This window comes from Hyaena hyaena, unplaced genomic scaffold, assembly GCF_003009895.1.
Source record: "Hyaena hyaena isolate Hyena2069 unplaced genomic scaffold, ASM300989v1 scaffold_62, whole genome shotgun sequence".
NCBI lineage: Eukaryota > Metazoa > Chordata > Mammalia > Carnivora > Hyaenidae > Hyaena > Hyaena hyaena.
The window spans coordinates 2,489,492-2,633,670 of NW_024080694.1; the positions used below are offsets into that span (position 1 = coordinate 2,489,492).

The 144,179-nt window shown below is 39.8% G+C and overlaps 1 protein-coding gene across 2 annotated transcripts; it reads left to right on the plus strand.

The window, feature by feature from the left end:
- The first annotated feature begins 19,502 nt into the window (after positions 1-19,502).
- On the plus strand, positions 19,503-77,309 carry TMEM65 (transmembrane protein 65). Of its 2 annotated transcripts, none has more exons than XM_039232025.1 (7): positions 19,503-20,253; positions 58,133-58,177; positions 60,827-60,894; positions 66,238-66,292; positions 67,579-67,621; positions 69,521-69,626; positions 76,628-77,309. In XM_039232025.1, the coding sequence occupies exons 1-7, from the start codon at positions 19,968-19,970 to the stop codon at positions 76,727-76,729; spliced, it is 705 nt and encodes a 234-aa protein (XP_039087956.1). In that variant the 5' UTR covers positions 19,503-19,967; the 3' UTR covers positions 76,730-77,309. The 2 variants fall into 2 exon arrangements, with proteins under 2 accessions (XP_039087956.1, XP_039087957.1); XM_039232026.1 differs by having other exon boundaries at positions 69,521-69,611.
- Positions 77,310-144,179: the final 66,870 nt, after the last annotated feature.

Genomic DNA, 144,179 nt, shown 5'->3' on the forward strand with positions numbered 1-144,179 from the left:
GTTTTATTTATTTATTTATTTCTAGGAGAGAGAGAGAGACAGCGCAAACAGGGGAGGGTCAGAGAGAGAGGGAGTCACAGACGGAAACAGGCTCCAGGCTCCGAGCTGGCAGCTAGCACAGAGCCTGACGCGGGGCCCGAACCCACGAACCACGAGATCATGACCTAAGTGAAAGTCGGACGCTCAACCAACTAAGCCACCCAGGCGCCCCTGTAAACTGGAGATTTTAAAAGAGCTACTTTGCAAAGCCAAGAGGATTAAATGAGATGAAGTATGGAAAGTACTTAGCACAGTGCCTTCTATGTGGTAATACTAACTAATGATTAGCTATTACTATGACATTGCTTAGTAGACCTATTAAGTTTATAGCTCCTGGGAAGTGATGGTGATAGAAAGTAGAGTTATCCCTCTCCTGAACCCCATCCTGTGCTGGCTAATACTAGTCCTTTGAACGTCTTTCGAAATGGTGGAGTAGAGACTGTCCTGGAAATCATTTCAGGAAATAGAAGTCCTGATTATGTCTGAAGAGATGATAGAGACTGAAGCAAGCATAGCTTCATTTAGCCACATTCTGTCTGAGGATGGCTTTCCACATGCTGGTCAAAGAGTCATGAGGCTTTCACCAAAGAAGCCTTTTACCATTATTCTCGCCAGCTTTATTCAGGTGTGATTTACAAACAAAATTGCTATATTTAGGCTGTATAGCATAATTTTTAAAGGTGTATAATGTGATCATGTAATGTAAGTATATATGTGAAATGATTACCACAATTAACTAACATATCTATCACCTTACATAGCTACCATTTTTGTGTGTGGTGATAACACTTAAGAACTACTCCCTTAGCAAACTTCAAGCACACAATGCAGTATTATCAACCAGAGCCAGCATACCGTGCATCCCCAAACTTACTCATCTTGTAACTGAAAGTTTGTACCCTTTGACCAACATCACATCCCCTCCTCCCCCACACTTCCTGGCAGTCACTGTTCTATCCTATGGTTAAGTTCTACGTTTTTAGATTCCACATATAAATGGGACTACACAGTATTTGTCTTTTTGCATCTGGCTTGTTCACTTAGCATAAGGTCCTCCCAGTTAATCCATGCTGTTGCAAATGGCAGGATTTCCTTCATTTTTTATGGATGAAGAATATTCCATTGCACATATCACCAAAAGAAAATTCAGAGAACTTTATTTGATATGAATATTTTACTGAGTGAGAAACAAACTGCAAACAGGGATACTGCAAACCTAAAACTGATAAGAAGTTCATAGGCATGACTGGGGCGCCTGGGTGGCTTAGTCGGTTAAGCGTCCGACTTTCGCTTAGGTCATGATCTCGCGGTTCGTAGGTTCGAGCCCCACGTCGGGCTCTGTGCTGACTGCCAGCTCAGAGCCTGGAGCCTGTTTCAGTCTGTGACTCCCTCTCTCTCTGACCCTCCCCTGCTCACACTGTCTCTCTCGTTCTCTCCTAGAAATAAATAAAACATTTTTAAAAAAAAAAAGAAGTTCATAGGCATGATGTTACAGGATGGCTTATAAAGTGAAAATGAAGAAATTGTTTAACCTTTACAGTGACTGGTTACAACCACGGGAGTTTCCACATGGCAGGATATTAGTTAAAAGTGATCATCTTATACTATTTTAGGAAGATGACTTAAGTTTCATTTATGATTATCAGAGGCCTGTACAAGAAATAACATGTTAAGTTTTGTTTACAGTCATGAAATAAGCTAGATTAAGTTTTGCTTATTTGGCTTGTATGGTTTTGTCTGCTTCAGGGATTTTCAAACAACCTCCATTTTAGCAATATACCACATTTTCTTTGTCCATTCATCTGTTGATGGACAACTAAGCTGCTTCCATATCTTGGCTATTGTGCTGCAATGAATATGGAGTGCAAATATTTCTTCAAAACAATGATTTTATTTCATATGGATATATGCCCGGAAGTGGAATTGCTGGATCTTAGTTCTATACTTTTAAGTTTTTGAGGAACGCCCATACTTTTTCCATAATAGTTGTACGAACTATTCCCATTAACAGTGGTTAAGGGTTCCCTTTTCTCCACACCCTCTCCAACACTTATCTCTTGTCTTTTGGGTACTTGCCGTTCTAACAGATAAGTTTGATTTGCATTTCTCTTTTTATGTAGTGTCTTTATTTGGTTTTGTTATCAGGGTAATGCTGGCTTCACAGAATAAATTTGGAAGCTTTCCTTCCTCTTCTAATTTTTGGAATAGTTTGAGAATAGTATTACTTCTTTAAATATTTGGTGGAATTTACTTGTGAAGGTGTCTGCTCCTGGACTTTTGTTTGTTGGGTGTTTTTTGATTAGTGGTTCAATTGCTGGTAATTTGTCCATTCAATTTTCTATTTCTTCTGGATTCAGTTTTGGGAGATTATATGTTTCCAAGAATTTATTTATTTATTCTAGATTGTCCAATTTGTTGGCATATAATTTTTCATAATATTCTCTTATAATCGTGTTTCTGTGGTGTTGGCTATTTCTTCTCTTTCACTGCTGGAGCTGTTTATTTGAGTCCTTTCTCCCTCCCCTTTTTTTGATGAGTCTGGCTGAAAGTTTATTTAGTTGATCTTTTCAAAGAACCAGCTCCCGGTTTCACTGATTTCTATTGTTTTTAAATTTCTATTTTGTTTATCTCTGCTCTAATCTTTATTATTTCCTTCTTTCTACTGTTTTTGAGTTTTATTTGTTCTTTTTCCTCCTCCTTTAGGTGTAAGGTTAGGTTGTTTGAGATTTTTCTTGCTTTTTTTTTTTTTTAAATATTTTTATTTATTTCTAGGAGAGAGAGAAAGAGACAGCATGAGCAGGGGACGGTCAGAGAAAGAGGGAGACACAGACTCTGAAACAGGCTCCAGGCTCTGAGCTGGCAGTCAGCACAGAGCCCGACGCGGGGCTCGAACCCACGAACAGCGAGATCATGACCTAAGCGAAAGTCGGACGCTTAGCCGACTAAGCCACCCAGGCGCCCTGAGATTTTTCTTGCTTCTTAAGGTAGGTCTGTATTGCTATAAACTTCCCACTTAGAACAGCTTTTGGGTATCCCAAAGATTTTGGACCATTGGGTTTTATTTTTATTTGTCTCCCATGTATTTTTGGATTTCCTCTTTGGGGTTTTTTAATTGATCCATTCATTGTTTAGCAGCATGTTATTTGACCTCCATGTTTTGGGCTCTTTCCAGATGTTTTTCTTGTGGTTGATTTGTAGTTGCATAGTGTTGTGGCCAGAAAAGATGCATTATATGACTTCAATCTTTCTGAATTTGATGAGGCTTGTTTTGTGATGCAATACATAATCTATTCTGGAGAATGTTCCCTGTGCACTTGAAAGGAATGTGTATTCTGCTGTTTTAGGGTAGAATGCTCTGAATATATATATTAAATCCATCTAGTCCAATGTGTCATTCAAAGCCACTATCACATGGTTGATTTTCTGTTTGAATGATCTATTCATTGATGTAAGTGGGGGTGTTAAAGTCTCCTAGTATTACTGTATTATTATTGATTACTTCTTTTATGTTTGTTATTAGCTGTTTTATGTATTTGGGTGCTCCCATGTTGGAAGCATAAATATTGACAATTGTATCTTCTTTTTGGATTGTTGCCTTTATGATTATATAGTGTCTTTGTCTCCTGTTAGAGTCTGTCATAAAGTCTATTTTGTCCAATTTAATCTTTGCTACCGCAGCTTTCTTTTCACTTCCATTTATGTGATAAATGCTTTTCCATCCCTTCACTTTTAATCTGTATGCTCTGTCTTTAGGTCTGAAATGAGTCTTATGTGGGCAGCATAGAGATGGGTCTTTCTTTTTTATCCATTCAGTCACCCTATGTCTTTTGATTAAAGTGTTGATTCCATTTACATTCAATGTAACTACTGATAGGTATGTACTTGTTTTGTGGTTGTCTTTATCCTTTTCTGTTCCTTTTCCTCTTGCTCTCTTCTCTCGGTTTGCTGGGTTTTTTGTTTGTTTGTTTGTTTTTGGGGTTTTTTTTGGTGATATACTTTGATTTTTTTCACTTTATTTTTTGCATATCTATTACTGGTGTTTGATTTGTGGTTACCACTAGGTTTGTATATAACATCTTAAGCATTTAGCAGTCTATATTAAGTTGATTTTCATATAAGTTTCTTTCCCAGAAGTTTCTTGAGTTACGTCTGTTTCTTTGTTTTTGCATTGAGTATTCCTTATATATTTTGGATATTAACCCCTTATCAGGTATATAGTTTGCAAATATTTTCTCCCACTCTGTAGGTTGCTTTTTTATTTTGTTGATTGTTTCCTTTGCTATGCAGAAGTTCTTTAGTTTGATGTGGTCCCATTTGTTTATTTTTATTTTTGTTGCATGTACTTTTGGTATCATATAAAAAAAAAAAAATCATTGCCAAGACCAATGTCAAACAGTTTACCCGTATGTTCTCTTCTAGGAGTTTTATGGTTTCAGGTCTTACATTTAAGTCTTTAATCTTCTTTGACTTGAAATTTGTATATGCTGTAAGATAAGGGTACAAGTCCATTCTTTTGAATGTGGATTTCCAGTTTTCTCAATACCATTTGTTGAAGAGATTATACTTTCATCCATTGTGTACTCTTGGCACCTTTCTCCAAGACTAATTGACTGTGTATGTGTGGGCCTATTTTTGTTCCACTGATTTATATGCTTGTTTTTTATGCCAGTACCATACTGTTTTTATTACTATAGCTTTGTAACATAGTTTAAACCAGGAAGTAAGATGCTTTCAGCTTTGTTCTTTTCATTTAAGATTGCTGTGGCTATTCAGAATCTCCTGTGGTTCTGTATGAATTTTAGGATTCTTTTTTCTATTTTTGTGACAGATTCCATGGGAATTTTGATAGCAATTACATTAAATCTATAGATGGCCTTGGGTAGTATGGACATTTTAACAATATTAACTCTTCTGACCCATGAACATGGTATATCCTTCATTTACTTGTATCTTCAATTTCTTTAGCAACATTTTATAGCTTTTATTATCTAGATCTTCACCTACTTGTTTAATTTTATTGTTTTTTTATGCTATTGTAATTGTAATTGCTTTATTTCTTTTTCAGATAGCTCATTCTTAGTGTATAGAAACACAGATGATTCTGTGTTTTGATTTGTTTCTTGTAATTTTATTGAATTTGTTAATTCTAACAGTTTTTTAGTGGAGTCTTTAGGGTTTTCTATATATAAGGTCGTTTCATCTGCAAACAGACAATTTAACTTCTTCGTTTCCAGTTTGCATGTCTTTATTGCTTTTTCTTGCCTAACTGCACTAAGACTCCAGTACTATGTTGAATAGGAGTGGTGAGGGTGGGCATCCTTGTCCTGCTCCTCATCTTAAAGTAAAAGCTTTCAGCTTTTCACAGTTTTTTATACATTTGAAAGAGAGAGAGAGAGAGAGAGAGAGAGAGAGAGTGTGTGTGTGTGTGTGTGTGTGAGTGTGTATGGCAGAGGGGCAGAGGGAAAGAGAATCTTAAGCATGCTCCATGCTCAATGTGGTACCTGATAATGGGGCTCGATCCCTCTACCCTGAGATCATGACTGGAGCTGAAATCAAGAGTTAGATGCTCAGACTACTGAGCCACCCAGGTGCCCCCAGCTTTTCACTGTTGAGTTTGTTAGCTGTGGGCTTGTCATATATGGCCTTTACTATGCTGAAGTACATTTCCTTCTATACCTAATTTATTGAGTCTTTATCATTAAAGGATATTTACTTTTTTTTTTGAGTGCTTTTTCTGTATCTATTCAGATTATTATATGGTTTTTAATCCTCCATTTTATTAATGTGATGTATCATGTTTGTTGATTTCCATCCCTAGACTAAATCTCAGTTAATCATAGTGTATGATCCTTTTAAAGTGCTGTTGAATGTGGCTTGCTAGTGTCTGCTGAGCATTTTTGCATCTATGTTCATCAAAGATACTGGCCTGTAATTTTCCTTTCTTGTGTTGTCCTTATCTTGCTTTGGTAGGAGTTTAATGTTGGCCTAATAAAGTGAGTTTGGAAGTATTGTCTTGTCATCTTTTATTGATAAGAACTCCCAGATATCTCTGGTTCCAAAGCTACTGCCCTTGGCAACTGATTAATACAGCTCTCACCACTGATAATAAAAAGAGAAGGTGTCATTTACTGAGTGTATATGATGTATTCCAGGCATTCTGCAAAACTCTTCATGTAGATTATCTCATTTAATTATACAAACAACTTTGGGAGGTAAGTACCATTATTATTTAAATTTTGCTAAGAAGGAAATTGGGGGGTCAAAGAGGTTAATTGGTCCAAGGATATGCAGCTGGTAAGGGACTGAGGCAAGATTTTAGTCCAGGTTAATCTGACTCTAATACCACTGTTTTATTTACACAGTGGATACAACATTGGGTTACAGCTTTTCAATTTTAATAGGACTTTTTAGTCTAGGCACCCTCTATCTTCTCCTTAACAATCATATGTGTTTTCTTATCTTGCTCAGACTTGGTGCAAATAAGTTGGTCTTATAATGATGACAGTTCCTTAAGATTACTGTTCTTTTTTTGCTTTTCAAGTGGCAGTATATCATAAACTCAAATACAGATTGGCAGAATGGTGGTTACCAGGGGCTGACGGGGAGGAATAGAGAAGTTGTTCAGTGTATAAAGTTACAGTTATATAAGATGAGTAAATTCCAGAGATCTGCTGTACAACAGTGCCTACAGTTAATAATGAGGTTTTATGTGCTTAAAATTTGTTAAGAAGGTATATCTCATGTTGTATTCTTAGCAAAAAAATCCAAAGCCAAACCAAAACTGAAACAAAGGGACACAAGAAAACTTTCAAAAGTGATGTAGATGTTTATTACCTTGACTTTGGTGATAGTATAACAAGCATATACATATGTCTAAACTTATCAAATGATATACGTGAATTATATGCAGTTTTTTGTATGCCAATTGTACCTCAACAATGCAAGGAAAAATATGGATTAGCTATTTAATTTAAAAAAATCACACAAATGTACTGAATATTGTGTATATTTACAGGGTACTATGCTAGCTGCTCAGGGAAACAAAGATGAACGAGACAGGGAGTCTTCCTTCAAGTTGCTTATAAGTAGGGCCTACCCCACCAACCGGACCTCACCCCTGCCATATACTAGAACACTAGAAGGTTCAGAGACAGTAATAAGGTAGTTCAGAAAGAGGTTATATCCTCCATGAAAACATTTTCAAGAGCCACCCCAGGAATGAGAAAGCATTTGACCCAGGCCCTGAAGAATGGGAAAGATTCGACATGGAGATACTGAAGGTGAAGATGCTGCAAACAGAGGTGACAATGTGAACGTCAGCATGGAGACTGGAAATCGTAGAGAGTGCTAAGAGAGTCATGTCTGGCTCAAAAAAGGGGAAGTGGGGGCGCCTGGGTGGCTCAGTTGGTTAAGCGTCCGACTTCGGCTCAGGTCATGATCTCACGGTTCGTGAGTTCAAGCCCCTCATTGGGCTCTGTGCTGACAGCTCAGAGCCTGGAGCCTGTTTTGGATTCTGTGTGTGTCTCTCTCTCTGACCCCCCCGTTCATGCTGTCTCTATCTCTAATAAAAAAAAAAAAAAAGAAAGGGGAAGTGGTATGATGTGTGGCTAGAAAAGCAGTTTCTAATAAGATCACAAAATCCATAAGTTAATAAAGGGAGCTATTGGAGATACAGTTTAGAGGCATAGAGAGATAGTACATAGTGACAGTCAACAAATCCTGATAGCTTAACCTCTGTCAGAGCCAGCCAGGATGGAGAAATGGAAATAAAAATTAAAAATATTTAATGGATAGGGGCACCTGGCTGGCTCAGTTGGTAGAACATGTGACTCTTGATCTCGGGACCATGAGTTTAGAGCCTTACATTGGGTGTTGAGATTACTTAAAAAAAATAATAAAAATATTTAAAAACACATTTAGTGGATAGAATGTATGGCATTTAGCAAGGACATTTTTAAAGGGAATGAGGAGGTCAAAGATGATTCAGACTCTGAGTCTGAGTTTGGAAGGTATACAAAGAAATACAGCAGGAGGAATGGGTGTTAGAGGCAAGAAATTCTGGGGACAGGTTAAAAAATAATAGCCAGGGGGCACCTGGGTGGCTTAGTCAGTTAAGCATCTGACTCTTGATTTGGGTTCAGGTCATGATCTCATGATTTGTGAGATGGAGCTCTGCATCGGGCTCTGCACTAACAGTGTGGAACCTGCTTGAGATTCTATCTGCCCCTCTTCCACATGCACTCACTCTCTCTCTAAATAAATAAATATTTTTAAAAGAGAATAATTGCCAGAAACCATTTTAATAATTAAAAGCTCAAAAAGATAGTCTAAATCCTAAAACTGTGTATGAACATATAGGACATATGGATTATACACATGGGTCCAACACAGAGCTCATTAATAGGCTGAGCACATTAATACACAGATCACATGTGGCACACCGTCCATCTATCTACACTACCTGACTAGCTATTGCAGACCCTCACTAAACATCTGATTAACACAATTTGGCTGGCTTTTAGAATTCATTTCCAAATCATCTCAGCTTCTCTTCTCAACCCGCCATAATCTGACCTCAATTCCCATCACTTAACTGAAATTGCAGATCAAAAGGTCATCAGTGATTTTCTCATTGCAAATACAAAGAACACGTAAAATTATTTTAATCAAAGTTCTATTTAGTTATAAAGTCAAATTGTTCTACGAAATATACTTTAAAAAAAAAGAAACAAAGAAAGAGACAAAGCAGTTCCCATCCCAGTGTCTCCCTATTTCCAATTTTCATTTCAGACAGGCACCTATTTTCAACTGCTTTAGGTTTCTTCTAGGTACTTAAAGGAATTACATGCCTATTATTCCTTCTTCCTCCTCCTCCTCTTCTTCTGCTTCTTCTTTTTAATTGTGTTGGATATTTTCCATCTGTCTCTTGGATCTACTCTTCTCCTTGCTCTCTATTCAGAGAAATTCACTTGTATGGACCACGGCAATAGGTTTATGAATAGGCACTCTGACTTCCAGCTGAGTTTTTCTCTAGTTAGGAGAAGCTGGAGAGATGATCAGAGAAAGGAAGTGATAAAAGACAGTGAGATGAGAATATTTATCTCCCTGACTCGCTCCTTGACAATCCACTCTACCTGGCTATGTCCTCAACTGGAGGTCAGTGCTTCTCCCAAGGAGGGCTACTCTGCTTGGTTCTCATTCTATATTGTGTCCGCATGTACTCCATTTAACCCTCTGGGCCTAGGGTTGCTAACAAGGCAATTGCTACTAAGCCCTGGGATACTGCACTATCTCTTGTTTCTCCCAGCCAACCGTCACACCTCTGTAAATAAACCCTCCTCAAATCATCCCATTTAGAGTGTACTGCTATCTAGACCCTGACTGTACGCTTGCTATGCAAGATAAGGATTTAGCTTTCATCCTGTCCACCTTCTTGCTCTACCATACTATACATATCAAAACACACACACACACACACACACACACACACACACACACAGACACACACTCTTCTTGTTATGGACTGAATGTGTCCCTCCACCCCCTTTATATGTTGAAGCTTTAACCCCCAATGTGTTGGGGTTTGGGGAAAGGTAATTAGGGTCAGATGAGGTCATGAGGATGGGGCCCTCGTGACCATATTAGCACCTTGTAAGAGGGAAGTTTGCTTCCCCTCCTCCACACTCGCACAGAGAAGGTATGTGAGCACACAGTGAGATGGCAGCCACCTACAAGCCAAGACAAGAGGCCGCAGAATGAAAATCACCTGCTAACATCTTCATCTTGGACTTACAGCCTCCAGAACTGTGAGAAATACACTCCTGGTAATAAGCCATGCAGTCCATGGTATTTTGTTATAGCAGTCTGAACTAAGACATCTCCCTTCTGCACATCTGCCCTGTTTAGATATATCGTAATTTTTGGTTAAATCAATATTTTGTGTTATAATCTTGTGAATACTATTTACCTGTGATCCTTTAATTTACTATAATTTCTCCCTAATGTAATTTATATTTGGTAGATCAGCCATAAGAAGAATGAAATCTTGCCATTTGCAATGACATGGATGGAGCTAGAGAGTATAAAGCTAAGTCAAGTAAGTCAGTCAGAGAAAGACAAATACCATATGATTTCATTCATATGTGGAATTTAAGAAACAAGACAAATGAGCAGAGTAAGGGGGGAGGGGCAAGCCAAGAAACATACTCTTAACTATAGAGAACTGATAGTTATCAGAAGGGAGGTGGGTGGGAGGATGGAGAAACAGGTGAAGGGGACTAAGGAGTACACTTAATTGTTGTCATGAGCACCAGGTGTTGTATGAAGTGTTGAATCACCATACTGAACACCTGAAACTAATATTACACTGTAACCTATGCTGGAATAAAATAATAAAAGTATTTACTAGCGTTAATTGCCTCAGTGTTTGTTTGCTTAATTTTCTAGGCACCTATCACTAATTCATTCCCAAATTCTCCCCCAGAAGTGTAATTCTCCTTTCAATATTTTGAATACTTCACAAAACTCTATAAAGTCCATCTCTCTGTCAGAGGCGCACCTCCCAAGGCCTTCCACCGCCTTGCACCCATGTAGGCTGTGTGTTTTCTAGACCTGCTGTCCTGCAACTTCCCATCTCCTGGCTCTCTTGCTTTATTCCTTCCATTTGATGGAGCACATCTTCCAGTTTCTTCCTGATACGATGTTTGGGACATTTTGAGACTTCAACAATTAAAAAGGTTATAATCTACCTTCACATTGGATTGCTGGATATAGAATTCTAGATTGGAAATCATTTTCTTCAGAAGTTTGAAGTTAATGTTCCATTTGTCTTCTGGCTTTCAATGTTAGTGTTGAGATATCTGAAACAGTTCTGAAATGGGATCCTTAAAAAAATTATTTTTAGTACAGTTGTACATGCAAATGAGTTGTATCCTCACTGTTTGGACACACAATGTTATATTAGCTTCACGTGTAAAAGACAGTGATTCCATGTTATGTTATGCTCACAAGTGCAGCCACCATCTGTCACCACACAATGCTATTACTGTACCATTGACTATATTTGAAATGGGATCCTTTTTATTGAACTTCCCTTGACATCCCTTGACTTTGCTGCTGGAAATTTTTAAGATATTTTTTTGTTCCCTAGTGATCTGATGACAACAAAGTGTGATGGCATACCTTAAAGTGGGTCTTTTTTCATCTAGTATTCTGAGCCCTCAGTGAACTCTCTTGGTCTGGGAACAAATGACCTTCAGTTTGTGGAATTTTCTTTTAGATGTTTGACAATTCTCTCTCTTATGTTTTCAGACTGTGTTATCTCCAACTTTCTTGCACCTCTTGGCCTGATTCTTTAATTCTGTCATTTATATTCTGTTATATGTTATATTACCTGTTGTCTGCTTTAAAAGAAATGCTTCTCGGGGTGCCTGGGTGGCTCAGTTGGTTAAGTGTTTGACTTCAGCTCAGGTCATGATCTAAAAGTTCGTGGGTTTGTGCCCCATGTCGGGCTCTGTGCTGACAGCTAGCTTAGAGCCTGGAGGCTCAGATTCTGTGTCTCCCTCTCTCTGACCCTCCGCTGTTCATGTTGTCTCTCTCTCTCAGAAATAAATAAAACATTTTTTAAAAAAAGAAAATTTTCTCATTATAATCTTTCAATCTTTTTGCTACATTTTTCATTTTGACTATCATATTTCAAATTTCAAGAAATTTTTTTTTTCTGGCTGTTCCTTTTACAGAATCCTATTTTTCCATAGATGCTGTATCTCCTCTTATTTTGTAAATATGTTAGTATTAGGCATTTTCAAGAGTCTTATTTTGCTCCCTATGACCTCTAAGATCCTTTTTCCCCCTTTTTAAAAATCTCTACGCTTCACATGAAGCTTGAGCTCATGACCCTGAGATCAAGAGTCCCATGCTCTATTGACTAAGCCAGCCAGGCACCTTCCCTACCGCCCCCCGCCCCCCACCCCCATGATATTTTTGTTCTGTCTTGAAGGCTTTCTTCAACTGATTTGTGATTTTAAATTCTTGGCTCATGTTTTGTATTTAAGAGTGAAACAACAAAAAGCTGTTTGGAAACTGTGGTTGGCAGAGCTGGTTAATTGATGGTTTTACTGTAAGGTGATCTGGCTGAGCTGTTTTATTGGGTTCTTAGAGAGGAATCCTCCAGTAGTGTGGCTACCATACTGTTCTTGAAGCAGAGCAGAAGAGTGACAAGGGACCCATGAGTCAGAGTGTGGGACTCACTTAATATCTTGTGTTTGGTATACTCCCCCTTGCCCTCAGGTGTTTCTAGTGCCCCAAATCCAGTGTCTGTCCACTGGTAAACTAGATTCCTGCTGCAGTGAGGAAGTGGCATTCTCCCAGCGATATAGCATGTAGAAGGGGATTTGGCTTTATAAACACGCCTTTTGATCTTCTGTTTTTAGCTCAATTATATTTTTACCTTCAGAAGTACCTGATGCCTTCAATTCTGGTACTTTTTTGAGACTGTTGCTCGAATTAACCTTCTTGTAGGTTGCTCCATTCCGGCTTACTTTTCACCTTTCTCTGATCCGTCAGGTTAATTAACACCCCTCCATCTGTTTTCCATCTTGTATTTCTGTAATGCTGTCACCTCCTCCTCTTCTCCCATTAACTCTGTGCTTACAAGGGTATGCCTTTTTATTTTTAACCCATTTACATACATTTTTATTACAAAGTGCACTTTTATTACAAAGTGGTCATAATTGTATGTGTTCAACTCACCATTTCTAATAAGTACTTCCTTGTCTTTAATTTGCTTTACTTTGCTGCTGCACTTGAAACTCTAGACCACTCATTCTAGAAACTGTATCATCCTTTGGTTTCTGTGGCCAGATATTTTTCCCTTTTACCACATTAGCTCACCTCCTTTCTATGGTTATTTCTTCTTCCACTGGTAATCTCTTAACTGTTACTGGTTCCCATGTCTCTGTCCTCTTATTTTTTTTTTTTTTTTAATGTTTATTTTGGGAGAGAGAATGTGCATGTGAACAGGGGAGAGGCAGAGACCGAGGATCCCAAGCAAGCTCTGCACTGTCAGCACAGAGCCCAAAGAGGGGCTCAGTGTCACAAACTATGAGATCAGGACCTGAGTAAAGAGTCAGATGCTCAACCAACTGAGCTCCTCAGACAGCCCGTCCTCTAGTGTTTTCATTCACACATTTGCTATAGCAATTTCATCCAATTGCAGGGATTGAACCAATCCTTAATGCTGTTGACTCCCAAATCTGTCTGGGGCTCCAAACTCACATAAAGCTCAGAAACCAGAAGAAAAGAGGACCCCATCTCCCTGTATCCTACTCAGGAAAAACACACACACTGGAGCCAAAACAGGTCCTCCTTTTAGAAAAATAGGTAGGTATGAAGGAAGGCATTCAACTTTATAAAGGTAAGAGAAAAGAGCCAAAGAAGAGCTGTGCTAGTCATGATATTGGAGCTTTTGCTGCAGTAAAAAGGAATCTCTAGACCACACTGACTAAACACAAAAAAGTTTATATCTCTGTCATGCAAAGTGTGTTATGGACTGAGGCAACTCCCCAGGGCAGCTGTTTTCCTGCATTGGCTCACTACTCCCAGCCTCATCAGTTTCATAGAACTCCCAGTTCAGTACATGTTGTGAATCTCACCAGGTTGAGAGGAGAGAGCTGCCTAGTTGAGCACAGGCAGTTAAGTACTTGTATTGGGAGGTGAAATAAATATGTTGGGGGGCACCTGGGTGGCTCAGTCGGTTAAGCATCCGACTTCAGCTCAGGTCATGATCTCACAGTTTGTGGGTTCGAGCCCCACATCGGGCTCTGTGCTGACAGCTCAGAGCCTGGAGTCTGCTTCAGATTCTGTCTCCCTTTCTCTGACCCTCCCCTGCTCACGCGGTCTCTCTCTCAGAAAAAAATAAAACATTAAAAAAATTAATATGTCAGGTTTCCATTCATTGGCCAAAGTAAGTCACACAGTTACCCCTAACTTCATGGGCATAGGAAAGAATAATCCCCTCTGGCCCTGAGAATTGGATATTGTTGAACAGTAGTAATTTATAGCATTGAAAATACTTGGTCATAAATATAGGAACATTCAAAATTGTTCTACTGACCTCCCTTCTGGGTTCAAAGATAGTCATTTTTCAAAAATAGTTCTTGCAGCATCTAAATATTTGAAGCCTCACTAAGAATTCAAGTTTAAAGTTTTTAAGAGGCATTTCATAGCCATATGTTTTATATTTACTTTGATCAATATACCTCCCCAATCTCAAATATGATAGGAAGCCTGGAAAGGAAAAAATATATTAAAGTGTTGCCCTGAAAGAGTCAGGTAGGTGTGCGTGCATGTGTGTATGTGCATGAATCAGGTGTGGAGGTGCACTTAAGAAAAATATTTATACTTGACAGAAAAAGAGAGTGCAAGTGGGGGAGGGGCAGAGAGAGGAGGGCAAAGGATCTGAAGCAGGCTCTGCACTGACAGCAGCCAGCCCAATATGGGGCTGGAACTCACAAACGAGATCATGACCTAAGCCCAAGTCGGACACACAACTGACTGAGCCACCCAGGCGCCCCTGCGGGTGTTATAGGGGATGTGGGACAGTCACAGTCTTGTTGCCCACAGTTATGCTTGAGGACAGATAAATATGAGCTTTTTGGGGTATGAAATTGAGCACAGGAGTTTTGCAGTCCAATTGATAATAGCCCCTCTATTTTCTACCTTGCTTTCATGAGATACTATTTCTTCCCAGTGATGAGTACTTTCCAACATGTAGACGAAATCATTAAAAATGATTCAATGATTCTGGTGGTGCAGAGACTGCTTGGGATTCCCTCTCCCTCTGCCCCTCCCCTGTTTGCCCTCTCTATCTTAAAATGAATGGATAAACGTAAATAAAATAAAAAAATAAAAAATCTTAATGTCTTTCAAAGTTTATCTTTTTATTTTTGAAAGAGAAAGGGGGAAAAAAACCCAACAAATGCAAGCAAGGAGAGAGGCAGAGAGAGAGGAAGAGAGACTCCCAAGCAGGCTCCACACTGTCAGCACGAAGCCTGACATGGGCCTCAAACTCACAAGCCATGAGATCATGACCTGAGCTGAAATCAAGAGTCAGATGCTTAACTGATTGAGCACCCAGGAGCCCCAATTCAGGGATTTTAAAGTGGACAGTAATAGCTGGGTGTATAATGTATCATAACATGTACACAGCAAACACTCTTGTGCTCTGCCAGCAACAGAGATGCCAAGAACTCTGAAAAGTATTTGCATGATGTAACCTATTGTGGACTGTTGATTCAGCAGTAATTTTTCATGAGGAGACCGTGACTGTTAATGGAGCCAGGATGCTTAAAACTGAAGGGCAGGCCAGGCTGAACCCAGGCCCTCCTGCTCTCCCTCTTCTGTAACCTTCTCCAACCTGCCAGCACTAACTCTGTAGCACCCCTATAATTTCCTCAGAATCTTCCTCTTGCCACATGCACCTGCCTTTTCCTTTATTTCTCCAAAGCTTTATACACAGACCCCAAGCTCTCCCAACTCCTCCATTTATTCATATTTAGGATATTCAAATATTCAGAGAAAGGGAATGGATAGGGGATCCACTTAGTACATGTTAAATGTGTATTAAATGACAGGTCTATATTTCTCTAGTTAGGGTCAAGAGACATAATCCTACAGGTTTGAGAGGTTCACAGGAATTTAGATAATGATAGCTAATATTTATTGAGCACTAACCATGTTCCAGATATTGCTTGAAATACTTTATATGTATTAACTTAGTTTCACTATAACCCTACATAGCAGAAAATAGGTTTCCATTTAACAGATGAGCAAATTTAGCAACACCCTTATCCCATCAAACAGATGAGTGGCCATGGAAAGGTTGAGTTATTAGCTCAAGGTTATAAAGCTAGTAAATGGTGGAGTGAAGACCCAAACCCAGGAAGTCTGGCTCCAGAACTAATGATCTCAACCTCTTTGCAACGCTCTCATCTGGGGCTTGGATGGGCCAAGATGGCTTCATACATGGGCCTGTTAGTTAGCTGGGGCTGTTGCCGCCTCCTCCATGTGGTTTTCCCAGCAGCGTACTCCAGCCTTCTTTATATGGCAGCCAAATTCCAAAGGGTAATTGTCATGTGGAAAACTACCTTGATGTAATGTCAGCCTCCAAGTATACCACTGCAGGGTTGTAGGTAGGTCACAGGACAGATGGGCTTATAGACCAAATTAAGACACTTGAATTACATTGTTTATGTGACAGCTTTAAAAACACGTTCCCAAATTCTTTGGCATTGCTCCCATTCAAAGGTGGGAGTCTATATTCTTTTCTCTTGAATCCTGGCTGGTCTTAGCAGCTTGCTGGTAGCTAGGAGGGTAGGTGAAGTGAGGCTGCATGACTTGGGCTACGGCAGAGAATGTCATGGTTTCTTTGCAGACACTCACTCTGAGGGAAGCCAGCTGCCATGTGAGAAGTCTGCCCTGCTGGATGCAGGGGCTGTAGGAAGGTAGTCTGGTTCACAATCCCGGCTGAGCATGCAGCCAGCCAACAGCTAACATCAGTTGTCGACCACACGAATGTGCCATCTTGGGTATCCGGCCCAAATCAGCCTTCAAACAACAGCTGTTGTGAGTTGACATCTGATAAGAGACTCCAACAAAGAACTGCCTAGCAAGCCATTGCTGAATTTTGGAGCCACAAAATCACGAGCAAAATAAACTGGCTACTTAAGCCACTAAGTCTGGCATAACATGTTCACTCAAAGAGTAGCAACAGTAACCCAAATTAATTATCAACCAATTTAAGTTTATTTATTTTTGAGAAAGAAGGGGAGGGGAGTGGTGGGAGCTGGGGGGCAGAGGAACTGAAGCAGGCTCTGTGTGTACAGCAGAGAGCCTGATGTGGGGCTCGAACTCATGAACTGTGAGATCATGAGCTGAGCTGAAGGCAGACGTGTAACCAACTGAGCCACCCAGGCGCCTCATTCATCCATCAATTTAGAATAGAGTGGGAACCAAGGGGAAAGAGATGGGATAGATAAACAAGCTTAGGATAGCAGGGTGGATCTGAATTTTGTTTCATGCAGTGTTCCTACGTACTAACCTCTCTGCTGTGCCAGTCTTCTCTGCAAATGGTGTGGTTTTAAGGACCAGAGTGGAAAGTAAGGGGGGGGGGAGCCGGAACCAACACAGATCTGTTCTGTCAGAGAGATGAAGGAGCAAGAGTGTCTGGTCGTAACTGTAGCTGGTCATTAGCTGGCTGAGTAGCTAGGGGTCTATCTGCTTTTCTCATACAGACTACGTGAGGTTACAATGGGGCTATAACGGGTGTCACTAGTAAGTGTCCAGTTGTTAGTCTAGAGGTAGTCTAATCTCTACTTTATTAATATTTAAAGTTCACTTCGTCTATCTTTCTACCTAAAGGAGCACTTTCATTTGCTCCATCCTTTTATCTACGATCAACACATATCCATTTATCCTACGTGTAATGTCTCAGAAGCAAATTGTGTCTACATCTTAGTTTCTTACTTTCTACAGCAGACTTGAATAATCATAAAACATACAGCAAACAGATTACGACAAGCCTCAAGAACAGGCACTTAGATCAGGTCCGTGATGTCCCACTTACTGGCCAAAGCAAGTCACACAGCTAAGCCCAGTCAATGCGGGACAGGTCTACACAAGGCAATGGACGCCCCAAGACATGACTGATTTGGAGCACCGTTGTAATAATGTACCACTAACATAGCTAGGAAATGGTGGATCCAGCTGTCACACTTTCAGCAATCTGTTTCTGGAGCCCACACACAAAACGGTGTCCTCGAGACTGTCAGGTATCGGTACTTAGTGAAGAGCTTCTCCAAACCTCACTTCCCAAGCCCAATGAATCAGAATCTCTTGAGGGTAAGAGATATTGGAGAGAAGGTGGTGTTAATCCCCCAAACTTGAGACTGAAATAACCCCGCAGAGGATTCTAACACACACTGGGGAGATACAGGGTTTCAAAAACAAGAAAGACAGTCTCAATAGGCAACTTCATTTTCCATAGAGCACATTCTTTTTTTTTTTTTTAAGTAATCTCTACACCCAACGTGGGGCTAGAACTCATGACCCCAAGATCAAGGGTTGCATGTTCTTCTGAGCCAGCCAGACATCCCTCACAGAGCACATTCTTAACTGTCATTATTACACCAGAGACGCTGCCGTGAAATTTTTTTTTTTAAAAATTACTTTTATGTTTAAATTAGAGCAGTGGTTCTCAAACTTCTGTGTGCATCAGTATTAACCGGAGGTCTTGTTAAAGCACAGACGACTGGGCCCACCCTCGGTTTCTGATTCAAGGGGTTCTGAGCAGACTAGGGCAATCTGCGTGCCTAACAAGCTCGGCTCTCCGGGAACCACAGTTTGAGAACCACTGAGAGCAGTGGGATGATTTAGTGATAACACTGACTCACACTGATATATTGCACTTTCATGATTATAGTACATTTACGACATACGAGGTCTTCGGCTGGTGCAGCCGCGGATACGATAAGGGTAAGATTTGGATCTTGATTGCAGTTGAGCAGCTTTACTCCCTAAGTGGATCTAGTCTCTAAGACAGGAAGCCTAAGTATCATTAGACAGGTTCAGATAAAGGGGGAATCTGAGTTCCTTTGGAGGAGTTAAAGGAAAGTCTGGAGTGGGAGACCCTTCGTGCTGGGTCCTGGACACGTGGAGACAGTGTAGAATCAAAGGATTCTTTTCGCCCTGGCAAAGAGAGAAACAAAAACAAAACAAACAAACAAAACCAAACCTTGACAAACACCTGGAAAAGGTCTGTGACGTTCTTGCCTCCCGCTCCAGCATGAAGGATCTGCAAGCGCGGGCATCAGCACGAGCAAGCGTGTTTTCCGTGACAAGGCCTCAGTTTCAAACCCTGGCTTCTCCCTCCCTTTGGGGCTCTCAGAGCCGGTGCCTCAAAGACGAGACGGAGTGTCTGGCCGAGGCCTCAGTGGCCGCTGCCTTGGCTAAGGGCGCGCGCGACTTGGGTGCTTCAATCCCCCAAAGCCTGAGCGGGACGTTGCGACGACCCCCGAGAGGTGGCAAGGCCCGTGCCGGGCGAGAGGGGCCGCACGCCGAGGCACCGTTCAGAACGAGCCCCAGGTTTAGGCATGGCGCTAGGCCGGGCCGGCGGCAGCGACACTACCCTGCGGAGCAGGAACTCCACAGCTGTTTCTCTCTGTTCTTTGCGTTGAACTTCAGCGTGGCGGACGGCAGCACAGAGGATGCGCGCGCTCGGTTCCTCCACCGTCACGCACCGAAGGGGGCGGGGACTCGTGTGCACGCTGCCAAGTCGGGAGGGAGGGCCGCTCGGGAGCCCGCGGACTGCGCCTGCGCGGCCCCGCCTCGCCCCTTCGCCCCGCCCTGTTAGCCCTTACACCGCCGCTAGGGGTACCGTTGCCGCTGAGGCCTGAGAGCGCGGCGGCTTTGAGGGCGCGGGAGCCGTACCGAGCGCCGACGAGGGCAGGCGAGAGGGTGGGAAAGCCTGCGGGAGCGGAGGGCGGCGCCGGAGGAGGGCGGCGCGTGGCTGACTCATCCCTCTGGAAGATCAAACTGACGGAGACAAACCCTCGTCCAACCCGCCCGCGCCGCCCCTCCTCAGCCGGGAGGCGCCCGCCCGCACCGCCCACCCGCCCTCTCCCCGCCCGGCAGGCTTGGAGAAAGTTTTTCTCGTCGGAGGGACCCGAGCCGCCGCGGGCCTTTCGGAAGGCAAGGGGGACTGGAAAGGAGGCGACCGCCGCGCGGGCCCGGGGAGTGCATGGTGCCCGGCGCCTCGGCTGCCAGTCAGGAGGACATCGGGGCGGGGTCGGGCTGAGCCGAGCTCCTTCCCCCTGCCTCGCCAGAAATCGCCCTCCCGGACTGCCGCGGGGGTCCCCGCTCCTCAGCCCGCCATGTCCCGGCTGCTGCCGCTGCTGAGGAGCCGGACCGCGCGCAGCTTGAGGCCGGGCCCGGCCGCCGCGCCCCGCCCGCCGTCCTGGTGCCGCTGCGGGCGGGGGCTGCTGGCGCTCGCGGCCCCCGGCGGCTCTCGGGGGCTGGGCACCCACCCCAAGAAGGAGCCCATGGAGGCGCTGAACACGGCGCAGGGCGCGCGCGACTTCATCTACAGCCTGCACTCCACCGAGAGGAGCTGCCTGCTCAAGGAGCTGCACCGCTTCGAGTCCATTGCCATCGCCCAAGGTAAGGGGGCGAGTGAGGGGCGAGCCCGGGGGGCCCGGCGTCCCCACCCCGCGCCTGTGCCCGGGGAGCCCCCCCCTCCCCGCCCCTCGGCCCAAGACCCCCGCCACCCCTCCCCTCGCCCGCCTGGCCACGCGCCTGGGACGTCCGGGCTGGGGAGGAGGGGAGGGGGGTACTTTCCGCCTCCTGAGTGTCCCCAGGGCAGGTTGGACAGGCGCGGATCGTGCCAGGCAGCCGGGACCGACGCTTGGCTGGTTCCTCCCCAGCCTCAGAGGCTGGAGCTTCAGCCCAGATTGTCAAACGATTCTGTTTCGATCGTGCTCTGATTTATTGCGTGCCTCCCCTCCCCGGCCCTCCTGTGCCCCCGAAGCCCTTGCTGCTTTTCTTGTGAACGTGCAGCCGCGCAGATGCATGGCGTGGCTGCTCGGAAAGTGCTACAGAACCCGAGAGGCAGGGAGAAACTTTTCTTGAAAGGTTATCCAACCGAGATGTACGGGGGTCCAAAAGAAGGGCTGTTGCTTCCCAAGGCAGAGATGCTCTCAGCTGTGTGATGGCACACACTTGTAGTTGTATGAAATTAAACAGCCGAAGGAAACATTTTCCTGGGAAATGGAAAGAATGAATCAAACCAGCCAACTGCAGATAACGAACTTGCAAGCCCGTAGAAGTTCGGCGCTGCACAAGTTCAACTCCAGTTGTTTCCCCAGAGGTTGAAAGAATGTAGTAAATAAGAATGTATTTTTCTGGCAATCTGTGGCTCTACAATAAAAAGCAGACCTTCTGCTTTAAAGTAATGTGGAATGGTGAAAGCAAAGCTATTTTTAAGCTAACATGTTAAAAGAGGATATTTTTAAAACCCAGTGCAGAATGCTGTAGGTCAGGATTTGAGAGCAGGTAAAGAAAAGCTAAAAATTCAGAAAATCCAAAGGATGAAAGGAGTAAATGATTAATTCCATCTTGAAATATGTTTGCAATTTAAATACAGTAGTACAGACAAAATGCATAACACAGACAAAATATATGGCTATTTTATTTCACATTACAGTGTGTTTGACATTTAACAATTTCCCTCCCCAAAGTTGGTAGGTGCATAAACATCCCATAGATTCCAAAGTTGAGAGTACATTGATTGACTGGAACGTGGCATTTGCTTTGCCAGAGGCACTTGAACATGTTTCTTGGGCCTATAATACAGAAATGGAAGAAAGTCATATAGGCATGACTTGCCTTTACTGCTCCTTCAGAAACTTTCTCTTCCTTGTGCCTTTGAACTGGTTTTCTTTCTAGACTCAGGGAATTGTGGGACAATTTCTAGTACTCGATATTCCAGACAATGTCTACCCACAGCGCATTTATAGGAGAAATGTAACATCATAATCAGTTCGGTTATTAAGTGTGTCATGCTGCCATTATATGAAATAATAATCAAATACTCGTGTATTTGTAAGGTATGTTTGTATTCATTGTGTGGTTTAAGATGTTCAGTTCTGAAAATGTGCTCCTGGGAAAACAATACAGACAGTCTGTATGCTAGAACCTTAATTTTAGGAATGTTTTCTCCATGGGCAACACTATTTTGAACATACACTTGGCCTTGTCTAAGTAATTTCTTAGAAATTCTTCTGCATTAACATTGTTTCAAGGTCCAAAGGCCCTATTAATATAATTTTTATGATAATTCCTGAAAAGCATATCCTGTGCTACAACTGGGTGAATTGTACCTCATATCTTATTGTTTTAGCTTGTGGCGGTCGAATGGCAGTACAGATGCTACATTCTCCTGTGAAGATCATTTTAAATTTGACATGGTTTTAAATATTTTAGAAACGACCTATACACTTTGGTCAGTGGAGGTTTGTTAGCATCAATTAAACTTAATCACTATGTAAGTTAGATGAGAGAGAAGTTAGTAATTTGTCTTCTTTGTTCAGGATAAAAAGGGAGAGGTATAGGAAACAACGTGATAGTCAAATGCTTATCTGCTGTTCCTAAGCTGAAGAACTTCAAAGTTTAAATCAACTGGGTTTGCCAGTATTGTTGACTAAATTATTGTGCTTGGACTCAAATGATACTTCTTGACTGCTTTAATTTTTAGTACAGTCTTAGTATTCCTTATTGTGTTCAATATCAATACATACAGTTCCTATGGAGATCAGTGAAATCATTTTTCCCCAGTCAGACGAATGAATGACTCCCATGTTTTTCTTTTATTGTTGCTTTTTAAATGTTTTTAAATACCCGACTCATGTACTAAATGTGTGTGTGTACTAAATGTACTTTCTATTAAATTGTGTTAAAAAGACGGTTTCTGGTTATAGGAAATCTTACGTGTTCTTGGAAAGTGTGCTTGTATGATTGAAATAAATGTTTTAAATTTGGTGTGGAAACATTACAGGAAAAAAAACCCATCTATGCTTTGATATGGCAGTGGGGAATCTGTTGGGTTTTTTAAATTTTTTTTAAATGTTTTATTGATTTCTGAGAGACAGAGAGACACACATACACACACAGCGTGAGCAGGGGAGGGTCAGAGAGAGAGGGAGACACAGAATCTGAAGCAGGCTCCAGGCTCTGAGCTGGCTGTCGGCACAGAGCCGGATGCAGGGCTCAAACCCAGAACCGTGAGATGGTGACTTGAGCCGAAGTCGGATGCTTAACCTACTAAGCCACCCAGGCACCCCAAATCTATTGTTGATACTTGGTACATTTGCCCTTATTTTTCTTAGTGTTAATCAGTAGACATGTGATATGATCTGTGACAAGATAAAGACTTTACATGATTCTAAATAGATATGGTGAGCTTTGTGGGATGTCTTATCATAGTTAAATCGGATATTGTGATTTTCAAATTACAAAATGATTTCCTTCTCAGTTTTAAAGAAGTTGATGTTGTGTTCTCAGTGTACCTGCTCAACCTAATCTCTCTTTTTCTAGAAACAGTCCATATTTTCCTGATAATACTTTGTTGGTTCATTGTTTTTATAATAGGACTGGCAAGTTGACATTATTATAGTTGCCTTTCCATTAGCCAAGATTTATAAAACAAATTTGTCTTTAAGTTTTTGTAATTACAATTTCTATTCATAGTTTTTTTTTTTTTAACTTTCAAAACATATGAGTTGTTTTTGAAGGACAATGCTCATTGTAGTAGTTGTACATTACTGTGTAACAAATTACCCTAAAACATAGTGGCTTAAAACAAACATGTTTTTTCTCAAAGTTTCTGGCTATCAGGAATCTTGAATCAGCTTAGTGACATGTTTCTGACTCAGGGTATCTCGTGAAGTTATAATCAAACTTTTATTTTTATTTTTTGTAATCAAGTGTTTTTGCTGGAGCTGCATCAGCTGAAGTCTTGCCTGGGGCTGGAGGACCCATTTTCAAGAAGGCTCACTCACAGGCTGTTGGCTGGAAGTCTCAGTTTCCTGCCCTGTGGGCTTATCTGCAGGGCAGCCTAAAGTGTTCTCAAGGCATGGAAGCTGGCTTCCTCCAGAGTGAGTGATGAGAGAGAGACAGACAGACAGACAGACAGAGGGTGCTTAAGCTGGAAGCCACAATATTTCATAACCTAGTCTTAGAAGAGATGGTCCATTTATTTTGTCCACGATTTTACATTGTGGGAGGGTGCCATACGTGGTGCACATACCGGGAGGTAGAAATCACTGGGGGCCATCTTGGAGGTTGCCTTCCACACTTACTTAAAAGTGTTATAATTAATGTTTATTGGAGAATTACACAGAAGGATAAGAGCTGGCTTTAGGGGACACACAATGAACGATATGATTTGGAAAAGAAAAGGAGCTTCTTAGGTTGTTATTTTTGTAAATGTGTACTTGAGGTATTTTTATAATGAGATTTCTTTCACATAATAGTAGATAAGTAATGTATGGAGGTGAACAGAGCAGTTTTTGTTAGATCTTAATTACTTGCGTTTTTTTCTATTTCTCTGTGTAAGTAGTAATTGTGTATGTTTTAAATTTGCTCTCTCTTTTTTTTTTTTTTTTGCCATTTACCTACATCCATATAGATACACCGTATAATTCTAAACTTTAATCTTATAGTTCTCATCTTTTGCGGATATTTATTTAAGATAGGATGTTTCATTTTGAGAACTGCCATATACAACAAGAGGCCTTGGACAAAATGAAAGGCCAAAAGATGAAAATCTGATATGAAAGTGGATCCCGAGAAAACTTAAAAACCAGACTCTTCATGGAGTTCTGACTCACTGGGGATTTTGGACTCTTAACAAGAGTATCCTCATTTTAATCTGGCCATGTGTAGCAACATGGATGGACCTTGAGGGTGTTATGCTGAGCGAAATAAGTCAGGCAGAGAAGGACAAATATCATATGTTTGCACGTATAGGAGGATTAGGAGGAACTTGACGGAGGAACAAGGGGGAGAAGAAGGGCGGAAATGGTGGGGGAAAGGGAGAGAGGCAAACCATGAGAGACTCTTGAATGCTGACAAAAACTGAGGACTGATGGATGTGGGGGGGAGGGGGGGATGGGCATGGAGGAGGGCACTTTGGGGATGAGCACTGAGTGTTATGTAGAAACTAATTTGACAATAAACTATTTGTAAAAAAAAATAAAATAAAAAAAAAAAAGAGTATCCTCATTTTTCTCAGCCCATGGTTATATGAGAAAGTAGCAACTTAGTTAAGCTATTGGTTTCTGGGATGATTGGAGATAATTGTGGCTTCTGCTTAAAGAGAATAAAGAGAAGGCAAGAAAAACATTTCATTCTAAATTAAGATATATGAATAAATATATTTCAGAGACTTGGTTGAAATAGTAAAAGAGGAATAGGGAGGTGTAGCCCAAACTAAACCCAGCAAGAGAGGAAGAACCAGGATGAAGATATGAAGGGTGAATTGAGTCAAGAGGAATGAGAGGTCTCTGATAAGCTGAGAGCTGCTGCTGCATCTCCTCTTTCTTCTCCTCCTCCTCTTCCTTCTTCTCCTTCCCCCTCCTCTTCCTCCTCATTCTTCTCCTTCATCTTCTTCCCCTGAGAGCTTCTATATATCTTGGGCCCAGATAAGTTAAATGAAGCTTTGCTACAATCTGTTATTTTACTAATATGGAAAGAACCTAGTTAGAGCAGTATATTGTAACAAAACTTAATTCTAAACACTTTAGAATTACTTGCATAGTGGAGTAATCTTATTACTAGGGTTTATTGCCAGCAGAACATAGCTAACACAAATAGGATTTTTTCGTTGTAAAATGGATATATGCTGTTTGACAGTCTCTAATCATCACTAATCTATAACTTGATGTTCAGAGTTATGTGTGATTTAAACAACAACTGTTCTCTTATATTTCATGATTTTGTGGCCCAGGAATATAGGGAGGGCTTGGCTCATGGCTCTGTTTCATGTGGTGTTTGTGGAGGTCACTCCATAAATTTCAGCTGACAGATGTGCTGGTCACAGGGTCCAAGATTGGTTTTACTCACTTGTCTGGTACTTTGGTGGTGGTGGCTGGAAGCTGGGCTCATCTGGAATGGTTGACCAGAGTAGATGCACATGACCTCACTAGCACACCGTTCTCCGGAGGACTGTAGTACTTATATGATTGGTCAGGACTCACAGAGAAAAAGTTCCAAGGGAGTTATCTACGTAGAAGCTGTAAGATTTTGTATTTGTTTTCTGTTGCTGCTGTAACAAATTACCACAAACTTAGTGGCTTAAAACAACACAAATTTATTCTCCTAGAGTTCTAGAGGTCTGAAGTCCAAAGTGAGATTTAAGGGGCCAAAATAAAAGTGTCAGCAAGGCTCAGTCCTTCAGGAGGCTCCAGGAGAGAATCTGTTCTTTGTCTCTTCCGGGTGGGTGTCTTCCTTGGTTCCTGGCCACGTCGTTCTAAATCTCTGGTTTGGTCGACACAACATCTCCTTCATTTACCTTTTTGCTTCCACCGTAGAGGGTCCACCTGGATAATCCAGGGTAATCTCACTCTTTCAGAATCCTTAATTTAGTGACACCTGCAAAATCTCTTCTGCCATATAAAATACGATACAGGTTAGAGGATTAGGATGTATTTGGGGGCCATTATTTAGCCTACCACAGACTTGTTATGACCTAGTTTTGGAAGTCCCAGAATGTCATTTCTGCTGCATGTTGTTGGTTAAGCAAATCACTAAAAGTCTAGATTCAGGGAAAGGAAACCAGGAGGTATTCTACGTGACCATGCCTAATAATTGTAATTCATTGTTTTATGTCTGTATGCTAAAAACATTAATCATTTCTGTTGGAAATCTTTTATCTTTATTAATGCATACCATTAGCACACCAGGTATTTGTTTAAGACTTTAGAACATTCATTCCTGTACTGAGTGGTGGTAGAGTGATTCATTTGATAAGATGTATAGGACTCCTTCTGTGTCAAAATTTCTCAGCCCTGGGCAGTATTGACATTTCTGGCTACATAATCTTTGTGGTGGGAGCTGTCCTCCACACAGGTGTTTAGCAACATCCCTGTCCTCTACCCACTAGATGCCAATAGTGCCCTCCCACCTTCCTCACCCCTAGTGGGTCAAGCAAACATATCTCCAGACATTTCCAAATGTTCCCTGGAGGAGACTCTGGGTAAAGGGAAAGAGAGGAGTGTAGCAAAATTGCCCTGGTTGAGAGCTTTTGCTTTGTATGAAATGCTATATGGCTATTTCTTCTTCAGTTGTCTGCCTTCAATCTCCTTCTCTTCTCTCATCCATTCATACTTGCTATTATCAGTGTATTATCTTTGCTTCAAGCTTATTGCTTTATTTTACATTTATTTATCTTTAGATAAGGACAGAGAAGTAACTCCTCACCTCCTTATCAAACTCCTCACCTTTCTATCAAATAAAGGAGTTTTATGATAACTGTTTTCCTTGATTGTGATGCCTCTTCACTTCTAAATTTTTGACCAAGTTCTAAATCTTAGATGCTTAGAAAATATGGCTTCAGAAAAATGAAACCCTGCTTCAGTTTAATTCACCAGTAACTAATTTGGTGGTGTCCATCTCAATAGTCACATATTGCTTAATTTTTATGGCAGTTATGACAAGCAAATTTTTATAAGCAATTTTGTGAATAGGAAAATTGAAATAATAGATCTGCAATTTATAGAGCCATCCAGAAAGTTAGGTAGAACTACATGGATGATCTTGTGTGTTGGGGATGATCTGATATTGAACCATTATTAGTGAAGATTGTTTCAGTTTTTCTAGAAATAGTGATGAGTTCGCATAACAAACTCTTGTCTGGTTTTCTTTGGCAAGTCATAGTGTAAAACTAACTGGGACAAATAGGGACTAAATCCCTGAGTGTAGGTTTTATTAGCATCTTGCTCAATTCAGCTGAATTAATTAGAATGTAGATTTATAGGACTCTTGTCTAGCCTTGTCTTTGACTCATTGGTTTATGTCTATCCTAAGTTAATGAAAACAACCACTTAAGAATAAGTTGGTATATGTGAAAATATAATAAGTTAGTTACTCCAAATCATCTGGTAAATGAGAGACTCTTCTAGATAAAGGATACAGGCAACAAGATGTCATTCCCCTTAAGCTCTACTTTGATGGCTTTGGTGGTGGCATATTTGAATGTATTGCATTATTCTCTACCTTAGTAAAAGTATAATGAGCACAATTTAGCTTCTACCAGCTGCCAATGTCTTTATATACTATACTTTAGTGCTTCTTTTTGAGGCTACTTCTATTTGTAGACATACTAGTCATCACACCAAATGTCTCCAGAGCACTGTGCCATTTCAGTTGGCATGTTTTTTAGACTCTGTCATAGTGGTAGTGAAATGTGTGGGGCTTATTTTGCCCCTCCTCCCACTCTGTGGTGCCCTCAGACTATTCTGTTCTCATTCATCTCTTGTGGTTCCCTTAAATTCTTTTCTACTATGTAAAGAAGGTCTGCTTCTTGGATATCTCTGTTATTGTTTCTGATGTCTACTCTTTGTCACTCTTCCAGTGTTTTTAATTTTTTTCTTTGTCTTTCATTTTCCATCTCACTCTCCCTTTTTTGATAGTCTATGTTTCTCAATAGGGTTTACTCCTGATAGCCGTTTCAAGGTCATTAAACCACTGCTGTCTTTTGTCTTTTTAGCAAGCCACTTGGATCTATCCAGTTGTTAATCTTTTGACTCTTCAACTTTCTTATTGAAGATCTTGTGAGTATTTTTGTTAACATCTGGCTATGGCTACTTAAAGGATTATTGTCTTAAGAACATAAAAGGTAGTTAACTGAGACATTACAATTTTTGAAGTTTTAGGGAAATTTAAATTAGAATGGTGCCCTTACTTGGTTTACTTTTTCTGTCTTCTGAGTTTTAAGGTAGATTATTTAGTACATTGTGTTATTAGAAATGTTTATAATTTTAAAAACAGGCTGGTATTTTGTAACACAGCTTCTGAATTTCTATTGTATTGTTTTTATATTTTACAGAAGACATCCTATTACCACCACTATTGCTGTTGCTAACATCATCTTTATTACCATTAGTTAGCAATTCTTGAGTATGTGCTATGTGCCAGACATACTGAACTAAGTGAATTTTCGTGTAACTGTTTTGTTTATTTCTTTTAGAGAAGGGATTTTTTTTTCTATAGACTAAGATACCTAGGCCAGGAGTACCTTACCCAAGATCCTCCAGCCTGTGTGGCAGAGTAGTTTTTAATTTAGCTTTGTTTGTTTCTTACTATTGCACCTTTCTGGGTATTCAGACTTGGGATTTTTAACACACATTGGGGGAAAAAAAGTAACACCTGAAATACTCAATAAAAGTCACATGTGCTGGTAACATATCTTAGTCTATCTTCTGTATATTTGCACAATATACAACATCAGTACAAAAGCAAACATGGCATTGTTACTTTGAAAATAAGGGGGGGGGGTCAAAATAAAATCAATATCCAAAAAGAGTTTATAAACATCTTAAAAAGTTTATTTATAGGTGAGAATTTTGGAAGAGTCAGGAAACTGGTATTTGGGACTTATGACATAACTTTCTAATTTTAATTTTAAAATTCCTAAATTCCTTTAGACTTTTAAACAATTTTTTAATCTTTATTTATTTTTGAGAGAGAGAGAGAGACAGAGTGAGCAGGGGAGGGGCAGAGAGAGAGGGAGACACAGAATCTGAAGCAGGCTCTGGGGCTCCGAGTTGTCATCACAGAGCCTGATGCGGGGCTAGAACCCATGAATCATGAGATCATGACCTGAGCCAAAGTTGGTTGCTCAACTGACTGAGCCACCCAGGCACCCCTCCCTTTTGTTTTTTATTTAATGAGTTTTTGGATTTTTTACTTTTGAATATGTAACATATTATTCATAAGAAAGCTGTCTAGCTTTGAAAATTTACTTATTTAGCAAATATTTGTTACTGTACCTACTATAAATTGGATGCTGTGCTAGGTGTTGGGGGTATATCAGAGAATTAATTTGGCAAAATACTCTCATAAAGCTTACACTTTTGAGAAAGGAAAGATGCGAGTAAATTAAATAAGCAAGGTAATTGTTGATAGTGTGTGCTATTAGATGAGTAAACAGAGTGACACTTGTTTTAGATAAGGTAATCTGGGAAGGCCTTTTTGTAGGTGATATTTAAGTTGAAAATAAAGGATTGAGGAAAAAACCAGTCATTCACACAGCTGGAGGAAGAGCATTCTGAGAAGGAAAAGCAAATACCAAGACCTGGAGATAGGAAGAGGCTGCACAGTGTAGGGATTGACAGAGGGCAAACATGGGCGCGATGTGAAGAACAGAGGGGAGCATGGAATGAGATCAGATAGGCAGGTAGGCAGAAGCGAGATTAGTCAGGGCCTTTGTGGGTAAACTGTCTGAAGGCTGTTCCTGGGTTTAAGCATGAGAGTAAAGTAATGGAATTTAAAGAGCACTTGGCTGCTTTTCAAGAACAAGTTAGAGGGTGCAAATGTATAAGCTAGGAGACCACTTAGGAAGTTGTTGTAGTTTAAGCTAGAGGGGTTGGTGGCTTAGACTAAGCAGCCATGAAGATGAAGAAAAGGAGATGGGTTCAAGGTGTATATTTGAGAGTGAACTGATAGGACTGCTGATGAGTTAGAAAGGGACAGGTAATTAAGGGAAAGGAAATAGTAAGTGATGACTCTTAGGTTTCTGACTGTAGTAACTGAGTAAAAGTTGGTGCTATTAACTGCCAGGGAGAAGACCAGGAAAAAATAGATTAGGGTGTGTGTGTGTGAGTGTGTGTGTGTGTGTGTGTGTTCACATAAACCTGGAATTCATAGAAGTTTAAGCTGCAGATGTAAGTGTGTGTGTTAACAGTTGTGTATAGATGCTACTTAGTCATGGAAGAGAGGAAGGCACCAAAGCTAAGAGCCTAGGTCAGGGGAGGGGCCACAGGCACATCCAGGAGGAGCATCAGTGAAATAGGAAAACCAAAGAGTTTGAAGCCAAGAGAGAAACTGTTTCAAGAATGAGGAACTGACCTGCTATGATGTATGTTGCTGAGAGGGCAAGTCAGATAGAATTTATTTTCAAGGAGGTCCCAGGCGACTTTGGAAAGATCTCTGGTGGAGAGACATATTAGAATGGGTTGAATAGAGATTTAGTAAAAATACTACTTAGTCTGAATTTCAGTACTAGTCTTTTAGAAATAAAAAAAGTATTTATCTTCTTTACTGAACAGAGGTTGGCAAATGTTTTGTAAAGGGCCAGATTGTAAAAATTTTAGGCATTATAGGCCAAAAGGCAAAATTGAGGATACTTATATAGTATTATATAAGAGAGAAAACAAATTTCCACAGATTTTTTTTTACTGGCAAAATAAAAAATATAAGGTAATGGAGTATAATTTTTAAAAATTTATTTATTTTAAAATTTATTTTTTTTTATGTTTGTTTATTTTTGAAGGAGAGAGAGAGAGATCGTGAGTGGGACACAGAATCTGAAGCAGGCTCCAGGCTCTGAGCTGTCAGCACAGAACCTGATGCGGAGCTTGAACTCACAAACTGTGAGATCATGACCTGAGCCAAAGTCGGAAGCTTAACCGATTGAGCCACCCAGGCGCCCCTAAAGTTTATTTATTTTGAGAGAGAGAGAAAGCGAGAAGGGGAGGAGCAGAGAGAAAAGACAGAATATCAAGCAGACTTTGTGCCATCAGGGCAGGGCCCAAACCCTAAAACTGTGAGATCATGACCTGAGCCGAGATCAAGAGCCAGATGCTTAACCGACTGCACCACCCATGTGCCCCAGCACAACTTTTTTTTTAATACAGATCTTCTAATGAGAAAGATGGAATTCTTTTGGAGGAATAACATTTGGTTTAATTGGGGTTCAATATTAATGTCCCTCATTGTCAAAATTGATTGCAGATACCATGTGTTAATGCCAATCTATATAAGATTTGACATATTTTATCTTTGAAAAAGTCTTTTTCACAAAGATAGTTACCTCCAAATACTGACATCAGTCTGTAAGCCTATGACTTTGAATGAACGTATTGATTGCTTAGAAGACTTTTTATAGAATTCTATTAGATTCTTCTGATATTTGTCTTTTCACATATCACATCGTATATTAATCCCTTCCAGTTTGTGGTAAGCAGAAACTCCTCAGTTGCACACAGTTAAATGGGTTTTGAAATACGGATCTTGCATTGAGGTTTGTAGAATGCTGCTGGAATTGTGGTTTGAACGAGGAAAATGAAACTGCTACATATTTGTGTGGAGATGAAGATCTTGCCTCTTTTAACAGTAAGGGAAGTATATAAATCACATTATTTGTGATTCAAACAACATTAGTCTTCCAGTGACTACTGTGGTATATTTCATATTTAAATGCTGTTTGGAATTGAATTCATTAAGAAATATTTCCATGGCTACACCTAATTTGTACAGCCATTCAGTATTTGATAGTAGTTGGTTGAGAGCTGTTCTTCCACTATTTATTTATTTATTTGTTTTTCAATCTTATACCAGTGTAGTTTTATTTATTTTTTAAAATTTTTTAAAAAATAGTTTATTGTCAAGTTGGTTTCCATATAACACCCAGTGCTCATCCCCACAAGTGCCCTCCTCCATGCCCATCACCCCCCTTCCCCCCCTGCATCAGTCCTCAGTTCTTGGCATTCAAGAGCCTCTCATGGTTTGCCTGCCTCCCTCCCTCTCCCCCATTATTTTTCCCCTTCTTCTCCCCATGGTCCTCCTAATCCTCCTATACGTGCAAACATATGGTATCTGTCCTTCTCTGCCTGACTTATTTCACTCAGCATAACACCCTCAAGGTCCATCCATGTTGCTACACATGGCCAGATTTCATTCTTTCTCATTGCCATGTAGTATTCCATGGTATAGATAAACCACATCTTCTTGATCCATTTGTCCGTTGATGGACACTTATGCTCTTTCCATGTTTTGGCTATTGTTGAGAGTGCTGCTATGAACATTGGGGTACATGTGCTCCTATGCGTCAGCACTCCTGTATCCCTTGGGTAAATTCCTAGCAGTGCTATTGCTGGGTCATAGGGGAGTTCTATTGTTAATTTTTTGAGGAATCTCCACACCGTTGTCCAGAGGGGCTGTACCAGTTTACATTCCCACCAACAGTGTAGGAGGGGCCCCGTCTCCACATCCTCACCAGCATCTAGAGTCCTCTGATTTGCTCATAGCTGCTCTGACTGGTGTGATGTTCTTCCACTATTAAAAATGTAAAATCATTTCTAGCTCACTGGCTATATAAAAAAACTGGTTGGATTTGGCCTGCAGGCTATAGTTTGCTACCTCTACACTTATTTGTAATTTACTTATTGAAAACTTTGGACATTATAGTATATAGCATAAAGGAAAGGAATTGTTTTAATTACATGAAGTGTGTGTGTGTGTGTGTGTGTGTGTGTGTGTCTGTCTGTCTGTCTGTCTGTATGCCTGTGTCTGTGTGTGATAGGAGCCAAGGGCAGGCCCTTCCATGATGGGCTACTTTGGCATAAAGGTTATTTTTGAGTTAAAAGCAATTAAAACCCAGCAGATTCAGTAAAAGCTCTTCACCTCCCCCACAGCTTCCTAACAAAATTAGAGGACTTGCTCCTGGGGGCAGAGCTATCCTATGGTAGACTGGGAAGAATCAGGCAAGGCCTGTTTGCTCTAAGTCCTTTAATGTCCCATTGTGTCTGAGTGGCCCAGCAAACATTTGTTTACCAAACATTTACTCTTTTTTATCTTTCTGTAAATGTCATTACTTCCCTTTAAAGTACCAGACCCTTATCCTTTTCTTCTTAGTTCAGAATGACAAGTATACCTCATTTTGCCTGACTACCTTTGGAATTTCCATGCCTGTATGGATTCCCCATATGTAATGAAATTAAATTAAGTTTTCTTCTGTTAACCTGTCTTAGGATAATTTGATTCTTAGTCCAGCTAAAAGAACTTGAGGGGGGGAGGCGGGGCGGCACCTGGGTGGCTCAGTCAGTTAAGTGTCCGACTTCGGTTCAGGTCATGATCTCAGTTTGTGAGTTTGAGCCCTGCATTGGTCTCTGTGCTGACAGCTCAGAGCCTGGAGCCTGCTTCAGATTCTGTGTCTCCCTCTCTCTCTGCCCCTTCCCTGTTTGCACTCTGTCTTTCTCTCTCAAAAATAAATAAACATTAAAATTTTTTTTTTTACAGGAGCCTGAGTGGCTCAGTCAGTTGAGTGTCCAACTTCAGCTCAGGTCATGATCTTGTGGTTTGTGAGTTTGAGCCCTGTGTGGGGCTCTGTGCTGACAGCTCAGGGCCTAGAGCCTCCTTCGGATTCTGTGTCACCTCCTCCCTCTGCCCTTCCCATGCTCGTGCTCTGTCTCTCAATAATAAATAAAAACATTAAAAAAATCTTTTTAATTTTTTTATAGGACCTAGAGGGGAAAGGAAATTTTTGCTCCACTGCACTGAATTTTACATCTATCCCAGTTCTACCAGCCTTTTATTCCTAATGGAAAGAACACCTTGGGCTTATAAGTCACTTATTTTTTTTTAGGGTTGTTCCCTCATAACTATAACAAGGGTTTAATTATACAATCTTTAAGATCTCTACCAGCTCTGTAATAGATTTTAAAATATATACTAAGTCTCCTCTTTTCAAAAGTCCTGTGAAATCAGGATATTATAACTCCCTTAAATGCCAGGGCCTTATCTTCCACTTCCTTTGTAACTCTGTGGAACTTAATTATACAACTTTGTTATCATGAAGTTATTTTTGGTTGAGTAACTAGTAAGAGTTACAAAAGTCATAACATCTTGGAGAAATGCCAATTTTCACCATTGTAGCGCTTGACATTTTCTTAATTTTTTTTAATTTAACAATTTGAGGTTCAGCTGTGTACTTACCAGACACAATTGAGGCAATTGATAGGATTCTTAAAATTATGAAGTTTATACTTTAGGGAAGATAGAGACAGCTTAGTTTGAAATTATAATGCAGTGTGTTAATCACTGTGAAAGGGTGTACAGTGCATTGAAGTACATTGGAGGGATAGCTGGGGAGTTGGGAATAAAGAGGGGACAATGTTCCCTTACAGAAAGTAACATTCAAGTTGAAATCTAGAGCTCAGTAGGAGGTAGGTGGATCAGTAGTATATGCATAGGATTGTGGAGGTAAGCTATCCTGAATAATGCCAACATATTTGCAGTTTAGGAAGATCTGCATATATGCACTGAGGATGGATAGTAGAGGTATTAGACTCGAGGCAGAAAGAGAGAAAAATATTTAGGAGAACCTTTGCAGAAATCAAAGAAAGATGATAGAGACCTGGACTAGGCTAGTGGAAGTAAAGATAAAAAGGGGCACACATTCAAGAGAATTTATTTAGGAGTTAAACAATAAAACATTCAACTGAACAATAGAATATGTATTTGATGACAGAGGTATGAAATAAAAAGGTGAACCAAGAATGATGCTCAGATTTCTGATCTGGGCCATTGACAAGATAGTGATAATCATTACAATGGAAGGGACCATGCAGGGGAGAAGCAGGTTTTGGAATGGAGAGGTGCGTTTATTTTTAGCTTCTTTGGTATTGGGCATTTGTGAGATAACCATATATAAATATATTCCATAGTTAATTCGTTGTATGAACCCTGAACTCCAAAGTAAGATGCAAATTTAGGAATCCTACCCATATAGTTAGCAACAAGGTAGGGGACAGTAAGTAGAGTGAAAAGAGAGGAAGCTCCAGGAGAGAACTATGAAAAACACCAAAGTTTATTGGAAGGGAAGATGGAGAAGAACCAGAACTAGGAGGAGACCAAGAAGGAATGTTCACAAAGACAGGAAAATTATCAAGAATAGTGTATCCCGGAAGCAAAGTGAAGAAGAGAGCATTTCAAGAAGGAGGGAATAATCTGATGCTTTAGATAGGTCCAGTAAGGGGAGGCCTTTGGATGGGAGGGTAAGAGGATGTCTGTTGTATTTAAAACCATGAAAGAGACAGATCTTTGTTAGAAGCAGTCTTGTAAAAAAAACCATTTGGGGACAAGCCAGATTTTAGTTGGCTGCGGGAGTATCAATAAGGAAGGATTCATCTCTTAAAAGGAACTTTGGAAATGGAGGGCAGAAGATGTTGGGTAGTAGCTTAAATTTATCTGAGATGATCTCTTGTAGATCAGAAGTCTGAATTTATTTTAAATATTTGTTACTAGTACACTCATTTCTTACAGACAGCTCTGTGTAGAATTCTAGTCCAATAGAGACATTATTCTCATGCTGTATGAAATTCAGATTTCCAAAAGCCCTTTCTGATGGCACCAAAAAAATTGACCTACCATATATCACAATAAGATTAAATTAATAAGCAATTGTTGGAGAACTGTGTTGTGTATTGTAACTTTAAACTTTACTAATAGAAACTTTTTTATAGATTAATTTTTAAGGGGCGCCTGGGTGGCTCAGTCGGTTAAGTGTCCAACTTTGGCTCAGGTCATGATCTCACTGCTTGTGGAATCGGGCCCTTCATTGGACTATGTGCTGACAGCCAGCTCAGAGCCTGGAGTCTGTTTCGGATTCTGTGTCTCCCTCTCTCTCTGACCCTCGCCTGTTCACGCTCTCTCTCTCTCTCTCAGAAATAAATAAAAAAACATTAAAAAATTTTTAGATTAATTTTTAAATCATCTGTATTTTCTTAGAACCAATACCTGTAAAAGATCAGCTTTGACCATTATAACAATTTCAGTCGTAATATATCTTAATTGAAACTATGTTTTCTTATATTTACATAAGGCTTTAGCTATTTCATTTTTTCAGAAATTCATATTCTTACCAGTTACAGAGTCTTACAAGTTATCAACAGTCTTACTTTTTTGCAGTTTCATTAGAAATTTCATTGAAATCAAAAAGATGCTCAGAGATTCTATTTTTCAAATTAAATTACCAAAGAGACTGGGGGAACATTTTTTCTTCGGATGTGGAATTTCATTGCTAAAACTGAGACAGTCTTGGGCAAACTGGGCAGTTGGTCACCCTACCTGCCCTAAGGGGAATAATAGTATTTTTCCCTTCTTGCAGATTAAGGTTTTTGACTCCTAGGACAGATTGAAAAAGGATCTAGGTAGAGTTTCATGTTCTTCCTCCATGACTGCTTTTCCTCTCCTCCAAGTCTGCACCATGAAGAACACTTTAGTAGGGCTTTCTTTCATCTCTTTTGCATCTGGTAGGATTTCTGGTCAAAGAATCTGCAAGAAGGTGTGGAGTCTTCCAGTTTATGCAATGTATTCATGTGCCTTCACACTGTCCCTCCAGCCTTCACTCTGCCATCACCAGTTCCCTTACTGTTCTAGTTATGCTCTTACGGTGTCTGGTTGCATCTGTCGCAACTAAGCAAGTGCTAATGTCCCCTCTGTCCTTGCAGGTGCCTACTTCTTGTTTGCTCTGTGACTTGAGCTCTCTTCCAGGTTCAAAATAAGTCATGAATTTGAGTGTAGTGTGACTTTGTTTCGCCCCAAAGGTGGGAGCAGTGCTCTCTACAGCTTTCTACATCCCATAGTGGAAACTAGAATACTACTTCACAAAGCTGAATGTACATGTAAAATCATCTGGAAATCTTATGAAATACAGGCTCTGTTTCGGGAGGTTTGAAGTGGGACCTGAAATTCTGCCTTCCTAACAAGTCTGCAGTGATGGCAGTGCTATAGGTCCATTAAGCAAGGTTATAGAAGGTGTTTTTGTTTTTAAGGTTCAAAAGAGTTGAGGTCATGTCGATAAACTCAGGCATCTTTGAATTATGAAAGAAAACAGGTTGAGGTGCCTGGGTGGCTCAGTCAGTTAAGCATCCAACTCTTGATTTCAGCTCAGATCATGATCTCATGATCCATGGGTTCGGGCCTGGCATTCGGCTCTGCAGTGACAACTTGGAGCCTGCTTGGCATTCTCGGTCTGCCTTGCTCTCTGCCCCTCCCCTGCTTGTGCTCTCGCTTGCTCTCTCTCTCTGTCTCTTCTCTCTCTGTCAAATAAATAAACATTAAAAATTTTTTTAAAAGAAAGAAAACAAGCAAACGTGATAATGGAAGATGTAGCACATTTTGTGAGCTGGCAGAATTTTATTTGTGACTAAGATCTTACAGTTTAAAAACATTCTAGCTTTTTTTTCTGCTTAAGGGGGCTTCTTAAATACAAGCAAAAATGTAAATTGTTAACAAAATGTGATTGTATAGTTACACAGTGGTTACTTTTGGTTGTAAATGCTGTGTAATAGATATATTCTTTTTTTGTTCATCTATTTCATTTTCCATGAACACCTTTAATATATTGTCCATTGGTTAGTCTCACTTCTTCAGTGAACTGTGGCCTCAGTGTTATTTTTTTCTTTTGCCTTTCTTTATTCTGTTCTTCTTTTGCTTTCCTCACATAATTTTGTATTGCTTTTAAAACTCTGAAATAATTTCAGATTTATATCTCTATATATTTATATATAACAAATCTCTGAATTTCAAGTATAATACAATCAGCTCTTTTTTTTTTTTTTTTTAACTTCTCCTGAATCATTTGAGAATAAGCTGCTCACATGATGATCCCTGTCATAGGTTGTATTCTTTAGGAAGCAGTCTCTGAGACAAAGATTAGCTTGCAGGAAGTTTATTGGGGAAAGCTTTTGAAATCCTCACCTTCCTAAAGGAAGGGAAGAAAGCAGGTTTAGGCAGAGGTACAAGTAAAGTGAGGGGGGTCTCCGTGGAAGCCTCAGCTTACCCTGTAGAAAGAAACAGTTGGGATGACCCAACAACATCGTTCTGAGTTGGGTGAGAGGTCTGGGCCCCCCACTTCTGTAAAAGTGAGCTATTGGATGTGGACTGCCTTGGGGCTGGGTACAGAGCCTTGAGTGAGGCAGCATTCTTTGTCTGAGGCAGTGTCCTGTGGTGACTGGCCACTGAGAGCTGTGTCTTGGCAGAACTTCCAGCCATTAAGGACTGACTGGGTTGCAGTGCCCACAACTGGAATACTCTGGTGTGTATTTCCCACAAACAAGAGCATTGCTTTATATAGCCACAGTGTAACATGCACTACCATCTAAGTTCTTCCAGGCAGTTCACTTTCACCAGTTGTCTCAACAATGTGCCTTTACAACAAAAAGATCCAGTCCAAAGTCGTATGTTGCATTTAGTTGTTAAATACCTTTAATTTCCTTCCATCTGAAACAGTTCATCAGTCTTTAGCTTGGCTTTCATGACTTTGGCATGAAAAACCTTTTGAGGCTTATAGACCAGTTATTTCGTAGCATGTACTTCAGTTTGGTTTTGTCTCTCCTCATGAATAGATTCTAGTTATGCATCTTTGGCAGGAATAACGTACAAGTGGAGTTCTGTTCTTTTTCTTCCTATCAGTTGCCCATGGTTTTAATTTGTCCCTAGTCACGTTAACCACGCTATTGTGCAAAGCAAGGACTGCCTATATTCTAGCGTGTGTCACTTTAAAATTTCATTTTTTATTAATATATATTTTAGTTACTGTCTCACTTGAATACACTTTGATTTTACAATATTGTTAGCATGCAGATATCCCAAACCTGAAATTGCCATTGTGAAGCGAGCCAAGAAGATATCATCAGCAGAAACCCCTGATAGTTTTGGTACAGTACAATTTTAGCAGTATTGTGTGTTTGTCAGCTGTTACTGCAAATAGCAAAGCATCTATTTGACAGAACTTCTTGCCTGTTTGAAGTAGAATGTTTTGGTTATAATGATAACCCCCTTTTTAAAATTTGCACTAGTGTTTTAGACAGTCTACAGAGTATTTATTTTTATTATCCTAGACTCTGTGGATATGATGGAATAATAATTGCATGTGTAATTAACTGAGGGGTTAAATCTGTGACCTTAACAAGACACAAAATTTTTTTTCAGATTCAGTTTCCATACAGCTTGATACCTAACTTATGTTGCATGTGCTAGTTGGAGGAATTATGTTGTGTGTGTGTGCGTGTATGTGTATGAGATAGAGAGATGGAGGGAGGGAGAAATAAAAATAGCTATCTTTCTGTCCCTATTTTATTTATTTTTGATTACTATTTAGTATAGATATATTGTCTAAGAAGTATAACACATGTATAAAAGACTAAAAATATTTTATGGAATGATTGAAATTTTATAAGAATAAAGTTTAAATGCAACTTAGTTTTCTAAGGCTGTATATATACTGTAAAGAGCAAAAACCGAAATTGTAAGAACTTAAGAGAAATGTAGAAGCATAGCATGTGTACACACACACACACACACACACACACACACACAGACATTTCCTGCAAAAGTACCCCAGTATATTCTAGTTGGCCAATTCTTATATAACTTTAAAATTAAAAAGTTTTTATCTCTGTGTATATGTAGAAGTTAAGTGTTTAATGCAAATGTCTTTTTAAGAATAAAGTTTTAATTTTGAATTATTCTGAAGATTGTTTACTTAGCCATTGATTTTTAGGACAAGGAATAAAGGAATGATAGTGATTCTGTAGATGATGGCAGATATCAGTAGGCGGTAAGATGCTGATGAACAATAACTACTTAATAGTTGAACTTAACCTGTCCATGATTACCTTTTGAGACTTAGTCTTTACAGTATCTCTGCTCACTGTAGGGTGCTTCTTTGCGAATATTTTTTTCAAACCCTCTATTTTTTTAATCCTACTAATTATACAATAAAAAAGAAATATAGAATGAGAATCTTAGAGCTAGGAAGGAACACAGAGACCTAAACTAATTTTTTGTCACATGAAATAGATCTACGGGTTTATGACATGTTCAAGATTTGGCGACTAGTTACATATACAGCAGAATGAGGATTAGTGTCAGGTCCTTTGGATTTTTAGTTGAGTGTTCATTTTGCTATGATAAATTTCTTCAGGCTTAGAAGGGAAGATTAGTGCTAGACTATAGAGTATTAAGTTGTTCTGAAACCAGGAGAAACCATGTAATCTCCCATTCAAAAAATGTTTTCTTTGGTAACTGTAATAAGTCAGTTCATTGTCCCCTCTTCCTTTTAACTGTGATGGATTTTTGAAATATGATTTATCTGAAAGGAAATTATTTCTTAGGACAGAAAAAAAACAATTTGAAAAGGATATTAATATTTTAGTTAATTGTAATTTTACTTCAATTTTAAATATAAATGTGTGACCAATGTATGTATTAATATACAATTGATTCTTGGTTTCTTGGTTTTCTGTGTCTTTCTATTGAGATTTTATTCATTGAAAGAAGTAGAACAAGAGAATGTTAATCTGGATTCTAGATCTAGCTGTGTAGCCTTGAATAAGTCACTTAACATCTCTGGGCCTAAAGTGGCTCCATCTTCAAAGTAGAGAATTAAGTCAGTATTTCTCAGTGGGTATACTACTGGCATTTGGGCTAGATAATTCTTCATTATGAGTGAAGGACTCTCTTGTGCATTGCAGGGTGTTTAGAATCCCTAATGCCAATAGCATTTCCCAGTCACTGTCACATCCAGAAGCAACCCTGCATTTGTGAACAAGGGTTGAGGTATACTCCATGTTGAGAATTACTGGCAGATGGTTTCTAAGGATCCTTTTAGCTTTAACATTCTGTGAAGTAATTCTTTTTTGTAGAATGATTGGAAAGGGAAAAGATAATGATTTGACTGAAAAATCTCGCTCCTTTCTAGTATTAAGCAATTATATTAAAAATTTTTTTAATGTTTATTTATTTTTGAGAGAGACACACACACAGAGACACATTGAGTGCAAGTTGGGGAGGGGTAGAGAGAAAGAGGGAGACACAGAATTCAAAGCAGGCTCCGGGTTCTGAGCTGTCAGCCCAAAGCCCTACATGGGATTTGAACTCACAAGCTGCGAGTCGTGACCGGAGCCGAAGTCAGATGCTTTGCTTAGCCGACTGAGCTAACCAGGCACCCCTAAGCAATTTTATTTTAAAATGAATGTCTTCTGGGGAATCCATGTAACGATACCCACAGATATAGCTATCATTTATCCTGTTACAAGATGAATTACTGTATTTTTCTAGCTTACTTTAAGCTTTCCATCAATAATATGATGTATCTATGTGTAATATACCTAGTTGTATGCTTTTCTAAAGTCTCTTAAAGTTACGTAGTATTGTCTGTATGTAATAAGTAAAAGTAAGATTTGATTATTTTACAAAAGTTGTACTATTGTTTTTTTCTTAGCCTTTTAAAAAAAAGGAATATATATATAGTAATTATTTCCTTTTTCTGTCTTCCTTTGGCATGAAGGAAAGGAAGGAACATAATCTCTGTGTTAAGTAGTATATATAATTTCCAAGTACACAAGTTAGACATGTAAAAGCAATAACAAATCAATGTTTGATTATCCTAAAAAAAATTCTATGAAATGACAGACAAGAGTGAAATAAATTATTATACTTTTAGTATTTACTCTTTTTAAAGCCAGAGTTAAGCAGTTAACAAGCTAATACACTAATTATGTTAATAAAGGTGATAATTAATTGGACACTGTCTTCCTCACCATTACTGCGGGCCCACTCCTGCCCTCAGCTGTTATACACTGGCCTGCCTGAACCCAGGAATGGGTTAATTGCAGTGAAGTAAACTAGATACCAGTCTAGGTTGCAGCGAAGCCCCAAGTCACAAGTTATGTTCCCCAGAAGTTAACGAGGTAATAGTATTATTAGGCCATCCAGGTAAATATTTCTTTTCTACATAATGTGCATGTTGCAGTAAACTTTTAAATGCTAAATGACAAAATCACACTTAAATGCTTTTTCTCTTTGGTCTTAGCTAAGGCATGCACTTTAAAAAAATATTAAAAAGTACTTTTATAATTATAGATTTTATTATCAAAGTCTTGATAATTGAAATTTACTAAGTTAAAAGGTTAAGTTCCTTGCTATTTCTAAAGAATGATTTTATTTTTCAATTTTGAGTGTCACTTTTTATAAGTGTATTACTTAGCCATGTGATTATGTTTCTTTTGAAAATACTGCTTGGTGGCTTTTTAAAATAAACTTTTTTTTAAAGCTTTTTCCTCTTTGGTGCATGTTTGATCATTTAATACAATTTAAATTATTTTGCACATGGCATGGTTTGCATTTTAAAACTTATTCTTTAATGTGTTCTATCTGTATTTAAAATTCACCTTACCCTTTAGAACTTTTGATTATATTAAAAGTCTGAACCGTTATTCATAATGTTCATAAATAGAGTAACCGAGACTTACAGCCTCTAAATTGTTGCTTAAACACAGTAGTTTCATCTCTGTTCTTTTCATAAATCTCTTATTAGGCCAAAGTGTGATTTGTGTTGCCACATCTATTTCCTGTACTTTCTTGGGGAAGTTTCTGGGGTGGGGTCTGGAACAAATAGTAAGTAGGTGGTCAAAAGATTGAAACTAGCTAATTGGATATTTAGAGTATTGACTTATTTGTAATTAAAGGTATGATGTGTGCATTAAACTATCTCAGAGTACAGTTGCTTTAGTACTTATTAAGTACATTATAAATGATTTTAAATTATTCCCTTGATTTGTGATCTTATATTGATGATTATGTCCATGGTAACAGACTAAAATAAATTACTACATTTAGAATTATCATTGCCTTGAAAGCATAATAGAAAACAAGGCTCTTTTTTTGTTTTTCAGATTTTCTTTTAAGCTTGGATTTATACTTTGTAAAATATGGTTAAATTTAATGAATGTAATGTTTATGAAAATGACAAATTATGGTTTCTATTGAATAATATAATAGAACTCATTCTGTATGCCAAGGGGTCTGGTTTTGTTTTCCAGTATCACCATTATAAACATGTTTTATAATTTTATAATAGAGACTAAAATGTGGAAACTATAGGCATTCTACTTTCAGTTCTACCAAATCATTTTGATTTTCAATTTAAAATATATCTCTAAGTAGAGTAACTTGTTTAAAAAGAAATAAGGCAGACATCCAGATGGTCAACAGACACATGAAACGATGCTCAACATCACTCATCATCAGGGAAATACAAATCAAAACCACAATGAGATACTACTTCACACCTTTCAGAATGGCTAAAAATCAACAAATTAGGCAAAAAGATGCTGGTGAGGATGCGGAGAAAGAGTAACTCTTTTGCACTGCTGGTGGGAATGTAAACTGGAATAGCCACTCTGGAAAACAGTATGGAGATTCCTCAAAAAAGTAAAAATAGAACTACCCTATGACCCAGCAATTGCACTACCATGTATTTATCCAAGGGATACAGGTATGCTATTTCAAAGGGACACATGTGCCCCAGTGTTTACAGCAGCACTATCAACAATAGCCAAAATATGGAAAGAGCCCAAATGTCCATCGACAGATGATGGATAAAGATGTGGTATATATATACAAAGGAGTAATACTCAGCAATCAAAAAGAATGAAATCTTACCATTTACAACTGTGTGGATGGAACTAGAGAGTATCATGCTAAGCAAAATTAGAGAAGGACAAATATATGCCTTCACTCATATGAGGACTTTAAGATACAAAACAGATGAACATAAAGGAAAGGAAGCAAAAATAATATAAAAACAGGGAGGGGGACAAAAACATAAGAGACTCTTAAATATGGAGAACAAACAGAGGATTACTGGAGGGATTGTGGGAGAGCAGATGGGCTAAATGGGTAAGGGGCATTAAGAAATGTACTCTTGGGGCGCCTGGGTGGCTTAGTCGGTTAAGCGTCCGACTTTCGCTTAGGTCATGATCTCGCGGTTCGTGGGTTCGAGCCCCGCGTCGGGCTCTGTGCTGACTGCCAGCTCAGAGCCTGGAGCTTGTTTCAGTCTGTGACTCCCTCTCTCTCTGACCCTCCCCTGCTCATGCTGTATGTCTCTCTCTCTCTCTTCTAGAAATAAATAAAACATTAAAAAAAAATCTACTCTTGAAATCACTGTTGCACTATATGCTAACTAACTCGGATATAAATTTTTAAAAAGTTAATAAAAAATAAAAATAAATAAGGCATACCTCATCCTAAAAAGTATTCTATAAATAATTATTAATATCAGACTGAAGATCTTTTATAAAAAAGTTATTTTTAAAGGGAGATATACTTGTTAAATCATATAGTAAAGTTCTCAGACTCGCTCTACCTAATTGTTTTTTTAGACAATTAAAATACCAATTAAAATAATTTACAATTGATTAGGGCTTAGAAATTTCTTTCAAAGATTTGTTTTAATGACAACATTAAACATGTTTACATTCTGAAAACATGAAAATATTTTTAATAGAGTGTTATATTGAAAAAATAATGCAGCAAGATGGGAATAATTTGGCATACTCTTTCTGAGAGTAACTTTGCAAAATTTTAAAAATCTTTAACTTCCTTCCCCTCTTCCTTCCTTCCTTCTGGCTCAGTATTGCCAGTTAGAAATCTACCCTAAGGAACTTTCAGAGGAACATACAAATATTTAGATACAAGTTTATATTAATATTATTTGTAAATGTGATAGGGAATTAAACTGTTATACATCATATGAAAAAATGCCCTACCAATATTTCTGTATACCAATAATGAAGCAGCAGAAAGAGAAATCAAGGAATCAGCTTTATTTACAATTACACCAAAATCCATAAGATACCTATAAATAAACCTAACCAACGAGGTAAAAGATCTGTAACTGAAAACTGTAAAAGAAACTGAAAACTATGAAAGAAATTGATGAAGAAGAAATTGTGAAAAAGACACACAGAAATGGAAAAACATTCCATGCTCATGGATTAGAAGAGCAAATACTGTTAAAATGTCTATACTCTTCAAAGCAATCTACACACTCATTGCAATCCTTATCAAAATAATATTAGCATTTTTCACAGAGCTAGAACAAACAATTCTAAAATTTGTATGGTACTAGAAAAGACCCTCAATCACCGAAATAATGTTGAAAAAGAAAAGCATAGCAGGAGGCATCAAAATTCTGGACTTCAAGCTGCATTATAAAGCTGTGATCATCAAGACAGTATGGTACTGGCACAAAAACAGACACATAGATCAGTAGAACAGAATAGAGAACACAGCAGTGGACCCACAACTATACGGTCAACTAAGCTATAACAAAGCAGGAAAGAATATCCAATTTAAAAAGACAGTCACTTCAACAGATGGTGTTGGGAAAACTGGACAACTTTCTTATACCATACACAAAAATAAATTCAAAATGGATGAAAGACCTAAATGTGAGACTGGAAACCATCAAAATCCTGGAGGAGAACATAGGCAGTAACCTCTTAGACCTCAGCTATAGCAGTTTCTTACTAGACATGTTTCTGGAGGAAAGAGAAACAAAACAAAAATAAACTATTGGGACCTCGTCAAGATAAAAAAAAAAAAAACTTATGCACAGCAAAACAAACAAACAAAAAAACAATCAACAAAACTAAAAGGCAGCTATTGGAATGGGAGTAGGTATTTGCAAATGACATACCTGATAAAGGGCTAGTTTCCAAAATCTGTAAAGAACTCATCAAACTCAACACCCCAAAAAAACAATCCAGTGAAGAAATGGGCAGAAAAAATGCTTACTATCACTTATCATTAGAGAAATACAAACCAAAACTATAATGAGAAACCATCTCACACCTGTCAGAATGGCTAAAATTGACAACTCAGGAAACAACATGTTGGTGAGGATGTGAAGAAATGGGAACCCTCTTACACTGCTGGTGGGAATCCAACTGGTACAGCCACTCTGGAAAATAGTATGGAGATTCCTCAAAAAGTTAAAAATAGAACTACCCTGGGGCCCAGCAATTGTGCTTTATCCCACAGATACAAAAATACTGATTCAAAGGGGCACATGCACCCCAGTGTTTATAGCAGCTCTATCAACAGTAGCCAAAATATAGAAAGAGCCCAAATGTTTATCAACTGATGAATGGATAAAGAAAATATATCTATTTCTTTATATATATTTCTTTATATATATATTAATATATATTTTGTAATATATACATATATTAGAAAGAGTGAAATCTTGCCATTTGTAATGAGAGGAATGGCACTAGGGTGTATTATGCTAAGTGAAACAAGTTAGAGAAAGACAAACACCTATGATTTCATTCATATGTGGAATTTAAGAAACAAAACAGATGAACACCAAGGAAGGGAAAGCAAAATAAAATAAGATAAAAACAGAGAGAAAGACAAACTGTAAGAGACTCTTAACTATACAGAATGAACTGAGGGTTGCTGGAGGCAAGTTGGGTAGGGAGATGGGTTAAATGGATTATAGGCATTAAAGAGAGCACTTGGTGTTATGTAAGTGATGAATCACTAAGTTCTACTCCTGAAACCAATACTACGCTAAATGTTAACTAACTTGAATTTAAATAAAAACTTTGAAGAAAAAATTAAAATAAAATAAAATAAAATAAATGGAAATCATGGCCAAATAGGAAAAAATGTCACCAATAGAATCATTACCTTAAAAAATTGAAGAGAAAATATTTACCATATAATGCTTTGTAAAAATGGCAGAATATGTTTTATGTATACATGTCTACAGAAAAAAGATTGAAGGGTAATACATCAAAATGTTTATTTATGAGAAGTTACAGGTACTTTAATTTTTTGGAGGATCTCATTAATTTCCTACAATAAACATGTATGGTCTTCATACTTGAAAAGTATACCTTTTTCCTTTAGATAAGCCAAAGGAAATTAGTATTTTAATTGTTATTTTCTAATTTTGCTTAAAAATTACTAAGTTAAAAAAACAAACTCACTATCCACATCTTTTTAATATATGTAAATGCAAATAAATATTTGTGTAAGGTATGTATATGTATACATAAAGCAGGTGTGTGTGTATATAAATATGGCTTGTTTAATGTAAAATGTTTAAAGTAAATTCGTATTTAAGCAATAAATTTTGCTTGAAAAGCACAATCAGAGCCACAAGGCATTGTATGGCCAGATTGCAGACAGTTGTTCTGTTTCCAAAGGTTCTATTCTAAAACTTGCATGTAGGGGGCAGCCTGGTGACTCAGTTGGGTGGGCATCTGACTTCAGCTTAGGTCATGATCTTGAGGTTTGTGAGTTTAAGCCCACATAGAGCTCGCTGCTCTCTGCACACAGCCCACTTCAGATCTTCTGTACCCACTTTGCCCTTCCCCCACTTGCACTCTCTCAAAAATAAACATTAAAAAAAATTTTTTTTTTAACTTGAGTGTTGGGGCACCTGGGTAGCTCAGTCGGTTAAGCATCCAACTTCAGCTCAGGTCATGATCTCACAGTTCGTGGGTTTAAGCCCCGCATCGGGCTCTGTGCTGACAGCCTGGAGCCTGTTTCGGATTCTGTGTCTCCCTCTCCTCTGACCCTTCCCTGTTCATGCTGTCTCTCTCTCTCTCAGAAATAAATAAAAAACATTAAAAAAATATTTTAAAAATAAATAAATAAACTTGAATGTTGTATGTTCCTGAAAAGCATAATTTAAACAAATTTTCTACTTTATTCTAAACTGAAAAACATAATTTAAATGAATTTTCTGCTTTATTCTAAGCATTAATGTAAAGGATAAATATTAGTATATTTATAACACTGATAAAATTATTTGAATACGTAAGTTACATTTTAGTTATGAAGTAGTCTAAAATATTTTGGTAAACCTAGTAGGAATTTTCTAGGATTCAAATGGTAATAGTTGTTCTTCTATGGTTAGAGGTCCTAATGTTATTGCAGTAACATATATTTGGTTGTACGATTACTGTCCCAAATATATGTCCTAGGAAAAGCTTCTCCTGATTCTTACTAATAAAAAACCATTATTGGTTACCTTCTAGTACAGGAAAAAGAAAAAAAAGATTAACTGGAAATTAATTTTTAGAGTCTACAATTAGTCAATTTATCTCCTAAATGCCATTTTATGTTTAAAAAAAAAAGGCAATGATAAACAATTGGCCAGGAATTTACTTTAAAATTTATTTTATTTTTAATGTTTATTTTGAAAGAGAGTGCATGTGCATACACATGTTCACGTGTGTGCAGAGGAGGGCAGAGAGAGAGGGAGAGAGGGAGTCCCAAGCAGCCTCTGTGGTGTCAGCACAGAGCCTGGCCATGGGGCTCGATCCCACAAACCATGAGATCATGACCTGAGCTGCAACCAAGAGTGGGACATTCAACTGACTGAGCCACTCAGGTGCTAAAGTCAGAAATTTATTTTAAAATACACTTTTAGGGGCACCTGGGTGACTCAGTCAGTTAAGCCTCCAATTTTGGCTCAGGTCATGATCTCACAGTTAATGAGTTCAAGCCTGTGGTAGGCTCTGTGCTAATAGTGCAGAGCCTGCTTGAGATTCTCTCTGCCTCTCCTGGGCACACTCTCTCTCTCTCAAAATAAATAAACTTTATTTAAAATAAACTTTTAGAACATGGCCTAAGATATAGAAATGTTTAGACCTGTGTCGCACAGAAAAACCAGAGAACCTCTGGCACAGCTGGGATGCTTTTTATTCATCTGTTTTTCCCATAGTGCTTAGCATTGTGTTTTGTATTAAGAGTACTCTGTGTGCACAATGGAGTCTGATCCAAAGATACCAAGTTTAGACCGCTAGATGACTGATCAACAAAGAATCACATTAGAGGGACTGAAGAAATACATGTCCCAGCAATTCATTTGCCCAGATCTAGGGCGTCTTTTTCTTGTGACACCTTTTCTGAGGCTCCCTTTGAAATAATCTCTCTCCCTCCCTCCCTTTCTGTTTAAAAAAAAATCTCTGCATTTGTTGCTCATCTGTTTTTCTTAACGGGTTCTGTTTCTCATTCCTCCCTTTGCTCCTTTCTTCCTAATCTAACATTCTTCTTTCTTTAAATAAGTGCAATAGCAAACTTAAATATTTATACTTATGTTTATGTAGGAAAATATAAAATGCAACTGGATTAAATACATTATTCCTGAAATAGAAAAAAATCCTTAATTTTTGTTTTCTTTTGACTCTCTTCTCTATTTTATATGATAGTGCCCTCACTTTTATAAAGATAAAGAGATAATAATTGAGCATTAAAATGATGATTGTGATGTACTATAATATTTAATACATCAAAGAAATATTCCTTTTTAAAAAATGGTAGTATTATGTAGGCAGTAATAGTATTTTACAAGCTACAACAGGTCTCTGGTTGCTTTGGTTAATTAGAAAACTAACTGAATACCTCATGCTTTGTACAATCTAAAAAGTTAGAGTTTCATTTCATTAAGAAAAAAAAGTAAAATTGCTTTACATTTTTAAAATCATTTTCTCTAATCTTGCTGGGTTACTGAAGCAAAACAAAATGTTGAAAGTGTTGAAAAATCCCATATTTAAACATGCAAAGTGTTTTTCTTATATTTTCAAGATTTGTAATGAGTATCTCAGAGATTTTTGTATTAGAAAAAGATTTGTCTATGTTTTATAATACTTGAATATATTTAAATTCTCAGGGACAGATTGGAGGAAGAGAGTTCCATTTCAAAAAAATTTCATTTGATTTGATACAGTAAAAATTAGCTGTTTGCAGCAACCGTCTTCTCTACCCTTCCTTAGGCAAACGTTAAAATGTGCAATCGAAAGGAAAAAATCCTATATGTAAATATTATCTCAAATGCTTACAGATAATTTTCTTAAACTATGTATTTTTTTTAGTTGTTTTTTTTTAGTTCTCTTTTGAGAGAGAGAGAGAGAGAAGTGGAGGGGCAGAAAGAGAGGGATAGAGAGAATCACAAGCAGACTCCATGCTGTCAGAGCAGAGCCTGATGCAGGGCTTAAACCCACAAACCATGAGATCGTGACCTGAGCCAAAATCAAGAGTCAGATGCTTAACTGACTGAGCCACCCAGGCGGCCCCTAACCTATGTATTTCTAAACATGGAACTCTAGTAAGAGCAATTCTTCAATAATGAGAAATATCTTTTTTTTTAAACAAAAGGGAAAACTGTAAGGGAGTTTGGATGTTATTTTTTGCCACTACTATGAATAAACACACTTAAAGTGGAACAGTTATTATTCATTAAGGATTTAGTGTCTGTGTTCATGAGGAATATTGGTGTGCAGTTTTTTCTTTTTTGTGATTTCTTGGTTAGGTTACGTTTTTAGGATTTCTGAAAACAAGTTGGGAAGTATTTCCATATCTTCTGGTTTTTTTTTTTCAAAGAATTTGTGAGTTTATGTAAGATTGGTGTGTGTGCGTGTGTGTTTCTTTAAGCATTTAAAAATTCACCAATGAAACCATCTGGGCCTGGAGGATTTTTGCGTGTATGTGTTATGGAAAAGTATTTGGTGACAAATTCAATTTTATTAATAGATAGAACTATTCAGATTTTTGTCAGTTTTGGTAAATTTTATTTTTCAAACAATTTGTTCATTTTATCAAAGTTTTTGAATTTGCTGGCATAAAGTTATTAATAGTACTCTGTTTAATTTCTATAGGATCTGTAGTGATGTCCCTTCTTTCATTTCTGATATTAGTATTTTGTGTTTTCTCTTTCTTTATCAGTATACCTGGGGGTTTATTAATTTTGTTGATTATTTCAAAGAAACAACTTTTGTCTTTGTCTGTTTCCTTTATTGTTTTCTGTTTGATTTCAGCTCTTTTCATATTTCCTTCTTTTTGTTTACTTATGATTTAACTTGCTCTTGGTCTTTTTTCATAGCTTCTTAAGATAGACCAGTAGGCCATTTATCTTAGACCTTTCTGCTTATTAATGTAAGTATTTCAACTTCAAACTATAAGCTTTCCTTTAAGCATTCATTTTGCTGCATCCCATAAAGTTTGATATGTTGTATTTTCATTGATATTCAGTCTAATTTCCCTTTTGATTTCTTCTTTGGCCCATGTATGTATTTATTTATTTTAAAATGTTTATTTTGAGAGAGAGAGAGAGCAGGGGAAGGGCAGAGAGAGGGGGAGACAGAAGATCTGAAGCAGGCTCTGTGCTGACAGCAGAGAGCCCAATGTGGGGCTCAAACTGATGAACTATGAGATCATGACCTGAGCTAAAGGCAGAGACTTAACTGACTGAGCCACCCGGGCACCCTGAGTCCATGTATTTAGAAAATGTTATTTAATTTCCAAAACTTTTTTCTGGATGTCTTATTATTTATTCCATTTTGGTCAGAGAATGTATTCTTTATGATTTTAATTATAAATTTATTAACATGTTTTGTGGATCAGCTTATGGTCTATCTTGATGAGTGAACCATCTCCACTTAAAAAGAATATGTGTATTCTGTAGTTGTTGGGTGTTGTTTAAATATCAATTGGATCAGGATGATTGGTAGTGCTGTTCAAATAATCTGCATCTTACTGATACTTTTGCCTAGTTTTCTGTCAGTTGATGAGAAAGAGGTTTCTGTCTTTCTTAGTATGATTGTGGAATTGTTTATTTTATCCTTTAATTCTGTCAGATTTTGCATCATGCAGTTTGAAGCTATGATGTTAGGCGTAATCAAATTATTATTTTGTCTTTTGATGAATTTACTCTCTTATCATTTTGAAATGTCCCTGGCTCTGGTCATATTCTTTAGGTCTAGTTGATGTGATATTAATATAACCACTCCAGCCTTTATAAGCTTAGTGTTTGTATAGTATATCTTTTACCATCCATTTAATTTCAACCTATTAAACTATAATTCTTGTGGATATCTTATAGTTGGGTCTTGCTTTTTTATCCATTTTGACAATCCCTACCTTTTAATTGAAGCATTTAGTTTAGTCCATTAACAATGTAAATTACTGATATAGTAGGATATAGGTTTGCTACTTTACTATTTGCTTTTTGTTCCTCTGTTTGCATTCCCTGCATTGTTTTGACTTAATTTTTAAAAATTCCCTTCAAATTATTTACTAGCTTTTTAACTGTATTCTCATTGCATTTTGTCTGTATGTGTGATTGTTTCAGAGCTTACAAATATGCATTGTTGGGGCGCTGGGTGGCTCAGTTGGTTAAGTGTCCGACTTTGGTTCAGGTCTTGATCTCACAAATCGTGTGTTCAAGCCCCACGTTGGGCTCTGTGCTGACAGGTCGGAGCCTGGACCCTGCTCCGATTCTCTGTCTCCCCATCTCTCTGCCCTTCCCTTGCTTTCTTTCAAAAATGAATAAATATTTTTTAAAAAAACACAAATATTCATTCTTACTTCTTCATAGACTGCATAGAGCTAATGTTGTACTACTTAATAGACATTGTAGAAATATTACAACCAAATTACCAAATTGGTCCATTTGCAGCCTCCTTTATCCTTTATGCTTTGATGTCATATGTATTATATCTACATACGTTATAAACTCCATAAGGCAGAGTTAACAATTTTTTCTTTAGATAGTCATGTCTGCCTAAGTTAAATTACTAGGGGAAAAGTAGATTTTTTTATTTACGCAGTATTTACCATTACTGACACTCTTCATCCTTTCCTGAAGATCCTACTGCCCAACTGGCATTTCCCTTCTGTCTGAAGAGCTTGCTTTCACATTTCCTATATTGCGGCTTGGCTGGCAACATATTCTCGTAGTTTTAGTTTATCTTTGATACGGTTGGCCTTCATTCTTGAAGGATAATCTTTCTGGATACAGAATAGTGGGCTGACAGCTTTTTTTTTCCTTCTTGAATCATATTTAAAGAATCATTTTCCGGGGCGCCTGGGTGGCTTAGTCGGTTAAGCGTCCGACTTTCGCTTAGGTCATGATCTCGCGGTTCGTGGGTTCGAGCCCCGCATCGGGCTCTGTGCTGACTGCCAGCTCAGAGCCTGGAGCCTGTTTCAGTCTGCGACTCCCTCTCTCTCTGACCCTACCTGCTCACGCTGTCTCTCTCTCTTTCTCTCCTAGAAATGAAATTAAAATAAATAAATAAATAAATACATTCAGCTTATTTAAAAAAATAAATAAATAAATTAGTATTTTCCTTGCCCTTAATTTTTACAGTTCATTCCAGGGCGAATAGGAACACAAAGTATACCTTAATGAGTCATTTGCATAANCTGACTGCCAGCTCAGAGCCTGGAGCCTGTTTCAGTCTGCGACTCCCTCTCTCTCTGACCCTCCCCTGCTCACACTGTCTCTCTCTCTCTCTCTCCTAGAAATAAAAAATTAAAAAAAAAAAAAAAAAGAATCATTTTCCTTTAGTTAATATGTTGGGTTTTTTTGTGACTATATAAGATTATTTTCTATTACTGATTTTCCTCATGTTTATTTTACTAGGGGTTCACTGAACTTTCATGACTCTTGAAATTTTTGTCTTTCACCAAATTTGGGAAATTATTAGCCATTATTTATTCAAATATTTTTTGGTTTTTTTCTTCCTGCTTTCTGGAACTCCAGTTATACATGTTTTGACTTTTTGATATTTAGCTGTAAGTCTCTTAGACTAATTTATTATTTCTCAATCCTTTTATTTTCTGTTCTTCAGATGAGTAATTTTTATTGGTCTATCATGTTCACTCTTCATTCTGCTTTTAAGCCTATCCAATTAACTTTTAAATTTCAGATAATTTTCATGGGAGTTTGATTCTTTTTGTAGTTTCTATTTGACTGTGTTTTCATTTATGTTTTTGTTTTGTTTTGTTTTGTTTTTTTTAAATGTTTTATTTATTTCTAGGAGAGAGAGAGAGAGAGAGAGACAGCGTGAACAGGGGAGGGTCAGAGAGAGAGGGAGTCGCAGACTGAAACAGGCTCCAGGCTCTGAGCTGGCAGTCAGCACAGAGCCCGACACGGGGCCTGAACCCACGAACCGCGAGATCATGACCTAAGCGAAAGTCGGACGCTTAACCGACTAAGCCACCCAGGCGCCCCTTCATTTATGTTTTTGAATATAATTTCTACTTCTAACATTTGAGTCACTCCGTCTATTGTTTTGTCTCCTGAAGATGGGTCATTTTCCCCCATTTCTTTGTTTGTGAAGCAATGTTAGATTATATCTTAGTCACTGCTGTAATTATCATGTTGTAGAAACTCTGGGTTGTGCTTTATTCTTCTAAAAAATACCAATTTTTCTTTACTTGCCTCTTTTAGCAGGCGGTTGATGGTTAGGCTCATACTGCAAACTATATCTAGGTGTGCTGCTCAAATCTTCAGTTATTTTACCCATAGCTGGGATTTGTTTTGGTTTTTACTGCAAATTTGTGATTCATAGGTCAGCCATATATTTGAACTGACTGTATATATAGAATTTAGGTCTCCTCCTTTCAATCTCTATCCTTTCCAGGACTCCCCTTTCACTTTCTAATGGCTTTGGTTACCTTGCACCCCAGTCACTGCTTCTTCAGGCCAGAAAGAATGAAGATTTTTTGTTGGAGTTTTAGTTGCCCCAATATTGTGGGTTGAGGTCTGCCCTCAGGCCAAAAGAGACAATAAGCAACTAACTCACTTAGTTCTATTTCTTTTTCTAAGTGTTGATTCCTTTCCAGAATCAACCTGCTTTTGGACATTTTCTAGGTCTTTTAGGTAGTTATATATATTTTTTACATATTTGTTTATAGTTTATAGATATTCTCTGCAGGAGAATTGGTCTCATAGGAGGTTAGGAAGCCAGCAGTGGAAGTAGAATCAGAATTTTTTACATTAAAATCATTGGAAAATATGATATAGTGAAATACAGTCTTAATGATTATCTTATTATTTTAAGATATTCAGGAAAAGTAAAAAGTAATGGTGTATGTTACACACATACACACACACACACACACACACACATTCACACACACATACACACTGAAACGAAAGAACTAGGTTTTCTAACTCCAGAGTCGTCTTAATGAAACATTAAATTAGAATACATTTCCAATGTAAGTGTAGTTTGCCATATATATGTCAAAAGAAAATACTAAAGTTTATTTCTTATGAGAGAGAGTGTGAGGGAGGGAGGGGCGGGGGGGGGGGTGGAAATCCCAAGCAGGCACAGCACAGAGCCCAGAGCCCAGAGTGAGACTCAGTCTCACAAGCCGTGAGATCAAGACCTGAGCCAAAATCAAGAGTTATTTGCTTAACTGATTGAGCCACCCAGGTCCCCTCAAAAAGAAAATCCTTAAGGTTAAGATACATACATAGGGAAACAATGCTTCTGGGGTTTATTGTGACCATTTTGAGGGAGGTATGTTAGCAGTGATCACAGTTGTTTTGTTTTTTAAGTTTATTTCCAGAGACAGAGGACGGGAGAGGGGTAGAGAGAGAAGGAGAGTGAAAGAATCCCAAGCAGTCTCCACACTGTCGGTCAGAGCCCAATGTGGAGGTTGATCCCAGGAATCGTGAGATTGTGAACTGAGTGGAGATGAACCACTCAGGCACCCCGCAGCCAGTACAGTTTAAACCTGTATAAGATTGCCTGGGCTAATTTCCAAGATTGAGTTCTGTAGTGCATTGAATTGGTAATGTTCTGATTATATATCTGATAAACTTCTGATATATATAGTTTTGATATAGTTAATATAGTAAAGAAGGTAATTAACAGCATCAGTGTCCTCAAAATGATCAATATATGGTTTAAAACATGTTTGACAGATACTTTCCAGTAAAATTTCCACTTTCTGGGAAATGTTCCTTTCATGTTTCCTCTTGCTACTTACTAGGTTCTTTGTGAAGCAGGAGGCAGAGTCTCTGCTTTGATTTTACTTTAATCTCTGTGCCAGTGGTTTTTCTTCCAGCTCTGTCTCCTTTACTTTATATTTCTTTCTTTTTCTCAGTCTTTACAAAATATTTTTAATTAGTTTTAATCTTTTACTCCTTATGTGTAATAGGAAAGAGATTAGGAATATTGATTATATTATTTGATTGCTCTTTGCTGTACCTTTACATTTGCCTACCTCTTACCCTTTCTTCTTTGAAGTTGTAAAACAGTTTGAATATTTTACTCACTATGAATATGTAGGGAATTTGAAGAAGTAAAAGCAAGGACTCTGTATACTCTCATTCTATTGGGAAGGTCCTGCTTGTTGAATTTTTAGGTATTTCAAGATGTTCCAGTCAACTGACAAGGACTTCTCCTCACAGTGTCAGAACTGTAGTGATGATGAGAGTAATGCATCTAGCAAATAGTTCTGGTATGTAACCACTTTTGCATGTTTACTTCAGCAGAAAACTCTGTGGCATACAGTGGTATCCTATGTTCCCTGTTAAAATTTGGAAAACCATTTGCATGCTTTCAAATAGATTTTGAGGTAATGGTGTTAGTCCATGGATAGCCAATATATTTTAATTAGATGGGAAATTCTGCAAAGATTAGTATCTTCATTTCAAAACTCTTCTAAAAAACGTTAAACAAAACTTAAACTTGCATTCTTAGAACTTTCTGAATAATACGATAATTGATTAAACCCAAGGTTTTAGCATACTTATTGTATAACCATTTTGGTACTATATTCAGTTTCAGTAAAATATTCACAAATATGAACAATACTTCTTTTTTACATAGTTTATCAATGAGGATGTATTTGCTTTTTACTTTTTTAAAAGTAAATTCTTCAGTTCTTTTGTTGTCATAGATTATAAACAAGTATTTTAGAAAATATATCCAGTTCTTAATGTGTCTCCTTGGACAGGCTGGTTGTACTAAACCTTTAGAGCAGCGTGACACATGGTGTGGGCTCTTCTCTGTAGACTGTCAGTTCATTCTTTTGGACAGGAGGAGGGCAAAGTACGGTTCTCTGCCATTTTACCAGAGCTTACTCTTGTCCTCACACAAATGGTGAGATGTTAGGTATGTTGCTTCTTTATAATAATTGTTAATTTTTAGATTTAATGATTGCAGTTAAAGCTATTACTTTGATTTATACTTGGGAAAACTTTGTGTGTTTTATGATATATATTATAAATAGTTTACTATTACTTGTGATTCTGAATAGCACTCTACTTTTTCTTGTGTAAAATATTCTATATTATCCAATAGTATAGGGTTCAAAACCCCAAATATTTAATGTATTATCAAGAGAGATTAAGGAACAGAACACAATCCAGTGAAGTCATCATTGAAATACATTGCTTTAAAGATATTATTTTCTGTTTTTTTAAAGGATATCTAGGTCTATTTGAATATTCTTTTTTCTGCTATCAATGTTTGTTTGTATATATATTTCTTAAGACATCTGTCATTGCCTTCTTAAAGAAAGGTAGCTATATTTCAAAGGTTTTTTTTTTTTTTAACTGTAACTAATCAGGCCCATTATATAGATGTAAAGACTTAAAAAACAAAAAAATGAAATGCTAATGATTACCTAGGCCCATAGGGTCCATGGAAGACTTGTAACTAAAGTTCAGTTTTGTTTTCTAGCCTTGTAATTTCATCCATACCAAGTATTATTTTCTTTATGGATAACTTTGGTCTGTTAACCTACAAAAATTTATAAATAAACTTTGATATCCTCTCACTTTGTAAATCTGCTGGTATTTTCCTCATTGTAATAAAAGGAACTCGTGCTATGGTAACTAATTCTTGACCTAAGCCCTTTTGTTCCCCTTTAGAAAAATTGGAAGCTGCACCACCCACGCCAGGACAGCTGAGATATGGTAATGGTTCTCTAATTGTTAAATATTTGTTCATCTATCTTTTAGACTTGAAACAACTGCATCATTCAATGATAGTATAGAAGAGTCAGTAAATTTAATTTTTCCACATAGAGCGGATTATCTTATTTATCATGGCGAAACAAAAAGTTTATAAACTTGGTTTAAGACATATTACAATGTTATGGAATTTTAATATTTGTAATAGTATATAACATTGTTAAACTGTAGTTACCATCTAGAAATAAAGTTATACTTATGGTAAGGTTTCTTTAATTCCCAGTAAAAAGGATATTGTTTACTTTAATATGGATTTAAATTGGGTAATTTCAGAACTAGAAAGTCTGAGCTCAGAGCTAGGTAGATTTGTTCTCTGGTGGAGAAAATACTTAAGGCTTGCTGTTTGTAATGATGAAGAAAGTTAAGTTCATTTGACACTGCCAGGAAGAAGCTTATAAATGGTGCTGGTGTACTTTCTTTACGGTTATGAAAATAGTCAAGGCTAACACTGACATAATGTAAAACAGTTTGGGATCTTATTATAGAGACAGTGAAAGAAGAGAATGTTTTAACAGTGCAGTAAATTGAGTAGATTATAAGTGAAAGCTAAATATTAGATGTGATTTGCTGTTATAGAGTAGTATTTCCCAAAGGAAACTGAAGAAGTTACAAATTAATAGGAGATCATTACATACTAGAGAGTAAACTAACATAATTTTTTTAAAATTAATAACTAGTTATATTTTCTCTCAGAAGTAGAATATAATTTATATTAGAAATAAGTAACGTTTCCCAAATACCAAACCATTTAAGAATTCTTTAAGACCTTTTCCCCCCAGGTAATTTTTTCTGATTCCCCTAGCCTAGATTCATGCAGTTGATATCCATAGCCCAGTATAATACTGTTATCAGTTTTTCTGTAATATTGAAATGAACTGTTTACATGGTGTGTTATCATACTCTCTATCATAACTTCTTGAGGGCTGGTAACCAAGTCTTATTTATCTTTGTATCTCATACCCAGTGGAGTGTCCAGTACATGTTTATTTAACAATATGGAAATAGTATTTTTTCTTTTGTGTTGAAAATAAATTTTTATATATAGGACATGTTTATTTAGGTCTAAGCATAAAAACATGTTATATTTTATACTTCAGAGTTGCCTGTTACAGAATTTTGGATGTCTGGTAGTTAAGTAACTAGACAGGCAAAAAATCAAAGAGCTAAGGTTAGACTCTTTAGTTGAAAAATCCCATTTCATTAATACACGATTTGATTTTTATCATCTTTAATAACCTTTAAAATAATATTTTTGTAATTAAAAAATTCTATTTTTTATCTTGAACATTCTTACTTAATAGCAGAAAGAAATCTGAAATAACCTGGGATGTATATGCACCCTTTTCCTATGATGTTAGTATTCGATAGTTGTTTTGGGTAGAAGCATTTTTTGTTTTTTTTTGTTCACTGCTTATTAGCCTTCCCTGGGTTGGTGCAAAACTCACTATAGCAATATCAAACTTTCATAACTTCTAGATTATATTTTAATTATACTTTCTGTGGACTTAACCACAATAAAAGAAAAAAACCACTCTAAAGTCACTGAACACATACACCAATTGGCTTAAGGGACTATTTTTGGATACGGTATAAAATTCACAGTTTTGATATTTATCTAAAAAAGTCCTCAGTTGAATTGATGTTGACTATATCTTGGCAATTTTATAGATGAATTAGCATAAAGTCTTTTAACTGTCCCAGCTTTTAATCTGTTTCACAGTTTGCCTTCAATTCTCTTAATATGGAATTCTCTTCCTTTCCAGGTTAGTGGTCCTCAACTTAATTAACTAATGTTCATTGAGTATCTGCTACGCACTAGGCATTCTGCAACGTGCTGAAGATGCAAATATGAGAAAAAAATTGAGGCTAAATGTATAAAAAGTATATAGGTATTCTTCCTAGTTACACTTGTATTATGTCAGGTCATTCAGATTGTGTATTGGATAGCTAAGGTAAGGTGTGCTTTTGTTAGGATGAGGCCAAATTACATTTGATTTAAATCAAATAGTTGGTATATAGTTTGTGAAAGCTTTCAGGCATACCAATATGAGGGGGAAAAGACTGCGTATCGATGACTTATATAGATGAGATAAAGACATTTTTCTCACATTTGTCCAAAAAATTATTTAGTGAGTAAAAGCAACCATATAGTTTCCCTGAAATTTGATTCAAGGTATTTTTTATTATTTCTAATATGGAGCTTAATTTTATGATATCAGTCCTTAAGATATAAGAAATAGATTGATATCTGTAGCTTACAGGTAAAACATGGTACTTATAATGTATATTTACTTACTTGTTCTGCCATTAACTGTATGTACTTTTTAAGTGTAGCTAGTAAGAAAACAACCCAGAAGTCTAACACAATTACTTTTACATGTTACATGGTTTTAAATTTTGGTGTTTTCCTTACTGTAGCTTCTACAAAGTAGTTGAACTTATAGCAGAGGCAGAATCATTTGGCTATGGGGAATGAAAAGCAGATTTCAGAAGTTATCAGATCTGTATAGAAGAGTTTAATCATATGGTATGTTTTTATCATTTAAGTTACAGAAATCTTAATATATATTTTCTGTTTTTGGTGTTTTTCAGTATTCATCCACAATGCGATACCTTTCATAGGGTTTGGCTTTTTGGATAATGCAATTATGATTGTTGCAGTAAGTTCTTTCTTTCACCGCTTCTATTTTGAGTTAATAAAGAAATTAATGTAGTCTAAATTTTCCCAATGATTTATAGATTCTAGCTATAAAATTTTAATTAACATCATAATGAACAAGGCCAGTTTTACTATATTTCATGTTAATTAGGTGATTATTTAATTTTAAGGCATTATATGTATTAATCATTAAGACTTCAGGCAAAACATTGACAGTAATAAACAAATTTATTGGGTCTGTATTATTATGTTCTAGTTTCAACATTCTTGTTAAATAAAAAAGTATGTAAAATTTTCTGATGTTCTTTAATTTTATTGACTGTTCTCATAACGTATATGTTATTTGGTTAGTTCTTTGTTCAGGTTTTCCATGTAGAAATGTTTTAAGGGGTGTTTTGATATACAGTCTCTCCATTTAACCGAAAGGTATTTTAAATTTCAGTCGAGAACACTGTAAATATACCTGCCTTCTGTCTTTATTCTATTGTAGTGTTAACAGATAGCTCCCCTTTGCTGTGGTCTTTTTGACGTAATAAGAGTGTTCCTTAAGTGTTTAATCTCAGAGAAGGCTTATTTTCCTTTCTTACCACCGAGTAACATCTTTTATTAATGAATACCAATATTGTCCCAATTTCTAAAGACAGATATTAAAATATTTGTCCTCTAAAACTGCCCAGTGCTCTCTCCACTTCTCTTCACTTGACTCTAACTTCAAAAAATTCTGTAAATGGTAGCTGTTGTGTAGGAGACTGTTAAAAAAAAAAAGTGATTTTAGGATTATTAAATGTGAGGAAAATACATATAAGAGATGCAAGGGTTTTTTTAATTTTTATTTTTAGCGTTTTGGAGGTCACATGTACTACATATGGACATAAATAGGATATTTGGTTTAAAAACAGGGATTAAAAGTATCATTTACATTGTGCAGATTATACAATTTGCTTAAAGAATATCTAAAATCCTTAAAAGAATATCTAAGAAGAATTTTTTTTTACACTATTAGGTCGTCTCCTCTTATTTCCAGATTAATGGTGGTCAGGTATCACACAGCAGGAAGGTGTCCTGCTACCTAAATCGTCACAGAAGATACTGTAACCTGCACACTACTTGAAAGTGAAAGCATCCATTGCATAATTCTTTAGCAAAGAGGTCTGGCGAGACTCTCTAAGATATAATTTCGGAATGCTAGTTTTTTGACCGATTATGACATTTTCCTAATGTGTATAAACGAATTAAAGTGGCCAATTTATATATCTGTGAATGTGAGAATAGATCTGTGAATATTCAGCAACCCAGAACCACACTGCTTTTTCTGAGATTACTAAAATTTGAATTGGTTAGATCATTTAAATAGTCAATAAATAGTAAATCATATCTAATTGTCATGAAAACCCCATTATGATGAATTTATAAGCTGTAGTTAAGACTTGATGTATTCTTAAACACTTTGTCTCAATTAAAGCTTCTCTGTGCAAACATTTCTTTTAGTTTCACACAATTCAGTATTTTAGTTTCTCTTAATTGACAGCTAGTATCCATAGTACCATCTTCATATTCGTTTGGTTTTTTTCCACCTCAATAGGGCAGACCTTAGATAGTCAAATAATGAAAGACTATTATTGCTACAAGGTCATATTGAGATGATATATTTTATATAAAGAGAGGTGAATAGAGATTTTGAAGAGAGGTCAGAATGGAGAAACTGGGTAGCTCCTTAGATCCTGAATAAGACCTTCACAGTGTGCTCTTATCATTTCTTTGAAATAAACACCTAAAGTAACAGATAATCTGCATCTAAATAGAGCTATCAACAAAACAAAACACCCACATTCTAGAGTCATTATTGTAGTGTTGTTTACTGTTTTCTGTTACTCAGGCCTGTGTCTCATTATTAGTATAACTGAGAGTGAACTGTTTTTCCAGGTCCGGATGATTGACTCCAAGTTAGTAATACTTGTTCTTGAAGTCTACATTGAAGTCCAGTTTCAGGGACTTAACACCAGTTTTTGCTTATGTAATACTGAAGTAAATGTTTAAAACACTGGCTTCAATAACAGTATTATGTGTGACAAAATGTTATTCCGTGATAATTGCAAACTAGTTCAGGACAGTGAAAGTTTCTAAAGAGGTTTTATAATAGATTGCTGAAACTAAAATATGTAAGTAATGTAAACTCTAGAATCTATATTAGGGAGAATAGTGGTCATCATTATCTGAAGAATGTTTTTCACCTTTTAATTTTTTAAAAACACTGCCTCCGAACATTGAGGGTAGCCTTGATTGTTTTACAGTGGTTAAGTTAAGGAAATATTTGAGTCTCCTTTTCTCTCATGCCACAGACATTTGATGTTTTCCTCTTTCCTGCTGTACTGTCTTGGTTGCTTTCCTAGCTGTAGTCATTAAAAACAAATTCCTATGTAATTTCCTGTAATAGATTTGACCTTTATTGTTGGCTGCTGTTCATACTCAGCCTTTGGTTTCATAGTTTTTTATTATATTTTTGAATACAAAAATATATTTGTATTAGTATTGCTAATACTATAAGAGCAATTAGTATTGCTTTTTATAACTTCTATTTTAGTGGGGTTTTTGGATTATGTTTCTTACAATTTAATTAGAATAGAATTTATTAGAATTCCAGAGCAATTTAAGTGTATTCAGGTGATGAGCCAGATATAATTTTGAGATAACTAGTATTAGATGTATTTATAATTTCTTCTGTACTCGTTAACATAAAATTTGATATAACTATGAGAAAAAGTCAAGAGTGGTACTCCATTGTCCTCAAACTCTCTTTGACTTCATTTTAGGCTTTCATATTATTAGGAGGTCCTTCAGGTTTCTTAAAGTTAACTAAATGATTAAGCGCTTAAATACTTTTTAAATAGATGTATTGCAAACATATTTTTCTTGGGGTGTTCCTAATAATTTACTGCCACCTAAGATGCTATATTTATTTCTTCTATGTTGTACCTATCAGGTGCCATTCTTCTCTATTAGTGCTCTAGGTTTTTGTTATCTTTGTGGGTTGTTTTTTTATTTTTGCATCCATATATAAAGATACACATTTTTATTCTTTGTGCAGGTTCTCTTTTTTTCTTCAGAAATCTGGGGTTTTTTGGTACCTTTACAACTCTCCTTGTTGTTTTAGTGCATGGGAGACTTTTATGCATCAGGCTGTTCTCTCCATATCCAAGAATTTTATTTTATAATTTTTTATTTTTATTTTATAATATTTTTATTCTTATTTTTGAGTGAGAGAGAGAATACAGACAGGGGAGGGGCAGAGAGAGAGAGAGAGAGCGAGCATGAGCAGGGGAGGGGCAAAGAGAGGGAGACACAGAATCCAAAGCAGGCTCTAGGCTCTGAGCTGTCAGCATAGACCCCAACGCGGAGCTTGAACTTGTTTAACTGCTAGATCATGTCCTGAGCCAGTCAGATGATCAACTCTCTGAGCCACGCAGGCACCCTAAAGAAGAATTGTAGTTTATTTTATTTTACATTTTAAATTATTTTTATGTTTGTTTATTTTTGAGAGACAAAGCGTGAGTGGGGGAGGGGCAGAAAGAGAGGGAGACAATCTGAAGCAGGCTCCAGGTTCTGAGATATCAGCACAGAGCCCGACACGGGGCTTGAACTCGTGAACTATGAGATCATGACCTGAGATGAAGTCAGATGATTAACTGACTGAGCCACCTAGACGCCCTAAGAAGAATTGTATTTTAATTTTTTTTTAACGTTTTATTTATTTCTGAGAGACAGAGAGAGACAGCATGAGCAGGGGAAGGTCAGAGAGAGAGGGAGACACAGAATTTGAAGGAGGCTCCAGGTTCTGAGCTAGCTGTCAGCAAGCACAGAGCCTGACGTGGGGCTCGAACCCACAAGCTGTGAGATCATGACCTGAGCCGAAGTCAGACGCCCAGGTGCCCCAAGAATTGTATTTTAAACCAAAAGGCCTAGGGAAGAGAAAACTGAGGAAAACTTGACTCAGCTTCTCTTCAGTTTTATAAATAATTAATTAATGCAGTATTTCTACTTTACCAAATAGGTGGTTCTTTTTTTTCTCCGTAACTGTCAATGAGATTTTAAAACTTATTGGGGCTCCTGGGTGGCTGTCAGTTAGGCATTTGACTTTGGTTCAGGTCATGATCTTACAGCTTGTGAGTTTGAGCTCTGCCGTTGACCTCTGTGCTGACAGTTTGGAGCCTGGAGCCTGTTTCAGATTCTGTGTCTCCTCTTTCTGTCCCTCCACTGCTTGTGTACTGTCTCTCTCTCTCTTTCTCAAATATAAATAAACATCTAAAAATGATTTAGAAATTTTGAAGCATCAGTATTCAGGAGGAAAATTAAGTCTACTTATGTCAGCATTGCCCCAGTAGTAGAACTGAATTAGCACAATAGACTGTAGGATTTTTTCTGTATTCTATGTAATGACCCGTTAGAATAGTTTAATCTTCATTTTAATTCTTCTGTTTAAAATGGAAGTAAAAATACGAGTCCTTGTCTTCCGAATGGGATGGATGTGGAAAGTCCAAAACTCTCAATAAATTCAGTGCAAAAGCTATTTTGCTAGGGCTCTATTGTACAAGAAGCTGTTGTTGCTTATAAATGAATCATGTAACCTCATGACTTAATGGTTAAAGAGCAAAGTGATATAAAGATAAATTTTGAAGTCTGATCTCTTGGATCCCTAGAAACTAGTTTTTTACTGTTTTTGATAGACTAAATAACAATGGTAAATCATTCAGAATTTAAAATTAGGTGAGTTAGTCTTCCTTGTGTTCCACGAGGTTTGTTTGTTTGTTTATTTATTTAATTTAGAGAGGACACATGGGGGAGGGGCAGAGAGAGTGTGAGAGAATTCTAAGCAGGCTTCATGCTGTCAGTGCAGAGCTCAGTGTGGGGCTTGAACTCAAAAACCGTGAAATCATGACCTGAGCTCAAATCAAGAGTCAGATGTTTAACCAGCTATGCTACCCAGGCGCCCCTGTGTCCTGAGAGGTTTAAAGCATCTTTCTCTGTGGTTTGAAAATATAAATTCTAGATTTTTAATTATGGATTACATTGTTCTTTGTGTAACAGTTCTATTTATTGCTATTTTTTATTATTTTTATGAAAGCCTAATTTTAATGAATAAAATGATATCGATTTTTTTTGTGTGAATGCGTATATTTAGTTAAGTGCATTACTATATTATATATGAATATTTTTTGATATTTTATGTATATAATTTTGTTGCAGTAACATGTTGGTTTAACTATTTTATCTGTTTTTACTAACTTTGCTATTTTTTATAGTCACTTCATTCATGTTGAAGATTAATTTCTTCATAATCATTTTTCAGGGAACCCATATTGAGATGTCTATTGGAATTATTTTGGGAATTTCAACTATGGCAGGTACTTAATAATAGTACTATTATTATCCCATTGTTTGTATACTTATAAAACGTTCCAGTCGGTTAGGTCTAGAAGCAGATACTTAACCTGAATAGGTTTACTCATTGAGATGTCTCCTTAACACTATTCTTCTGTTACTTTTGTATATGTTGTACTTTTCCTGAGAAATTTTAGGTACTTTATGTTAGCTAATGGGTAACAATGCTGTACTGACTACATTAAAATAAGTTTTTCTCTTTTTTTTTTAATTAAAAAAAGTTTATTAATTTTTAGAGAGAGAACCAGCATAAGTTGGGGAAGGGCAGAGAGGGAGACAGAGGAGCCAAAGCTTGGGTTTTGTAGCCAAAGGTTTGTGGGTCTTGAACTCACAAACCTTGAGATCATGACCTGAGCTGAAATCAAGTCACCTGCCTAACTAGTTGAGCCACCCAGGTGCCTCAATAAGTTTTTGTCTTAATTCAGCATTATCCTAAAAACTTTTTACCCTTATTTCTGGTAAGTTATTTATTTTCAAGGGTAGAAAAATTGGAGAAGGAAATACAAATTTGAAAATCTAATTCGGTTCTATTACCTTCTTTCTGCCAGTTACTACTCTATTTTTTTATGATGGTGAAATTTGGGAATGGTTCAGTGTTGTGTTTATTGTGTTGAAAGTAGGTAGTAGATGGGTTAATAAAAGAGACATTTCTTCTCTATATGATTTTCTTGAATTTCGGACCTATGCGTAAAACTTTACTCTAAGGGCACCTGGGTGGCTCAGTCGGTTAGGCGTCTGACTTCAGCTCAGGTCATGATTTTATGGTTTGTGAGTTTGAGCCCTGCATTGGGCTCTGTGCTGACAGCTCAGAGCCTGAAACCTGCTTCAGATTCTACCTCTGTCTCTCCTTCTCTCTCTCTCTCTGCCCCTCCCCTGCTTGCTCTCTGTCGCTCTCAAAACCAACAACAACAACAACAACTTCAACTTTCAAATATCCAAATTTCCTTAAATATAATGAAAGATAAAACTACAAAATACTTTATAGGTATTGACACCAAAATTGAAACTGGCTGCGATAATAGAAAAATCTATTATTTGATGGAAATACAATACTATAATCTCAGGAGACTTGTGTTCTATTTGAAATCTTGATTCAAAGGTATTCAGTGAGTTACTTTGGATGTAGTTGTTATAGTTTCAGAAACTGTGATAACTCAGATCAGTTCTTTACTGATGATATAGTGATGTATCAGAATGATTTTGCTGGTTCCTATCTGACAATTCACTTACCTACTTCTCAATTTTCTAGCTGCTGCTTTGGGAAATCTTGTGTCAGATTTAGCTGGACTCGGGTAGGTCCATTTATTTATTCATTTGTGCCTGTGTGTACTGAGCTTGCTCTCTTTCTATTCTCTATTCTTTAATTGAGAGGGATTAAGAAATGGGATATTTATTGTGTGTGCTTTCAAACTAAAGTTTTAAATTTATTTTTTTCCTAAATCAATAAGTGCTAAATCTTTGGTGTACATCAAATATGGAATGTCAGTGTTACACCTCAGAATTAGTATCTCTGGGTGTAAGAACCTGGAATTTGTGTTTAAATCCTTTCAAGAGATTGATACATGCAAAAAAGATTTCTAAAACGACCAAAATGTAAGCACAGCTTAATTTTTACTTACTGAGGTATTTATATGTATGTTATAGACATTTCCAGCATGAGGCAGGATTAATAGCAAGAATCCCCATCATTATTTCACCCTACTCTTCTCTCACTAAGCCCAAAGATAAAAGATATGGCTCAAATGTGAGGATACTGACTGGGCATGTTTTCTGGCGAGAGGAACTTTCAAAAGGCATAATGGCAGGAGCACACGTGGGAATGGCCAGAGAGCATTACATGGGTTTGGCCAGCTTTTGCTCTCCTTATTTCATTGGCAGGAATGATGGAACAAAATGAGGATGTCTGCTTAGAAAAGGCCAGCTTTTTCTCTTTCTCACTTTACATTCTCTCTTCTGAGCAACACATGGTCTGGGCTGCCTCTTGAGCTAGAGGAAGCCTGGAAATTATAAATTAGACTAAGTTGGCATTAATTACTGTGATAAACATATTCTCTTTTGCTCAGTCTTTGGCTCTGTTTCTTCCTTTCTTGGTTTATTAGAGTGGTAAGGTTTGAGATTTCGATTTGGTTCTAGTGGAAGTCTACTTAGCCCTATAATTTCAGAAAAGGCAGCTTCATAAGTGATCTGACCCTATATATTAGACTTCTGTACTGGAGTTTGGGGCCAAAGCTACTGTTAAAAAGATTTACAGTTTCTTTGCTTCTAGGCCATTTTATATTCCTGGGATTTGTGACATTAATATATAATGATATCACCCCTTACACATTTCCATTTCTCTGTTTCCAACATTAATGTTAACAATGGTAATATTAGAGTTCCTGTGATAGCTTTTTATATTTAATAGAACCAAATGATCTAATAGAATTTAAGGCTATTTAATTTTAGATTGCATCATGAAACAGTTATTTTTGATTAGAGATAAAGATTTTGTTGGGAGTCTTTCTATTTAAGAACTATTTCTCCTCTGCCTTTAAAAAATATCATTAAATAACAAATACTACATTTTATTGATTCTTAGATACACAGTTCTTTTTAGAACTTAACGTACCTGGTATTGGGACCCATCTTAAAATTGATGTATGCATAGTTTAATTGGCAATTCTTTTTTTCTTACAGTTCATAAAGTAAGTTTGTATCCAATAAATGATGGGAAAATAGACTTGATAAATACTTGAGATGGCCTTGAAAATTCAAGACTGTTTTTCTTAGTGTATCAATCTGATAAATTTTGGAAATTTTTGCTTTCTGGTGAATAGTTATTAATTGATACCATACATTAAAATGCTTTGAATTTGGAATAAGCACATAACTGTTAATTGTTGCAAAAGTTTTTATATACTTTGAATTGGTCTTTTTAAAGTAATTGTGGAGAATAATTGCTCTAAGTCAACTTGCTTACTTGTGTATCAAATATATTAATACTAAATATTTTTAAATAGATATTTAGATATCTAAATGCACAATATATTTATGCACAATAAAAATGGAAGTTGTCAAAAACATTTCTGGAGTGCCAGTTAACAGGTGTAAAGTTATCTTGTTTTTGTTTTTGTTTGTAGTAACTAGTTCATTATCTTGAGGACATTTGTGTGTCTCTTTAAAAACTTATATTCTGTCCTGTTTTTTTAAAGACTTGCAGGCTATGTTGAAGCTTTGGCTTCCAGATTAGGCTTGTCAATTCCTGATCTTACACCAAAACAAGTGGACATGTGGCAAACACGTGTTAGTACACATTTTGTAAGTACTTTATATGGTTTGTGATAATGAATTCAGGTAGCTAGATCAAGACATTGTATAGTTTGGTCCTCTGAGAAATTTCAGACAAAATTTATTTGAGGGGAGGTGGTTGTTTTTGTTTTTGTTTTTGTTTGTCTGAGTGGAGTTTTTAACAAAAATTGTGTAAGTTTTGGCAGTTTTCAGAAGAATAGTAATTTTGTATTAACTATTTTTTATAGTGTAACTAAGTTTTAAAGTATTCTTTACATGATTCGATTACTGTTAAAGAATATGTCTTATGTGCTAGAAACTGAAGGACAGAAAATGAATATAAACTGTACTTATTTTTACGAATTGTTTAGGTAAGCAACCAAACATGTAAACAAACTATAATTTGGTGTGACATACACAATTATAGAATTATGCACTAGAAATAGCAATAGCATAAGTAAGAATTAATATTTTGTGGGGAAGAATTTTTTTGGTGGGAAGATTTCTTGGCAGTTATTGGATCTAAGCTGATCTTTGAATTATTGATGAGACATTTACTAGGTGAACAAGAGAATTCCAAGTACATTGACTAACAAGTAGAAAGGCATGATAAAAACAGGGTATGATCAGAGAAATACAAAAAATTAGGCATTACTTGACTATAATAAGTAGTAGGTGAGAATAGAAGCAGCAGTAGAAAAACAGTATTGGAGAAGTGAAAAATGGATCAGACAGGAAAGACATTGTATAAGCTATGCTAAGGAGCTTGAACCTCATACCTAGGTGATGGAGAACTAGTGACGAATTTTAAATAGGACGGAAACTGAATGGATCCTAATGTCACTAAGTCAAGACAAAAAGGAGGAGGAACAAGTTAGTAAGGCAAGGTAATGAGTTCTGTTTTCAATAAGTTGAATTTGAGACTAATAGGACATTGAAGTGATGATGCTGAGTAGGCATTTAGATTAAAAGTTTAGAGTTGGAGAGATCTTGAATTAGAGATGATGAGTATTCTCAATCATTTATTCAACAAATATTTATTGTTTACCTACTATATATCCCCAGTACATATGTAGGAGTTTTGAATATATTGGTTGACAAAACAAGATCTTTTTTTCTCAGAGATCTTACATTCCAGCAGTGGAGAGAAGACAATAAAACTGACAAAATGTTTAATGTATTAGAAGTTTGCAAATGTCATAGGAATTTTAAAAAGCGCAGGGTAAAAGAGGTTGGGAGTGCTGGGATGGAGACAGATTGCAGGAGTAGGTAGGAAGGTCGCTGTGGGCTGCACTGAAAAGGTGATAGGTAAAACCGTGGGGGAAGTAAGATTCGACAGGGCACCGCTTCCCCAGGTGTGGTGCCAGGGCCAGCGGGGACGTTACCTGACCACTTGTTAGAAATGCATAGCTCAGCCTCCTCCTTAGACCTAGTTCTGTAAAAAATCATCTGTGTGTCTATATCCTGCAATTTTTAGATAAATTGAAGTGAGACTAGCTGGCTAGTATCAGCCAGCATTGTTGAGGAATCGGGATATTCTAACATTCTAGCAATTTTGGTTAACATTTTAGCAATACAGTTGGGATCAAGATTATTTTCCTGGAGTTTCTTCTCACATAATAATTCTGTTTTTTTCTGTATTATAAATAGATCCATTCTCCTCTTCTACTATAAAAGTACCTCACTTACTAAACCAGGATTTATATATATATTTTGTGTGTTTGTGTATTTTGATAAATCTTCCACCAGTGATTCTCTTCTTTAGTTGTTGACTCTGCTTATTTTCTGTTAGGGTAAAATCTACTCTGTAACATTTGTTCAACAAACAGCCTAAAGGAATTTAAGTTATTGATCAGCAATTTATTAATGACATAAGCTAACTCTGACATTTACTCGTAATAGAATATATGCAAATACACATGCAGGTTCCTATTCATATAGGCTGTCTGTTTTAAAACCTCATTTATGATTTGGCTATTTGAAACTCAGAAAACATTCTCTTGTAGAACCATATTACAAGATGTACTCAAGTTCTTAGATTAGCCCCAGTGTAGTTAATTATAGGGCCTAGACTGTCATAAAACCTGATAATAATATATAAGTAACTGATTTTTCTTTTCTTTTTCTTTTAATGTTTATTTATATTTGAGAGAGAAAGACAGAGCACAAGCAGGGGAGGGGCAGAGAGAGAGGGAGACACAGAATCTCAAACAGGCTCCAGGCTCTGAGCTGTCAGCACAGGGCCCGACATGGCGCTCAAACTCACAAACTGCAAGATCATGACTTGAGCCGAAGTCGATGCTTAAGCTGACTAAGCGACCCAGGTGCCTCATTAACTGATTGTTCCGTGGAAAAAATGTTTCCTGAATCATGGAGCCAGAAAAGGATATCCCACTGTTTTCCTGCCTCTCTGCCCTATTGACTTTATGCCCCATTGAGATGATGGGTTGGAACTTAAATGGAGAGGAAAGGCTAGGTTTCCACAGACAACAGTAACAAGCATTCTAACAAATAGGTGGGAAGTGGACATGGAGCCTGTTGGCAATGGTCATTTCACGTGTTTGGGGAAGTCAGGAATCTAAAATAAAATACATTCCATGTGTATATAAGTAAATATGAATAAGTAAATATAAATGAATACAAACTTCAGAATAAGAGTCTAGGATTAACTTTTTCAGCATCAGGAATGAAGAAAATTTCTGCTTATTAAAACTCTCTAGCACTGATACTTTTCTACTTTTGGCGTGATGAAAGTGATAAATTTATTAATATAAAGCATGGACCTACTACCACCACCACTGTCACTACTACCACCAACAAACCCAAAAAAATAATAGACTTGAAAATTTTTATGCAAGATCTTTGTCAAAACATTAGTGTCTACACTTGAAATTTATTAGAAAAATGTAGGGTCTGATAGATAAAGGGACATTGTATAGGAAAAATGTGTTTTATTTTACTCAAGACTGTGGATTAGGTAGCTATCATATACCTGTAATGTTTGATAGAACTTACTTTATTTCTTTGGTTTTCTTTGTATAACTAACGGGAAGTTCCTAGAAGAGAGAGACAGACTGCATCTAATTAGTCTTTGTCTCATTGGTACCTAACACAGAATTTGGCATATAGTAGATTCGCAGTAAATGTTTGCATGAAGAAATGAAACTTAATTGAAAAGTATTTGACCTTGATGGTCCTCATAGAAATGCAAATTTAAAAAATTATTTACAAAAGTAAAAATTTAAAATGTTCATAATGTAGGTATGGTTGTAGAAAAATTGGTGTATATATACATATACAGTTGACCCTTGAACAACACAGGGGTTAGGGATCCCAACTCCCCATGCAGTTGAAAATCCACGTATAACTTTTGACTTAAAAACTTAACTACTAATAGTTTACTGTTAACTGGAGCCCTTACCAATAACATATACGGTTGATTAACACCTGTTTTGTGTCTTATATACTGTATCCTTACAATAAAGTAAGCCAGAGAAAAAAATGTTGCTAAGAAAATCATGAGGAAGAGAAAATACACTTATGGTACTGTGCTGTGAAAACCCCCATATCAGTAGACCCACACAGTTCAAACCAGTGTCTTTCAAGGGTCAGTTGTATTTCAGCTGGTATATATGAATTTGTAGTCAATTTTGTCCAGAAGAGACAGCATGACCTTCATTACCCTATGAATATGCACAGGTATTCATACTATTTGACTTTAAATAAATCATTAGGGAAGAACTATAGACAGAAATGTTTATTGTATTATCACTTATAATGGTGAAAAATAGCAATGATTTTTAATGGTATAAGGAGAGCTTTAAGCAGATTATGGGCCATCAATTTAGGGGAATTTAGAAGTTTTTATATTAAGTTTATGAAACAGTTTGGAAAAGAGCTTCTATAACATGTGTGGCTGTTAGGGGCGAGGCAGAACACAAAGCTGTTTCCATAATGGTTAGACCTACATATAATTAGGTATATATGGGGATAAACATAAAAAAGGAATATATACAAAAAGGAGCAAATTCAAATCTATTGAGAGTATTTGGTGAGGTTTTTTCCCCTATCTTCCTATCTTCAGACATTAAAGTATTTGTACAGTTTCTAAGCAGTGTTTTTCTACTTGAGTATTTCCTTGTTGTTATTTCATGGAGAGTTAAAAAAAACTTTCCTAGTTGTATTGAACTTCAAATATTACTTGTTCTAGAACCTTTTTGTAGCTTATTATTTTTTAATTGAAGTATAGTTGACATATATTTCAGGTGTGCAACATAGTGATTCAACAATTATGTACATTACAAAACAATAAGTATAGTTACCATTTGTCACTATACAAAGTTATAATATTTTTTACTATATTTCCTATGCTGTACTTTCCTTCCTCATGACTTACTTATTTTGTCATTAGAAATTTGTACCTCTTAGGGCCCTTTACCTATTTCACCTCTCCCCCACCACTCCTCTCTGGCAATCACCGCTTTGTGTTCTGTATTTATGAGTCTATTTCTGTTTTTTGTTTGTTTTGTTTTGCTTTTTAGAATCCATGTGTAAGTGAAATTATATGTTACTAGTCTTTTTCCTTTTGACTTATTTTCACTAAGCATAATACCCTCTAGATCCATCTGCATTGTCATGAATGGCAAGATTTCATTCTTTTTTTATGAGTAATACTACATTGTGTATGTGTGTGTGTGCATGTGCATACTTACACATATGCAAGTATACAAATGCATATACATATACACACATATACATGTATGTATACACATACATCCACATGCGTGTGTGTGTATGTGTGCATGCACACACATACACACATACTACATCTTCTTGATCCATTCATCTGTCAGTGGACACTTAGGTTACTTCCATATCTTGGCCATTGTAAATAATGCTGCATTAAACATAGAGGTGCATATATGTTTTCGAATTCATGTTTTTATTTTCTTTGAGTAAATGCCCAGAAGTGGAATTAGTGGATCACGTGGTATTTTTATTTTTAATTTTTTGAGGAAGTTTCATTCTGTTTTCCATAGTGGCTGCACCGTATACATTCCCACCAGTAGTGCACAAGGGTTTCTTATCTCCACATCCTCATCAATATTTGTTATTTCTTGACTTTTTAAAAATTTTGTATAATTAACATACAGTGTCATATTAGTTTCACGTGTGCAGTATAGTCATGCGGCAATTCTTTTTTTAAAAAATGTTTTTATTTATTTTTGAGAAAGACAGAATGTGAGTGGGGGAGGGGCAGAGAGAGAGAGAGGGAGACACAGAATTCGAAGCAGGTTCCAGGCTCTGAGCTGTTAGCACAGAGCCTGACGCAGAGCTCAAACTCACAAATTGCAAGAACATGACCTGAGCCAGAGTTGGACACTTAACTACTGAGCCACCCAGGCTCCCCTTTGATGCAACAATTCTATACATTACTCCATGCTCCTCACGATGCATGTGCCCTGAATCTTCTTCACCTATTTTACCCATTCCCTCACCCACCTACCATCTGGTAATCCTCTGTTCTCTATAGTTAAGAGTCTGTTTTAAGGTTTGTCTCTTTTTTCCCCTTTGTTTGCTTTGATTCTTAAATTTCACATATGAGTGAAATGGTATTTGTCTTTCTCTGACTTATTTTGCTTAGCATTATACTCTCTTGCTCCATCCATGTTGTTGCAAATGGCAAGATTTCATCCTTTTTATGGCCGAATGATATTTCAGTATAAACACACACACACATCTTCTTTATCCATTCGTCTATCAGCAGACCCTTGGGCTGCTTCCATAGTTTGACTATTGTAAATAGTGTTGCATTAAACATAGGGGTGCATATATTCTTTTGAATTAGTATTTTTGTATTCTTTGAGTAAATACCTAGTAGTGCAATTACTGGATCATATAATAATTCTATTTTTAATTTTTTGAGCAACCTCCATACTAGTTGCCAGAGTGGCTGCACCAGTTTGCATGCCTACAGTAGTGCAGGAGGGTTTCTTTTTCTCCACATCTTTCCCAATGCTTGTCTCTGGTGGTTTTGATTTTAGCCATTCTGACAAGTGTGAGGTGATATGTCATTGTGGTTTTGATTTGCATTTCCCTGGTGATGAGTAGTGTTGAGCAGTTTTTCTTGTGTTGGCCATCTGTATGTCTTCTTTGGAGAATTGTCTGTTCAGGTGCTCTGTCCATTTTTAAATCATTTTGGGTTTTTTATTTTTGGTGTTAGGTTATAGGAATTATATATATATTTTGAATATTAACCCCTTATTGGTTATATCATTTGTAGATATTTTCCCCCATTCAGTAGATTGCTTTGTCATTTGTTAATGGTTTCCTTTGCTGTGCAAAATCTTTTTAGTTTGAAGTAGTCCTTAATTGCGTGTTTTTTCCGTTTGTTTTTTTCTTGTCTGAGAGGAGACAGATTCAGAAAAATGTTGCTAAGACTGATATCCAAGAGATTACTGCCTATGTTTTCTTTTAGGATTTTTATGGTTTCAGGTCTAATATTTAGGTCTTTAATCCATTTTGAGTTTATTTTTGTATATGATGTAAGAAATTGATCCAGTTTCTTTCTTTTGCATGTAGCTGACCGTTTTCCCAGCACCGTTTATGAAACTGTCCTTTCCCCATTGCGTATTCTTACCTCCTTTGTCATGTGTGGCTTACTTTTGAAAAAAAATGCTTATTCATTTATTTTGAGAGAAAGAGAGCATAAGTTAGGGGGGAGCAGAGAGAAAGGGAGAGAGAATTCCCAGGCAGGCTCCATGCTGTCAGGGCAGAGCCCAATGTGGGGCTCGATCTTACAAACCTCAAGATCATGACCCAAGCTGAAATCAAGTCAGGCGCTCAACCAACTGAATCACTCAGGCACCCCATATGTGCCTTATTTTATATTTAAGTTATTGTGGTCAAAAGAAATGCAATTATAGTTTAATTTTACAATACATAGTAATTGTTTATCATAGATACTTAGGCAAGGGTTCTTCTTTTAGGGATAAAATAACTTTCAAAAATGTTTTCTTTTGTTTCCTTAGGGCAAAGCTGTTGGGGTGACTATTGGCTGCATTCTAGGAATGTTTCCTTTGCTTTTCTTTGGAGGAGGTGAAGAAGATGAAAAACTGGAAAAGAAAAATTAACCCTCTTAGAATATCTATAAAAAGATGTAAACTAATGTACCTCAATTACTAAATATGCTGTCACAACATTTAGGAATTAAGACAATAACAGTGTATAGATATGGGATCAAATAATTCAGCATGATTATGGAAAACACTAACTTATTGTGGCTTGGTTTTCTTAGGACATCTTTTTAAAAAAATGTTTAGTATCATTTTGTGTAAATTGTTGAAATCCTTTTTCATCAATGGCAGTCAACATTTTACCTTTTTCTTTATATATCATTTAAGTATCAGTCCTTGATGTACTGTACTGAGTTGGGGTTTGCCTATTTGTTATTTCATGTGTGTGCATGCATGAAAGGGTCTTCTGTTGTGGCTGTTGTTCTCTACTTACAATCAAACCTTGAGACTTTTTTCCCAATTACTTAAGATGTTTACCATAAGTTAAAGGTTTTTCTTTTTACTCTATTTGGCAACATCAATTTTGTACTGTTTTACAGTAAACACTTGCAATCATAAATTCCAGTCACCTTTTTAACTCCTTCTATTAAAGATAGACGCACACTTCAAGTATTTTAAGTATCTATTACTCATTTTAATTTTCTTTTTTTTTTTTTTTAATGTTTTTATTTATTTCTAGGAGAGAGAGAGACAGTGTGAGCAGGGGAGGGTCAGAGAGAGAGGGAGTCACAGACTGAAACAGGCTCCAGGCTCTGAGCTGGCAGTCAGCACAGAGCCCGACGCGGGGCCCGAACCCACGAACCGCGAGATCATGACCCAAGCGAAAGTCGGACGCTTAACCGACTAAGCCACCCAGGCGCCCCTCATTTTAATTTTCACACCTCACTGTCACAAGAGCCAGAGGTTAATCAGAATGAGTAATTATGTGGTGTCCTTATTACATAAAACCATAAATGTTAATAAGTGTATTTTCAATTGATTTTTTTTTTATCTTTAATGTCTCAATTTTGAATCATTACATGGTAGTTTCTAACTCCTTAGGGGAAGAAAATGATTATTTTAGGGTCTTTTATAAGTGAGGAGTATGGAATTAGGTAAAATAAGGAGTTTGACATGACACTTGGAAATTAAGAGGCTAAAACCTTTTTTTAGAGAAGAAGAAAATGGGAACTTCAGAGAAGGCTTATGGTATAAGCGGTGAAGTTGTGGTGTTTAGAGGGTTAATGGGATACAAATCATATTGTTTCGGATGAATTTCTTTTTCCCCAAAGTGTCTTCTCATCTGATTTGAATGAATCTGAGTACTCCATACTCATAATCATGATGTCTTATCTCATTTAGTGAATTTTATTTCTGGATAACTCACTTTAAGCTGAAAACTATATTTTATATTTTGCTTTTTTGCTATGAATAGTCTAGTAGTCAAAAGTTATGTGAGGAGAAATCTTTTTTTTTTTGTCTTTTTTCTTTTGTGATGTTCAAGTAATATTCTAGGTTGAAATTACTTATGTTCAGCCTTCCATATCTGACATATATAGTATAACTATGTATGAATCATAAATTTTAATTTTATGAAACTTTAAGTTTGTTAGCATATGGTCTGTAACATATGCTAAAAAATTACTCTTACTTGTAAGAGTAAACACATCATGGAGGAGAAAAACTGAAGTTAAAATTACTGTTTGGGCTACTGGAATTATTTATATTGCTAAAAAGATACAAAAGAAGAGAAACTTCTAAGATGGCTGTACTTACAGCTACCTTATTTTGAAGTTTTATTTGCACATATTTACTTTGACCTCTTATTTTCAGAGGGGCTCTTTTTTCCCACAAGGCAGTTTGTCACAAATTATGCTCTGTGATTTTCAAAATAATTTAAAGCTATCCTTTAGTCATAGATTTTTGAGAGACAAGAAGAAAATAAGTCATATAATATAAAAATAAATATATAACATTCTTATTATGCACAAATAATACAGCAGTCTCATTTGATCAAATGAGAATTACAAAAGTTGCCTCCTTAAACAGAATTGTCATTTTATCTTCCACCTAGTGCTACACACACACCCCAAAAAGAATTTATTACTTTAGCTGATAGGATTCGAGTGCTTATTTAAACAATTTTGAGGGGCGAGGGTAAACATTTAAGTGCTTGTATATTGCCAGTCCTTTCTGTTTTCTGAAAAGTATTTTATTGTGGTGCTTAAATTTTCCTCTTATTAATTAAATCCCATATCCAGAAACCTTGCCTGTGAGTACAGAAAGGGCTTTTCATTACTGGTTTCCAGTTTTTGCTCTTGAAAGTAGTCCTACAGATGCTTTCAGTTTAGCTGAGTGTCTGCAGAATTATTTAAGGTGTCAAAACATAGTATATATGTGTATATCCTTCATGTTGAAAGAAGGATATATATATTTTAATTTATGGACATAATAAAAATTTGAATCATTCAGATAATCAATTTTCAAAAAATGGGGCCCATTTGTCCTTAACTACACATCTTTTCAAGATCTTAGTCTATGCGAGTATTGGCGCTTTGCACAAAGTGGCTTCTGAAAAATGGTTCCCTTTAAGATAATGACGTCATAAAATCATTGTTTCATGGTACTTGTCGCAGATAACCTTATTTCAGACTGAAACTGGAATCTTATTTCTCATATTAGCTCTTTGTTGGAAGCACCATAAGTATAGTTAAATGGAACATGAGCTACTTCAGTACTGTTTGTTTGAAAATCATGTTGTCTGTGTATTACGATTTATTGACCTGTTGATGCATGTAAACTGGGTGCGTTTTATTGCCACTGTATGTTAAATGGTGACCAATGTTTTTACAAAGGAATTGAACAAAAAATATCTTTTAAGAAATTTGGAATGTGGTTTTGATTTTGAAATTTTATTTTCTTCCTAATCTCTGAGGGAGGGCCCTGGTTAGTCAATCTGTCACTAAAGAAAATAGAATTAATAAATACAAATTTGTTTTTTACAGGGTTATAGCAGTGTCCCTGACACAGTGAAATGAAACTATTTACCGCCTCCCTGAAATCCATTCTGGAGATCCATTACAGATTATGAGAGAAGAATGATCCTATATTGAGACAATTTGATCTTTAATAGGATGTCAAAAATAGCATTAGAGAGATCGTTATAAATCACACCAGTGGGTCTTTACAGCAGAGATATCCAAGCCTTCTGTAGAGTAAGGCCTCATTTACTCCTTTTCTGTAGGAGGTGAATTTTGAAGGGGATGGAAGTTTATCTTTTACACGGAAAATTTGTGTAAACCATTTTGAAGTAAATCTTATTAATTTTAGAATTATATTTTCTTCTCATCTTAAAAGAATGTATGAAATGTAATGTCACCTTTTCCTTAGTGGCTGCCCACGACCCCCATGGACATCAGTACTGTGTGTACCGCAGTCATGAGTACTGTGGGTACCGCAGTGCCTGAGGAAAACTCTCATTTTCATGCCGTCCTTCTGTTGCTCTCACTTTTGGCAACTGCTTTCTCCCTCTAAGCTGCCACTTCTCAGCCATGTGGACTTAGCAGCTAGATAGCCAGTCTTACCAGGAATTTGAGGGAAAATATTAGGCTATGAAACCTGAGTGAAATGATAATAATGCTAGCTCCCTTTTATTAAGTGTTTACTTGCTGCTGTGTAAGGATTTTAACACACTTTTAATCACTTTAATAATGATATTAAGTTGGTGCTATTATGATCCTTACATTATATTAGGTAAATTTTATACGGAGAGGTTGATTTGCCCATGAAGTCACTACTAATAAGTGGACTAGAATCCAGCTTTGTCCAAGTTCAAAGCCTGTGTTCTTAGTTACTATGCAATAGGGCATCAGTTGTATGGACTTTGTATCATCTCTTCTCTGCTTAGGTTCCTTTTCACCTCCAGATTCATGGAGTTGTTTTCTTACCTATAACCTAAGAGTTTATAATCTCTAGGTTCATTTAAGAAATTCTATCTTTTGGGGTGCATACCGTGTGCTCAGAACTGTTCAAGGAACTGTGGAAACAGAATATCATAATCCTCATGACATTTATTCTGGGGCAGGGGAGGGAGGGCATTGGTGGGGCAAATAAACACTTAAGTATGTGTATGTCAGACAGTGGTAAGTTCTATAGAGAAATGAAACAAAGTAAGGGGCATGGGAAAGACTGGTGATCACATGTAGGGGGTATTTTTATCAAGTGGTCAGGGAAGACATGAAAGAAGTGATAACATTAATAGTACATGCTAAGAAAATCTCAGACATTTAAAATATATTTTGTGTTGGTTTTTATATAAAATCTGTGACTTCAAACATGTTAATGCTATTGATAAGTTTACAAATGAAAGAAATTTGAACAATTTTTTTATTGACACCAATTAAAAGAGTAGGCACCATGGGGCGCCTGGGTGACTTAGTCGGTTAAGTGTCCGACTTTTGCTTAGGTCATGATCTCACGGTTCGTGGGTTCGAGCCCCACGTTGGGCTCTGTGCTGACTGCCAGCTCAGAGCCTGGAGCCTGTTTCAGCCTGTGACTCCCTCTCTCTCTGACCCTCCCCTGCTCATACTGTCTCTCTCTCTCTCTCTCCTAGAAATAGAAAAAATAAATAAATAAAAATAAAAAAAATAAAAAGAGTAGGCACCTGAGAGATCACATAATTTCCCCACAACTTCAAGTCAAATTTTTTGTCTCCAGTGACAAACGTGAGATGTGAGAGTGTGAGAATGATGACTGAAGAATTCAACTCTTTTTCCTTTATTTAAAAAAATTTTTTTATAGTTTATTTTTGAGACAGAGAGAGACAGAGCATGAGCGGGGAGGGGCAGAGAGAGGGAAACAACAGAATCCAAAACAGGCTCCAGGCTCTAGGCTCTAAGCTGCCGGCACAGAACACCACGTGGGGCTCAAACCCATGAACCGCGAGATCATGACCTGAGCCGAAGTCGACGCTTAACCGACTGAGCCACCTAGGCACCCCTGAAGAATTCAACTCAAAGGAACTAGTTTTGGGGAGAGTAGGGTGAACCCTCAAAAGCTGTGAGACAAAGGAATTTTCTGTGAGAATTATAAAATTCAGTAAAGACTTGGCATTTGCTAATCATATGAAAGCTGTACATTTGTGTAGTGCCTTACCATTTGTAAAATAGTTATGCAGACACTAGACATACATGGGGCTTAAGGGGGCAGTTGGGGAAGAAATGTGAGTACTTTAATTAGAATTAAGTTTTTCCTTCTTGCACGTCAGCCCTCCCATCAGCGTGCCTGTGCAACAGTGGTAATTCTGTATCTCTTCACCTTCTGTCTCAGGTGCATTTACTCTCTGCCTCATGTTCTCTTCTTGACCTCCACCTCAGACTGATGGAAATGACGTTTTTAGAATGTATGCTATGGTCCGTGCTGTTACTTTAAAAGCAAAAGTCAGTTTCTTTTTTCTCTTGCCCTCAATTTAGGGGGAGAACAAATCTAAATTTTTAGTTCATTTCGTGGTTAACTGCTCTTACTGTTCTTTCTTCCATTCTAATTCGCACCCACCTTTCATAAGAAGAAAAAGGTCTGACTGTGCTTTAAGTGTCAATGCCACAGAGGATGGGATCTCCTCCAACTTGCTCCCTTCTCGATCTGTAATGCTTGTCCGGTGCCGGGGACATGGTGGGTGTACAGTAGATGTGTGTGTAATGAGTCAGTCCTTGCCACCCCCTACACTGGGCGCTTCTCTCTAGGAACTTGAATTCTGGCTTGACTCCCAGCCCAGTCTGTATCAGTACTAAACAACTATTTCACTTTGTAGGTCACATTCTAATTCACTTTTGAGCTTACCACATTTTCCTTCTGGCAGATTGGTTCATGGTTCATCTGCTGGCAATTCTCTAGTCTGTTGTGTTATAACAGACAGTAAAATCTCGAATGGGCAATTATCTATCTCATTCTACTGGTTATCAAGGAAACAAATATTCTTTGGTTTGATACGATTTGCTCTTAGTGAACTTGTGTTGGGAGCCTATGGTTACCACTTTTCTTTCTGTTTAATTTGTTCTATTTTTTCTCCTGAGGATTAATATCAAGTATAGTAGTCTACAATTTCTAGGACCTATGTGCACTCCTCTTTTTTCTGAATAGGGAATTATTTACACAACTTTGAGCTAATCATTCTTTTCCTGATCTTCTCATTATTATTGTTTTTTTCCCCAAGTTTATTTATTTATGTGAGAGAGAAAGAGCATGTGTGGGGGAGAGGCAGAGGAGGGAGAGAGAATCCCGAGCAGTCTCCACACTGACAGTGCAGAGCCCGATGTGGGGCTCAAACTTGTAAACTGTGAGATCATGACTTGAGCCAAAATCAAGAGTCAGACATTTAACTGACTGAGCCACCCAGGTGCCCTTCACAAAGAATAGTTTTGTAATTGGATCTCAGATTCTTTCAGTATCACAAACCAAAGATTTTAAACTTTTGGCCTCAAGACTCCTTTACATTCTGAAAAAAAATATTGAGGTCCTCAAAGAGCTCTTGTTTATGAAGGTTATAAAAATATTTACTGCAGGAGCGCCTGGGTGGCTCAGTCGGTTAAGCGTCCGACTTCGGCTCAGGTCATGATCTCATGGTTCATGGGTTCAAGCCCCGCATCAGGCTCTGTGCTGACAGCTAGCTCAGAGCCTGGAGCCTGCTTCAGATTCTGTATCTCCCTCTCTCCCTGACCCTCCTCTGCTCACACTGTCTCTCAGAAATAAATAAAAACATTAAAAAAAATTAAAAAAAATATTTACTGCATTAGCATTAAAGCTGACAAATTACAAAGATATTTACTAATTTATCTTAAAATAATTAACCAACATTATGTTAACATAAATGATACACATGAAGATTATTTTCTAATGTTTTTTAATGTTTTCTTTCTTTTTGAGAGAGAGATAGAGACAGCATGAGCAGGGGAGGGTCAGAGAGAGGGAGACACAGAATCCGAAACAGGCTCCAGGCTGTGAGAGGGCAGTCAGCACAGAGCCCAACGCGGGGCTCAAACCCACCAACTGTGAGATCATGACCTGAGCCAAAGTCGGATGCTTAACTGATTGAGCCTCCCAGGCGCCCCAGAAGATTATTTTCTAGAAGTATAATTCAGTGAGAAGGGTAGCATTGTTTTACGATTTTTGCAAATCTCTTCAATGTCTGGCTTAATAGAAGACAGCTGGATTTTCATATTTGTTTCTGCATTCAATCTGTTTGATATTTGTTTTGTTTGAAGTACATGAAGAAAATTTTGCCTCACAGACACAGTTGGAAAAAGGAATGTTTTAATAACCTATTTATATGACTGTAGATTTATTCTTGAACACTACTGAAATTATACAAGGGTTATTTCTAAACAGTTCAGTACACTGTAGAATTCAAAACCATATCAATGAAATTTTGTGTCAGGTTACATTAAAACCTGTTGGTCTACCTTGCACTTTGAACATTTTTCCCATGCATGGTCTTATAACACCATGCATTCGGTCTTTGGAAATTACTGGCTCACTGAATTATGCAGATCTTCCAAATGTTAATACATTTCCCACATAAAATTTTAAAAGTCATGTTTAAAAAAATTTTAAATCAGTGCTCTTATTTTAAAAAAAATCTCTTAAACATTGAGAGGCTGTCAAGTTCCGATGGCAGATACAGATTTCCCAAAATTCTGATTTCTTAAATTTTGTCGTTGGGAACACATACCATTAGTTTTCCTTGAAGTGACAGTTCACTTTTTCATGTTTGAGAAAATACGATCTGCCAAATAATGCACATCTGAATAACCCGTTTATCTCACAACTCAAAAACGATCCTATAATTGCTTTTCTTTAGGACAAAACCATCATATTTTGGTATCCCCAGAAGTACTTTGTGTACATTTGCCATTTCATACAGAATGTTAAAAAGACATTTACTCAACAGTCAAGATTTAAGTAATTTTGACTGCTTTCTGAAGGACACTGAGTGAAGCTTTTCTTCCCCACCCCCGCCCCTCACCCCAACTGCAAGTGCATGGCAATGAAGAATACAGTGACTAATAGCGCCTTTATTCTAATGCTAGTGCTTTTACCAACCATGGCTTTTGGACATCAGTGAACATGTCACTACAGTAAAAAGGGTAAATAAGGTCTTCACATATTATGAAAATAGTTTTGACCTCACAGACTCCCTAGGAATCTGCAGACCACACTTTTCACACTTTGAGAACTGCTGTCCTGAACTTTCCTAACTAATTTAGATTAGGTTTAGCTGTAAGTAACAAAACCCCAAAATAATAGCTGAAACAAAATGGAGATTTATTCTCTTATAGAAAATTATTGTGGTATGCGGTCCAGGCTAGTCTAAGGGTATGTTGCTCCACAAAGCAACTAAGCCTAAATTCCCATCCTTCTGCTTCATCATGTAAATAGTATTTGTTCTCAAAGTCACTTCATGATCCAAAATGGCTGCCTCAGCTCCAGCTATCACATCTGCAGTCTATCCAGGAGGAAGGAACTAAAAAGAAAAGGGCATGAATTCAGTTGCCACATGACACATCTACTTAGTATCAAACCATCATAAGAACACTGAGCTGAAAGAACTCAGTATAAATCTCTCCATTTGTATGACCAAATGTGTAGCCAGAAATTGGAAGAAGGGAAGGATGTTTCGGGGGAAAAACTAGCTGTGTATCACAATCTACCATTTTAGCTACCAGGTATTCACGCCTCACCTTTTTCTTAGTGGAAGATACGCATCCATAATGGAATAGGCTCAAGTTTCCATGCAGTGACTGCATTCAACTCTGGGAATATACTATTCTCTCTATAAAGTTTTAAACTGGCTTACTGGTATCACATATCCTACACATGAAAAAGTATCTGCCCTTATACACCCAGAATGCAATAATCACTTCAGAAAGGGAAAGAATAAACACAACTGTCACTAGTTCCTAGAAATTACTAAATCCACCACTACCGTATCGCAGCTCATCTATTTGAAAGCAGTGGAAACCTGCTACTCACGACTCCAAAGAGGAGTGAACATTTTAGAAGTGAACTGACTTCAGAAGCTGCTTTTAGCTTAGAGGCATTTGTCAATTCTGGTTGCCCAGGAGGCTGATAATTTTGGTTTTATATATTTTAAGGCTTGCTTCTAGGGGACAGAAAGCAGGAAAGCTTTTGGTAGAGATAAACAGAAGCCTCAAGCATGTGAAATTTTCTCTCAGAAAAGTTGCAAAATTGTAGAGCTATTTAGGACAGAAGACAAAATTAAGCAGAGACCCTTATGAAACAAAAATTAAATTCAAGGCTGCTAGAAGAAGGGGATCTGAGGAACAGCCTAAGTTATTAGAAAATTCTGAAGTCAGGGCCGATCAAGTGTGGGAAGAGCTTTATACCAAGGTTTGCAACTCTGCCTTGATTTATCATGATTCCTAATTGGATTAAGGTGACCACTCTATATTGTCCTTGCAAAAGAAAGGATGAACCTCTCTGGAGGAAGAGATCACCAGAAGCCTGTAAAATGTTTATGTATAACACCTGGAAATTAACTGAAGATTATTAGACATGCCAAAAGATAGGACCATATGACCAAAAACTGAGAGGAAAAAAGAGATACAAAAATATAGACCCACAGATAATCCAGATAGCAAAGTTAGCTGACATGAATTCCAAAATACCGTATTTTTCATTCTTTTTTAAATTGTAATTTCAGTACAGTTAATGTACACTTTATATTAACTTTAGGTATACAGCATAGTAATAACTATGTTGTTTTTGTTTGAGACATGGGGAAAAAATGAAAAGGCCTAGAGAGAGTTTCATCAGGAAGTTATTCTATAAAAATTAATCCAATGGACATTCTATAACTGCCTATGCTATCTGAAATTAAGAACACATTAGACAGATGTAACTGGATTCACAAAGCAAAAAACATAATTTATGACCTGCAAGATAGGTCAATAGGAAAGAATACACACTGGAACACAGGAAGAAGAGGGTAATGGAACAGACAGTCTTTGGAGGCAAGTGGGCACAATGAAAAAAGCCTTTAAAAATGTGTAGTTGGAGTCTCAGAGGAAATAGAGAACGAGAGGAAGAAGGAAAACTATAGATATTTAAGGACCCAATTTCTCTCCGTGATCATCTCAATAGATGCAAAAAGAAAAAAAAAGACAAAATCCAGTAAAACAAACATCCGTTCATGATATATAGATTGCATATTAGCTCATGAAAAAATGCTCAAGGTCATTAGCCATGAAAATACAAATTAAAACCATTCTCACTAGAATGGTTAAAATGGGGAAAAAAAAAAACCCTATCAGGTCTTGAGGATGTGAGACAACTGGAGCATAATACTGCTGGTATGGATGTAAAATGGTACAACCACTTTAGAAATCATGTGTCTTAAATCAACTTAGCAGTTTCTTAAAAAGTTAAACACATACCTGTTGTATGACTTAGCCATTTCACCCAAGGTGTTTATGCAAGAGAAATGAATGCATATGCCCAAAGACTTAGCACTAAAGTATATAGCAACTTTATTTGCAGTAGCCTCCAAATAGAAGCAATGCAAATGTTCATCAACAGAAAAGGGATAAATTGTGTGTGTCCATATAATTTGATACACATCAGCAATGAAAAGGTATTGATTGTGCAGCGACTTGGATGTATCCCAAAATAATTCTGCTGATAGAAAAGCATACACATTGTATGATCCCATTTACTGTATATAAAATTCTAGAAGATGCGAACTAGTCTGTAGTGTTAGAAAACACCTGGTTGCCTGAGGATGGAGGAAGGGCAGGGAGGGTGGATGGCCAGGATTATAAAGGGGTCACAAGGAACCTAGTGGGTGATGGATGCATTCTTTATCTTGTTTATTGTGATGACATATGCCAAGGCTCACCAAGCTTTACACTTGAAATATTTGCAATAAAGATGTATTAAAAATACCCCCCCAAAAGGAAAAACATTAAAAGTCATTTCTGCTTAAAATTGTCTTTAACTTTCACCCCACATCCTCTGAGCAGAAATAATTTCTAACTCTTCCTTGTTCCAAAATCACTTTTTATATCCATTATAGTACTTATCAGACCTCTCAGTTATCCATTATTCCACAACTTAGTGGCTGAAAACAATCAATTTACTTTTTCTCATTTCTGTGTGTTGGCTGGGCAGTTTCTCTGCTGGTCTTGCCTAGGTTCAGTCATGTGGCTGCGGTCGGCTGGTGAGTTGGCCGAAGCTGGGGGATTTAACATGGTTTGGGCATAGATGGATGGAAGACTAGCACCTCTCTCATCACATGGTTTCTCATGATTTCTTAATCTAGCCAGATCTTTACATGACAGTTGGGTTCCAAGGAGTAAAAGTAGAAGTCCTGAGGTCTCCTAATGCCTGCACTCCAGACTTCATGCCATGCAGCTCTTGCCGCCTTCCCTTGGTTAAGACCAGTTACAAAACCAGCCCAAATTCAAAGGGATGGAGAAGCTGACTCTATCCTTTTAGTGGGAGAAATGGCCATGTCTTACTGCAAAGGGGCATGGACACAGGAAGGCATTGTTCATTAGAGACCATTATTGTCATGATGATGCCTTATGATTGGAGGCATTTTTTGTGTGCCTATATCCTTTCTATTATGTCATATGTTCCTTGAAGGTAGGAATCAGATCTTATTTATCTTCATGTTTTTCTTTGCAACTATCACAGACCATTGCACACTGTGTAGTATGTGTTGACTTTTTCCTGGATGCTAAGAGAAATAAAAGGTAAGTGGGAAAAAGCTTAAGTTGAAACTACATCATTGCAGTAGTAGGGTAGAAAAGGTATATTACAAAGCATTTAAAATCATAATCTCCAGGGGCGCCTGGGTGGCTCAGTCAGCTGAGCATCCAACTCTTGATTTCAGCTCAGGTCATAATCCCAGAGCTGTGGGATCGAGTGCATTGGGCTCTGCGATAAGCATGGAGCCTGCTTATTATTCTCTCCCTCCCCACCTCTCTCTCTCTCCCTCCCTAGCTCATGCTACTCTCTCTCTCTCTCTCTCAAATAAAATAAATAAAATATAATAAAATCATAATCTCCAGAGCAGGCAAAAGCAGATAGTGGCCATTGATGAGTCAATAGAATTTCTTAATAATCATAGCAATATTTTTGACAAAGCAGGAGAGGTAATAGAACCCCCAATTTTATATATGAGAACATGTTGCAAAGCTCTTTGAGAAGCTAGACCTTTATGTAAATACAACTCTTCTGATTCCATATTGTAGACTTCTTTTTTTCTTCGAATTTTATAGGATTGCATTATGTTAGGCAATTGGATAGAGGGGTAGATAACTTAGAGGTTTTAAATTTACACAGTAAACATTCTCTGTTTGGTATCCTCCTTTTCATATTTATATTTCTCTGTGTAGAGAATGAAACACTTAAAAAGAACAATGCTTAAGGTGCTTAAAAATAAACTTTCCTCATTTATTTCAAGTCCTTTCTATTTCTAAGCAGTTGGATTTTGAGAGAAAAAGTATGTTGTCAAGCGGTTCTGCCAAAAACTTAGTCCAAATCTTTAGTCTTTCCTGGAAATTGTAGCCAGTGTTTTGTCTGTCTGCTATTAACACATTACCCTTTGCATGCCATCTGATATTTGGCATGTTTTATAAACAGGCTGAAAACTCTAAGCTGGATCCCAGCTACATTCAGGTTTTATAATTATATCTTCCTGCAGTATTCTTCCCCCTCAGACGGCTAATAAATAGTTTCACTTACTAATTTAAGACTCAGCTTTTCTCTTTGTCTCTGCAAAATTGAGAAATTTAAAATGCAGTTCCGAAAAAAAATAGTTTCTGCACTCACTCTTACCATTATGTACATGGTGTCTAGTAATGAACCAGATTATGAGGGAAGTGGCTCAAAAGAATCATGAAATCTAAGTCCCTTGAGGATCATCTGCTATCAGGGAGATGGAGAACCTTTAGGTACTCTGCAAGCTGTAGAGTTCTGTGAATCTAAGTGCATGACCCACATGGGTCACAGTGTTGCTGTTAAGTTCTTGTAATGCTTTATATTATAATTTTTTGCTTTTATATAATTCCACATATTGGGCAATAGAGTCAGTCAGTTTGACACTATTCAGAATGGTTAATCTTCACTGCAGTAAGAATGTCAGTAACCTTTTAAATAAAAATAGGGCATCATTCCAATTCAGGAAAAATATAAATGAATTATAGCAATCTAAAAGGGCAGGACATTAATTCGGTTTAAATCAGAGAGTTAAGTCTTTTGTGATTCCATGGCTCCCTGTGGACACTATCGACACATTGTTTCACATCTGTTGTGTGATGCCTCAACACCTAGGCAAAGAGTATATCTAATGTATTATTGTGTCCTTGGTATTATAGGTTATCCATCTTTCTACCTGAGTGTGTTTTTTAAATCTCTGTATCAATTTTGAACTTCTGAAGACTTCTTAAGAGAGTTGCAAACTCATTAAGAAGACATGGATTAGATTAAAACTATTCACCCATTTTCAGTGCACTTTTTAAGCCTTCAGCCTCTGAGCCTCTGAGACTTTGAGGGGGAGTGGTTGCTGTGAGTAGCCCTGGCCATTGTCATAGGGGAAGATCTGCTTTCATAGCGAAAGTCCTTTACTTTTCTGAAGTCATGTAAATATTGTTTGTCATTTGGAAACCAGCAGTTCTAAGCCAATGACCTCCTAGCCATGGGAACTGACACATGAGGATTAGCCTCTCTGAAGTCTCAGGGTATTCCCGTTTATAAAATTGGGACAATAATATTTCTCTTTATGGTTGTAAGCATTGAAATTATATATTTATAATACCTGGTGAAATGCTTGGCATATAGAAGGTGCTCAGTAAATGGTTGTTGTGAAGACAGCGGTTTTTAGGACTCTCTCTGGCCTTTAATTTGGTGGTTAACTATTTCAAAAAAGAAAAAAAGGAATCTGTTGAATATATTTGAACCAAGGAATAATGGGAAAGTGAAAACATTACACTTTCTCTCTCTTTGTACATTTGTAGTGTGACTTTAAGTGTTGGAATCTCAGTCCATCAGACACAACTTTGATGAAGTCAAGCAACGAAAAGATAACTCAGATCAAACACATGGCTTTGAAGTTATTTGTGGCACTACTACCCCTGAAATAACTGCACTGAAGTGCAGTGATTTGGAGCCTCCCCATATTTTTCTTGCATGTTGTTTATTTCTTTTCATTCATAGTTTATTTTCAAATTGGTTACTATATAACACCCAGTTCTCATCCCAACAAGTGCCCTCCTCCATGCCCACCACCCCCTTTCCCCTCTCCCCCATCCCCATCAGCCCTCAGTTTGTTCTCAGCATTCAAGAGTCTCTCATGGTTTGCCTCCCTCCCTCTCCCCCACCATTTCCCCCCTTCTTCTCCCCCATGTCCTCTGTTAAGTTTCTGCTGGTCCACTTATAAGTGAAAACATATGATATCTGTCCTTCTCTGCCTGACTTATTTCGCTCAGCGTAACACCCTCAAGTTCCATCCATGTTGCTACAAATGGCCAGATTTCATTCTTTCTCATTGCTATGTAGTATTCCATTGTATAGATGAACCACATCTTGATCCATTCATCCGTTGATGGATATTTAGGCTCTTTCCATGTTTTGGCTATCGTTGAAAGTGCTGCTATGAACATTGGGGTACATGTGCCCCTATGCATCAGCACTCCTGTATCCCTTGGATAAATTCCTAGCAGTACTATTGCTGGGTCGTAGGGTAGTTCTATTGTTAACTTTTTGAGGAACCTCCACACTGTTTTCCAGAGGGGCTGCACCAGTTTACATTCCCACCAACAGTGTAGGAGGGTGCCCATTTCTCCTCATCCTCGCCAGCATCTGTAGTCTCCTGATTTGTTCATTTTAGCCACTCTGACCGGTGTGAGGTGGTATCTCAGTGTAGCTTTGATTTGTGTTTCCCTGATGATGAGGGACGCTGAGCATCGTTTCATGTGTCTGTTGACCATCCGGATGTCCTCTTTGGAGAAGTGTCTGTTCATGTCTTCTGCCCATTTCTTCACTAGATTATTTGTTTTTCAGGTGTGGAGTTTGGTGAGTTCCTTATAGATTTTGGATACTAGCCCTTTATCTGATATGTCATTTGCAACTATCTTTTCCCATTCCGTCGATTGTCCATTAGTTTTATGGATTGCTTCCTTTGCCGTGCAGAAGCTTTTTATCTTGATGAGGTCCCAGTGGTTCATTTTTGCTCTTGATTCCCTTGCCTTTGGGGACGTGTCAAGTAAGAAATTGCTGTGGTTGAGGTTAAGGAGGTTGCTTCCTGCTTTCTCCTCTAGGGTGTTGATGGTTTCCTGTCTCACATTCAGGTCCTTTATCCATTTTAAGTTTATTTTTGTGTATGGTGTGAGAAAGTGATCTAGTTTCATTCTTCTGCACATTGCTGTCCAGTTCTCCCAGCACCATCTGTTAAAGAGGCTGTCTTTTTTCCATTGGATACTCTTTCCTGCTTTGTCAAAGATTAGTTGGCCATACATTTATGGGTCCAATTCTGAGTTCTCTATTCTATTCCATTGGTCTATGTGTCTGTTTTTGTGCCATCTTGCATGTTGTTTAAAACTGATGAGGTACTATGAAACTATTGTAGCTTCACTGAAATAATATTTAAGTCTGAGTCCCAAGTCTTTTGTGTACTAGCTGTTTGATCCTAGACAGGTCTGCAAATTGAGTTCTAGACACTATTATTATCACTGCGCAGGTTTGTTTTAAGATTGAATGAGAATTGGCATGGGAAATGGCTTTGTCACTTGGATAGCCGTTATCTTACATTGTACTAAACATCCATGCGGATGAAATGGGACTTCCATTTAATGGAAAACTCCAGACACACCTCCTTTCTCATGTGAAATAGGACTGACTATAGTTCACTGGGTTCTTCAAAATCAATTAAGACAAGATATTTCATCTCATGGCATTTATTTCTTCATTGGCCTTCTATTTTAACAATTTTAGCCTCTCTCAGTTACTAACTGGACTCTTCCCCTCCCGTGAGTTTTGTGTATCGACCATATTTTACTTATGATGATTGGACTGGGGGGAATCTGTCACTTACTGGGTTTCCTTTGGGATCTGCCTCCCTGCAGAGATTATCAGAATACATTTTTCTGCTGCCAGGAAAGGCCCATGGTTTACAAAAGATGCCTGTGACTTGGTAGCAGGTCTGCCTAAGTCTGGGCTGCAGCATTAGCCAGCTCATTATTGCTCTACACCTAACCCATATTTCCACCCTGCTCTCTGTCACCAGTAAGCCTAGTTTCATCTTCAACTGCTTGTCTTAGTTATTTCTCAAAATGTTTAGAACTCAAATTGAAAAAAAAATCTATGAAAAAGTAAGGGCTAACTTACCCAAGACTGATTCCTCCTAGGCTAGCCTCTGAAAAAGCCCCTAGATACCAGCCACAGCTGAAAGTCTAAGACATGCAAACCAACTTATGTTAGAACCCTGACATGGGTAGCTGGGACAGCCCGGTTTCACCCAGTAGTGAATGCTGACGCAGAGACATGTGGACAGAGCCAAGGTTCTGCCACACGGTAGCTGGCACCACAAGTTGGGACCCTAACCGTGGGTTACACCACGTGAGGGGCCTGTATTCTCTCAGTTGTGCAACTTAAAAGCCCTACCGTTGGGGTGCTTGGGTGGCTCAGTTGGTTAAGCCAACACTTGTTTTGGTTCAGGTCATGATCTCCCAGGTTCTTGAGCTCCAGCCCTGCATCGGGCTCTGCACTGACAGCACTGAGCCTGCTTGGGATTCTCTCTCTGTCTCCCTCTCTCTGCCCCTTCCCTTCTCCTCTCAAAATAAATAAATAAGCAACAATAGCAACAACAAAACACAGCCCACAGACTGAGGTTTCTTTTCCACTGCCTGAAGTTTGGCCCCGTTAGATCCTTGTATACTGTTCAAATGCAACCAGAAACGGGTTCACACACTTGCTATGGCTTATGAATTTCACCCACCCTGTACCTGTTCCAGGAGCCCTGGTGTGTGTGTGTGTGCCTTACTTGATCATTCATCTTTGGTTGCAGTCACCTGTAAACCTCAGCATTATCTACCCAAAAAGAGTGATTATAATTTAACTAGAGCTCTCTAGTTGACAGAGAAATTTCATAGGGGTTATCTTACTGGGCCAATACAACAGTTGAAGACACAGGTATTCCTTCTCCTGTGTCATAGGCAAGGAACTTGAATTCTGGGAACTGCAAGGTCGCATACAATGAATAACAGAGGTGGTTCTCTGTTATCCAGGCCTCTAAATCCTATGCTCTTTGCTTCGTAATCCTTTTGTAGGTGTTGGCATTTCCATAAACATCTATTGGGCCACGAAGCAATGCCTAAGTCCCTTGTTGCTATGGGAATCGTCGAGTGCCTTGTTCTCCAAAAGTCTTTTTCTTTACCTCAGATAGCAGTTCCAGTGATGGATTTTGCTTCAAATAAAAATAGCCCATCTCCCTCTGCTCTCAAGAATTTATTTCTCAAAATTACACCAAAGCTGAAGAAAAAAAAGAATAGATATTGAAATCGGTAGCATCCCAATGCCGCAGGAGTGGTACTGCCAGTGAAAGATGAAAGAATACTAGGTTGGAATGGATCTGGAAGAATGGAAATTTTGCATTTAGAGCCCAAAGGCAAGATTGGATGATAGAAGGGAAAGGTGGAAAGAAGGAAGGAAAGAGAAGTATACATGCACTGCTTTAACACTGGCTCTGCCCATTGGTAGATTACAAGTAGAAATGAAATCCTGATAGCAGCTTTTGCTGCACAGTCCCAAGGAAAATCCTGGGTGTGCAGGGCAGTCAGGCCACTTTTGGCACTCCCAGGACCATCGGGGACCAGACGGAATTATGATCTTGGTAGTGCCCAACGAGTATCCAGTCTGATGCAGTTCACAAAGCACCTTTACTCAAAGGAGTTAGTTTTAGTTTCCTAACCCACCCACTGGAGGTCATCGATCAGAAGCTGCCCTGTTGTACAAATAAAGGAATAAAATAATGACACCTAGGTCCACGTGTAAAAAATTCTCCTCTTAATATTCTCCTCTTCCAATTCATGGGTGATTCAAAATAGTTTCACTAGGAATGTGAGCATAGGTATACAATACAAAATGTGAGTGTGGCATCTTGAAAATTTTCACTGCTTTAGTAAGGACAGCACATAGGACCTTCAAGAGTAAGATTCTGGTTGCATTTTTCATGCTAATATTGTTGAGCATAACTTTCTTTTCAGGAAAGGAAACTTCAGGACTGAATCAAATCAGAGGTAAAGGAAGGTAGAAGGTAGAGTTGTAAAGAGTGAAAGCTGAGGGTCTGTTGGAAATACTAGGATGAGAGAGAGGATAGGTAAATGGATCCAGTGAAAGGGGCTGCAGAGTCCATATAAGGTAGATATTCTCTAGCTGGTAGTATAGAAGAATGGAAAGAGCATTCGGTTTGGGACCAACAGACTTGTGCTTGAGTCTTGGCTCTATTACTTAGGTAACATTCAACAAATTTAGCTTCTCTGAGCTTTGGTTTTCTATTCTGGAGGGCAGGAATAATAATCCCTTCCTTGTAAGGTTGGCAATAAAGAGAATCCATATGAAGGATATAGCAATGTATATGTTCAAGAAATCTATTAAATTTAAAAAAAAAAAAGTGAATCGAGGAAAGCTATCCTGGATGGCTCAAAAATTCCTTCCAGCCCTAAAATTCAGTGACTCCAAAACAGGGAGAATCAGCAATGGAGATGACAATCGAGATGTGATGACAGATTGAGCGAAGCGCCTATTGCCAGATGCTTAGTGACCTGAGCTGACCAGTGTGCAAACCAAAAGCATGTATCTGGACCTGAAACTAAAGTGGAGTGTGGGTGAATTCGGGGCCCAGGAAAGAAAGGACCCCCTTTTTCTGAAGACTAAGGAAATGAAAGAATTTAGGTTTGGAGTGGACATGAGATCAAATGAGGAGAGAAATCCAGTGGATTTGGGGCTAAATTAGGAGAGGGACTTGGAGCCCCAAAGGGCATTGAAGATGGAGGGCTGTGCAGTGGGGACCCCAAAGAGGGTAAGACGGGATATCTTCTCTCGAGGATCTTACAGCCCAATGCAGCACACAATGAGGCCAAACCACCTACAGCAGAGAGTTTAAGACAAGTAAAACACCTTCTGGTAGAACCGACTGTATTTAGCATCTATTTGGGATTTGGTGGAGGATGCCAGTGTATTTTCAGATTAGGAAAAGTCAAAAAAATACCAAGTCAGAGTAGAGCCTAGAGATTTGTTGATGCTTTTTAATGCCAGGAACTTCAAATGGCTTTTCTTCTCTGCGGAAGGCAAGCATGTCTGTAATCTTGCACAGTTGAGAAGACATGTTTCCGCTATCCCTCGAAATCTCACTCCCTGCCTTCCAGCCACATGAAGAACCCCTGTGGCTCCTCACGTGGGCCAGGGGCTCTCTCACATCTCCCTGCTTTGCCATGTTATTCATTCTGCTTCTGTGACCTCTATCTACCCATTAACCTCTACACTCCACCCACTTGTCTACCTACAAAACGTGCAGGTGGAAGAAGACCTTAGAGAGGGAGTGTGTGTGAGCAGAGGAGAAGGACAGAGAAAGGGAGAGAGAGAATCTTAATCAGGCTCTATGCTCAGCATGGAGCCCAATGTGGGACTCAGTCCTATGACTGTGGGGTCATGACCTGAGCTGAAATCAAGAGTTGGACGTTCAACTGACTGAGCCACCCAGGCGCCCCTGGGAACACCTTGTCCTTCTTTGTCACCAAGCAGGCTGACCCCACATGCCTTGGGATACTTTGTACTTTGTTTTCACCTCTATTATTCGGCTATACGATTCCTGGAATGGTTTGTTTGCTTCTTTTTCACTCCTTCTAGACTGAATTTCTACTGGAGATGGAGAAATCCTCCTGAGGTGGCACATGAATAATATGTGGCATTTATCAGGACACCTGGGTGGCTCAGTTGGATAAGCATCCGACTTCAGCTCAGGTCATGATCTCTCGGTCCGTGAGTTTGAGTCCCACATCAGGCTCTGTGCTGACAGCTCAGAGCCTGGAGCCTGCTTCAGATTCTGTCTCCCTCTCTCTCTGCCCCTCTCCCACTTTCTCCCTCTCTCTCATTTTTTTTCCTCTCTCTCTCACTCATACACTCCCTCTCTCTCTCAAAAATTAGTAAACATTTTTTAAAAGGCCCAGATTATGCAAATTAACACTAGCAACAACAGCTGCCATTTATTTACCTTTTACTTTGTACAAGGGCTGTGCTCAGTATTCACATCCAGTTTGCTTTTTAACCCTCCTTAACACATTTGAGATCAGTTTGACAGCTGAGGAAAGAAGGGGCTCAGAGAAAGTTAAGTAACTTGACCAAGGGGCAGAGCTGCATGTCTATTTGACTGCAGCACCTGTATTTCCATATTGCACTCAGGCCAACTCTTTCAAACATGCCTCTGGTCTACAGATGGTAGACTGGTCCTGGGCCACAGGTGGCCTCCTGACCCCCAGCATAATTTCCCTTTCATGACCTTACCCATGGGGAGAAAAGACGAAAGCTGGGACCATTAGTGGTTAATTATGCTGAAATTTTTTTAAAAAGAGAGAAAGAGACGTCTGACTTTACTTGGTTAGATAATTTGGGAGATTCTTGATTCTTCTAGAAATTGTTCTAGGAACATTTGTTGTTCTAGAATTGTTCTAGAAATTCTAGAAACAATTCTAGAAAATGTTTACCAGAAGGCTAAATTATGCTGTTATGTATGGCCTTGGAATGTCTGGCTCTGCCCTGTTTCCACAGACTTCCAGTCCCCTGGTTTTGTAGAAAACACCAAGACAGGCACATAATTCTTCTCAGTCCATTCTGAAGATTCTCAAACCTCCTAAAAGCCTTGTTAGAACAGTGCAAGCACTGCAGAGCCTTTTCCTGAACTGGCAAAGGGTAATAGCTAAGCCCTGAGGGAGTATTTTAGGCTAAGAGCAGGCTGGTTTTATGAATGTCCAGCTGCTTTTGTGAATATTAACCAGAGGCAGAAAGTGGCAAGTGCAACACCATGAGCAGCTAGGACTGACCGGATGTGGGCGAGAGACCCTACTGTTGGGCCGGCTGAGAGGTAGGGCAGAGACGCCACAGAACCGCAGACTTCTTGAGATGACCGACCTTCCCGCCACTTCTTAAGATGGCTGACCTTCCTGCCAATACATTGGCGGGGAAACAGAAACAAGCAAGAAACCGAAACCTTCCATCTGGGACTTTCCAGTCAAGAGACCGGCCCCTGTTATCTGGACTTTCCCAACCCCACCAACAGGTTATAAAATCCCTCACCACCCAACCTGGGCGCGACTTCCCCGACTCCCCTCTCTTGAGTTGCGGAACCTCGCCTGAGGGTGCATGCAATAAAACTCCTCCTGTGGAACATTTTGCCTTGGAGTCTTTTTTACTCACTTAAAAAATCTTACACCTACAATGTGACACGGAAAACCCTAGATCGTCAGCTCTTCCTGTTGCTCTGAAATCTCAGAGGAAGCGCTCAACCCATATGCACCCAGTTTTTGTATTAAATAATGTCAGTGTAGGATGCCTGGGTGGATCAGTCGGTTAAGCATCTGACTTCGGCTCAGGTCATGATCTCGCGGTTGGTGCGTTCGAGCCCTGCGTGGGGATCAGTACTGATAGCTCAGAGCCTGGATCCTCTTTGGATTCTCTATCTGCTTCTCTCTCTGCTCCTCCCCTGCTTGCTCGCGCTCTCGATCTCTCTCTCTCAGAAATAAACATTAAAATTTTTTTTAAATGATGCCAATGCTACCTGTGCAATTGGTGTAGATGAGAATCTGTGAGGATATCAGTGAAAGAACCTCCCACCCCTAAGCTCTTAGGAGATTCACCTGCCATCGATCTCTGCTAGCTTTTTTTGGTTTTTCTTAACCGACCTTCACAGCTGGTGTGATTGAGATCACGGCTCACAGCAGAAATGCAACTGGCACTTGGTGGAATTGAACTGCTGAATATTCGTGATAATTAAGAACCTTAAAGATGAGTCTGAACTTGATGATGTTGCCTTTATCACTCGTGTTCTATTCAGGAGCTAATGTGTTGTCCTGGTTGGAAATCACTGTGGCCAGAGGTGTGAGGTGTATTCACTGTGATGTGCAGAGTGATTTGGGGTATTGCACAGACAAATGTTTTTAGTGTATATTTAGGTATTTATTTTACTGAATTTTTAAAAAGATTCATCTGAAAAAAATAAGTTAAAAATGAGTCAGTTAAAATATATAAAGCAAATAATAATACAGGTAGTATAATAATATGGCAAAAGTCCTCAAAATGGTACCTGAAGGACTACAGCTTAGGATCTATTCCTAGGATATAAATCCATAACTCCTTAAGCAAAATGCTTGGGGCCTGATGTATTTGAGAATATCTCATGTATTCTTCTCACACCCAGAAGTAACTGGAACAGCACTTTCAAACACATTATTTCTGTAGTAAAACATATATGATATTCACCATAACTGGGATAAATAAAGTCTATAAATAGAATCACATCAATTGAGGTCAAGTGTTGCGGCCAAATGAATTACGAAAGGTATCGTTTTTCAGATGTTTTTCCATTTTGGAATTCTAGACAAGAGATTTTTTACCCATAGTAAAATAGCCCAAGAGGTAAAAAAAGCAAATCTAAGAACTTCAGACCTGAATCATACTTTGTAGTTTATAAAACACTTTCCCTCTCGTTATCTTGTGAGGTATACATGTTCATATTATAGATGAGGAATCTGAAGCTCAGAGAGGCTAGACATCTTAGCCAAAATCACACAGCTCAGCTGGTAACCAGGTAGGCCAGGACTAGAACAACCCAGGTCCTCTGTCTCCAGGCCCTTGAATCATCTCATATCATAACCCACATATTATAACCCACATAACTGCAAAGGTTGACTTCTTGAACATGTTTGCTGGAGCATAGGGAGGCTTCTGGAGGGAAAGGATGAGAGTGGAGGACATAACCTTGACCGTTTATTTTATTATTATTATTTTTTAACCTTGACCTTTCCGTATTGAACTAAAGATATATCCAAATGAATGGATCACTTTCCTCCAGCATTGCATAAAACCCAGCCCCAAAATGCTTGTATGGTACAGGGGCATTTCAGAGGAAACATTGTCCAGTATCGCCAGAAATTCTAATGAGAGTAAACATTTATTGAATACCTGCTGTATGCCATACACTCCTCCCTATAACATTTCTGAATATTATTACCACTCTCCTCTAGATGAAGAAATGGGTGTTCAGAGACATAGCTAATGTCCCAAAGCTGGTAAGTGACAAGTCAGGTTTGGACCAGATGTGGTTCTGCCTGGGGGCCCACTCTTGCTCAGTACTCTAGCAATGATAGCATCCTGGATTTCTGAGCCACCCATGGGAGAGATGCCTTTTCCCCTGACCCCAGGCTGCTGACAGACAGACAGGCAAGATGGATTGGTTTGGGAGGTGAGGACTCAACGCATCTTCCATGGCCATCATGACTTCAGATGAACTCAAGAGTGCTCTATTTGCAAGATGCAGATGCGGAGACCCCCAAGGACCTTGGGCATGATTCTTGGTGTTGTCCAAGAAGGAACCTTCCACAAGATCCTTTTACAACTAGATCCCACATTTTTCATGCCTTGTGTCCCAGAAATCCAAGTGCGAGTTGATTCAGCCACCTGAGTTTGATGGTGCAGCCCCCAACAGTAGGGGAATAGGAGGGAATCTGCTATATTCAGGAAACCACCGTAGATACAAATGATTGGAATGTAAAATGAGGGTGGAGTTTGGGGAAGGGCTGGGGACAAAGGTTATATTACAAAGGGCCCTGTTCTCACTAAAGATGATTAGATTTTGTGCTCTAGGCAATGGAGAATCACCCAAGGGTTTTGAATAGAGGAAGAACAATGGTCACATTTCCATGTGAGATATCTTATTTGACTCTGAAATCAGAGACTGCTTCCTGGAAGAGTTTTCTGTTAACGTACCAGGATGAGTAGGATGTCAACCAGCAGAGGTATTCATCCAGGGCAGAAGCAGCTGTACAGCAAGGTGTGTTCAGGGTTCACGATGATATGAAGCAAAACAAACCATTTCCATGTATTGGGCACCTGCTGTGTGCACTGGCACATGTGGACATTAGCTCTGTTAATCATGGCCAAAGCCCTGAAAGGAAAGTCATAACTCTTAGCACATGGAGATGGGATTCAGACACATTCCCATCAGACCCCAAAGTCCATTGTCTCCCCATCCCACAGGCTGTCTCTCCAATGGAGAGACACAGTCTTGGCTCAGAGCACAGAGGGAACTGGAAGAATAGTGGAGGCTCAGACAGAAATGAAAGTTTGAAACATATTTTAAAGAACCTTGACAGCTTAGTGGCTGTTCCAAATTTGATCTCTCCATTACTGCATTCAAACTGTACCTGTTCCCTGATGGGGCACTGTTAATCAAAATGAGATTATTATTTGCAGGAGAGGAGCACTCCCAAGGAACCGGTTTTAATTCCAGGAATAATTCTTCTAACTTACTGTCCCTTTGTCTTTGTCTTTCTCTCTCTTCATTTTTCTGAGTCCATATACTGTAAGTGAAAACAAAAGTCAAGAAAAATAATTCCAGGAGTGGCCCCACTGCATCTAAGACTGTTCAGAAGTCTATTTTGAGGGCACACAGAAATTCCATAGAGTTGGTAACTGTAAGCTGGATCCTTGGGTTGGCCTGTGGGGGATAGAACCATCCACAAGCCAGTCCCCTACTCCCACCCACCTCATGAAGCTCAAGGAATTTGCAATGGAAGCCAAGCATATAACTCTGGAATAGTCAGACACAATTGCAAACTTAACTGTTAGGTACCGACTTAGAGAGAGCAGGGCATTGGGGGGAAAGTTGGAGCCATTATGAATGGTGATGGACAGGGAAGGCACCGTGCACTTGCAAGACTGACCCTGTGTCTTGAAAGTGGTGCCTTCCTGGAACCTGGGTGCTGGTTGTCCCTGACTAATGGGCCATATTTGGAGGCATCATGGAACAGGACCCACCCCTGCTGTGAACACATCCCATTAAAGAAGACCCATTGATAGCACAGGTCCTCCATACAGCAATGCACCAAGATTAAACTGAGGTTGGAGGAGGGGGGGCAGTTACAGCTAAATAACCTGTGGGATAGATATATTATTTGGAGCCAGACCTGCCTTCCCAAACCCTCTGGGCTTATATGAGTTAAAGTGACTGAGTGAGGAGGACACATGAGCACCCAAAGGATCCGGGGCAACCTGAGTTTGGTTTCTCTTGGCCCAGCTTCAGACCAGGTGTTTCCAGGATAAAAACAACCAAGGAGACTTTAAAAAAAATAAATGATACTGTCAAAATTCAATGAGTATCACTTTTCCTGAAAAAGGACAATGACTCTGCATGGATATCATGCTATAGTCCATGAAATGGCCAGGGCCCTCAATTCTCAGTGTATCTTTGACCCTCTTTTGTCTACATCAATATTTCTTTATGTCTTTGGAAGCATGGTGTACGCCAACCCTAGTCTTTCTACCATTGAGTCCCTGGAGTGCAGCTTCATCTGGCCTGATTCCTAGTCTGTCCCATCTTGTCTTCCAAAGGTTCTAGAATGTCACCCCTTAGATGTTGCCTTTTCCCACTCTGGACCCACTGATCATAAGAGATTTCGCTTCTCATTGCCTGTAAAGACAAACAGATGGATTTCTCTTGTTTGAAGGCTTTTTATTCTCAACTAATCACAGTGGGGACACAACAGAGAGACCAACATAACAAGCTCAGGTTAACAAAGTTCAGGAAACCTTACACAATTTGTGCTGCTTCAGTCTTTTTTTTTTTTTTTTTAATATTTTTATTTATTTCTAGGAGAGAGAGAGAGAGACAGCGTGAGCAGGGGAGGGTCAGAGAGAGAGGGAGACACAGACTCTGAAACAGGCTCCAGGCTCTGAGCTGGCAGTCAGCACAGAGCCCAACGCGGGGCTCGAACCCACGAACTGCGAGATCATGACCTAAGTGAAAGTCAGACGCTTAACCGACTAAGCCACCCCGGCGCCCCTGTGCTGCTTCAGTCTTTTCCTACAGGTGCTGGCAGGTTGGTCAAGTGGAAAGCGGTCATCCAATCTGGATCCAGATCCCAGTCTAGCCACTTACCAACTGTTGTCCTTCAATCAGCTACTTACTCCCACTGAGCCTCAGTTTTCCCTCTGGAAAATGGGGGACAACAGCACCTGCATCCTGGTGGTGTAGACAGGGAGGAAATTATGCATACATACACAGCACTGCACCAAGTGCCCAGGATGGAACAGGTGCCCCACACAGTCCTGTGTTTGCTGAGATAGTCGCTGGGAAGGCCCCTGGACCCCAGCTCTCTATTTCTTCATTCCTAAAGGTGAGGGTCATGAAAACCCTCCATGAAGGGTCTCCATGAAGGCTGCATTCAAGCTTATAGGCCGCAGATGGAATACCTAGAACCATGGGCATCAACCAGTCTCCCCAGCTGCCCCATTTGTCTGTGGTAAGTGACTGCTCTTTTTGAGGATGCAGGAAGGGGCTAGTACCCCCTCACGGGGCCCCAGACACATATTGGTAAAATGTCCCCTGAGAGGAGTACCTTGTAATTCTCCTTTCTCACTGAAAAGTCAAAGCCAACTGTTCTATTTCTTCTCCACATTCTCTCCTCCTTGTCAGGGTAGAGAACACGTCAGGCCCTGTCAGTGTTCCTGATGAGGTAAGGAGGCAAATCCAACCTTGTTCACTATCCTGGAACATGTTTCACATCAAAGCTGAATTTCTCTTGGGCCCCTGACTACTGAACTCTGAGTTAGAGGTTTTCTTAGAGATGCATCTGGTCAGAGCTTCATGGTTAGCTGGGAGAGTCAGTCACTATTCTTATCTGGTTGGACACTGGTCGGGCCACAATGTTCTAGTGCTGCCCCCCTCTTGGAATCCACATCCACTTCCACAGTCTCCCTCAGGTATTCTCACACTTGGGTCCCATTAGGAGTTTGGAATTGGGTTAGAATTTGGATGCCCACAAGCACTCAACAGAAGCTCTCTTGGAGGGCATGATGGTGTGATTGGATATGCAGAGCTCCAAAACATGCTTCATTACCCCTGGGAAAGGAAACCAAACTTACTGAGTGTTCCTTGTGCTGAGCACCAGTTGCAGAATGTCACATGCACCGTCTCATTCTGTCTCTCAACAATCCTTTGAAAGCAGGAAAGACAGGCTGAAAGGGGGCAGTGAGGTTGAGGTTTCCCTGCAAACTCCGAGGACAAGTTTCTGTTTGGGAGTGAAGTCTGGAAAACCCATGCATGGAAGTCAGGAGTGAACCAAGCAAGTGTCTCTTGGTGAGAAACCAAAGAATCTGGAACTTTAAGAAATTGCGGTCAGGTGACCTGATTCTAAGGAGACCAAGCGGGAGTCTTTGGAACCCACTTAGCAGACACCTATTCACTTGTACTACGGTTTGGTGAAAGACTATGGGACCCAAGGGGGAGAAGAAGACTGAAGAACAGAACGAAGAAAACCCTCAAAGAGCCAGGAGTGGCTGAGCCTTTCAACACTGTCTGGTAGAGAGTGTCTGCTGCCCCATGGGCCTCGCCATTCCTATTTCTGAGTAGATGTGCTCTATCATGTGTCAGTCTACACAACCCGGCATTCCTACTTATAGACAGCAAGCCTCTGATTGCAATTCTGAAGGCCAGGTGTTTGGTGTATAGGGAAAGGCAGTTGAGAAGTGCCGAGGTGGACAACTGGGCTTGGATGGCAGGTGCACTTCCCATCTTAAACCAACAAGCAGGCATCCTGACTGGTGTCTCAGTCTCTAAGTGCTGCATGCCCTGTAAGCCGGAGGCACGTGCTTCCCTCTGAGACTTCACCTGTTCACAGCCCTTGCAGCACATTCTTACTAGCTCATCTGCACACACTCTAAGGAACAAGGCAACCATTATTCAACTGATAAATATATGGATGTACTTAGAGGCTCCTAATGAAAATAGAAAGTGGAGGAGAACAGAGTCATTATTAAGTATAAAAAATGAAAGGCTGAAGGTGATTGTAAAGTGATGTTCAAACATGTGGACTGAAGGAGGAACATCAGAAACTCACACAGCCCCAAGTTTTTTCTCTTCCCAGAGATAACTGTGTACATCAGGTCATTTTATCTCTCCTGGGTGATTCCCATTGTCCAGAGAGGACACAGTGTGATTCAAGGAGCTGTGGTATTTATCTAATATTCGCCAGAGCCTTTTTAAAAATTTTTTTCTTTCATAGTTTATTGTCAAGTTGGTTTCCATATAACACCCAGTGCTCATTCCAACAAGTGCCCCCCTACATACCCATCACCCCCCTTCCCCTCTCCCCCACCTGCATCAGCCCTCAGTTTGTTCTCAGCATTCAAGAGTCTCTCATGGTTTGCTTCCCTCCCTCTTCCCAACTATTTTTCCCCTTCTCCTCCCCCATGGTCCTCTGTTAAGTTTCTCCTAATCCACCTATAAGTGAAAACATATGGTATCTGTCTTTCACCAGAGCCTTTTTCTTGCCTTGGTGACTTTTCTTTTTTTGGAGGAGAATACTTCAGTTAGAAATGTCAGCAAATTGATAATATTTATAAAGGGCATTTTAGTGACACAATGTGAAGCTGGAAGGGAGATGAATTATATGAGACAGTTTCTTCCAGGGCCACTTTGTACAGCTGTGCAGGCTGTGCACTGGACAACCCTAGGGTGTGCTATTAGCACTATAGTCTGTGCAACTGCCCCTCTCCCCGGGTTGTTCAATGCAATGTGTGGTATGTTGGGGGGCTTTGAGATGTCTAGGGAGCTTAAAATACAGTTTGCATTTGAAGGCTAGGGCTACATTGTGGAACTCCCCACAGTGCCTCAGATGGGAAACAGTCTGCTCAGTGTAAGAACTGGGACTGGAAACTGTGAATTCCTTTTGTTAGTGGTTTGGTGCATATTCATGAGAGGAACATTCCAATGAAGTGACTAAAAATGAACATATAGAAGAATGCTAGCATGGGAAGAAGCTGAAATGTGAATAAGCAGTAACTGTCTGCTCCAGCATCATCTTTGAGAGCCATGGTGTCTCTTCAGGAAGAATGATAGACTGTAAGAAAAGTATGCTTTTGGGGCACCTGGGTGGCTTAATCGGTTAAGCCTCCGACTTCGACTCAGGTCATGATCTCGCAGTTTGTGAGTTTGAGCTCTGTGCGGACAGCTCAGAGCCTGGAGCCTGTTTCAGATTCTGTGTCTCCCTCTCTCTCTGACCCTTCCCTGCTCATGCTGTCTCTCTCTCTCTCAGAAATAAATAAAACGTTTTAAAAAAAAAAAAAAGAAAGAAAGAAAAGTATGCTTTCAAGTGCTGTGCCTCTTCCCTCTGCACCATTGTCAAGTGACACCTTAAATATAATTGGCTGGAAACAGTTTCCCAAAGCCACCATAAAAATGAGTCAGCATGGTTTATTTGAACTTGTGAGTTAATGTACAAGCATCTGCCTATTGAGAAATACAAATAGTCTGTATTAGTCAGCTCTGGCTGAGTTAACAAAGTACCACAGACTGGGACACTTCAGCAACAGGAATTAATTTTCTCACAGTTCTAGAGGGTAGAGGTTCTGAGATCAAGGTGTCTGTAGGGTTGATTTCTTCTGAAGCATCTCGTCTTGGCTTGCAGATGACCACCTTCTCACACGTCCTCACACGACTCTTTCTCTCTGTGCATGCATCTATGTCTCTCTCTGTCCAAATTTCCTCTTCTTATGTGGATACCAGGCAGAATGGAAGAGGGCCCACCCTAATAGCATCATTTTAACTTAATCGCCTCTTTAAAGGCCCTGTCTTCAAATATAGTCACATTTTGAGCCACTTGGGGCTTAGGGTTTCAACATACGAATTTTGGCGGGGGACACAATTCAGCCCGTGGAGCACCTGAAGCATTGTGGGGAGGAGTGAATGGCTGACAGCAGGTGGACTGCAATATGCAGACAGAAATCTAACCAGACGTGCAGCAGCGGCTCACCAAGGAACGTAACACCCAGTCTTCCTTTCTGGGTCCTTGGATCTCAAACCTGTCTGGAGGAATGTGGTGGGATAGAGTTTTAGGACTTTGGAGCTATTGTACCAAGGCACCTTCACCTGTGACCGTCAGAGCAAGGTCAGAGGGGCAGACTGTATCACTGAGTAAGAGACTCTATATTGAATTTGCAGGGCCACTAGTGGCAGAGGACTACCCACCTAAAACATCACCATCACAGAGGACACATACATTTAGCAATACCTGAGTGCAAGGACCCTCCATGCCTGGTGTGGAGAGTTAAACGGAGCTGACATATGTTTAACCAGTGACATAAGTTTAAACTGTGTTTGTGGAATGAATCCTCCTTTTTTATGGTTTGTGTAAAGCGATGAAAATACTAAATAATTATTACACTATTTATTGAGTGCTGGAATATGCTAAGGGGTTAGGCACCACATATTACCCTGAATCTGTACAGCTCTTTGAGGTGGGTTTTAATTGAGACGCAGGACCCAAAGTCAAACCGAAAATAGATGTCAGCTCTGGGATTTAGCCTGTAGCTTGGCCCACTCCATAGCCACGCAGTGAACCACTGGGTTATGGCTAGTGCAGAAAGTTCTGAAAGGCAGAGCTTGGGAGCTGGAGCCTCAGTTTTGCCAGTAGCCAGACAGGCCATCCTTGTCTCTTGCTATTCCCTTCCAAGTCAGAGAAGGGACCTCGGTGGGGATGGGTGGTAAGGAAATCTATAAAGCTCCCTGGACTCAGTAAGCAAGGATGGCATTCGAAACAGTGTGTGGGTTTCTGCTTGCAGACAGTGTCATGGTGACAGTGGTGGTGGGTGGATAATTGGTGTCCCTTCTCTGATTCTACATTCAATTTCCTTGGTCGGAGAAACTGGATTACTCAAGAGGTTGAGAAAAGGAACATTAGTAATAAAGCTCAAGGGGATATATTACATTCGGATCTTTAACCTTTTCCATGCTAAGCAATAATTAAATCCTGCCTGTTTGACAGTGATGGATGGTTGAGGACTTAAAGATTTTAGCCTCATTTCTGAGGGATAACTTTTCTTGTATCTAAAGAAATGCCAAAATTAACTTCTTTCTTTGGAGTCTCTGCCAAGAGGCCTGTTTTGATGGGTTTCTGGTGCCAAAAAAGCATAGTATGGACATGCTTTTGGTGCTTGCCCATGAGAAAGATAGTCAGTCTTTTTTCATTTTCATTTTATTACTTTTTTATTAAAGACTGGTTGACATACAATGTTGTATTAGTTTCAGGTATACAACATAGTGATTCAATATTTATGCACATTATGAAGTGGTTACCATGATGTCTAGTTACCAACTGTCACCATTAAAAAGTTGTTGACAATATCATTGACTGTATTCCCTATGCTGTCCGTTACATCCCTGTGTCTTATTTATTTTATAACTAGAGGATTGTACCTCTTAATCCCCTTCACCTGTTTCACCCATCCCTCTACCTCTCTTTCCTCTGCCATCAGTTTATCCTCTGTATCAATGAGCTTATATCTCTTTTGTTTTGTTTGTTCTTTTTTTTTTTTCAGATTCCACTTATCAAGTGAAATCATATGGTATTTGTCTTCCTCTCTTATTTAGCTTAGCATAATACCCTCCAGGTCCATCTATTTTGTCATAAATAGCAAGATGTCTGTCATCCATTTTTATGCCTGAATAATACTCCATTCTAAATGGATATACCACATCTTCTTTATCCATCCACTAATCCAAGTACACCTAGTTTGCTTCCATATCTTGGCTATCATAAATAATGCTGCAATGAATATAAGGGTGCATATGTCTTTTCAAATTAATATTTTCATTTTCCTTGGGTAAATACCGAGGGGTGGAATTGTTGGATTGTGTGGTAGCTCTCTGAGGGGTCAAGGAGTTGAGTTGCCTTGATGATTTGTAACTTACACATCTAGTAGCAAAAATAAGTTCAAGCATTTTAAGAACTTAAGAAAGACCTTGGATCTGTTAATCCAGAGATCTGGTCCCTAGGTCCCTAGGTCCCTAGGTCCACTCTTTAGCTACCTGTTTGTCTTCCCAGTATACAGCAGGCACTTACCTGACACGTGTGGCACAAATGGATAAACCAATGTACTGGATGTGAGGCCTCGAGTAAGTCTTCATATTTATCTGCTTCAGTTTTTTCATGTCAAACTTAGATAAAGCTTGACCTCTGCACCTCTCAGGCACATGGTGAGGGTCAGATAAGAGAACAGAGAACCATAATCCTGGCAAACATATGTCAGAATTCCATCAAGACAGGTGCTTATCAATGTGTTTCCGTAGCTCATCTCTTTTATCACTAACAATCAACTTCTAGACTGACAGCAAAATTCCTCCCAAGTGTGTCTACCATCTTTAATTCCTCTCATTTCAGTCTCCCCTCAGTCAGGCTTCTACACCCACCCCTTCACCAGAGGGCTTCTTGTCAAGGTCGCCAGTGACCCCACATCACTAAGTCCATCACCAGTCTGTGCTCATCTTATTTTACCCCTCTCTCTTCAGCATTTGTCCCAGGTGATCACGCCCTCAAAGCCATTTGCTGCCACCACAACCCCATACCTTCCCTATACCCTATGCACTACCAGTTCCACCTCAGGGTCCCTTCCTTGTTTCTGTGGGGGGATTTAGCCTCCATCCCTCCCACCTCACTGACTCAAGGACATCATTTTCATCCATCCAACCATATCAATGTTTTGGGAAAATGGAAGCCACACACTTACAATCTAGCTCAACTTCACCTACTTGACAGATGAAGAACCAGGACCCCAAGGTCACACCAGTGGCTAATGATAGGGCCCTAAGCCCCCCACCTCTTTCCTCTTAGCTCAGCACTCCAGAAAGTAACATCTCCCAAGGGAGAAATATAAATACCACAATGATGTACAAATCAAGGCTACAGGATTTTGCTTCCAGCTTTGCACTCCAACTTTCAACTAAGGGAACTTAAAATAATGTTTGAAAAGTGTCTGGAGTTTCATATTTTCTATAGCTAGTAAAAAATTTAACTTTCAGGATGGGACTTATTGCCTTCACTCTTAACCGTATCTGTCAGGGGCTCAGCTGATATTTTTGATGAGGAGAAGATGGCCCCAGAGGATACTGTCCAAGAGTAAAAGAGGTGTTAGAATAATCCCAGTCAAGCTCAAGGCAGAGTGAGTTACTTTTGAGCTTTCTTTATGGATATTCTTAGACCTGCTTTTGTAAATATATATACATATATATGATGTTATTATATCATATCATATTAAATTATATTACTAAGTCTCTACTATATGTCTACCATCAACTGGTTATTTTTACATATTATGACACTGAGCACTCACAGAACCCTATGAAGTAATAACAATTAGTTATTGATCACCTACTACGTGCCAAGAACTTGACATTCATCTCAAATCCCCTTCCTTCCTCATAGAGCCAGAAACCCAATTCACCGTTTACCACTGGTCCCTGCAGTAAACATGATTACTATTTCAATTTTATACTCAAGCAAACTGAGTATAAGGAGATTTAGTGACCTGCAACAACATGCAGCAGTAATGAGGCAACCCTAGAGCAAGTCAGCCTATTCACTTCCTACCCCACTAATTGCTATGGCCTTAAAGTTATCCGCTCAGGTCAAACTACGAGCCTGTGGGTATCCTACTTGCATTACAGAATGCAGGCCAGAAAATTCCAACAGGTTTGTCTGAGATGGCTCCAGACGCTTCTGAGAAGAGGCCACCACACTTTTGATGACTAACCCAGGCTGGTGGTCAAGCTTGGGAAGCTGAGAACACATCATTTGCTTTTCTTTGGAGGCCAGCTCCAATTCATTAGCTTTGGGAAAATCACACTCTGAACAGAGGAGAGAGTGTTTCTTTAAGTATAGGAACCCTTTTGAAAGCCCCACAAGAGATTGTAAAAAGCTCTGGATGTTGTTTACAAAGTAATCAGATTAGAGAAAGGAAAATGAAGTTGGCCCTGCATTGAAGAAGGAAGGTATAATTAACAAGAACAACAAACACAGGGAAAGGAGAACAATGCTGACTTCTGATTTTTATTTTTGCTGCTCTGTTTAACTAAATGAATCTTTTGAGTCAGTCCTTTGCTATAAATACAGACTAATCTCTGTTTCTTCCCCCAAGCACTGGACAAATTTTTGCCCATGTCTTGCTATGAGTCAGAAAGGAAGGCTATTTACTATGTACTGACTATGTGACCATAGTGTAGTCAGCTAGGAGCACTGGATTCATCTGCTCAGGACTTCCTCAAGGAATCCAGTGACATTAGCTTCATGTTCAGCCTCTCTTCTGTTCATCTGATCTCCTGCTGGCGCCACCCACTGGATGAGTTGAATTGGAAGCCAGAGGAGCCTGGGTGACTCAGTGCCTGAAGGTCAGCATCCCTGGACAGTGGGAAGGTGTGGACAGTAGACAGTGAATCGGGAGAGGCAAATGGGGACCGACCTCCATTGAGCCCATGCTGATTGCTTTGAGGTAGGCATGATGATCTGATGAGGAACTTAACTGGCCTTGAACTCCACTCTGTGATCCTGCAGATGACTGGGGCTCATTAGCTAGCCTAGGTCTTCCCATAGAACATCTTTAGGACCTTTCCAGGTCTGAAAAACTACACCTGACAGCAGGAAGTCATTTGACAGGGTAGACAGAGGACCAACTAGGAGCCAGAAGACCTGCCACACAGTGTGTAACCTTGGGCACGTCTCCATTCTGAGCCTGACTTCTCATCTGTGAAATTAGTGGGTTTGACCTGATCCAGGGGCCTCAGCCCTCTCTGTGTATCAGAATCTCCCAAGAAAATTTAAAGATCAACGTCTTCCTGAGACTCACCTCCAAAGCTTTCGTTTCACTTGGCTTGAAGTGGGATCTGGGCACTGGCGTTTAGAAACATGGTCCAGGTGATTCTTGTGTTCAGCCAGGTTGGAGAAACACTGAACAAGATTGCCGGGAGCCGCACCGGCCTCTCTGGATGGCAGTCACAGCAAGGAAATGGCAGCGTTTGCACATCTCCTGCCATGAGAAATGAAAACTGGTATCTCCTGCTACTACTGGCTCATGTTGTGCTGGTATTGACCAGGCCTCACGATATTCCATATCAGACCAATATTCTGAACACAGATACCTCATAAGGAAAAGCATATTCCTGCGTTTGCAAGAGAGATTTTAGATGAAACTCTATGGATGATTGTCAAAAGGCTCTTCCTATAGGCCTTGCAGATCCAAGACTTAGGGGGTTAAGAACACAAGAATTACAACTGAGCCTGGCTCCGAGACAAAGAGCCTAATTTAGAGTTAAGGTACAGATAAGGGCAGAACTGAAGTCAATACTTACACCTTCTCCTAATTGGTGATGTATGGCAGTCCCTTCCCCAAGGCCTACTTTCTGCAAACACCCTCCCTTACAGGTGGCTAGGATGAGGGTAGATAAGAGTAGCTAAAACATTACCCATAAACAAAAGGCTGACACATTTAGGGCCTCCATGGTGTTCACACATTCAGCATCAAATAGGTTTCCACAAACAACTTATTCACCAACTCAAAAACATTCATTTGAGAGCCAGACAGAATGACTCTTAGCCCATCTATACACTTAACCTATGACCTAACCTTAGCGTTATTAACTTAGAACAAATATGTATCCTGTCTTTTACTAAGAATACCCTGCTAATTCTTTAGTTATAAGATTTACTTAACCTTACTATAATTGGAATAGTTCTGCAAGAATATTTCTGTAAAACCTGCTTCTGTACACTTTCCAAAGCATCTTATCACAAAGAGTTATCCATTGTAAAAATTCCTTTTTCTGATGTCATGTTATCATTTAACCTATAAATAAAGACACCAAAACTGACAGGACAGAGATGCCTGCCTGGTGATCAGAAAGAATCTCGGGGCTCTCTCACTCTCTCTCTCGCCGACACCGTCCATCCTTCAGGGACCCCTGGACCGGCTGGAGCCGGCTCGGCCTCCAGCACAAGATCACTGTACCCAGTTCTGGAATTCCACTTCCAAGGTCTAAGGTCTCCTTGGTTCTAAAGCTCTACTTTTCTATGAAAATAGCACAGAAGGCAGTGAGCATGTTAGTAAGGTTCTGATGGCATATTTGTGATATCAGGCTGTCATAGTTCTGAAGTAACTGATCAGAAAGTTCTGACATTCATTCAGCAAAATTTACCAAGAAGCTACTGTGTGTCAGGTACTGTTCTAGGTGCTGGGGATGGATGAGGAAAGAAACAGAAGTTCTCACGGAAATCACATCCTACTCTAGGGATGGATAATGAGGGCTATCATAACCCCCTGGTTTTTCTGGGATCATTAACACCTGTTCATTATGTTTAGCATGACTATTTACTCTCAAAATGTCCTGATTTGGTTGATAAATTATATTTTTAGTCTACAGATAATAAACAAGGAATGAACAAAATGGTTTTAGATGGTGATAAAGGCAATGAGGAAAACAACCGCAATATTGTCTTGTAAAAAAAAAAAAAAAAAAAGCCATGACTTAGATACATTTTTCTCAAAGTCTTAAGCTTCAAAATGCTGTGGTTAAGTTTTTCCAGAGAGTGGCTGCTTGAACTGGGTGGTCAAGAAACACTTCCTTGAGGAGGTGACACATGAGTTCAGTTGTGAATAACCTGAGAACAACAGGCAATGGGAACAGTAAGTGCAAAAGCCCTGAGACAGGAATAAATCTGTTGGGTTCAAGAGACCAAGCATTGTCACTGTGGTGAGGCTCATTGAGCACCTGGGAGATGGGAGGAGATAAGATCTAAGAAGTGGGGAAGGCAGGTCTTGAGGGCTTTGTTGGCCATGGGAGGATTTGGGTTCTATCCTACGTATGATGGGAAGACTTTAGAGGGGTTTAGGTTGGGGAGAGCCGTGATCTAAGTCAGTGTCCCCAACTAGGGGTGATTCTGTCCTTTAGGGAACACTTGGAAATGTTTGGAGACACTTTTGGTTGTCACAACTGAGGGAGCAGGTGTGACTGGCATCTAGTGGGTAGAGGCCAGAGATGCTGCCAAGCCTTCGACATTGCATGAAGCAGCCTTCTCTTCACATATACACACAAGTAAATAGAGATTTAGACCCAAATGTCAATAATGCTGAGGTCTTAAAATGCCACTCTGCACTACTGGTGGGAATGTAAAATGCTGCAACCACTATGGTAACAGTAGCATAGTTCCTCAAAAAATTAAAAATAGAATTAGCATATGATCCAGCAATATCACTTCTGGGTACTTACCCAAGAGAACTGAAAGCAGGGTCTTGAAGAGATATCTGTATACCCTGTTCATAGAAGCATTATTCACAATAGGTAAGAGGGGGGAAAAACCCAAAAGTCCTTTGAAAGAGAAATGAATAAACAAAATGTGGCATATATATATGATGGAATATGATTCAGCCTTTAAAAGGAAGGATATTCTGACACACACTATACACAGATGGACCTTGATGACATTATACTAAGTGAAAGAAGCCAATCACAAAATGACAGATACTATATGATGCCTCACATGAGAATGGTGGTTGCCAGTGGCTGGGAGGAACGGAAAAAGGGGAATTGTTTAATGGACACAGGGTGCTAGGTTTGCAAGATGAAAAAGTTCTTGAGATTGCACAACAAAGTAAATATTTTTTTCCTCCAAGATTTTATTTAAATTAGTTAACATATAGTGTAGTGTTGGTTTCAGTTGTAGAGTTTAGTGATTCATCACTTAACATACAACACCCAGAGCTCATCACAAGTGCCCTCCTAATGCCATCACCCACTTAGCCTATCCCCCACCTACCTCCCCTCCAGCAACCCTTGGTTTGTTCTCTAAGAGTCTCTTATGGTTTGCCTCTCTCTCTGTTTTTATCTGATTTTATTTTTTTCTTCCCTTCTCCTGTATCTGTTTTGTTTCTTAAATTTCACATATGAGTGAAGCATGTATTTGTAATATTCTTAACACAACTTAACAATGGTTAAGATGGAAAGTGTTATGTTTTGCATGTTTATTATAATAGACTAAAAAGTTATTTTAGCCGTTGAGTGGAGAATGAAATGTTGGATGGCAACTATGGAAGCAGGGAGACTGGTTAGCAGGTTATGGTGGTAATCCAGACTAGAGGCAATGGTGGCTTGTTGTGGTGGGCAGCAGTGGAGATGAGAAAAACAGATTAGGGATGTTTTGGGGAGGTAGAGCCTCAGGGACTTGCCAATGGCCTGCATGTGGGAATTAGGTGATAAGCGCAAGGTCACTCTGCTGATAAATGGCAGATCCGGGACTAGAACTCAGGGCTGACTCCAAGGCCCACACTCACCATCTCTCCAAGCAGCACACCTTCCAATATCATCTGAGGGACTGGAAATCTCACTGGGATAGCATGTCTTGCCATTTTGGTCAGCTCATGCTATTAGGTTGGTGGCAATCACTTCATATTATCGTTTTCCAAAAAATGCCATGGCATATATTTCTCAAAGCCTTGAACTTTCGAATACTGGATTTATTTCAGATTACTGCACACTGAGCTGGCCTTTCCGCCAGCAGCTCACAGTTAGGCTTCAACGCTGGGAGTTATGCTCTTGTCTGGCTTTCATTGTGATGGGCACTGCGGTAATTAGTCTGTGGTTTTATGTTCAGCCTGTGGGTTGAGATCACAGACCTTATTCATGCTGGCAGACAAAACTCTTCTAATTCTGCAGAAACCTCTTTCAGTACCTGGTGGGGGCAGCCAGCAGAGAATGATCTCCTAGAACCCTTTGTTTTTATGTCTGTCCCCTTACTGTTTGGGTTGCTAGGAAACCAGACAAACATCAGGGTAAGGGCTTTCTGAATTCACCTGGGCCCCAGCTTGTGTTAATAGCCACAAACTGCAATCAAGCTTCAGTGGTTGCTAAGCTCTCTCGCAGAGGCTGCGAGTGCTCCGGTTGCATTGCGGGCCGGTTTATTCTCCTTTTCCTGGACTTTTCCTGACATGGGCCAAGGAAAGGCCTCAGGGAACCAAGTTGCCCACCCCAGGAGGCTAGAGAGGCCTTGGTCTTCCACCCTGAGCTGTTCTGGAGGGTGTGATTAGATTTGGACCGAGCAGAAACCTACCTCTGAAGAATCCATCTGCTTGATAAGCAATGGTGTTGGGTGTGTACGGGTGACTAGGGAAAACTAACAACCTTTTAGAGAGTTATTTCTAAGAACTCTTCCCTTTTTGTCATAGCTGAGGTTTAATTAAAATGGTTGCCATAAAGCAGATGTTCTAAAACTGGTTCTCAGGACCAGTAGCATCAGCATCCTCTGAGAACTTGTTAGAGATGCACATTCTTGGGCCCTATCCCAGACTTCCTGCATCAGAGAGCCTGCAGGTGGGGCCCAGCAATCTGTTTAACAAGTCCCCCTGGGCAATCCTGACATGTGTTCAGGCTTGAGAGCCCCTGGGAAACCCTAGTCTTTGCAATCCAGCTTTTGCCAGCTGAGTGACCCTGGTATACTATTTCCCTTCCGTGAGCCTCTGTCTAACATGATGGGGAGGTGGGCATGCACACCAGGCATCTGGTATACCAAATGGATCCTCTTCCAATCAAGAGTGCCTACGACTTGTCAGCTAGTAGCTGGAATTAGAGTGCGTTCAAATATAAGGGACTTCTGTTAAAACTGAAAGATTACTGTTAGTGTGACGTTTCTTATCTCAGTATAAAATCTGAATTCTAGAGCTTTTTTTTCTTAAAAAGTTTATTGTCACGTTGGTTTCCATATAACTCCCAGCGCTCTTCCCAACAAGTGCCCTCCCCCATGCCCATCACTCCCCTTACCCTCTCCTCCACCCCCATCAGCCCTCAGTTTGTTCTCAGCATTCAAGAGTCTCTCGTGGTTTGCCTCTCTCCCTCTCCCCAACTATTTTTCCCCTTCTTCTCCCCCATGGTCCTCTGTTAAATTCCTCCTAATCCACCTATATGCGTAAACATATGGTATCTGTCCTTCTCTGCCTGACTTATTTCACTCAGCATAACACCTTCACGTTCCATCCATGTTGCTACAAATGGATGAATCATAGAGCTTTTACTGTGATTCAGAATCTATGGTTCTCAGAAATAAGGAAGCTGGAGTCATGAGAATCTGTCCTTATGGTCTTCTGAACTCTGTTCGTGGTGGCTTTCTGCACATTAAAGGGCAGGAAGTCAGGCTCTCCCTTCCTCACAGCCCCTCAAGGTCCAGCATCAGATGTGCCGCTCTCCTCTGGACACTGACCAAAGCTCCTAAGAAGCCCAGAACCCAGGGCACATCTCCCAGGGGCGGCCGCTCCACCACCCAGAAACACCGGGCTCACCCTCTGCTCCCTGAGACTTTATTTAAAGGCCAGTTTGCAGCTAGAATGGGGTATATGAGTTTTTTAGTGCCCCACCCCAAATGCTGGGGTGAAGGTTATTGGAGAGAAGAGACAGTAATTATAGTGAATTCCTCCCTGATCAGCAGGCACTGCTCATCCCATGGCCTCTTAACTCAGGATGGAACAGAGAAATTCCAGAAATCGTGATCATGAGTGTTCGCTGTGTTCCTTGAACACGTCACCTTGTTCCATTCTCCCAATGACCCCTAAAGAAGGCTAATTCCCATTTTACAGGTGAGGAAATGGTGGCCCAGAAATATGCATCATTCAGCCATGCCTTTGGTTCCACAACTACAGTTGTAGCAGAGGTGGGGTTCACATGTGGGGGGGGGGCTGTCTGCAGAGGGTGGGATGCCACCCCCCAGGCGATGGTGCGATGCTGGCTGCTGTTGAATCTTGACAGCCCAGCACCCTGCCACAACCTGAGCATCAGGGTGACACTGACACAGACAGTGACCTCAGCCTGGGATGCACATGGAAACTGCCTAGGAAAACTTAAAAAACACCTGTGAGGGGCGCCTGCGTGGCTCAGTCCATTCAGCACCCACTCTTGATTTCAGCTCAGGTCATGATCTCACAGTTCATGGGATCGAGTCCCACGTGGCACCCTGTGCTGACAGTGTGGAGCTTTCTTGGGATTCTCTGCCTCCCTCTCTCACTGTCCCTCCCCACTCACGCACTCTCTCTCTCTCTCAAAACAAATAAACATGAAAAAAAATTTTTTAAGCACCTGTGCCTGGGTCTCTCCCTAGAGATTCAGAGGTAATTGCACCGGGGTGTGGGTTGGGCACTGAGAGCTCTGAAAGCTCTTTAGCGGATGCCGGGAGCAGCCGAAGTTGGGGAGCTCCGCTGTGTACTTGAGTGAGGCTCCAGAGGCCATGAGACTCCTGGGCATGTGCAGAGTTGGTCTGGGATTTTAGGCCCTTCAGAATGTAATGTTCTTTAAACAAACAAACAAACACACACACACACACAAGAATTAGCCTCATCCAGTCCCCAAAGCTGTCCACCAACATGGAAGAAAGCATTTCTACAAGCCACAAGGGAGAGAACATCCTTGCCACAGTCAGAAAACAATTTCTGAACTTTGAGGAGCACAATTTGACCAGTGTCTTACACATGTCTGTCTTCCTGGGTATCAAGTCTTATTTTCCTCCAGATACAGAAATGACACATTCTTTTATTCATTGATTGATTGGTTGATTCATTCACTCATTCATTATATTTATTCAATCATTCATTCATTCATTAAATTTTTTAAAAAATTTTAAGTAGTCTCCATGCCCAACATGGGTCTTGAACTCACAACCTCGAGATCAAGAAATAGCCAGCTGCACCAGAAATAACACATTCTGAACACATTTAACCTGTTTTCTACACAGCTTCTTATGTATTAAGGTTTAAAATTACCCTGATTCAGTAATAAATTTGTATGATTTTATTCTTTTAAACAAGCACCCTTGAGTTCATAAATCCAAGTAATATTTCCCTCTTCAAATAAATCTGAGAATGGAAGCCCCTGCTTTGGTGAGTGTCAGTGCTCAAGACTCTGAGTGGGAAGTCTTCTTTCAGAATTGCCTCAGAACTACATTAATTAAAAAAAAAAATCCAAAGATTATTTTAATCATTGCCATGCTCTTTGATTAAAATTGGACTTATTCCATTTCTTTGATGTCTTTCTTTCCCCGATTTGGCTGTGGATAGCATCCAGCAATTTCTGATGCTCAGATCTACAGTCAATAAATGTTTTGCCAGCAATGAGAACTTGCCAGGATGTGGCCAAGGCACTGAAGGCACCACAAAATTGATGATGTGGCAAATAATCAAATGCTATCTTTTTATTCTATCCGTTTATTCTTAAGTGGGTTATTTTCACCTCTTCAACTAGACCCCTTTGCCCAAAGTGTCTTAAAATATCTCCATGTAGGACCTGTGCTTGGCGTGTTGTGAAGTTTAATTGCTACTTGTCGGTTGATTAAATAGTGGTCATGGGTTTTCACCCCCCTTGCAGATGATCTTTCTAAACAGAGGATCCTAGATAGAGAAGGATATCTATTTCTCATCGAGTTACTTCAAATGCTTTTTCTGGAATGAAGATGACCAGTGGGGTGGGATACCTAAGTAGAATGACTGCTGGCCACAGTAGTGGACAGGCAGTTCACAGGATGGAAGGGGGCTGGTCTTCAGGATCCAGCTAGAGGTAAAGTTGCAACCCCATCAGTCAGTAACTTAGTGTTGAAATACTTACCAGGAGAAATACTCCTGTGTTCCACTTTCATCATCTGTGAAGTGGGGGTATGAATATCTACCTTTCCTGGTTGTCTCCAGAAGTAATGTCTGTGAAGCACTTGGTACACAATAGATATTTTTAAGTGGTAGCTATTATGATTTAATGAAAAGATTGCTTGATTAACTCTTTCCTGGGTACCTGTTAGATTCATAATGATAGAATCAGGACCTGACAAGATTTTAGACTCAAATTCATTCATTCAAAGAGCCAGCAAATAAAGGTTTCCTGAGCTCTCCTACTCTTTCTAATCTGGGTCCCCTTGAGGTCCAAGTGCTAGGAGCGTTCACAGGAGGAGAGTCTCCATTGCAGAGACTCACACACCGGGATCTGGAGTTGATGAAGGCTGATGGGGGCAGGTGGGAGGGACGGCATGTGGTTCCAGCAGACATGTACCTGGACAAAGAATAAGACCCTTTTAGGTAAACACATCAAAGGGCAGACTTTCTGGAGGTCTTCGAAAGACCTCCTCATCTAGGCCACCCCCCTGCAATTTCAGAAATCTGTGATCCACTCACTTCACGCCCCTTAGTGAGGGGGAAGGAGGCTCGAGGCTGCCATCTGCTGCTGGCAGGTAAACCCGACAGGTGGATGTGGGCCTTGTCTAAACGGAGATTTGGAGTGCATCAAATGGTTTGCCTTGGTAGGTGGGTTACAAGTGCAGGAGAGGGAAGTCTTGTTCCATGCCAGCCTCTCTCATCAAGTTCTGTCTCCAGCCTCTCTCGTCAAGTTTTCTCTCCTCTGGAAGGTCTCTACTGAGGTTCCGACACGTTTCTCCATATCCATATGATGAATTGTGTCCAAGAGTGATGATTAAGGAGAAAAGCAAGCACACAGCAACGAAAGAAACCGCCCCAGATTTGATCAGATTTGAAGATATCTCAATTGTGTCTTCTCTGGTGTCTTTTCTCTGATTTCCGCCAGCAGAGGTGCTGAGGGTGGTGGTCTTACTTCACAGGTGCAGGTACTAATCATATCAGCGGTTGGGCCCCAGTGACAGAGCTGGAGACAAGCTAACCAAGTACCTAGGAAGAAGCTCTGGACTTCCGGGGGCAAGTCTGTAGTTCTCTCAGTGTCTGAAACTTCTCCTTTGGAAATGTGGCAGCTGCAATAATGTTTTCATTGTGGGTCACAATTCTATGGCTACTATTTATAACCATCCTGTGCGGAAATGTCTGACTGTCTCAGCTCTGCTTTGGGGAAAGAAGAAAAACTTGGTGGCCCACTTGGGCCTGAGTTTTAAGGGAAAGGAGGATGATATTGGGATGGCCACAAGAAGTGGAGTAGGAGAAAGGTGACACCCAGGGGGCATCAAGGGGAGACATCCACCCGGAGAGAGCTCTGCCGCCCATCTTCCCAGTTGAGACTGTTTGCGGGTGTGATTGCACAGCTACTGTTGCTGTGCTGGGGTACTGTACTGTCCCCTCTGAAGGACCTGCTGGCTTTGTGATACCTTGTTTCTCACCGTAGAGAAAGATCCCTAAACCAGTGAGGCAGAAGGCTTGGATTTGAGTCTGTGATCTGCCCTAACCACCTGCCTAAAGTAGGAAAGTCTGGGCTTCAATGCCCGAGCTCTTAAATGGGCATCCTATGTCCCAGTCATGAGAACCCAATAAAACTATGGCGGATAAGCAAAGATGGTACAAATAAAGTCTTTCTCATTAGACATCCTGGGTTTCAGTCCATGAACAAACAGAATTGAAGCTTGGCTCTTTCACCTCTCAGTGACGATGTCAGATTTGAAAATATTTACTCCCAGAATTGAGACTAGTGGATCTGAGCATCCACGGCTGGACTGGACTTTCCCATGGGGCTCTGGCTGTATTTGCTGCAATATTAATCCTGCTCTCCCCATGTCTGCCCTGTGCCATCCCCAACCCAAGTGTCTGTCATTGGTTTTAACCTTTCAGGACAGCGACCCAGTGCTTCGAGGTGACGTGCTGGGCAGGTAACTCTCCTCTCCCCCTGATGACCTTCCAGCTGAGTTCTTCTAGGTTGAACATTCTCCATGTCTCCTTCCCATTCATCTTTAAAGAAGGAAGTCTTAAGTTGGGTGTCTGTGATTTGGTTTGACACTGAACTTGTGTGTGTAACTAATCCCAGAAGTGGCAAGTGGTTTCCTTTCCCCTTTTCTTAAAATGACTAATTTTTTAAAAATAGTTTATTGTCAAGTTGGTTTCCATATAACTTAAAATGACTAATTTGGACAAAAAAGGAAAAAATGCAAGTCTGTAAGACTTGAGAGTCTTCTTCCTGGAGGGGCAAGAAGGGAAGAAGGGGAGTTACTATCATCTCCGGGGTTTGATAAGAATCTGGTGCTCTGTAATGCCCCAAATGTGCCCTAGGCTCCACTGACTGGACCTTGTTGGAGCAGGAGTTAGGAAGGAAGGGTCCAGAACTATTCCTATATTTGCAGCTTAGTAACTGGAGGGGTGACCAAGTTGAAACTGTATAATCTTGTCTGTAAAGTGGGGACACCAAACTGGATGACTTCTGAGGTCCTTTTAATTTGATTTAGTTTAGTTTGGTTATTTGACTTTAAGAGTAGAACAAGAGATTTACATTTTAGTAAGACACTTCTGCTCCACTTAATCTTATGTCTTATGTCCATAAGATAGAACTACAAATCTTGAAGAAATTTAAACACCACAGCTTTCTATGTTACCTGCTTATTAATGATAATCTAATACAGACCCAGGTAATGCCTGATGTTTTAACAATGAAAACTATACCGTATAGACGAAGTCCTATCTTTTTCTGTTTGCACTAAGGTTGGAGGGGGGAGGGAGAGATTCATATACATAAGAAAATAACATATGGGAAGTTAATTAAATGCCAAGTAAGAGGTAAAACTCAAGTGTAATAGGAGCGTTGGAAGGCTGAATGGCAGCATTTGATTTGTAAGAATAAAGAATGACTCAAGAGATGGACATTAGGGAATGAGAAGTATCTAAAATAGTCAAACTCACAGAAACAGAGAGTTTCCTTCCTTGCATAGCTGCATCTCAGGAAATGCTCTCTGATGCTCTCATCTAACCCCATGGGGACCCACTTCCCAGGAGTATGGAGTCTCCACTGCCTGGGGCAGGTAGTTCTGACCCTTTGAATAAGGAGAGTGGGGGGGGGGCAGGGGTAGGAAGGGGAGGAACTAAGGGGCCCCAGGCTTCTCCCAGAGCCCCAGACTCTTGCCTCTGGTACAGGTTGGTATGGCAGATGCCCCCACTGAAAGTCAAGTGAGAGAATAATTATGAAGGAAGTCAAATTCATTGTCAGTTGAGCTATGGGGACTTCTCAGGATTGCCTACTATTCCCCAAGTTCCCTCTTCTCTCTTCCTGCTCTCATTTGACTTTGGTTCCTCACTACCATTGGGTGCCCCTTGCTCTCTACTGGATGCTCTTTGCCCAGCAGTCCCTCAGGATGGAGGTGAAAACCAGATTCCTCATGCTCCCCCTAACCAAATTCCTGATCTCTCAGGCTCAGCCCTTCTATGGCTACAGCATCTGTACGAGGTCAGTTTTCCAAGGCAGCTCAGATTCCAAAATAGACATTTTATTTGCCTCCATGTGTGCTTGTCACATGCCCTGATTTCATGTTCATGAAATAAGATCCTGGAATCACAAATGGTGCAATTGCTAGTCTTGTAGATAAGTACTGATTGATGTATCTCTCAGGCAATTTGTGCCTTTAATAGGGACCACTTGGAAGCAGATGTCCTTGTGCAAAAGAGGGTAGCAATTTAAAGAATGGTACTGGCTATTGCAGGAGGTAGATTCTGGCTTTTGGTGCCCCTCAATCCACAACACTGATTGCAACACATTTCAGAAACAGGGCTACCCTTCTCTGTGTCAATCAGGCCATTTTACATTCAATCAGCCCCCACGCTTTATGCTGCTGCTTACACCACCCGTAGGCTCTTTTCATTTTCTGCCTTCTGCTCTAGTGTATGTGTATTTTTATCTTTTGATCTTCTTGACTGGATGTGAGCTCTTTGAGAGCTTGCTGAGACTATAGTTCATTTTGTATATAATCATCGTTTTGTCCATTGTTTTTTATGGAATCACAGACTTCCAGGCTGTAAAGGACCATAAAGATAATCCATTCTAATGGTGCCATTAAACATCATAGACCATGGCTGGATGATCTGAAGGAATGGATGAATGGATAGATGGATGGATGGTTTGTTGGAAAGGTAGGTAAATGGGTGGATAGATGGGTGGGTAGATGGATGGTTGGGTAGATAGATGGATGAGTAAGTAGGTGACTGGGTTGAAGGGTTGGAAGATAAATGAATGAGTAGATGAGTATTATAGATGAAGAAAGTGGGCTCAGAAAGGCTGTGTGCCTGGCCCACAGTCAAACAGTTGCTGTGCAGAAGAGCTAGGACTCAAATGAGCAGATTCCCAAGATCACGTTTTCAGTGATTATGACAGATTGTTCTCTGAAATAGATGCTCTCTAGGTAGAAGTATTGTTCAACTAATAGCTAAAATAATCTTGTCCTTTCAGCATTTAATTAATAGCCAGTCGCTACTCATGATGGGAGAAAGTTCTTCCCTGTTTCTTCTCTATTCCCTCCCCTTTCCCAGCTGAAGAAAGAAGTATCATAATGGATAACAAGTTCTTTTTCTCCTGGACCCATTTATTCTGTGAACGAACCATGAGCAGTGTAGGTGTAGGTGGTGAGAGTCTCTAACAGAGTCCAGTTCTAGGATGGTCAGGGATTCAAGGGGAGACTTCTAGATCAGAGGTTCTATGCTATCCTGATCACCAGATTCCCCTGGAGATCCCTAAAGCTATACATAGGTATTTCCAAGACTCAATCTCTAGATTTCTCTGAGATATGCCTGAGAATATCTATTTTTAAAGTTCTCTAGATAATTTTAATCATTAGACAAGTTTTGGTTCTCCAGTCTGGATTATAAATGGTATATTGGTATATGAATAGGATAATACTATTTAAGTTAATTAATCAATTAATTCATTTTGCAAACATTTATTATTCCCATTCTCTGTCAGTCGAGATCCTGGAAGGGAACTAATGGCAAGTTCCAACAGGGTATTTTGAGGAGCATTTAATAAATGAGTTGGTTTTTAAATTCAGTGTTTAAGAAAACTGATGAAGGGATTGTGCAAGTGGCTAAGTACCCAGGGAAAGCTGTTACTGCTTTTATGCCTGAAATGCAAAGGGGGGAAACTGTTCCTGGAGCCCAGAGGAGAGAGAGAGAGAAAGGAACTTAGGGAACAAACACCCTAACATCGTGCTATTGATCAAACTCAACCAAAAGCCAGAAAGCAAGAGAGCACTTTGATTAAGAACATAAAGGGTAGTAGCCTTGCAGGGTACAGAGCTGGGTGGAGCAGGGTGTAGGACTGATCAGGACAGGCAAATGAATAGTCACCAGCTCTTCTACAATGCACCTGACAGTCTGCTAGGTGATAGGGTGCCAAAGAGTATGAAGCAATGGTCTCAGCCCTAGGGAAGTCAGAGCTTTGCTGCATCACTGCCCAAAGCACCGCGTCCACCATGGTTTCTGGGATGCTGGTGATTGGGAGTCAAGGTGGAAAGCATGTCCACTTCTCTATTCTTTTCATCTGATGATTGGAGCTCATGGTCAAGTAGCCTTATTTCCCTCAGTGGGTCTTGTTCATTGGAAATGTCTAAGCTAATTCTTGGCTTTTCAAGGCTCAGAATTAAAGTCTGTTACTTTGTTCCTTGGGTAGATGTCCTGGTTTTGGTCAGCTGCATCTGAGCCTTTACACTGAATCTTGTCCCAAGGACAAAGACCAATACCTAAGTTGAATCATTTATTTCTGTACCAGGAAGCAGAAGGCCACAGAATATATACATTTTGCCAACATAATTTCATTTTTCATATAAGCAAGTCTTGGAGATATTTGGATCACTGAGTCAAATAAAGGAGTTAATTGGAAACAGGGGCGACTGAGTTTGAAGATCGTTTCCATTGCTGTTCTCAAGTGTACATAAAAAAACACTGTTGACTCTTCCAAACACTGATATCCCCAGGAATGTTTTCTATGGATGACGTAGTGTTAATGATTGTAGGGACTAAGATCTTCCTCTACTTCTTACCTGCAACATGTCTTTGGGCCTGACCTTGAAGAAGCTTTTTTGGGTAAATTACTCACGGTGCTGATCGTTCTTTCCATCACAATAAACCTGAACATTCACCATAAGTCATGCTTTGTACCAAATGCTTTGCATGCATTTCACCATCTGACATACTGTATAATTTATGTTGGTATTTGTTACCTTGCCTTTCCCACTAGAGGGACAGGGTTTTTTTTTTTTTTTTAAATCTGTTTTATTCACTGCTGTGACCCCAGAAGCTAGAACAGTACCGGCACATCACAGGCATTCACTAAACGTGCATCAATAGATATATGAGTTATCTCATTTTTTGTCACAAGGACCCTAGGAGATGAATATTATCTTTTCCACTTCAGACGTGGGGAAATTAAGACGTGGATCTTAGATACTTTTGAAGACATTTTAATTTGGCGGGACAGAGGCATACCATCTGAGACTCATGGGAAATGATGCATGTCACCAGGAAAATATGAAGAAAATAAAATTATTTAGCTCTTTTTTTCTTGTGGAAGGCAGTTACATGAGGTCTCTGTCATGGGCTTGTTTGCCTGAACTATGTATTTAATCCTCCATTCACCAACAGCATTTGTGTGGAGGGAGGGATTACACCTTGACTCAGCTCCTGGGACCAGCTGTGAAGCACATAGCATGAACCAGGCCTTTATGTCAATGTCATCTCACATTCTTCTCCCCAACCTGGCATCAGCCCATCTCACAGGTGAAGATACTGAAGCTGAAAGCAGGTATAGGCTCTCCCCAGGCCACATGACCAAGAAGCTATCAGTCTTTGTTCTTCCCATCTGTTTATGAGCCTACTCACCTGCTCAGCTCATGGACAGAAAAGCCTTTGTTGCCACTATATCGCAGAGTGTCATGTATGTGGTAGGTGCCTAATAAACACCAGTTGGGCCGGTGGAATTTCCCCCAAGTAAATGCACGGGCACATCCTATCTCCAGAAGGCTTTCGGTTCCTCACTCATGCCTTTCAGTTGAGACCTCGTTGTGCGGTCAGAGCAGGCAGGGAGTGAGAGGAAGACGAGGCTCCGTTTGTTGACAACAAGACACAGATGGTGGCTAATTATTGGCAATTATTTATTTTGATCTTATCCAGCATTTTCATTTCTCGCTAGCCCTTTGATTAATTGGGTGGCTCTGACAGCATGTGGGTCCATTTCATGCCTCATTGATGAGTCCCACAAAAGTCCCATTAAATTAATTTAGCTAGGAGGGGGGGAGGTGTGTGAGAGAGAAGCCAGGAGGGGAGGGGGGCATCTGTGTGACTTCTTGTCTCACAAAGCCACCCAGTCATGGGGTCGTCGCAGGAGGGGATTTCACCCACCAGCTCCTGTACCGGAATGCTGTGTGGACACAGACCTGGATCTGCCTCCAAGATGAGCAGTGTCCAGCAGGGAGAGCTGGGACCTTGGCACACAAACCGGAACTACCAGGGATAAGGTATGAAGTGTCCACAGGAAGCGTTGAGAAAACGCTCTGGCCTTTCAGAGAAGGGAGAGGAGACCCCTGTTGGGGGGGCCGGAGGTGGTAATGGTGGGCAGAGGGTATCAGAGAAAGTTTTCTGGAAGCGACAGGGTTTGGCCTGGGTCTTAAAGGGTGATGAGCTAGGTTGTGCAGAGAAGGTGGGAAAGCACTCCAGGAAGCAGTCTTTCCTAAGCCGAGGCTGAGTTGGGGCGGTTGGTGGGGGGGGGGTGCAGCAGAGCAGGGATGTTAACCATAGCTCCTCCAGCTGAAGCAGAAGGTGCACAGAAGGGAAGAGCTGAGGTGGGAGCGAAGTCTGTGGAATGCATGCCAGGAAGCCCATGTGCCAGGCTGGGAGGCATGTAGGTTGTAGTGGGAAAGAGTCCTGGATTTGGAGGCCAACCTTCGGGGTTTGAAAGTTGGCTTGCTGGGGGCGCCTGGGTGGCTTAGTCGGTTAAGCGTCCGACTTTCACTTGGGTCATGATCTCACGGTTCGTGGGTTCGAGCCCTGCGTCGGGCTCTGTGCTGACTGCCAGTTCAGAGCCTGGAGCCTCTTTCAGCCTGTGACTCCCTCTCTCTCTGACCCTCCCCTGCTCACGCTGTCTCTCTCTCTCTCCTAAAAATAAATAAAACATTAAAAAAAAAAAAAGAAAGTTGGCTTGCTGGCTGTGTGACCTTGGGGGATGGCCCCGCTGGCCAGTGCAACCAATTTTCCTTCTCCTTGACCCTGTAATGAAGCTACAGCAAGCATTCAGGGAATCAATGCGAAGCACTTCACACAGGCATATGGTAAGCACTCAATAAATGGTAACAGCTATTTTGTTGTTATTTAATTATTAGACAACGAGAATCCATGAAAGGTTGTATTGAAATATGTAAGAAAGAAGGAGAGAATATACTTTAGAAATATCTGAGATCTTTTGACCTCTCTGGTGAGCATCTTTTATTAATGAGTTGTTCATGTGAACAGATACGTTATTTTTGGTGTATAAAGGGCATAACTCTGTTTATCCTGAGTCATAATAAACCATTGTGTAGAGTGTAGTATTGAATTTAACAGCAAAAAAAAAAAAAATAGTTTAAGTAGGAAGAACAGCTCAATTCAGAGCTCACTTAAAAAAAGATTTCCTGGGGTGACTGGCTCAGTCAGTTAAGCGTCCAACTTCGGCTCAGCTCATGATCTTCCGGTTTGTGAGTTCGAGCCCCGTATCAGGCTCAGAACCTGGAGGCTGCTTCGTATTCTGTGTCTCTCTCTCTCTCTCTCTCTCTGTCCCACCCCTGCTGACACTATCTCTCACCCTCTCTCAAAAATAAACATTAAAAATATTTTTAAAAAATTCCTTATTATCGCCTGTGTGCTAAATACTAAACTAAGCAGTACCCGTACAAAGATCGGTGGTCGTCCATAGTCCCAGCAGAGTAGGGACCATTGACATGAAAATAAACACAAATGTGATGACTTTGGTAAAAAGAAGTTTATGCAGATTTCTAAATTTAGGAAATTATTGAAATAGCCCTTGGTAAATTACCTATTGCTACCTTGTGATAGCATACCTAGGTCTGTATTTTTTTTTAAGTAATGAACATCCTTTGCATGGCTAAATCAGTAAATTCAAAACGATGGAGTTACGGCCATAAAAGCAATAGAACTAGAAGCCCTATAGAGCAAGACACCCCAGAGTTTTGTTTTATTTTATGTTATGAGCAACTATCATTCCATGCTAGGAATTCTGGATACACCTGAGATGCAACGGGATAAATAGGTTGACAGGCAATTGAATGGTCCACCCATGTACACCTAGATATAACAATTCACTTAGGAAGGAAGAGGGAGACATGATCGTTGTCTTTTTGGCTTCCTTTGAGCCTGGCACAGTATGCACACAGCATTTCACATATGCCATCTCTTGTGACTCTCAGCAGTAACCCTGTGGAGTTAAATTTACGATCCCCATTTTATAGGCAAGGTAACAGAACCAGAGAAGCTAAGATACTTTCCCAAGGTCACAGAGCTGGTAATTGGCAAAGCCAGGGTTGGGAAGCAGGTGTGTTAGACCCCAAAGTTCTTTGTGCATTTGCATTCCAGACTCTCTCATATCACACTTGTTAAGCTGACAAGGAACCATTTTTAATCAGCCTAATGCAGATGTATTGCATCCTCACAAAGAAACGTTCCCTTTGCGATGAGTCAATGATCATCCACTGCACCCGGGGCTGCAAAATGGAGGTGGTAATTGCTGCTCTCCTGCTGTGTGGGGTGGTGATGACTTTCTCAGTGAATCTGTCTCCGTCCCTCCACTGTTTCTGAATGCCTGGCCCTCCACCCAGAGCCCTTCTCTAATCTTGGCTGCTTATGGGGTGGGGGTGGGGGAGCAGCCTGCCTCCAAGCAGCCACTGTGACTGGAGGGCTTCAGCTCCTCGCCCCCAGGCAGGTGAGCACCCTCCTGGGGTACATCTAATCCTCTGACCCAGCACAGTGCAGATGCTGACTGGCGCAGAGCTGAATAGTCCAACAGTTCTGTCTCCTAAAATCCACACAAATAAGGGTTAACTGAAACTGGAGGCACAAATAAGAGTAATAAAGGTAATCACATCACACTGCACGTTTACATTGCGTTTTATGGTTTACGATGAGCTTTCTCATGCCTTCATAGGGTAGCCAAGTACTGCGTTATCCTCACACTAGCTCTGCGAGAAAAGTGTTTTTATCATCCCCAGCTTTCCTAAGAGGGAACTAACTGTATCACAGAGTGCACGGTTTACTCAAGGTCACAAGGGTAAAAAGTGGCAAAGCTGAGATGTGAACGTCAGCGTCCAGCTCCAGTGGCCAAGACACTTAACTAGTAAACCACTGTGACCCTGTTGTGTCAGGTGGTCCCACATAGGCCCTTCCTGCCCCACTCTTCTGTGGCTGTTTTGGTCTGTGAAATGCTGTTGGGTTAGACTATTGTGTGGACTTGTCTGCAGGCTGGAAACTGAGTGGATACTTACAAGAAGGGAACAGGCCTGGTGAGAATGGGGGTGGGGGAAGGGGAAGGCTAGGGCCAAGCTCTTTCCTCGCTGGTGGAGAAACCACCAGGAGGTGATGAGGTGAGCCTGCGGCACTTGGAATTTCCAGCTGTCAGGCTGGTCCAAGTGAGCTCACTGATAGTCTTTTCACTTAGAGCAAAGGAAGAATGCCTGATGGGTGAAGCAGAGGAAACGACATTTCTTACAGACCCAAAGCCTGGTTGCTTGGGCTGTGTGCTCACTGTATGGCTGTTTGTGTGGTTATCAGGAGGGTGACAGATAAAACACAAGCCAGACTTATTTTTTTCCACATGTGAGCTGGGATCCTTGAAATGAAATTTACTTCCTGTCTTCCCGAGTCATGAGCTGAATGCCGTGTACTGGCACATTTGCTGGTGGGTATAAATAGGCTGGCAGGGGACCTCTGCTAAATTAGTATCTCCCAGCCCTTCAGTAAAGGACACTCCGAACCAGACCTCTCTATCAGCTTTACACCAGCCTCTCTCAAACGCATACCGTTCAAACATTTGGAACTTTACCTTATCGTATGGTTTATGAATAGCCATGTGCTGAACGTTCACAACCGTTCAATGAAAAGACACACAATTGTAAACCTCGTTGCCCACCTCCAAAACCTTACCCTTTGATGCCTATAAACAATCAGTAAATACCACACCCATGACCTTCTGCTCCTTATCAAGGACAACATCCTTATTTTAGCCTTCTTTCCATGGCTGTTTTTTTTTTTTTTCTTTTTGATGAGGCCGACTCTGTAACAATTTTCTCTTTTGGCCTTTGTAAGATTGTATACTCTGGCTTTGCTCTTCTCTCGCATTTCCTTTTGTCTGACGCTCCCTTTCTGGCTCCCTAAAATAGGCTTCTAAGTGCCAACCCTTACCTTTTTATTTCTTAATGAAGATTTCTAGTTTTGTGGAGTCACATGTTACATTAATGGGTTCCCTAAAACTGTTCTGCAATCTGGGCAAAATATTTAAAATACAGTCAAAAGTTTTGGAGGCAACCCAGGATGCTGGAGAGAAGGCAGCCAGTTAGCTGAGCTTCCCCACTCCCCTCAATTTGTTACCTGAGGCTACTTGTCATTGTCAGCAAAAGGGATGGAGCCTGAGAAGAAAGCATCACCTCACTGTATGGAGTGGACTCAGCATTCGGAGCTTCTGGAGAGGAGGGAGCCTCAGATAATGGTGGCCCCAAATATGCAAACAAATTCCCTGAAGTCATGGGATGACTCCTAAGTTGTACCAATGAGGAGTGTGATTCCAGGATGCCCAGACGAACAGAGCAGCAGGGAGGCACAAGTGCTGGGCAGAGATTTTAGCAACTGATCACTGCTGGGGAGATAGACAATGGAGGTCAAGTTTTGCCAAAGATGATGGGCATGGTAAGCCAGCCTAGGATCTCAGTTAAGACCGCAGGAGGCCAGAATTGTAGGAATAAGGGCTACACTCTAAAGCACTTCCCTTAGAGTCATGCAGTGAGGGAAAGATCACAACAACTCAGAAGAAACAAAGCCTAAAACCAAACCTGGATGGGCTCGAGGTGATGTGCTTGAAGAAGAGAAAACCTTAACCCTGCTTGGAGAAAGACAACATTAACCAATTCAACGGTACTCAAGGGATTCATAGATTGACAAGCATTGGAGCCCACAAATTTAGAGAAGACTCAGAATATTGGAGGTATCAAAACTCTAATGATTCTTTTTTCTTTCCTTAAATCTTGACGAACGTCATCTGATCTTATCTTTAACCATTGCATCATGTAGTTCACAAGTCCTCATTATTCCCAGAAATCCAGACCTGATTTCCTGGCTTCCCGATACACACAGACGCCTATGCGTCCCACTGAAGTCTCAAATTCAATACACGCTACACTGAATTGGTTATGGTCTCTCCCAGACTTCCTTGCCCTCCTTTTTGTTCAAGGCACCACCATCCTCCCTCATTTTCAGTCCTAAAATTGTAGCCACATTTGGCTTCTTCCATTTCCTCAAATTCGCCTACAGTTAATTTGTCTTCTCTGTGTTACCACAGCCAGTCTCAGATAGGTCTTCGTGCCTCTTACTAGGGCTAACAATTGCATTAAAAAAAACATTGAGCTATAAGCTGCCCAACATATTTAAAGATTAAAATTCAATGGTTTTTAGTACATTTACAAAATTTCTTTCCCCACTATCTAATCCTAGGTCTGGGCTCTGACAGGAGAGCCAGATCTGGGAAATGGGGTAAGATGGAAAAAAGGTGGGGGTACGGGGAGTTAGGGCCCCTCTATGATCAGCTCTCAGAGCAGCTGGGGGCCAGGATGCAAGGACACAGGAGCCCTGGCCCTCTCTGTAATGTTGAGCTTCTATGTTTGGGGCACTTTTCTTCTCTTTTTCTGTTAGAGCCCCATGCACACTGTGAGGCAGACGAGTCAGGTATTATTCCATCCACTTGAGAGAAGTAGAAACGGAGGCCAGTGAAGAGATGCCAGGGCCTGTCCAAGGTTACATAACTGGTTCCTGTGGCTCTGGTCTGGACTCCAGCCCAATCCCTCTTTACTGGGCCACACTTCTTTTTACAGAGTAAAGAGATCACGTCGGACCCTATCTTGGGAGATATAGATACTTAAATTAGAAAAGGATCTAAGTAGAAGTAAGAGCCTTTCTTTTAAAGAGTTCCTCAAGCACAGAATAAACCCTGAACTTGAACTTGGCCATGAGGGCCAGTTTTGCTACTTATCAGTTGTATGATCTTGAGGCTATCACTGAATGCTTATGAAGCTCAGTTTTCTCGCCTGTAAAACTGAAACGATAATAGTTATCTCGCAGATTTGCTGTGAGGATCAGATCGGGGACTGCATCCTTAGTGCTCTGAAAACTGGAAAGTTTAAAGTTAAGGTAAGGTTAAGGAAAGCGTAAGGTTAAGGTTTTTCTTTGACTAGTAATGGACTCTGGGTGGGGTTCCAGGGCTGTTCCCATGCACAGGCTGGCTTAAGCTGATGAAATATTTATTCACTCACCCAGAAATAAATTTCCATTCTTCGTAAGCCACTCAGCCTGCGTTGTTTTGTTATCACAGCCAGAATGGATTTAGACACAGGCTGATGTAACAGTGAGTGCAGGCATGGGACACTCTTATCAATAGAGGGATCAGGGCAGTGAAACTCACTAAGATCCTGATTTTTTTCTGCACCTCCCTGCAGTTTCTTACCTGGCCTACGTCCTGCAGCAGCAGTAAAGGCTTCTCACCGCGCTGGTGTCTCACAGGGAAGAGTTGGAATGATCTTAAAGATTACCTGACACTTTGTTTGGATGACTCCGTAGCATGTCGGGGTTTGGGGTAGTGGAGCTCAGGCAGAGGGAGGGGGTTCAGTCCATGGGAGATTGATCCCTCCCTCACTATGCATTCACATCACTCCCCTTTTGCAACCCAGTGCACACCAGATCTGACAATCTGGGCCTGGTCCCTGAATCATCACTTTTTGCCTTTTTAAGTTCTGTGAGCCTCTCTTTACCAGGCTTCCGGACTGAAATCCAGGGCAGGCCTTCCGAGGACAGCAAACTGAGAAGGTGGCAGATGGGCCTTCAGAAGGCTCTTTCAGTTCTGAGGTCACTTTGATCCATTAAAAGTCCGTGACATAATGGAAGTACAGGGACATTTCCCTTCTTGCTGCTTTACCCGGCACACTGGTTTCTTTCGCGCAACTCTCCGCTCTGGCCAAGGAGTCCTCGGGTGCACGGTCCGTGAGCTTGCCCTTGAGCTCTCCATGAGAAAACTGTAGCCGGGTCAGCACCGTCCCAGCATGCCTGATAAGGGCAGGTGGCAAGGCCTCACTTAGTATGTCTGTCCTCTGTGGTGCAGTGAGACCTGGCAATTGGTGGGAGCTCAGATCCGAATGGGTCTTTAGTTTTTTTAATTTCGATCCAATCAGTACTTTTTTTTTTTTTTTTTATCCCACATCCACAAGCCGGTGGTCCTCCTCCCGGGAGGGAGATGGAATTTAAAGGTATTTCTCTGCGTCCCACCTGAGTAAACCATCACCATCTCTCTCCTGTGGTATCACAACGGCCTCCTAAATGTGCGTTAACATGGCTCCCGAATTCTTCCAGAACGAAGCTCATGTTCTCTCATGGCACCTTATTAGCCCTCAGTTCTCGTCTCTCCTGCTTCCCATGCTCGGTTGGCTCCAGCCATTCTGGCCTCCGCAGGGGCCCAGGTGCACACTCACCTCAGGGCCTTTGCATTGAATTGTTCCTTCAAACACGTGCTATGAGCTGTATTCGTCTACAGTTGTTCCTTACCTCTGTCCTGTCCTCATGAAAATATGCCCCAGCTGATGGATTTTTGTCTGTCTTGTTCACTCAGGTATCTTAATCACCTGGAATAGTGCCCTTGGGACATATTTCTCTCAATGAACACGGGAATGAATGAAGAACTTTGCCATGTAGTGCGGGAAGATGGGAGGCGTGAGAAGGGTGAAATCCTGTTCCCTTTGTGTGGATCTCTTTCAGTGCCGGCTCCAACCTACCTTGTGTTGGGGGACATGTCCGCCTGTGTCTCCTTGGCCCCCTATATACTGTGTAAGTTCTACTTCCAGTTCTTAGCCCCGAGTTCTGTATGCAACGAGAGCTTAAAGCATCATGGTCTGATTGAAGAAGGAGCTGAGTCCTGAAGACACACGTTGTGACCATTTGTGGAGCAGGTGGTGGTGATGGCGGCGGGCTGTAACATGCAGGGAGACAGAACCGAACGCTGGAGCGCGGCACTGAATCTGGAAGTGGGGAACAAGGTGGGAACCCCAGGCAGGGGCTGGTCAGCAGAGGATTGGAGGCTAGAATGCATATGGTGCCTTTGGACCGAGGTTGCCTCCTGGGCAGAACAAGAGTGGTGGTGTCTTCATTATACTTCCTCCTGCCCCGGTGCCCCAGAGCCTGTGGCATGGCTGTTGCCTGTCTTGAGTGTCTGGGCTCCTCTTCCTTCAGCTCACACCCCTGCCCTGGGGCTTGCCCATGGGCCTTGTGTTACAAGCCAGGCAGGTGTTAAGTTCACTAGGCCTTCACTGATCCAGCACGCTGGCAAACCGAAAGCTCACTGAATGCCTAGAGATCCCCTCCGCAGGTAGCCAGAATTGCCCTGACCCTCTGTTCCCTTTCCTCTCTGGTGAGGATCTGTGGGCCACCCCACCACGTGCTCTGCAGTGGGCCCATGTTACCCTCTCTGGCACTGGGCTCCCTGCCTGCCAGTTTGTAGGTATCTGTTTCCTCTTTCAGTCTGTAAGTCCCCGGAGAGCAGATGTAGGATTGTATTCGTATCTTTTATCATAATGTACCTTGAATGTGCCTCATAAATAAATTCACTTAGTAAGTGTGTGTTGATTTGAGAGAATTAATTCCTGAATGGAGGCTGCCTGGGGAGGCAGAGATGGGCCCAGAAGAGCACTCCATCTGACTACGCAGAAGCCCTGCTCCTCTGAAGTGATGCACTTACCAGGGGACAGTCAGGATGCTCAGCACTGACTGTGTACCTGTGCCTGGTGTTTCTCACAGCTCATTATACTTGTTCCTCAGAACAATCCTGTGAGGTAGATCCATGAGAATCTCTCTGTTTATACTCCTGCCAAGTGCTCCCAGACCCCTTAGACTGACTTGATCTGAACTCTGTGAGAAGAACCTTTATAGCCCTTCTGTCTCAGCTCACATGACAACTCCTTGGAGAAGCCTTCCCTGACTCCCCTCCCTCTAAGTATCCCCTTCCTGCCATGTCCTTGATCACAGTACATGGTCTATCTTTCCTTCAAGCCCTTATTAAGAACTGTAATTAACTTATTGATTTTTTTTTCCTTAAAATTTCCACTTCCCTTCCTTCCAGTGGTAACTCTGTGAAGGCATTGGGCCTGGTTGTGTTGTCCACTGTCGTGTCTAGAGTGCTTAGCAAAATGCCTGGTGCACAGTTGGCATGCGACACGTGTTTACTGACTGAACGACTCTGATGTCATGATTTTGTGCCTTATCTAGTGCCTGTGAGGTTGTAAAGGCTCAATGCATTCGATGCTTCAGGGAGATGTTTTAGCATTTCGCTCCCTTTGTCTGATTCTTCTGAATTAAAAAAGATATCTTCACAGCTGTTCTTTCCATAAAAGTTCCACAAAGATGATTATTTTTTATTTAAAAAAGAAAACATGTGTAGCACCTATGTATGCCAGTATGTAGTCTAAGCACTTTACAAATATTAATGATCTTAATCTTCATAACAACCCTAAGAGGTAGGTACTATTATTGTCTTCATTCTGCAGAAGAGGAGGCACAGGGAGATTAAGTAATTTTCCCAAGGTCAAACAGCCAATAGATGGCAGGGCTCGAATTTAAACCCAGGCGGGCTGGCTCCATAGTTCATGCTTTGCCTGCTGTGCTATGTTTCTCTTACTCCACTGTGGTAGAGGTGTGTAGAGAAGGGAGAATAGGGAATTATCACTGATTGAACCTCTGCTAGATTCCAGCTACTTCACTAGGTTATCTCCGTGAAGCCTCAAGACTAGATATTATCTCAATTTTCTAGATTGAAAATTGTCACTCAAAGAGATTAAATAGGGGCACTTGGGTGGCGATTGAGTCCTGACTTTGGCTCAGGTCGTGATCTTGCAGTTCGTGAGTTTGAGCCTTGTGTTGGGCTCTCTGCTGACATCTCGGAGCCTGGAGACTGCTTCAGATTCTGTCTCCCTCTCTCTGCCCCCTGCCCCCCCACCCCATCTCTCAAAAATGAATAAATGCTAAAAAAAAAATTTTTTTTAAAGAGTTTAAGTAATTTGCCTACAATTCTACAGACAGTGGTGGGGCTAGGATTCAAATTCTGATCTCTTTGACTGTGAGAGCCAAGTATCTCCATGCCAAATGGAGGCTAGTAAATGCAGGCCTAGAACCAGAGCCCTGGCTTCCTGTAGAAGTGTCGCATTCATTGTGCAAGACCAAGATACACTCTCCATAATTTTGCTATAACAGAAAAGCAGCTGTTCTCCTGGCAGCTGGGGTTCTGCTTTGCATCTCTGCTCAGCGACATTGGTCCAGCCATGGCTCGTGATGGAACCAGCCCCTCATTAGATATCAGAACAGGCAGCTCAGCCTCTCTAAAGCTCCTTCCGTTGATGGTAAGGAGATGCTAATATTCATGTTTCCTGCCGTAGCGGGCTATTGCAAAGATCTAATGACATTATGGTCATGAAAGGGATTTAAGGACTCTAAGAGCCTGTGAGAGAAACATAGAACAGCATGGTGCTGGAAGAACAGACCCTGGGGAAGGAAGGACAAAAATCTGGTGGAGCCTGATTCTGAGACAATCTTGAGTGATTTCTCTTGTAAGCATGTCCTTGACTTAACATCTGTTTCAAAGTCACGATGTTCAGGTCCATTTCTTTCCCAGTCGCCCTTCTGTTTTGGAGATCCTTAGCAAAGGAAACATCACCATCCATCCATCCATCCATCCATACATACATACATACATACATACACTTATTCATTATAGGCAAGCATCCCAGTTACTGGAGATAAGGCACAATGACCAAAATAATGGAATCCTTCAATCCAGATAGTGAGTGTGTGTGTGTGTGTGCGCATGCTCGTGCACCCACATGCATGCATGCATGTGTACACATACACATATTTGGTACACTACTAAGCACTTAAAAACACTGCAATAATTATTTTATATACATGTTTTTATTTTATCTTCATAGAAAACTGTTAATGAAGGGGTTATCCTCTTACTTTACAGACGAAGAAACTGAGGCTCAGAAAAGTTAAGCAACTTGGCTAAAGCCCAATGATTAGAAAGTGTGGAGCCAGAATGCATTCTCAGTTCTCAACTCCAAAGCCCAAATAACATCCTGACAATTGTATTAAACTATGTGAATGTAATTCCTTCAAACCTTCCCCTGCTTTTCTCTTGGGTTTTATAGCCTTTGCTGGTTTATCAATCATAAAGCTATGAGCATCAGGCAGACTGATGAAGAGGTTACCTGAGGCTAGTTCAGGAGTGTAACTTAGGGGTTGGTATGTGCTGAGCTGGAAATCACACAGGCCTGTGATGGAAGAACACCTGAGGCATGAATGAGTGATGTTTGGAAAGTAGCATTAGAAAGTGGCTGGCATGTTAATGATTTAAAAATCGAAGCTTTTAAGGCTGAGCTCACAAACCTTCTCTTGCCTGATTGTTCTGTTCCATGCCCTTAGCAGTGATGGTTCTTCTAGGCCAGCAGAGCCACAGTGGGTCATACGGAGTAAGGAAGGCCCAGAGAAATTAGATCTTGGGCAGTTGTGGGAGGTGGTGATGAAAACTACCTAAGACTTGCTTCTACTGCTGGTGCTGGGCTTGGAGTTTCTCTAGGTCAGCCAGGCCAGCAGTTAGGAAGAAAAGATGCATGTGAAGTGGAGAAGAGTGAGGATTGTTTGGGGCACATAGCAACAAACCAGAACCCATAAAGGCAAATTGGAACCCACAAGGACAGGTTGGAACCCCCATCTTTCTCTTGCTGCCTCTAATTTGGTTGATGAGGGCGACCTCCAGAAGCTGGTGCTCTGTGTTACAGAGCTACCCATGCTTGTGTTCCAGACTCAGAGATGCCAGAGGAGGCGATCTGGTAGGGCCTGAAGAGCTGTGGGCCGGCTGCCACCCCCACCAACGATGAGAGCCTGTAGGTCAGCTGCGTTCTTTAGAGGCATCAGCATGCAGTACTGGTCCACTAGGACCTTCAGAGCATAATAACTGCTTTCAAATATTGCAGACTCTTTCTGTCACCAGTGCTAACACAGAACTATGCAGGGAAGGGAATTCTGGGAAAGACAGTTTCAGTGTAGCCAGGTTGGTACAATACAAGACCTCCACACATCCTGATCTCTTGTGAAGTGTATGCTAAGTCCACACAACTTGGCATTGAACGAGTTCTGACTACTTGATACTGGTCATGTCTTCTGAGTTGATCATAGCTCCTTCAGTAAAGAACCTTATAGTCTGTGTTTCCCAGCAGTGCCTATTTCAGTGCTGGCCACAGAGAAACCTCCAATGAGCTTCAATTACAGCTGACTGCTCTCCATTTGCCTCCTCTGTTTAAGAAGCTTAGATTTTCTCCCTTAGAAATTACTCCCTCTATAATATTCTTGACAGCTGATTGTCTTGTTTCTTTTCTAGCCCTCAGTGACAGGTGTTATAATTCCTGGAGTCCATCCCCCAATAGCTATGGCCTCATAGCATTGAGAGAAATGAAGCCTGAGGAATTTAGATTTTATTTTATTTTTTTAAGTTTATTTATTTTGAGAGAGAGGCAGAGTGCGAGCAAGGGAGGGGAAGAGAAAGAGGGAGAATCACAAGCAGACTCCTCGCTGTCAGCACAGAGTCTGATGTGGAACTTGAACTCAAGAACTGTGAGATCATGACCTGAGCTGAAATCAAGAGTCAGATGCTCAACAAACTGAGCCACCCAGGTGTCCCGAATTTAGATTTTATTGTTCTCTTAGCATCCACCAGGGTGTTGGATTCATTCCAAGCATGACTCAGAACAAGAAACTCACAAGTATTTTATGCTACATTATTGTTAAAATGTCTTGAGTCTTGTCCAAATTTCATATATTTTCCTTCTTTGAAAAATGTTTTCAATGTGATAAAATATGCAGAACACAAAATTTACCTTTTAAACTATAATGAAGTACAATGTTCAGTGGCATTAAGTCCTTCCACAACTGTCCATTCCCATAACTCTTTCTATCCTGCACAACTGAACGTGTGTACCTATTAAACACTAACTTCCCTTGCTCTCCTCCAGCCCTTTGACACTCACCACTCTATTGTCTGTCTCTATGAGTCTGACAATTCTAAGTACCTCATTAAGGGAAATCATACAACATTTGTCCTTTAGTGATTGGCTTATTTCACTTAGCATACTGTCTTCAAGGTTCATCCATGTTGTAACATGGGCCAGAATTTCCTTCCTTTTTAAGAATTAATACTATTCTATTGTATATACACCCACATTTTACTTATCCATTCATCTATTGGTATCTTTTTATCTCTTTGATAACCTATATTACACAGAGTCCAAAGAGAAATTGATTTATAAACGTATCCAGAAAACTTGTTTTGCTTTGATAGTCTTAAATTCACGCAGCAAATACAATATATATTATACTTTGAAGATCCTTAGTTACCTAAATTTAACATAATGTAATGAGATTCATCAAAGAGGAAATCTCAATGAACTGGGACTACAAAAAAGGGGAGGGGGGTGGGGATCTTAAGAAAGACATTCAGCAAACATCTGGTCATCCCAGGATATGCTGCCTGAAGGGGATCATGGCAAGTGAGGGAAGTCTATCTGACTTGGTACTAGTTCTGTTGAACTTATGTTATTTAAATTTGTTGATATTTCACAAAAATAATTTTCACAATCACAAATAATATTTCTTTGGAAAGAAAGCAACTTTGGAGTCAGACATTCTCACTGTGTGGTTTGGGTAAAGTAACTTAATAAATATGGGTCATATTCATTAAGGGCTTATTCTATGCCATGCACATTGCCAAATGTCATACTTTCACTCTCTCGTTTATTAAAAGTGCCATTATTATCCCCATCTTATAGAAGGAATGACTGAGGCACAGAGAAGATTTACCCACAGTCACAGAGTAAGTAACAGACTTGGGAATCAAACCCAAGTAGTCTGACTGTAGAGCCTATGATGTAACCACTAGTCTGTACTTGACCTTGGCTTTCCCATGTGCAAAATGGGGCAGTGATATCTAACTTTTAGTTTTGTATGAATTGGAGATAAATAATGTTAAAATATATTCGAAGTTCCTGGTTTGTAGTAGGTCCTTTATAGATGACATCCCTTCTTGCAGGGGCTTGTCGACCTTTGGAGTTGAGTTAACCTGGTTGCCTTGTAACTTTAGCACTTTAACGTGCTCCAGAAAACTTACGATTGTTCAGATCATCTAGTTATTCCTTATTGTTAAGTTGAGAGGAATATTCCCTTGTATCTTTTTACATACTAGGTGAAATGCGCCCCCCCCCCCCCCCCCCCCCCCCCCCCCCCCCCCCGCCCCATTAGCTGGGCATTTCTCACTTGGTTTTCTCAAAGGCAGTTGTAGTTAAATATCATCTGGGCTGTAGTCTTCTTGAGGCTTGATTTTGGATAAAATTCAAAGTGGTGCGTGCACATGACTATAAGTTGGTGTGGGTTGTTGGCTGTGAGTGTGGCTGGGGCAGCCACTTGGGCTTAGGCACTAAGCAACATGGCGGTTGAGTTCTAAGATGGAGCATCTTCAGAGCAAGCAAACATCCCAAAGGAGCCAAGTGGAAGTTGCTGGGCTCCTTTAACCCACCTCTGATGTCACGTAGCATCACTTATGCCACATTTATTCACTGAGTGAGGGGATTACACAGGATACAAATACTGCGGTTCCCTAAGGGGCCATTTTGGGACCAGCTACCACAACTATTAATGACCCATATCTTTTTAATGCCTGTCCCTTCTTCTTCTCTTTTGAAATGATTTTCATCTGAAGGATATGATGGTATGGTGAGTTATTTTATTTTCCTGAGCTTTAGGTTCTGTAATTTGTAAAGGGAATAATGCTCTCTGATTATTGTTAGGAGGGAAAGTCACTCAAAAATGATACTTCTTATAATTGACTCAAATATTTGGAATGCTAAGTATGGGCTCTGTACAAGGCTGTTTACACATGTTATTTCATTTAATGTCCAAAACAGCCCCGTGCAGGTTGTATTAGGATTATCCCCACATTACAGACAAGAAAACTGAACTTTGGAAAGCTTACACAGCTTGTCACACAGTTAGGAAGCGGAAGAGCCACGCTTTTCATTACTGCATGTATTGTTTTTATAATTATTTTGTGCACAATTCTTATCTCCTTAAAAAATTAGAAACCTTGAAATAAAGGGTTTAATGTTAATAATTTTCATATTCTCCCCAGTGCCCTGCTCAGAGTTAGGCAGAGGGTAGATGTGAAAACAATAATATTTGTTAACTAGAGAAGAGGCTAGTTGACAATGATTGTCAATGATGATTGACAGGGAGAATGGGGACATAGAAATTCTCAGTCAGCACAGTGACTTGTTACACAGTTTTCTTTGAGAGACCTTTTTACCTCTTTTGTACCAATTTGACAAAATCCTCAAGGTCACAGAGAATGCCCCCTGACGGCTTCAGAGGCAGAGGGCTGAGATCAATTGTATTTACTGTGCTGAAATCTCATCAATTTCACCCTGCTACCAAACCCCAGTCTCTTACGCTGACATTTATTTCAGAGATTCTTTGCAGACTTGCAGATGTCTCCCTGTGCTCTGCAGCCACATTTCTGTTCTCATAGGACACATTTAGATTTATTAACATCCTGAAAACCTTGTGCCTTGATGCAAATCTCATCACTGCCCTGCTTCTGTAATTCTCTGATCCCAGCTAATTCCTAAAAGCCACTCATCAGGAAGACAGTGATAAAGGCTTCTGTGCGGTTAGAGAGCTAGGTACAAGAGAAAATAATTATTTACCAGGTCACTCTGTCCCCAAACCACCCTTTGAAATTCTGTTTCCATGATCTGCCATAATTATTTTTTTTCAATCAATCATCTTGAAATGCAAAGAGTAATTATTTCCTGCAGGATTATAAATAGTTATGGAGTGGCTGACCTAGACCAGAAATCACTGCTTAATGTCTAATGTTAGATGTCAGGAGGAATGAATTGGGGAAAGAGATAAACAGCTTTGCAGAAAGGAGGAGCTTTCTTTTTTTTTTTTTTTAAATAGTTATATTGTCAAGTTGGTTTCCATATAACACCCAGTGCTCATCCCCACAAGTGCCCCCCTGCATGCCCATCACCCCCCTTCCCCCCCGCCACCCCATCTGCCCTCAGTTTGTTCTCGGCATTCCAGAGTCTCTCACGGTTTGCCTCCCTCCCTCTCCCCCACTATTTTTCCCCTTCTTCTCACCCATGGTCCTCCGTTAAGTTAGGAGGAGCTTTCTTGAACACTATGCCCAGGAAGGACTTGAAGGGTCTTAGACACTCTACGGAACCCTGACACAGACTACTTCCTTCATATTCTGTCACCCAGGGGGACACAGGGATGCTGTCCGGTGGACTCAACTGGATGCTCACGTGGGAATTACAGCTTCCTGCCCACCCCCAGCCCACTCACATCTCTTGATTCAGAATCTAAGTGGAATGAAGGGTAACAGGAATAGAGGGGTTACTCTTCTCTCTTGTGGCACCAACTGTGATGACAGGTGTAGATAAAGTCATCTAGGAAATTTGGTGTTGAGTGAGGGTCGTGGATTCCCAGAACTAGAACGTGTCTTAGAAGGGAGCTTCTCAAAGTGTGGTACATGGACCCATGGGAAACCTGAAACCCTTTCAGGGAATACGTGATGTCAAACTTGCTTTCACAATAACACTAAGATGCCATCTGTCCTTCTGCCATTTTTATTTGTTAATTTTTATGGTGTTGACATTTGTACTGGTAAAAGCAATGTGGGTGAAAATGTGGCACCTTGATGCAAACCAAGGTCTTGGGCCCAAACTGCTCTGGGGGTCGGTGCATCCTTTACCTCGTGTACTGGCTGCAAAAATCATCTGTTTCACTTAAGAATGTCCACGATGAAGCAGTAAAAAAGCATTAATTGTATTAAACCTTGACTTTGAGTACTTCTCTTTTGAACATTCCATGCAGTGAAATGGAAAGCATAGATCTTGTAAAATGCTTCTCCTCCACCCCAAACTGCATGGTTATCCAGGGGAAAGCAATCAGGCTGTTGTTTGAGTGAGGACCTGAACTTGCCACTGTTTTCAAGAAACACCATTTTTGCTTAAAAAAAAAAAATAATAGCAATTACTGACTGACAAATGATGGTTACTCAGCCTTGGGTATTAAGCAAATTGTTTCTCAAAAATGAATGAAGCAAATCTGGCACTTCGAAAAAACTTTCTGGCAGAATTTGTGGCAGTGACAAAATTCACATTTTTAAGTGAAAATCAGAATTTTGAAACTCTTTGCCCTGGTGCCATGAGCCAGATTAACATTGGGAACATTTGCACAGCTCAGTGAACCAACATTTTCCAAAAGATCAATGCACATGGCACAAAATCCATACGTGGGT

Excerpts from the sequence above, each read along its gene's own strand:
- TMEM65 (XM_039232025.1), top strand. The coding sequence starts at position 19,968 with ATGTCCCGGCTGCTGCCGCTGCTGAGGAGCCGGACCGCGCGCAGCTTG. Across the intron at positions 60,895-66,237 it reads ATGCAATTATGATTGTTGCA|GGAACCCATATTGAGATGTC; the intron begins GTAAGTTCTTTC and ends ATCATTTTTCAG. Across the intron at positions 67,622-69,520 it reads TCAGATTTAGCTGGACTCGG|ACTTGCAGGCTATGTTGAAG; the intron begins GTAGGTCCATTT and ends GTTTTTTTAAAG.